The following is a 142,959-nucleotide window of genomic DNA, read 5'->3' as shown; positions in this document are numbered from 1 at the left end:
GGCAGTATTTTATTTATTGGCCAATTTATTTTCCATCTCTACCACTGGGGGAACAAAAGCTGCATAAGCATAAGGCCCACATCTGTCCTGTTCTTTGCTATATTACCAGCACCTAGCATAGTGCTGGGATTGTAGCTAGCAGCAAATCTGTACCAGCCTTGTTCAAGTATTGGAACAAAATAGACAAAAATCCCTCCCCTCAAACAGCTAACATTTTACTGATTACTTAGATAATAAACAAAGCAAATTATGTAATATATTCAAAGGTGACAAATGCTATAGAAAAATATAAAGGATAGACTAGGCAGAACCAGAAAGCTGACATTTTAATAATCTTTTTTTTTTTAATGTTATTGATTTTAGGGGGGGCGGGGGGAGGAGACTGATTTGTTGTTCCACTTATTTTATACTTATTTTATGCATTCATTTGTTGATTCTTGTACGTGCCCCAGCCAGAGAATAAACCAGCAACCTTGGTGGACAACACTCTAACCAACTGAGCTATCCAGCCAGGGTTAGAAAGTTGCCATTTTAAATACTAAGTCGGGGAGACCTCACTTGAAAAGATCTTATTTGAGCCAAGACCTTAAGGAGCTGAAGCAGAAATCATTCCAAGAAAAGAAATAGTAAGTGCTAACACTCTGAGTGTAGAGTGCCTAACATGTTTGGAGAGTAGCAAGACTGGAACAGAAAGCACAGAGGAAAAGGAATATGTGAAGTCAAAGAACTAACGGGACTAAAACAAGGCTTGATGGTCTTATTCAGTTTTACTATAAACGCAATGGGAAGCTACTGGAGCATTTGGGATAGAGAAGTAACATGAGCCAAATTATTTTTTTAAAGGGATCACTTTGGCTACTAAGTTAAGAACAGAGTATTTTGGAGGAAGCTAAGAATGGAGGGAAGGAGACCAGCTTGGAGATTATTACACTGCAATTACCCAGGTAGAGAGGATGGTGTCTTGGTGGAAACAAATAAGGCATGGTCATACTCTGTATATATATATTTTGAAGACAGAATCTATGGGATTTTCTAACAGACTAAATTTGGCATATAGGAAAAAGTAACATGTCAAGAATAATTTTATATTTTTTATTTTTACTTTTTAAAATACCTTTATTGATTTTGGAGAGGAAGGGAGTGGGAGAGGGGGGGAGAGCGAGAGAGAGATAGAGATAGAGAGAGATAGAGAGAGAGAGAGAGAGAGAGAGAGAGAGAGAGAGATCAATGGTGAGAGAGAATCATTGATCGGCTGCCTCCCGCACTGGGAATTTTGAGCCTGCAACCTAGGCATGTGCCCTTGACCACAATCAAACCTGGGAATCTTCAGTCCACAGGCTGATGCTCTATTCACTGAGCCAAACCAGCTAGGGCAAGAATAATTTTCAAAGTTCTACCTCAGCAACTAGAAGAAATCAGTTGCAAATTTACTATTAGGATAGAAAGCCTAGTGGGAGTAGTAGGTTTGACAAGTATACTAAGAGTTGACTTTAACCACGTAGACTTTGAGATATCTAGTTGACAATCAAGTGGAAATGTTGAATGTGCAGCTGAGTATAAAACATAGAGGTCTAGGTATAAGATAACATTTTTGGAGTCACTAGTGTGTCTACATATTTCTGTGTATATATTTAGTATATAGAACTGAATGAAATTGCCAGCAGATAAGTAAACAGAAAAGTTCAAGGCTTGAGCCTGTACTGTAACATTTAGAGGAAACAGGTGAGAAAGAACCAGCTAGCAAGACTAAAAGGAATGACCAGTGAGACTGTAGGTAAATCAGGAGATTGGATTCTGAAAGTAAAGTGGAGAAAGTATTTCCAGGATCAGGAATTGATCAACTCTGTCAAGTAGAATGAGGACTGAGAACTGACCACTGGACTTAATAATTTTCAACTCTACACTTTAATTACTAGAAGCCCGGTGCACGAAATTCGTGCATAGGTAGGGTCCCTAGGACTGGCTGGAGATCAGAGTCGATCTGTGGGTCAACCAGCGGGAGGATCAGGGGAGCCCCCTGGCACCTGCCTTGGCCAGCATGGCGCCGTCCGCTCACCGGCCCTGCCCCCGCCGCCACTGCCGATCGCCTCCCTCTGAGGGGTGGCCGGTGGAGTGATCAGGGGATCCCCGCTGGCACCTGCCTTGGCTAGCCTTGGGCCTGCGGGCTGGGGGAAGCTCCTGCATTGAGCATCTCCCTCTGGTGGTCAGTGCGCATCATAGCGACCGGTCATTCCACAGTTTGGTCGATTTGCATATTAGGCTTTTATTATTTAGGATTCTCTGTGGCTATAAAAACACACTTCATTAAGTCAAAATCTACTTGAAGTTATACCTCCTTTAAGGAACTTTCCTAGACTGGGCCAGCCCTAACTAATTTCCTACCTATGAAAACTCACTTAAAATCCATACTACTCAAGTGTGCATTCACTTACCTGTTTTAGCTGTTTATATTGTACTAGAGGCCTGATGCACGAAATTCGTGCAAGAGTAGGCCTTCCTTCCCCTGGCTGCTGGCACGGGCTTCCCTCCTGCCGCTGGCAGGCATCTAGGACCTGGGCTTCCTTTGCAGCCCCGGCTTCGTCCGGAAGGCTGTCTGGAAGGATGTCCAGAAGGACATCTGGTCTAATTAGCATATTATGCTTGTACTAGAGGCCTGGTGCACGAAATTCGTGCACTGGGGAGGGTGTCCCTCAGCCCTTGCACCCTCTCCAATATGGGACCCCTCGGGGAATGTCCAACTGCAGGTTTAGGTTCGATTCGGGCATAAAACTGCAGTTGGACATCCCTCTCACAATCCGGGACCACTGGCTCCTAACCACTCGCCTGCCTGCCTGATTGCCCCCTAACTGCTCCCTTGCTGGCCTGATTGACACCTAACTGCTCCTCTGCGGGCCTAATTGCCCCCAAATACCCTCCCCTGCTGGCCTGATCACCCCCAAGGCTTTTATTAGTATAGATATGACCCTGCACAGAAAATTTTACTAACCCTGCTTTACAATAAGGGCTTGACGATTGAATCATTAGGATCAGACACCAAGATTTCCTTTCTTTGAATAGTGGGGGGAAAAATTATCTTGTCTTTAAGTTGCCCAGAAATTAAATGAGATAATGACTTAGAAAAGTATAAAAGCACCATATAAAGACAACTCTTTAAAATGAAAAACACTATTTTTATTCTCCCCTTCCTTCCTTTACAGATTTTATTTAAACTTTGAAATTTATATAAATTTCACTCCAATTTTCATTTCTTTACATTCAATATTATTTTGTATTGGTTTCAGGTTTTATGTTAGTTACAGAATAGTGGTTAGACAATCATATACTTTACAAAGTGTTCCCTGATATTTCTAGTACCCACCTGGCATCATACCATCATTACAACACTATTGACTATATTCCCTATTTAAGTGACAATGGGTTTACAGGTTCCTTTCAGTCTTTCTTTTGTGTTGCTCATCCTTCCTTTTCTTTCTCAATTCTTCCCTCATTTTCTTTATATAGTATCTCAATTGGCCATCAAAGCTCAGTGAAGGCACTGGGACACGCTTCATCCATTTTACAGACCAGGAAACTGAGGCCAATTCCAGTTGGCTGTGGAACTTGACTCAGCACACAGGAAGCCCTCAGAGCCATGCTCTTTGCGCTTCCTAAGGGGCAGCCGCCCGGCAAACAGAACAAACCTTCCAGTCAGGCTTCCGAGCCTCTTTCTTGAGCACCTCTTCATTGCGGATGCTCCACATTCTTTCCTCTCCCTGTCCCCTGACCCCCATTCTTTACTGCCCCCGCTTCTCCGGAGTAGGTGGAAGGCTTCGCACTCACTGCCTAGGCATGCTCTGCCATGGGGCAGGGCACCGCGGGCTTGCTTTTGGGTCAAGTCAAGAGCAGGAGTCACTGCCTCTGAAGTGTGAAGGCCGCCTGAGCGAGGCCCATTAGCACTGGGAGCTTCTCTGAATCACATCAGTCAGTCCAGTACCCTGCAGTGCAGCACCCCTCCACTGAGGTGGCACCACCCCTCAACCCCCGCCTCAGGGGTGAGGGTCCTTGACCCTCTGCCTGGGAGTCCTCCCATGCCCCTTGTTCCCTGGCTGGGCTCTAGTACCCACCTGGCATCATACCATCATTACAACACTAATGACTATATTCACCCGTATCTTGGGGCCACTGCAGAACCTGTCTCTCTGCAGATAAGACAGATCCCCTTGGTCTCCGCGAAGCTATGAATCTGTGGACAGAGGCCAGGTCTGGGTCTCAGCAACCTCATGCCTGCAATGTTCCCAGGGATTCCCGGGAGCGGCTAGGAGGGTCCGGCCTCGCCTCCCCGGGGCGGCGATGTTCCCAAAGCCCCATGGGAGCAGCTAGGCAGGTCAGGCCTTGCCTCCACCTCCCCGGGGCGGCAATGCTCCCAGGGGTCCCCGTGAGCGGCTAAGCGGGTCCGGCCTCGCCTCCCGGGGCGGCGATGCTCCCAGGGACCGCCGGGAGCAGCGGGCGGCGATGCTCCCAGGGACCCCCGGGAGCGGCTAGGCGGTCCGGCCTCGCCTCCCCGGGGTGGCAATGCTCCCAAAGCCCCATGGGAGCGGCTAGGCGGTCCGGCCTTGCCTCCCCAGGCAACGATGCTCCCAGGGACCCTCGGGAGTGACTAGGCGGGTCCGGCCTTGCCTCCCCGGGGCGGCGATGAACCTGGACCCCTCCTGTGCCGTCTGGCGCTGCCCACCCCACCACCTCCCCGACCATGGCCTGGTACCTTGTGCGCAGTGTCTGGCGCTGCCCGCAGGGCCTCCTCTGCTCCCGATGGACCCGTACCCCCGGAAGCAGGCCATGGTGCTGCCCGCCCTGCCTTCATATGCAAATTATCTGCCATCTTTGGTGGGTTAATTTGCATACTCACTCACTCTGAATGGCTGTGGGCATAGCGAAGGTACGGCCAATTTACATATTTGTCTATTATTAGGTAAGATTATTATAGAATAGAGGCCCGGTGCATGAATGGGGGGGGTGTCCCTCAACCCGGCCTGCACACTCTCCAATCTGGGAACCCTCGGGGGATGTCCGACTGCCGGGCCTAAACCGGCAGTCAGACATCTCTCTCACAATCCAGGAATCCTGGCTCCTAACCGCTTGCCTGCCTGCCTGCCCGATTGACCCCTAACCACTTCTGCCTGCCAGCCTGATCGCCCTCTAACCACTCCCCTGCCGGCCTGATCAACACCTAACCGCTCCCCTGCTGACCTGATCGCCCACGACTGCCCTCCCCTGCCAGCCCGATTGCCCACAATTGCCCTTCCCTGCCATGACCTGCCTCCTCTGCCAGGACCCAGCTCCTCCACGCAAGGTGGCAGAGACACCAGGACTGGCCTCTTCCATGCCGCGCAGAACCACAGGACCCCCAGGCCTCACCACACGGAGCAGCCACCAGGCCCCGCCTCCACTGTGCCCAAGGCCATCTTGTGGCAGCCATCTTGTGGTGGCATCGCGCAAGGGCGTGACGCTACCTAGGCTTTTATTATATAGGATTTCACATACATTAATCTGGATACCTCAACTAAATTATAAGCACTTTGAAGATCAAGAATTTATTCCTAGATATTACTAAGCACAGCACTGATTATTCTCAGCACATGCTTGTTGATTTCTGTAACTTAAGCATACAAAAGTGTGCTGCTATATTAGAGAAAGTCCACCATCCACTCAGCCTAGTGTGTATAATCCTTGACTAACCATGCAGTTGCCCATATTTGTACATAGTAGACAATAAATGTTAGGTTGAACAAAGGAAGGACTATATGCATGCATATGTGATAAATGAATAAAGGGCATCTTTTGCAAGGTGGAGGAAAAGGGCAAATTGTAGATGGATGGATGTAAATGATTAACTTAAAGTTACAGGTCTTAAATTCATTCTGCTGCAATCCAATTAAAACTAGTTTATATACAAAATTTTGGCCCAAGGGACTGGGAAGGACACCAGAATAGCTCGCAACATTAAAAGATAAACACTGATAGCTCATAGCTATAGTCCCTAACTGAAATTAGCACTATTTTATCTATCTTCCATTTCTATATGGCTCCACTTTTTCCTACTACAAGAAGTTCTCATACATGTAGGAATGTCACTAGCACCCTCCCAAATTAACAACTTTAGAGAGAAAATAGCATCTTTCTCCTTGCATTCATATATCAATTTCAAAGGATTCTGATTTGGTCTGCATGAGTAACAGGCAATCACTGTTGCAACAGGAATGAATAGGCTTGGGTTATAAAACTTACAAGACTGGCTGATAGCCCATCAACCACTCACAATAGAAAAGGAATGGTTTCCCAAAATGATGATATACTGAGTTGACAAAACTGTAGACAGACAGACAGATCTTCTCTGACACACAACCTCTGACAACCAAACTTTAATTGGTGACGATTTTACCACATTTTGAAATTTGACTTTCAAAAGCTTTCAGCTTAGGCTATGACCATTTCTTGAAATAAGACCCAGGTAAAACCCACTTAATTTTCTTAAGCTTCAAGTCACGCACCTTCACTACAATTTTCTAACATTTGTTTCATGCAGTCATACCAATTACAATTTTAAATTTTTAGTCACACTTTGCTCCGTTTTTCAAGATGGAATAATCCAAATCATTTTGTTCAGTCATCGTATAGCAGCCTTGTTTACTTCATTATATTTGAAATTTTCTTTTTTTTTTTTCCAATGCTCACCAGAGGGATGTGTCATTGTGGGGTTTTTTTATTTAGTTTTTATTGATTTGAGAGAAAGAGGAAAGGAGAGAGAGTAACACTGATCGGTCGTGTCCTGTACACTCTCTGACTGGTGATTGATCCTGAAGCCTGGATATGTGCCCTGACCAGAATCGAACTCGCCACTCTTTGGTGCATGGGACAATGCTCCAACGAACTGAGCCACCTGGCCAGGGCTGAAGCTTTCATTCTTCATCATATTACTTTTTCTGAGTAGTTTGGAGCAAACATAGTAAAGAAAATTCTTAACACTCTGCACTTATTGTTTCTATTCCTGATTAACATAGTACCCATGTGAGTCTCATGTGGTAAGAGGTTAGACAAACATTATGGAGGAAGAAATTATGCAGGTAAATGAACATAAATGATAACCCGGTATCTCAATTCAGCTCTGTTACTCTCTACTCATGGTAGTTGTTAGAATTAGAAGTTAGTTAACTTCTAATTCTAACAACTAAAAAATTCATGCCTTTGTGGAAATGGCTCTGAAAAGAAAGACATTTATGGTAAAGTTTATGGAACTAAAGTAATAACTGAAGTTGGTATTGTCTGCTTCAGCTATTTTACTAATTACGTACATATTCTTAATCCTAAATTAGGGTTGTACTTACGTGTATACTTATTGCATTTGGTGAAGATAATTATGACACTGTGATATCACAAGAACAAACAGCAAGAGACTCATGTTTAAAGACAGTTGTATTTCAGGTTTTTGTTTTGTTGTTGTGGTTTTTTTATAAGGCTACAATATTTTCCACTGAGTTTAAAAAGCTTTCCTTAGAATACCATGGATGTGTCGGCAGATTTTACCCATTCTTTTTGTCCACACAAAGATATTCAGATGATTGTCTCCAGGAAACCAGTCATAACTCAATAGTGATTTCCAAGTCTCTTTTCTGACTTATAATGTAGATGCCATTAATCATACTAGACAATCTTTCTTCAGATGCATTACTATGCGCTAATTACAGAAACCCACAAACATTCTCCTAGCCATCTATACAGCCTCAAAACATCTTCCTAACATATTTATCATCACTTATTACTCAAAAGCTCTTAATGCCATCATTATACTTAGAAGAAGAATATAGTTAAAATCATCTTTGGATCTCTAATGAAATGTTAAATAATAAACAAAAAACTACTTTTTCTGCTTATATTAAAATGAAAAACCATGTATAATATTTAAGCCAAAAATAAAATTGTAACTTATGAAAACGCATATACATAACTTTTATTTTGTCTAAGACTAAAACACATTAACTTACTACTTAATGGATTATATAATACTTCAATCTTTACCATACCTCTTTCTTCAAGGAACAAAAGGCACACAATTTAATGCCTGGACAAAGCCATACTCAGGAACAGTGATCATAAGAGATGATATCTGGAAATAAAGATCAAGACTTTAAAACTTTGACTGCAAAAAACTATTAGTAAAATATTTTATACTGTCAATTCAGTTATGCTTCATATTCAACTTAAGTGTATAAATTTAGAAGAAAAATAAACTTCTCTGTACTTAGGCAAATAACCTATCATATCTACCCACTGACAATGTCATGAATTTACAAAAGTCAGAAAACTCAAAGCTTAAAGGGAAGCTTAGAATCAAACTAATTCAACATCCTCATTTATTATAAGATAGGGAAAATGAGTCTTGCACAAAGTCACAAAGCTAGAACTAAAATTTGGATCTAATTCCAACCCAGCTATCCTACCATAAAGCCACCTCTTAATACACACTTCTGATAATTAATATCCCATGAAAATTGCTCACTGTGTGAAGCCAATACACCATACAGAACTAATTTATTCATAGCCTACACACCTGGGGTCAGATAATTAATAAAAATTTCAACTTTATTACAAATTTCTTCTTCTGTGTATAGTGCTCTGCCAAAAAACTTTTAGTAGGGACCTGAAGGAAACTGGGCAAGACTCAAGTATTTTATCATTAAAAAACAAAAAGTTGTATTAATGGATCTAAAGTGCACAAAGCTTCCAACAACAACAGTTCCAAACAGAAAAGTAAACAATGAAAGTACATTAAAGGGCATGTGTGAAATATATTTTAAAGTCAACCTGTCTGTACATTTATACATTTAAAATACATTCTGGTATGTCTCAAAATATAAAAACTTTTGGGATCACAGTTACCAGAGAGGACAAGACAGGACAGGACAGGGTAGGGTAGGATAGGATAGGATAGGTTTTGAAGTGTAATGATAAAAACCTCAAGCATATAAAGCTCACATGTTATCAATGTGCACAGTAGGTATCCATTGTGGTTACTGCCCTTTAATTCTTCCATAAAACCAGATATAAAGTGCTCTGAATTGATATTTATACTTAGTTTGATGGCAACTATAAGGAAAAATTGGATTGTGCAAAACAGGTTGTTAGATATCTGTATTTTATCCCTTCCTCCCCTTTTGTTAATAATGTTTTAGAGTACTGGTTCATATTATTTATGAGAATTTTAACAAAAATTAACATGGTCTACTATGCTTACCCTTCATTATGAAATGTAACATCCTAAAAATGTTAACACATTGCAACGTCTTTATCAGTTTTGGAAGAATAGTTCTGCTGAAAGACAATGAATCCACTTCTATTGATTAGCAATTAAATTATGAAAAATGTTAGGGTATTTCACTGAATCAATTGTAATGGTTTCTATCTCTTCAACCCGAGGATAATAACATCAAAGTACAGTCGAATCAGATCTCTTGCTGCATAAAAACCAATTCAACAATATCAGCAAGCAGTTGCTCAAGCTCATAAAATTCATAACCTAATGGTGTCTTCATGTTTAATCCTCATACCAAGTTCAACATTCTTAAGACTTCGTAAACATTGACTTTTATTTTTCTAGGGATTTTTAAACTTTTGATACATTCCTCACAAACACTAAATGCCTCCAAATTTAAACCTAAATGAAAACTGAACCTTAACTTTTGCATGTTTAACCTCAAAGCTACCATGTCTGTTTTGTTGGTCTATTTAAGAGTTACAACATTTTACCTCATATGCACTAACCCTATATATTTTCAATTGCTACAGCCATCTAGGAAGAGACTATCTACTTGACAATGAAGACACCATGTTAAGAAGAGACTCAAAATGGACCCTACAAGTGAGAGAGCCGGTTACAAAGAAATCCATCTGCCACTGGGTGTGATTGAGGTTTGCCGGGAAGAGTGCCTTTGGCCAACTCCGAGGAAGACCGCGCTCCGGGGAAGTGAGCATATCCGCAAGAAAAGACCTCCAGAAACATAGACTGGACCCACAATGGGGACGCCGTCGAGTTGGGGTGCCGTGGGGCTGCGAACCTACAGCTCGAGAGGTGCGGTCCGAGGGGCGCCCAAGCAGTCTCCACCGGCCGCGGAACGCGCCGAGCGGGTGCTTCGAGCGCCGCGCGCCCCGCTCGGTCCCAAACACCGCGCCCGATCCGCCCCTTCCTCCGGGGTTCCGCTGCCTCTCAGGCGCGCGGAGGCACACAGTGTCGCACGCCCGCTCCAGCTCCTGGGCAGTGGGGAGTTGAAAAAGCTCGGACGGAAAACAAGCACAGGCTAAGGTTAGCTCTAGCAGGCTGCAAGAGAACCAACTGAAAGAACCAACTTCCCTAGAAAAACTTTGCAGCAAGTTAGGCGAAAGCACTGAATGGCCGGGACTATTTAACAGGCGCTCCCTATCTTGAGGCGGCTCCCGAGCCTGTTCGGGGTGCCCTGACGCCCCACAAACTCGCCTTTTGCCCCCTGACTGTCCCTTCAGAAGTCTCGGCATCCTAACAAGTCTGGGCGGCCCCGCTCACAGGGAATACCTGTCGTGGTCCCCATTGCCTGCGAGTCCCTGATGGCGGCCATTACATTTCCATCCGGGTATTGCCGAAAGCTGTTCGCCGCGCTACCAGGAGCGCCTGCTGCGGCGGAGGGATCCGCGCCGCACCTGGAACCAGCGGAAGAGGACGGAGGCCGGCAGGACCCGCGCTGTGCCTGGCGGGACTAGGCCATTGAGTTGGGCCGGCCGCTGACCTCTCAAAGGAGCGCGGTTGCCTGGCGTTCGCCGCGGTAGTGACTGACCCCCCTTTCGTTCACCAGTAGCTGGAGAGATCCAACTCCCAATGGGATGATAGACAAGCATACACCAGAAACTGTCCTACTGGCAAGCCCTTGCTGACTGGGAATGGCCTCAATCCTGAGGTTAAATCATTTCCGGCTTTGAAAATGGCGTCTCCCCGCCCCTTGTTTCTGAGAGGCAGATTTCTGCGGCCTTTGCAGCCCAAGTCAGTGAAGGAAAATGCTACAAGCAGCTGTGGAAGACATACTGAACTCCAAACATGTACATTTAATAACTGACCAGAAAACTATCGTTACAACAAGGGAGGTTCTCATCCCATCGAAAGAATCCCTCCGCATGATGACGGGGCTAGACAAAGAGGTCGACATCGTGACTGGGTTTCCCTCCCAAGGAACAGTTATGGCTCCTAGTTTCTCTTTTGGGGCATTTTTGAAACGCAACTTATTCATTCACCTCACTTTTTACACAAATTATTTTACTTTTAACAAAGATACAAAAAGAACTGACTGGGGCAGAGAAATATGCTAAAATATTGAAAGCGAAACCACAATAGAATTGTCTAATTTTCATGTCCCCCTTTTTTTCGGAAGTACACATGGAGTTTATAATTGGAAAAAAAGTTGTCTATCATAAGCATTTTTCATTGTCTCAGAGTATGCTTTGGAAAAAATGGACCTGTAGCCATACGTAAGATTTTCTCCATGCTTTACTTTTGTACACTAAAGTAACCTCATTTTGTCTTCAGGGAGCTTTTTTATCACCGTGTCTGTTAGTCTCTGGGGTTCCTCCTGGAAAAGGCAAATGAGAGGTAACTCACATTAGATGTGTTTGTATATCTTGTGCTCTTATGCCTTTACACCAGGAGGAATCTATAGTTAATACCAAAAGGAATGCCATTATGGAATGAGACACATGTAATGGATTTTATTTTGCCTTAAACATCATCCTCCAGCCCCTTGCCCCAGTCTTCATATCCCCATACAAGTCAGAGATACATCACAGAAGAAAGAGGATACGAATTTTTTTCAACAGCAAACAAAAGATATAAAGATTGTTGGGAACATGGACAGAGTTGTTCATTCTGTGTTTAGATGTGGTGTTTGTTTTACAGATGAATTGCGCCCCTCTCTGCAGTATTCGCCTTATAACTTCATTCTCACGTATACATATATAGTCACCTACAAACCTTGAAAATCTGCATATATGGAAGATTATGGAAGAATTGGAATGTTTTTTAATTAAAGTTATTTGTCCCCAACCTTATCTTCCTCCTTTTTTCTTCCATCTGCATCACATAACTGCTCTCTTTTTAGATTTTAAACATTGAGGTTAGCACAAATAAATAGAGTAAAACAGAAAGGAATGAAAGAAGAGGCTTACAAGAGAGAAAGAATACAAAAGAGAGAAAGTTAAATCAGAGCTTAAGAAAGGATCCTGGAATATTTTGTATTTGATGAGGATAGGGCATCTAAATTAATGCTTTAAATACTTGATTCCTCTGGAGAAGACCTAGATGTACTATTTCCTGGCTGAGGGCATTTAACTTCTGAGCTTCACAGAATTATACAATGCATAACTAACACAGTTGACAGACTGGAGAAGAGTAATCAACACCATTGCACCACAGTGCAAATGGTGTTAGTCAAAAACATTCCATCTTGATTACAAACCTTTATCTGCTTTTCAATATATAATTCATGGACATTGTGCCATAAAGCAGATCAAGACAGTGAAATTTTCTCCTAAAAATAATATATAGGTGGGAATTACTTTTCACTCTACAGATTCACACCTCTGAATTATAGAAAACATCATACCATAAGAGTCACAACAAACATATATGCATTTTTAAAATGTAAGCACAGTCCTAGCCGGTTTGGCTCAGTGGGTAGAGTGTCAGCCTGCGGACTGCAGGGTCTGGGGTTTGATTCCGGTCAAGGGCACATGCCCGGGTTTCGGGTTCAATCCCCAGTAGGGGTTGTGCAGGAGGCAGCTAATCAATAATTTTCTCTTATTATTGATGCTTCTATCTCTCTCTCCCTTTCCCTTCCTCTTTGAAATCAATAAAAATATATTTTTTTAAAATGTAAGCATGTTTTAGTCATAGATAGCTTAGTACCGTGGTCGGCAAACTGCGGCTCATAAGCACATGTGGCTCTTTGGCCCCTTGAGTGTGGCTCTTCCACAAAATACCATGGCCTAGGCGAGTCTATTTTGAAGAAGTGGCGTTAGAAGAAGTTTAAGTTTAAAAAATTTGGCTCTCCAAAGAAATTTCAATCGTTGTACTCTTGATATTTGGTTCTGTTGACTAATGAGTTTGCCAACCACTGGCTTAGTATATCATAAACATTATATAAATGATAACTGTTATAATCATAAAGATTTAAATGACATTAATTTTAACAGCAAGAGTCTCTTAAACATGGCTCTCTCCTTTTTGCTGATCTCTCAACTTAAGTCCAGATTCCCTACCTCCAACAATATAATCAAGTGCCAGAATGGGAAAAAGAGAGATACAAAGAGCCTGGGTGATCTAGCTTCAAGTGGTCACACTGCTTGGTCAAGAATATTATAGGTTACAATAGCTTAGATCTGGAAACAACTCAAGTGCCCATCAGTAGAAGAGTGGATAAAAAAGCTGTGGTACTTTTATACCATGGAATACTATGCATCAGTAAAAAAGAAGGTTCTCTTACCCTTTGAGACAGCAGAGAGGAACCTGGAGAGTATTACGCTTTACGCTAAGCAAAATAAGCCAGTCAGAGAAAAACAAGGATCACATGATCTCACTCAAGTGGAATCTGATGAACAAAATAGATCCAGAGACATAGAAGCATAGAACAGACTGTGGAATCTCAGAGGGAAGGGAGGGAGGATGGTGGGTAGGAAATGATCAACCAAAGAATTTGTATGCATATATGCATAATCCATGGACATAAATAATAAGGTGGTGAAGGCCTGGGGTGGGGGATAGGGGCAGGGGCAGGCTAGAAGGGGTCAATGTGGGGAAAAGGGGAGATATGTAATACTTGCAACAATAAAGATTTAATTTTTAAAAAAGAATATTATAGCCCTAGCCGGTTTGGCTCAGTGGATAGAGTTGGCCTGTGGACTGAAGGGTCCTGGGTTTGATTCTGGTCAAGGGCACATGCCTGGGTTGCAGGCTCGGTCTCAAGTGGGAAGCATTCAGGAGGCAGCTAACCAGTAATTCTCTCATCATTGATGTTTCTATCTCTTTCTCCCTCTACCTTCCTCTCTGAAACCAATAAAAAAAATATTAAACAAAAAAGAATATTATAGATTGATTCTCCAATCTGTCAGTTGAACATAAACTTCAAGTATTATCCTTCCCAATGTCGTTTGCATATTTTTAAATATGCTTTTATTGATTTTAGAGAGAGAGGGAGAGGGAGAGGTAGAAACATCAGTGCATCAACATCAATCGGCTGTCTCCTGCACACCCCCTGCTGGAGATCAAGCCTACAACCTGGGCATGATGTGCCCTGACCTGGAATCGAACCATGTGGTCAATGCTCAACCACTGAGCCACACCAGCTAGGCTGCAATGTGGTGAGTTTTTTTTTTTAATTTAATATCTATTCAGCAGACACTTTCTTGAACATCATTCTGTTCCAGAAACTGTGCCATAAAAAAAAAAGGCATGATCCCTCAAGGAGTCACCAGTTCAATGGGAGAATTTTAAACCTCTGAAAGATTTAATAATTCAACAAAGCAATTACAAAGGTGGGATTTCAGATGCTACAATAGGTGATGGGAAATATTTTTTTTAGGTAGGCATCTCTTCCAGTTTCCTTGCAGTTCATAATACTTCCTGGATGATCAAGACTCTGGATATACTGTTATTTTTGTTAAATTTGTATTAAATATAGAGTTACTCTTAGCTCTTTCAGTGGATACTATAGTCAACTGTGAAGAACATTTACACTATATAAACTATATTGGACTTAAATAATTTTGGGTACCTTTCCCTGTCCCCAATTACATTATTATTTTTTTTTTTTCTGTATTAGGTAGAGCTACTGTGTCTCCCAGCCATGGTAGAGTGGCCTAATGTACTAGGTGTTCTGTATGGTCAAGTGGGACAGCCTCCCCAATCACCCAAGCAGGGCACTTGAGGTGTACCCCTGTGTGGGCTGTATATAACCTTCCTGTTGTAGTTGAGCTTTGATTACTGTTGTCATGTCAATAGGAGGGACTTACCCCCAGGCCTATCAGTTGTAAGAACTGGCTGCAACAACTGACCACCAACCTCTGACCACTGTGGAGGATCAGTTGTGCCCAGGCCCACCCCACGCAGCAGGACTTACTTCAGCAGGGCTCTGTAATAGCTGCATCTTCCCCTTGAGTGTATCACTTGTGGACAGGGTTGGATGATGTGGTCTGAAGCTATCTATTGGGTGCACTAGTTCTGGGACCTCCTTGGAGGTACAGGCCAAGATCAGCTGCCACCTGTGTTCTGCCCAGGTTCACACAGCATGAGCTACATACAAAGCGATCTGCAGATGGCTTCTATGTGGGCTGAGCTCAGAGGTAACCAGGTGAGGCCAAGCTTCAAACCCAGGTCACCTGCTGCTAGTGCTGTGACTGGAGCCATTTAGCAAGAGATACAGGGCACGCTGAGGCCAATGCTGCTCGTTTGAGAGAATTTAGGAAAATCTGAAGCATGACCCCAGACAGGCCATTTGTGTGAAAAAGCCACTGGAACCAGCTTGGGTGGGCCTGGAAGTTGGATAGGGTGAGGCTTCAGGGAATCACCAGGTCAGAGCAATAATGTGAGCCAGATTGATGGAGTCTCAGATATGGTGTCACCCTGCCAGTTCTGTGGAGAGGGAAGGCTCATCAAAGTGCCAGCACTTCTGTCTAGAAGAAAGCTGCCCCTCAGCTTTCACCCCGATGAGGCCAAGATAACCCTGATACCAAAACCTGGCAAGGATAACACACAAAAAAGAAAACTACAGATCAATATATCTGATAAATACAGATGCAAAAATCCTAAACAAAATACTAGCAAATCAAATACAACAATACATTAAAAAAATAACATATCACCCCTGACTGGTTTGGCTCAGTGGATAGAGTGTTGGCCTGCGGACTGAGAGGTCCCAGGTTCGATTCAGGTCAAGGGCATGTACCTTAATTGCGGGCATATCCCCAGTAGGAGGTGTGCAGGAGGCAGCTGGTCGATGTTTCTCTCTCATCAATGTTTCTAACTCTCTATCCCTCTCACTTCCTCTCTGTAAAAAATCAATAAAATATATTTTTAAAAAATAAAATAATATAATATATCACGATCAGGTGGGGTTTATTCAAAGGGCACAAGGATGATTCAACATATGCAAACTGGTCAATATAAGACACCACATTAACAAAATAAAGGATAAAAATCGTATTATCATATCAATCAATGCAGAAAAAGCATTTGATAAGATACAACATCCATTTATAATTAAAATAATAGAATGGGTATAGAAGGAAAGTATCTCAACATAATAAAGAGCTATAACAAACCCTCAATTAATATCATACTCTATGGTGAAAAACTCAAAGCTTTTCCTCTAAGATCAGGAACAAGACAAGATGTCCATTCTCACCACTCTTATTCAACATAATACTGGAAGTTCTAGCCAGAGCAATCAGGCAAGAGAAAGAAAAGACATCCAAACTGAGAAAGAAAACGTAAAACTGTCACTTTTTGCAGATGACATAGTTATTTATATAGAAAACCTAAGTGCTCCCCCCCCAAAAAATAACTATTAGAAACAACAAACAAATACAGTAAAGTTGCAGAATACAAAATCAATGTACAAAAATCTACTGCATTCCTATATACTAACAATGAAATTTAGAAAAAGAAATGGAAAAAAACAATTCCTTTTGCAATTGCAACAAAAGCATAAAATACCTAGAAATAAACTTTAAAAAGGATGTGAAGGATCTATATACTGAAAATTACAACGTATTATTAAAAGAGATTGAAAAAGACACAACAAAAATAGAAGATCTTCCATTTATGTTCATGGATTAGAAGAATCAACATAGTTAAAATGTCCATATTACTCAAAGCAATATATAGATTTAATGAAAACCATTTGATCTTTTTAATAGGCTCCAAGTGTCAGCTGAAATTCTCCATATTTTCCTCCATTTTCTTCACTATATTAATTATTTTTATTTTAAATCATCTGATGTAGGGAGCGGCTATAGGGTTAAGCTTCGGACTGACCTGTGGCAGGGCCACAAACAAGTCCCAGCTTGGAAGGCAGAGCCCTCCTAGCATAATTAAGCTTGACCTTATAGTCCTCCTTAGTTCCTTCTTAGGTGGCTAATGGGCTATGGGAGGTGCAACAAGTGCTGCCAAAACAAGATGAAACTCACAAGAACATTGTAAACATGTTGACCACTTCCCTTGTTTTGCTTTGTGTGCTCTGACTATAAAATAAAACTTTGGCTTGCAGGCTGGGTCTCTCTGTGTCCTCATCGAGGCACAAGAGAGCCACCTGGCTCCAGCTGTAGTCTCTTGTCTTCTTTAATCCTTCACTACCCCTCCTCAGGCTCACGGAATCTGACCATGCTGAGTGTGGTTCAATCTGATAGCTCCAATATATGAATCACCTGTAAGAATATTTTTACCATCTCTTTTTAATCTAGTTTTTGGTTATTTGGGCATTTTTATAGCATGCCTCATAATTTTTTCCTGGGTGCCAGACAGTGTGTATTGAAATAATATAAAATTTTTAATGACCTATCTCTTTCCTGAGCCAGTTAAGTTTTCTTCTGGCAAACAGGTATGGTACAAATAGATCATCTTAATGGTAATCTAGGCTTGGTTTTAGGCTTTGTTAAAGTTGATTTATTTATTTATTTTTTGCCCTTACTTCTAAGATACGGCTTTTCTGTGCTCTCTTCTAAAAGTTGACAAATTCCCTAAGGAAAAAAGAAATCAAGAGTTTATCAAAACCGATCAGGGAAATTTACCAACTACCAGTCAGAATTTCTAGAAAATAAAAATATAGTAATTGAACACTAAAACTCAAGGATTGCATTAAACTACATATTGGAAACTTATAAAGGAGTGATAAAGTGGAAGACAGATCTGAAGATATTTACTAAATGCAGCTTTAAAAGTCAAAGAGATAAAAAACAATAAAAAAGAACTAAGATACAAGAAAGAGTGATAATTCCAGAATATCTAATCAGAGTTCCAGAAAAAAAGATAGGGAAAATACTGGAGAGTCAATACTTGAAGAAACAACCTCTTAAAAGTGGCTATAATTGGCCCTGGCAGATGTGACTCAGTTGGTTGGAGTATCATACCATACACCAAAAGTTGGCGGTTTGATTCCTGGTTGGGGTATGTGCAAGGGGCAACTAATTGATGTTTCTCTCTCTCTCTCTCTCCATCTCTCTTTCTCTGCCCCCCTCCAATCAATTTTTAAAATTGCTATAATTGAAAAAAAGAAACCAAATTTCATATTCAGAAAGTCCAGAAAATCCAAAATAAGATATAGAGAGAGAAGAAGAGGAGGAGAAGGAAGGGAAGAAAAAGGAGGGGGGTGGGGGGAAGAAATCTTCAATGCAGCAAAAAAAAAAAAAAAAAGGCATATTATATATTTTTTAAAAGCAATGATTAGATTGAGTAATGATTTTTCAAGGGCACAATAGCACATTGCTGATAAAAGACTGAAAAATATACTGATATACTGATAACCTATAGTTGTATACTAAGCAGAACTATCAACATCAAGGACAAAATAAAGACATTTTTAAGACAAAAATCTGAAAAAGTTAACAATCAATCAACTTTCATTGAAGAAACTTTAAAACATTATTTAGAAAGAAAATTATTCCAAGAATAATATATGAGAGGGGTGGAGTTAGCAAGCAAAAAAAAGAAATCGTATGATCCTATCAATGAATACAGAAAAAGCATTTGCCAAAATATAATACTCGTTCATAATAAAAACTCTCAGCAAACTAGAAATAGAGGGAAACTTCCTAAACCTGATTTTTAAAAATCTATACAATACCTGTAGTTAACATTATACCTAATGCTGATAAACTAGATGCTTTCTGCTAAGATGAGGAATAAGGCAAGGATGTCCCCTTTCACCACTTCTGGTAACAATCATTCTGAAAGTCTTAGTAAGTAAAGAAAATAAACTAAATGGATACAGATTGGGAAGGAAGTAATACAACTTTCTTTTGATTGTAAATGACATGATTGTCTGTGTAGCAAAACCAAGAGAATTAGAAACCACATCAAAAAGACTCCTAAAACTAATAAGGGATTATAGCAAGGTTTCAGGGTACCACATTAATATACAAAATTAAGTTGCTTTTCTATATTCTAGCAATGAACAATTGAAATTCTAGCAATGAACAACTGAAATTTGAATTGAAAATTGAAATTTGAAATTAATATACAAAATTAAGTTGTTTTCCTATATTCTAGCAATGAACAATTGAAATTTGAAATGAACAATGTTATTTACATTAGCACACAAAAATGAAGTACTTAGGAATAAATCTAACAAAACTGGGTTTGACAATGATTTTTAAATACAATACCAAAAGCATTATTCATGAAAGGAAAAACTGATTAAGTTATACTTCATTAAAATTTTAAAATTCTGCTCTGTGAAATGCACTACATGTGGAAAACTGCAAAATCTAATGAAAGAAACCAAAGAGGATCTAAATAAATGGAGAGATGCCCCACTTCATGGGTAAGAAGCAGCAATATTACTAAGATGTTTGGTCTTTCAAATATCTAAACATCTTAAGATTTAATAATCATTATTAAAACATTCCCAACCTGATCTATAGGCTAATACAATTCCAATAAAAATTCCAGCAAGTTATTTTGTGGATATCAACAAATTCAAGTTTACATGGAAAGTCAAAAGATCTAAAATAGTTGACAAAATACTGTAGAGAAAAATAATGTGACTATTGACACAACTTGACTTCAAGACTTACTATAAAGGCGCATACTTGAAGCAGTGTCGTACTGGTAAAAGAATAGACAAATAGGTCAATGGAACTGAATAGATAACCCCAAAATAGATACACATAGATACATGCAACTGATCGTTGCTAAAGGAGCAAAGGCACTTTAATGGAGAAAGGTTAGTCTTTTAAAAAACAGTGCTGGAACAAAAGGATATCCACATAGAAAAAAATGAATGAAAGACTGAAAAAATAATCAAGATGTAGACCTTACACCTTTCACATCAAAATGGATCATATATCTAAGTGCAAAATGCAAAACTATAAAAATTCTAGAAGATAACACAGGAGAAAATCTAGGTGACATTGTGTTTCACACTGACTTTTATATACAACACCAAAAGCATGATTCATTAAAGAAAAAACTGGTAAGGTGGACTTCATTAAAATTTAAAACTTCTGCTCTGTGAAATGCACTATTTAAAGAATGAAAAAAGAGGCCATGTTCTGGGAGAAAATATCTCAATAAAGGACTTTTATTCAAATATATAAAGAAGTCTTAAAACTCAACAGTAAGAAAACAACTTACTTAAAAAAGGGAGCTAAAAATATGAACAAATACCTCACCAGAAATGATATACAGATGGCAAATACGTATTTGAGAAGATTCTCAACATCATATGTCATTAGGGAAATGCAAATTAAAACAATGATATACCACTACATGCCTATTAGAATATCTGAAATACAAAAACCAAAGACTGAAGAAGATGTGGAGCAGCAGGAACCCTCACGTTTTGCTGGTGGGAATGAAAATGGTACAGCCCCTTTAGAAGATTGTTTTGCAGTTCTTTACAAAGCTAAACATGGTCTTACCATATGATCCAGGAGTTGCCCTCTTGTGTATTTGCCCAAATGAATTGAAAAGTTATGTCCACACAATTATTCATACATAATTGCCCAAAACTGGAAGCAACCAAGATGTCCTTCAAAGGGTGAATAAACTGATGAACAAACTGTAGTACATCCATGCAATAGAATATTATTAAGCAATAAAAAGAAAGGCACTACCAATCGAGAAAGACCTGGAACAATCTTAAATGCATGTGAAGACAATCCCAGTAGAATCTTGAGTCAGAGGCGTGATAGAAAATATTCACACTATGTCCTAACTTTGAAGAAAATGCTTCTAAATTTAGTCATTAATATATTCTTATGGGCTTTTCATTGATATCGGTTATGATACTTAAAAATTTCTTATCTTGGTTGCTAAAGGTTTATTTTTTAAATAATGAATACATTTTTAATATCATCAGTTTTGCCTCATCCATTGACCATTGAAATGGTCATACTATTAATTTGATTTGTTAATACTGTGAGTTATATTGATAAAACTTTAGTTCAACCACTGTTAAAGTTCTGATTTAAACTTGGTCGTGATACATTGTTTTAGTGCGTTGCTTGATTCAATTTATATGTGTGTGTGTGTGTGTGTGTGTGTGTATATATATATATACATATATATCCTACCTAATAAAAGAGTAATATGCAAATTGACCCTACCTTTGCTACACCCACCAGCCACACCCACCAGCCAATCAGAGCGAGTATGCAAATAAACCCAACCAAGATGGCTACAGCCACAGAGAGCAAGGTTTCCCAGGCAACAGAGGAAGCCAAGCTTTCCGCCTGCCCTTGCCGACCTAAGCCTCCACTCAAGCTACAAAGTTTCAATTATAGAAGGTAAACAAATCCAAATAGAAATGGCACCAGCCACAGAGCTGGAGAGAGCAGGCCAGGGTTGCCCCCGGGAATGGAGGAAGCCAAGCTTTCCACCTGCCCTGGCCGGCCTAGGCCTCCACTCCAGGCTACAAAGTTTCAATTATAGAAGGTGAATTAACCCCAACAGAAATGGCTGCTGGCCATGGAGCGAGCAGGAGGCTTGGCTCCACTCCAGGCTACAAAGTTTCAACTGTAGAAGGTAAATAAATTCCAGATACCAGGGCCTCCACTTGGGGCGCCAGGGGGCGTGGCCGGCCTGCAAACCACCACAGGCCCCTCGCTCAGGCTGCCTCACGCCCCAAGGGAACCCCCACCCTGATCCGGGACACCCTTCAGGGAAAACCAGCTGGCCCCCACCCCTGCACCAGGCCTCTATCCTATCTAATAAAAGAGTAATATGCAGATTGACCATCACTCCAACACACAATATGGCTGCCCCCATGTGGTCAAAGATCCTGCCCCCATGTGGACACAAGATGGCCACCACAAGATGGTCAGCAGGGGAGGGCAGTTGGGAGGCATCAGGCCTGAAAGGGAGGGCAGTTGAGAGGGACCAGGCCTGCAAGGGAGGGCAGTTGGAGGCGATCAACCCTGCAGGGGAGGGCAGTTAGGGGTGACCAGGCTGGCAGAGGAGGGAAGTTGGGGGCAAACAGGCTGGCAGGGGAGCAGTTAGGCATCAATCAGGCTGGCAGCAGAGTGGTTAGGGGGTGATAAGGCAATCAGGAAGGCAGGCGAGCAGTTGGGAGCCAGCAGTCCTAGATTGTGAGAGGGATGTCCCAGATTGGAGAGGGTGCAGGCTGGGCTGAGGAACACCCGCCCCCTCCGTGCAAGAATTTCATGCACCGGGCCTCTAGTATATATATAATTGATTTCAGAGAGGAAGGGAGAGGGAGAGAAACATCAGTGATGGGAGAGAATCATTGACTGGCTGCCTCCTGCATGCCCACCACCAAGGATAGAACCCACTACCCCGGCATGTACCCTGATCAGGAATCAAACCATGACATTCTGGTTCATAGGTTGACACTCAACAACTGAGCCACACCCGCTGGGTTGGTTCAATTTTTTGATCGTGTGTTTACACCCATGTTCAAAATAATAATATTTATTCTTTTCTTCCACATTCTCGGGGTTTACTCTGTATTAATTTTAGCTATAATTTTTTCAATGACTTTGTATGGCTTCATATGAGAGTATTGGGTCTTATTTCTTTTTTTTTTTTAAGGAACCTTTTCAACAGTTTGTATAAGATAGTAATTAGTTGTTCTTTGAAAGTTTGTTAGAACTACCTATAAACCTATCTGGGGTGGGGGAATGGGGTAGGAATTTTAATAATGATTATAATTGTTTTTTTGTTAAACCTCACCTGAGGATATTTTTCCCATTGATTTTTTAGAGAGAGTGGTAGGGAGGGAGGGAAGAGAGAGAGAGAGAGAGAGAGAGAGAGAGAGAGAGAGAGAGAAGAGAAACATCAATATGAGAGAGACACATCAATTGGTTGCCTCCTGTACTTGCCCCCACCGAGGCCAGGGATCAAACCCATGACTCTTTGGTGTGTGGGCCAAACCACTGCGCCAAACTGTCCAGGGCAATAATTATTAAAATGTTGAATGATTGTTTGCTTAATTTTCTAAATTTTTTATTTATATTTTCCTAGAAAATAATATACTTCATTAAAGTTTTACCAATTTATTGAATATATACATTCAAATTATTTTCCTATGATAATTTAGGTGTATTATAGCTATTTTTAACTCTACAATAGCCATTTTTCCCATTTTACTTTTATGTTTGCCTTCTTTCTCTATTTTTCTTTTAATAAAAACATTCTAGTGGTATTCTTTCTTTTTCTCTTGTTTTGTTTGTTAAACAATTAAATTTTACTTTCACATGTATTATTTTCTTCCACACTCTCTGGGTTTGCTCTGTATTAATTTTAGTTTTATGAATTAAATGCTTAGTTTATTTCTCTTTATTTTTCTTGTGTTCTAATGTAAAGACTATCAATTTCCCTCTTAGCCCCATTTTAACTGCATCTCTCTAATTATATATAAGTAATGATTTCATTTAAATTTTTTTCATAATTTTCATTTTGATTTCTTATTTGGACTTTCAGTTATTCAGAGGTGAAGATTTTGTTATCCAGATTAATTTTTAAACTGGCTTCTAATTTTATTTCATGTTTTTCAGAGAATTTTATTTCTATATTGCCATTTTTTAAATGTTTGTTGAAGATTCATGTTTCAATATATTTATCAATTATTGTAAATATTCTGTGCATGCTTCAAAAGAACATATTTCCTGTGTTGGATGTAAAGTATTACATATATGTATTTAAATTTACATGTAGGTTTAGATATACATTTTTATAACCTTTTTTCTGTATGAGTCATCATTTTCTGAAGGAGAGTATCTTAAATCTTCATCTGTGGCTTGAAATTGCCTATTTCTTCCCTTAATTATATCATTTTTCTGTATGCATGTTGAGTTATCAAGTTAGACAAAGCTAAGTTCATGATTTGATGATGTATTTTTACTTTTACCATTATGAAATTGTCTCGTTATTCTTAATAATTGTACTTAAACTATCTTTTGCCTGATATGTTTGCTAGACTATGTCTCCTGGTCTATTTATTTCTCTCTTTTCTTTCATTGTAGTATTATTTTCAGATGTTTCTTATAGACAAAATAAAGTTAATTTTTAAAAATTGAATCTGCATCTTTTCACTTAATAATTATTCTTAAATACACTTGCATACACTTTCTTAAATTTTCTTTTTTAATCCTCACCTGAGGATATGTTTTTACTGATTTAAGAGAGAGAGGAAGGAAGAGGGAGAGAGAAACATGGATCAGTTGCCTCCTGTATGCTCCCCGACCAGGAATCAAACACACAGCCCAGGTACGTGCCCTGGCCAGGCATCAAAACCATGACCTTCCTGTGTACAGGATGACGCTCCAACCAACCAAGTCGCACCAGCCACAGCACTTACTTCACTTTCTATAATGTCTAGAGTTAATCAATATTCATTTCATTCCCCAAACATGACAAAAACTTATCATGCTTTTACTTCCCTTCAATCTTCTGTGTATACTACTTACAATATTGATATCTGTTTCAGATTCTATGACTGGGGAGAGGGGAACCCTCAGAGCTTAATATTATAAAACAACTAATTGTTACACTTATGGATTTTGTGGGTCAGAAAATCAAACAGGACACAAAGGGGATGACTTGTCTGTTTTATAATGTTTGTCCTCTCAGCTGGAAGACTCAAAGGCTGGGTACTGAAATTATCTGATGATTCATTCACCCAGAAGTCTAGTGGTGGATGCTGGCTGGGAGGTGCACTTCCTTATCACATGGCTCTCTCTGTTTGGCCTCTCTTTGTAAACTAGTTTGGGCTTCCTCACAGCATGGTGGCTGGTTTTGCCACAGCAAACTTCCCAATAAAAGACAGTGAGGCTGACACTGTATCCTTAAAAGTCACATCGCAAGCATCACATCTGTGCATTCTATTGGTCAGAGCAGTCAAAACTCTACCTAACATCAAAGGGAAATAGATTATACCTCTTGATGGAGAGTAACAAGTTTCTGGAAAAGCATATAGGACTGAAAGTATTCCTAGGTCCGTTTTATGGAAAATACAAACTGACATCAATATCACTTAGAATATATATGCCAGACTGATATTAAGAAGCATTTTGTAAACAATATTTACTTAATAAATTTTACTAATTGCATGTCCACCTTTTTTCTTGTATTTCATTGCTTCTTTCCAGAAGTGCTCCTTTGACAACATGCTCACAGAAGATCTGTGGCTGATCAATTTTTTAGTCTTTGGGATGTCTTAAAATATTCTTTTTTTCATCATTTAATTTGAAAGGTGCTTTGGCTAGCAATTGATTACTGGGTTCAAAGTTCTTTTCTTAACATTTTGAAGATTTCTGCATTTTTTTTCTTGCATCCAATATTGCTGATGAGAATTTGACTTCAATGAGTCTCATTCCTTTTGTAGGTTATCTCCGATAACTTTTTAGATTGCCTCTTTTCTTTTTCAAGTTTTACTGAAGTATAATTGACAACTAAAAATTGTATATGTTTAAGGTGTATGACATATCTATAGATATAAAAGCCTAAGCGACCAGCCAACCGGCTGGTAGCTATGACATGCACTGACCACCAGAGGGCAGACGCTCAACACAGGAGCGGAAACCATAGGCATGGAAACATGGAACAGACTGATGAATCTCAGAAGGACCCATGGGGTCCCTCAGCCTGGCCTGCGCCCTCTTGCAATCCAGGACCTCTCAGGAGATGTCGGACTGCCGGTTTCAGCCTGATCCCCGTAGGCCAGGCCGAGGGACTTCACCGGTGCATGAATCCATGCACCAGGCCTCTAGTTTTGATATATGTATGCATTGTGAAATGTTTACCTCAATGAAACAAATTAACATATTTATCACCTCACAAAGTACTTTGGGGTGGGGTGGATACAATTAAGATCTACTTTCTTAGAATTGTCTCTTCATCCTTGTTGTTCTAAAATTTCACTACAATTTGTCCAAGCTTCACTATAATATGTTTAATATTTCTTATTTATCCTACTAGGAAGGATACTTCTAATTTAAGAATTATTATCTTCTTTAAAAAACATTTTATTGATATGAGAGATTGAGACTTATATTTATTGTTCAATTTACTTTATTTTATGCATTCATTGGTTGCTTCTTGTATGTGCCCTGACCGAAGAACAAACCAACAACCTTGGCGGATCAGAATGATACTCTAACTAGCTAAGCTACCTGGCCAGCAGGAATTCATGCCTTTCATTTGTTATTTCTTCTCCATCTCTGTATTCTCTCCTCCTGGATTGGTCCTTTACGTCTCTCAATATTTCATTTAAACATTCTATTATTCCAGTTTAGCCTTACTGTTTAAAAGATAGACTCTGGAACCAAACCCTGCATTCAAATCCTGGCTCTCCTATTACTAGATGTGTGACCTTGGGTGAGTTATTAATCCTTTCTGTGCCTTACATTTCTCATCAGTACAATATGAATAACAATAGCACATTCCTGGAAAGCTTGTTATGAGAATTATATGAGTTTTAAATCTGTAAAGAGCTTAGAACAATGCCTTGAACATAGTAAGCACTACATAAGATTAGCTATTCTTATCTTCTTATTCTCTTTCCGCTGCTCAACATACCCACTTAGTTATCAACACACCAATCTTCAGCTATGTCTACTCTGCTCTTTAGCCCATATACTGAGGTTTTAGTTTCAACAATTATATATTTCATTTCTAAAATTTTAATTATTATTGAAAAATCATTTGTTCTTGCTTTATGTATCAAATACCCTCTTATCTGAAAATATTAACTTATTCATTGTAAGTTGTTTCATTGTGTGAATTTTCCTATTTTCTTTCTTTCAGAGTTTGCAATCCTTAAATGACTAGTGATAAATGACTATGAATTCATCTTCATAGTTGTGATTTCCTGCTAGTCCTCAGTGCAGCCTTCTTGACTGGGAGATGAAAACAAGTTGCTCAGGGTTGTGATCTTTGTTATACAAAGGGCAGTAGGGCAAAGATGGGTTGCCAATCTGGGTACCTGAGTATCTTATCTTCTGGCTGCAACTCATTGTACCCAGTAACATCAGACATATTCCTCCATCTCAACATCTGGAGAGTAAACACCTGTACTTTTCACTGTGAGTATTTTATTACTATATAGCATTATATATGTTCCCCATTCTGTACCTAGGGGCAAGCACACTAGTTGGCACATAGTAGATGCTCAGTAAGTGTTTATTAGATGCACAAAGAACAGAGAAAAAGAAATTGAATTAAATTTTAAAATTTGCCATGGCTTGTTTTGAGACTTTAAGGTAAGTTACTTCAGTACACATTTATTACATCCCTCTACTAGGTACTTTAACATTATCTCATTTAATATTTACTACAATTCAATGAAGTAGGTTGTATTCATTAGGTTATAAGTTCAGCTACTGTTATAGATAGCCACAAATACAGCAGCCTATAGTTGATAGCATTTCTCTCTCATGTAACAATCTAGGTTTAAGCAATGTAGGATTTGTATGGAGACTTACAGTGTCAGGGAACCAAATTCTTTGTTTCACTGCTCGGTCATTTCTAGTTTGCTACCCTTAACTTATGGCCAAAGGTGATGCACCACTGTATCTTGATTCCAGTTAGTAAGGAAGGGAGAGGGAGAAGGAAAAGGCACAACTCTTCCTTTTAAGAGTATGACTTTAGATTTGCACACATCTCTTCTGCTCATGTCTCATTAGCTAGAACTAAGTCACATGACCTAACTGCAAAGGACTGAGTCTTATTTTTGGCAGCCCTTTACCCCACTAAATTTGAGACTTCTATTGTTACAGAAAAAGGCAAAAATGGATAGTTTCCCAGATGCCCCATCGAAATAAATTCTACACCCACACTTTTCACTCTATCAAATCTTTGTTTTGTTATCTTCACAGAACTTATCACTAGGTGAAATTACTTAGTTCACGTGTATTTATTTTTCTTGTTTATTTCTTCCCCTCCCCACAAATAAACACTTAAGAAATTACTCTGCCTAGAAAAATGCCTGGCACATAGTATGGGCATAATAATTTTTGCTGAATTAATAAATAAAAGAATTTTATCTTTGTTTTGTAATACCATGAAATTGGGAACATCCTTCAAATATCCATCAATAGGAAATTAGTTAAATTGTGCACAACCATATAATAGAATATTATGTACTACTAAAAATATGAAGTACATTTTATATGTTTTAATATAAAAAGAATTCCACAACACATTGCTTAGTAAAACAGTGAAACGTAAATGGGAGTACATTATATGGTGATATGATTTCATATGTGTAACATACCTATAAAAAATATGGGAAGATATTAAGCAAATTGTCAAGAGTAGTTAACTCAGTATAATGAGGGGAAAACCTGCTCACTTCTTGCTTAATAATTTTTTCTATATTTTTGTAACAGTCATGTATGCTTGAGTGTTTCCTTTTGTTTCAAGCAAGCAAATTAGTCTGAAAAATACTAAGATATGGCAGATTTTTAATGAAAAGGAAATGACTACTGAATGGACAGGAATGATAATGGGTCTCAGAAACCGACATATCAAAATTTTCAGATCTCCTTCCATGAGCCTTTTATCTTAGCTTCTCTTTGCATGTCAGCTTCACTCTACCTCACTGCTATGCTTCACTCTACCTCACTGCTATGTTTCTGCCTCCTTCAGCCTCATCAAAGCCTTATTAGAACCATTCAAAGAGCCATACACTTACCAATAGTTTGTCCTAAGTGAAGGAGGAAATAGTAAGGGAGATAGTTTGTAAAGAACCACGTATGTGGCAAGCTGGTATTCCAAGTTCTCTTGCCTCAACAGAATACATTTAGAATATTGTAAATGATGCGAGATTCTAGTAGCAAACATACACGGTGAAAACTTTTACACTGTCATCAGGGAAACTGACTGTGTTCTAGATCATCCATGTCTTTATGTTCACACAATCTGTAGGTAATAGATCATTTTGAGCATTGTTGAGAGGCCTTCTACAAACTTGATTTGTAACTAGTATGTATTCTGAATAAAGAATGCTGCCAATAGCTGTAGTATTATATCTTTTCTCAATAAACCTTGGTTAAATCTTTTTTTTAAGTATATATTATTTCAGAGAGGAAAGGAGAGGAAAAAAGAGATAGAAACATCAATGATGAGAGAGAATCATTGATGTTTCCTCCATGCACCACACAGGGGATCGAGCCTGCAACCCGGGCATGTGCCCTAATCAGGAATTGAACCGTGACCTCCTGGTTCATAGGTCGATGCTCAACCACTGAGCCACATTGGTTGGTCCTTGGTTAAATCTTAATCACATTTCTCTCTTTAAATGGTGGATATTTTGGCCCAAATAAGTCTCATCAAAATCCATAAGGCAATGTTTTAACACTGTTCATGTATTAATCAGAGTAGACTGCTGGCTTGTTTGCTTTATTTCAGTGTCTTAAATAAAGGATTATTGTTTTCTCATGTTCCAGTCTAATGTAGGTTAACAAATAGGGTGAGGAAGGGGTTTAGTGATCTCTCAAATGGTTAAACATAGGGTTACCATATGACCTAGCAATTTGACTCCAAGCTACATTCCCCTCCCCAAAAAATGAAAACATATATCCACACAAAAACTTGTAGGCAAATGTTTATAGAAGCATTATTCACAATAGCCAAAAGATGGAAACAACCCAAGTCTCCATCAACTGATGAAGAGACAAACAATATGCTGTATATTCTTACAACGGAATATTATTTGGCCATACCAATATATGCTACAACTAAAATGAGCCTTGAAATCATTATGCCAAGTGAAAGAAGCCACAAAAGACCACATATTGTATGATTGCATTTTATATGAAAAGTCTAAAATAGGCAAATCTATAGAGACAGAAGGTAGATTAGTGGTTGCCTAGGTCTTGGATGTGGGGGGACATGGAGAGTTCAAGGACAACAGCTAAGGAGTTTGGGGTTTCTTTTCATGGCAAGGAAAATGTTCTAAACTGATTGTGGTGCATGAGTCTTTGAATATACTAAAAGCCATTGAACTGTATGCTTTAAATGAGTGAATTATATGGCATGTGAATTATATGTCAATAAAGATGTTTTAAAGAAAACATGTAGCCATGACAATAGGTAAAGTGGGCAGGGCTGTGTTAAAAAAAACTGTTATTTTTTTAAATAGGTGGCTGGCTCATGGGCCAATTTTCTTACTTCTGTTCTAGAGTAATAAAATCTCAAATATTTTAGCTGGTTACTGGCTTACTAGAAAAAAAACAAAAAACTATCTTTCCCAACCTCTCTTGCAGAAATTTGTGTACAGCCATTGGAAATGTCCTTAAATGGAAGAGGTGTTCTATTCTTTGAATCCTTTCATCTTTCCTGTTCACTGGAATGCATAGCGCTCTTGTAACCATCCTGGACCATAAAGTGACTTTGGAAAATAGAAGCAACACATAGTGGGGCAATAAGATAGCAGAGGCCTGAGCCATACCAATCCCATACTGAATTCAGCCAGATTTCTTGAAAGAAAAAATAAATCTATCTCAGTTTAAATAACTGTTATTTTGGAGCCACTCACAGCTGAACCTCATTCCAACTACTAAAGGCCTCACAGAATTAAAAAACCAACTATGCCTTCTTGAGGGATTCGAGTAGATGTGATGGGTATCCAATTCTGTGAACATAGTCATCCAATTGTTTTATTTATTTTAATAGCATTTTATTTTTACATTTGATCTTAGCCAAAAGGCCAAGAAATAATTACACTTCACTCTTAAAGTATTAATCTAGTGTCTTACAACTAACTACTTGGGTTCCTATCTCTGTAAGAATGATGTAAGAAGATATCTTTTCTGCTTAACCAATACTTTGTAACTTTTTAAAATGTCAAAGGTCATAAATATAAGCAGCACCATATAAAATAGGGATAGAATAGAGAATGAAGATGTATTTTGAATAAAGTGCTTAAAGCTATAACCCAAAAAAGGTAAAGTAAAAATAGCTCTCTATACTTGTTCTCCTGAATTTCAAGTGCCCCAAATCCTTTCCCCCCCCTTTTTTTAGAAGAAAAACTTTTGATTGTCATATATTTGTATACAAAAGTGTATGAAAAACAGCAAGTTTTACTCATTTGCTTCATTTTTCCTAGGAGGATTGTTGACCCTAAACTGTATTTCCCAACTTCTCTTGCAGAAATTTGAAACCAACAAAAAAAAAACCAATGCATTCCAAACAGGATTCCTCTATGTAAGTTGTATCAAGGACTGCCATTTGTCAAAATGTGACTCCATGCCTTTCTCTTCACTATAATGGCAGGCAATTAAGAATGTTTTATCGTCTTTAATACTTTTCAATATTAAAAATATATTATAGCAGATATGGAAATAAAAATATTAAATGGTCCCTCTTTAAATATTATCAATGTTAATTTTGATGTATTTGTTAGTGCTTTTTTCTACGCATAATTTGTTTTTACAAAACTATGAGCTTAGCAGCTATTCCCACGTTATTTGAGGGCTGGTTAATGTAGACATAAGATTAAATGATTGGTTCTCAAGTCAGATTCTTTAGAAAAGGAAACCAGAAGAAACAACTGATTTGGTATAAAGTCCAAGATAATTGTCAGTCCTTAGTTAAGGCCAAAGTCTATCTTATGATGGTGACAGCCTCGAGTTGTCTGAAGAGTCCTGAATTTACAAGTGTCTATCTAACAGGAGTTAGAGCTCAACAGCCAGTGCCCGCCTCCTTTGCTAACCTGCGCCGCAATGAAAGAGCCCAGCATGTGCAGAGTCAAGGGCAGGAGACCAAGTGAAATTTCCGGTCAACATGCTAGGGAAAGTGACTCAGGCACAAAGTTTGGTCTTGTGTCCAACGTAAAGAGCACATTGACTGTGGCCTGGCCCCTCTTCCTGGGCAGCGGGATGCTGAGCTGAAGGTGAACAGCCCTTGCAGTAGTGGCACCAGGGGTTTGGATTTTTCCAAATGGAAGCACCACAGAGGAGGTTGAAAGCACAGGTTCTGCAGCCCGACTGACGGGGTTGGACCAGTTCCAAATATTACACACTCTTAAGACAAATCACAGGCTCTTTCTTAACCTGTTCCTCCGTTTGGAAAGTGGAAATTTCTCCTTCCTGGGACTGTTGTGAAAAAGGGACTACATGGCAATGGCAGTGCTTCTATCAAGCACAATGCCTGACATGGAAACACGTATTAAAACGAGTTGGTTGTCATCAAACCCCGACCTTCCCCAGCCACCGCCAGCGACCCTACCGGCCCTGCTTCCGGGAGCGCCTTCACTTCAGTCTCCCTCGGCCAAACTGCAGGTCCCTCCGCGCTCGCGTCACTTCCGGGAGAACCGATCGCGGCTCCTCGAATACCCGGATGCAATTATCATGGCTGCCATCAGTGGGGGGGGAAGCAACGAAGGCAGAGAGCCACGCATTGCCCGGAAAGCCCTCAGAATGTGGGGCTTCAAGAAAGCCTCTCCAAAGGACAAAAGATGAGACTGCTGGGCATCTATGTGCCCTAAATGGTTCTAGGACCGCGTCCCCTCGCTTCCTGTTAACTTGCCGCCAAGTTTTCCTCAAGCAGTGGCTCCTCTTGGCAGGGTGGGGCTCGCTTCCTACCCGGACCTTCTTGGTGCGCCAGGCTTTTGTTCCGGTCACTCCCCTCAGTCCCGGAAGTGGTCGGGCTTACCATAGCTGGCTTAGGAGGAAGGGGCGGGCAGCTCGGACCGAGAGGTGGGGCCGAGTATCCCGGGAAGGGAAGCCCCACTAAGTGCAGCTTGAGCTGCCGCGCAATGCAGCCTGGTCCCTGGTCTTTTCGCCTGAGATGCTCCTCATAGGGCCCCTCCCAGCCAACCAAACTTTACTCAACCAGTAGATTTTGATCCTGGAAAACACCTAGGATTTGTATAGTGCAGTATGTAGTTGTTGTTTTTTTAAATCCCAAAGCAAACTGATAATGTTAGTTTTAGTTTTCAGAATTAGTAGAGAAAGCTCCCATTTTGATTCATGTGGTGGGTTTTCTTTTAAGGTTTAAATTTGGATAATGGTGAGATTTTACCAAAAGCATTCTTTTTAAATTAACTGGTATGAGGAAATAGGCTAATATTTAAAATATTCAACTAGTTGTTGAGCTTAGCTACTGTACAGTCGTTATAATGAAACTTGAAGACTCCAGAATTGTACCTCATAAGGCTTTAACTGCCAGACGTGTCTGAAAATCCAGTAATTTTAGATATAGATATATTAATTTTAGTTCGTTTTCCTCACTGCAGGGTATCCTGTAAGTTTTGTCATTGGGTGAAAGGGGAAAAAAAATGTGAGTTGATGCATTAACATATCCTGGTAGTTAAAATTACTTTTTAAGTGTGACAATATGTAATACAGATTTAGAACATTACTTTTTATAGAAACAAAAATATGGGAACTAATATTTAAAGCAGGTTGACTCTACATAACATGGTGTGTTATAATTTGGAATTTTACCTAAACTCAGAATTAGAAGAGCTCACCTAGAAAGGCTAAAAAAAGAAAATAAGAAATCTAGACATTTATCCCTTCTGAGAATATTCCATTGTTTGAACAAAAAGCACCTGGGATTTGCATATACAACTACATACTATGTATAAAGCACTGAGTTGGTAATGGCTGAAGAAGTGCTTTATGATATATAAAGTAATATATCAATCACTACTCTTCTGGCCAAATCATGTCTCCCTGTGGTACATTTTAACTTCCAAAACTTGTGGTTCTTGTACTAGCATTGAGATATACCAGTTATAATAATATCTTAAAGAAAGCAAAAATAAATTACCTGTTCATATATTTTAAATCGTTTTTCTTATTGATGTGTTATTTAAGATTGTGTTTATAAATGCATTTGTACACATAAGAGTACTTAATAATTTGGTGGTCATGGATAGCCTTGATTCTTTTTGTATGTTTTCTTGCAGGTAGGTCTTGGCACAATACCATATGGACCTGGACAAAACTTGTTAAGATGGAAATTTTTATTAATTAATCAGTTCAAATATTTGACCAGTCTATTTAGTTTTCCAGTATTTTAGTCAAATAACTGGATGTGGGCTTCATATATGTGGAATAATTAATGATCACTTTAAATTATTTCCTACCAAATATAAAGTTGGATCTCAAATAGTTAATTTTTATGGAGCATTTACCATAGGCCAGTTTCTGTGTTAGTCTGATACATACATTACCTCACTTAATATTTACAGTAACATCAGTTAGGTCTATTAAACTCACTGTTTTACAGATGGAGAACTGAGTCAAAGAGGGATTAAGTTCCTTTCCCATGATCCCCAAACTAGAGCCATGTTCTAGAACCCTTCCTTTCATATAACTGAAAACTTTGGTAGAAGAAGCTTGTGATGTAAATGATTCAAGATAAAATATAAGCTTCTTGGCAGTGGAAAAGTAGGAACCATGCCTTTCTTTTTCAGCTCTGAATCCCAATACCCAGAACAATGCCTAGTATGTAGTATATGCTCAGTAAATATTTGCTGAATACATTAAATCTTCATTTCAAATGCAACATTTTTTTAAATGTGTTTTTACTTGAATTTGGCATGAAATATAATAGTATCAACAGTTCCATAATTGTTTGCTAATGTTTTTTACATTCAGAAGTGCAAGAACAGTAGTTGTTCTTTCCCAACATCTTTTCGGCTATTTTGATTATCAAGAGTGGAGTATATTTTCTTCCTTGAAGAGGTATAGTAAAAATGTGAATGCTGGCATATAAACTTAACAAGGAATTGAACTGGTTTTATTTTTTAAACTGCCCAAAGTATAGGAACACTGTTTCATATGTAGAGATTTTCATTTTAACAAAAGTTGAAAAATGTTTGATATCTTTATTCAATTGTTGAGTATTCTTAAGGTGATGAAGCATACCATCCTTCCAAATGTATAAATAGTATTAAGTGCATTTTGAGTTATGAATGATGAAAATAAGCTATAATTTAAAGATGTTTTTAAAGTGTGTGAATGGACAGAATAGTGTTCAAATTTTGGGGTGGGCAAGTATAAGATAATGTAACTAGAGAAATCTCAGTGATATTTATAGTATGTCTGATGAGGTTTGTACTTTCAGTTAGAACCAAGAGTGGGGCATAGGAGTTATTATAGAGTTTTAGACTGTTTCTGGGATAATCATGTAAGTGTTATTCTGTGGCTTGAGAAGCCAACAATGTGAGGGAATGTCAGACAACACAATGGTCTCTGCCCATTTCTAAACCAAGCACCAGAAAAGAGAATGAATTACTCTCAAGACCTCTAAGTCCCAGTTGAGGGTCAGCTTCAAATATTTGGTGAAGGCTGGGGGCACATAAGAAATCATGTTTGCGTTAGGAGGAAGGGGAAATGGATGCTAGAATAGACAAAAACAGAATCCACTACAATGCCTCTATTGTCTTCTAACAATCCTTGGATCAGAGCAGTGGACACCAAACGCAGGGGGAGATTATGGAGAAAATTATTTAAAAAATGTCCTCATGTTTTACAAATGGACCACACATTTTAAAGCGTATGATCTAATAGGTTCATTAAAAGGTCCATTTTGTCAGACAGCATTTAAACAATATTTTACTAACTTCAATTCAAACAAAGAAGATTAAAGAAACCTGGGTAAATTGGCTATTAATAGAAGAAATTTCAGCTGTTCAGAGTTGATGAAATAAGTTAATTTTCCTCTGGGTAACATAGAAAAACATGAAAAATGAGAGAGGATGGAGAGAATGAATAGTGGAGTTCCTGATAAATCAGGTGTAAAAAGAACATAGGGGAGACTATCACTGTAAATGAAATTATTGAATACCTCCAACCTCAAAAGAGATTAACACACTATTTAAAAACCAGTTATCCATGAGAAGAGATTGAGATTTCGGGGTAGTAAATAAAGTCTATTTAATCTCTATAGCAATGGTTCTCAAAATGCAGACCTTCTACAACTTGAATCAAGTGTGCAGCTTACATGCAACCAGTGGCTGACACATTGCCTGATACATAAAGGCACTAGAAAAATATTTGTTGAATGAAGTAAAATGAATGATCAAAAGACAGGTAAGTAATGAAGGCACTAATGAACCTAAATGCCATTTCTCATTAATTCCTAATATGATTTTTTTCATCATTCTCCAAGTAAATAGCATCCATGATAGCACTAATATTTCTTCATGATAGTGGTATAGTATTGCTCCCTTCCCAGCCTATAGGATGCTAGTTGTTATTAATGCTGATAGATACTATTTATTGAGCATTTAAGGTGTCAAGCACAAAGCTAAGTGCTTTTTCTGCATCAACACATTTAATCCTCGTAACAAGCTTGTATGATGGATATCATTCCCCCCTTTACAGAAAAGGAAATCAAAGCTCAAAGAGATTAAGTAATTTCCCCAAAGTTGGATAGATGATAAATAATGAAGATGGGTTAGAACCCAGTTTTGATTCACTTTGTAAATTGAAGCCTATGCTCTCAATTGGTACACTTCTTCCATAATTTTCAACATCCTGCAAATTTATTTGGCTTCTTACAAGCTTCACACTTTCTCCTTTGAAATTATCTTTGACACCACTGTTGAGGTTCCTGCTCTGGCACTGTTTCTTACGGTCAGGGGTCCTCAGAAGCCCTTCTGTTTATGAACAAATTCTTTTTCTTTTTCTTTTTTTTTGTTGTTAATCCTCAATGAGGATATATTTTCCATTGATTTTTTTAGATAGAGTGGAAGGGAGGAAAAGAGACAGAGAAACATGAATGTGAGAGAGAGACATCCATTGGTTGTCCCTCGCACGTGCCCCAACCAGGGCTAGGGATCGAGCCCGCAACTGAGGCCACGCATCCTTGACTGGAAGCAAACCTGAGACCCTTCAGTCTGTGGGCTTATGCTCTAACCACTGAGCAAACCGGCTAGGGCCAATTCTTCAATCGTTGTTGGCTTCTTTTGAAGACTGATCCTAGGACCTGAAACCCTCATTCAGTTGAATTCTAGTCTGAATACATTCAATTTATACCTGTATAGATCTCATTCTCTTCTGCAGTTGTGCGAATCTCCTGAGGGGACTTACATTAAATCCCTTTTCTCTTTCCTACAACTGGTCAGAGTCCCAGCCTTTATCCTGGAAATTCAAAGAACCCAGATCAGACATAGATTTCGCTATTGTTTCCCATTATCCCAAGTACCTTTCTTTGAAGGTGTTTTCCTACTTGTCTAATTGTCCTAGGACTAGAGTCATCATCTTCTATTGCAATTTTTCTCAGAGATTTATCTTGGATATATTTGAAACTGGTACCTTAAATTTTTTTTTTAAAATTCTAACTCAATTGAGAGGCAAAATAAAGTGGACTTTACTCTGGAAAGGGTTGCAAATAGAGATCAGTCTGTTAACCTAAATCCCTTTGGGGCTGCCTTCACAATCCCTGTCTCCAGGTGTTATTTCAGGCTTCCTGTGGGAGGAGCCTCAGAGAAGCTTTTCTGATGTGACTCAGCACTATCTGTTCCATCTGGCCATTCCCAGATAAGACCAGTCAGCCTCCATCTCTGCATACCTTCAGCAGCCAGGCACAACCTTCCCCATTGTCCAGGTTTTACCCGAAAGGGGAATCAGATGCCGATTTTATTGAATTTTGTCCCTAAGTCTCAGATTGACTGGAATGTTGCTCTTTTACTTCCAAGCATCTAGTGTTTCTGTTTGTCTGTTTTTATGAGAAAGGATGACCATTTTGATTTAGTTGAGGTTACTTAATTGCCAGCAATGACATGATTTCCAATTGATTAGATCCAGTTACCTTAGTAAATCAAGTTTTCCACAGGGACTTAAACCAACTGACTTCATTTTAGTGCTGGTAAATGTGTTACTTCTGCAGTCTCGGTCATTTTATATACAACAGAAACATTTAACGGGAATGTTAGCTAAGCTAGATGAAGACTCAAAGTGGGCAGCTTGCTGATTTGTGCCTTCAGAGTAATTAAAGAAAAGTACTTTTTGTTCAATTTAAAGAAATTCCAGAGGTCCAAGTATTAAAAGCCTCACTTATAGGAGCTTGGTAACTCTGATACAGGATAAAATTTGGGGCTTCCATGGCTCAACTAGACAGACCCCATTGCAAGGAGCCTACAAAAGGGACTTTGTCTGAGACCTCTTCCTTTTAGGCTCAGAAAAATCTGACAGCAGGCAAAGTTTTTATCCGTTTTCCTCTCCTATGGGGATTTCTTATGGCTGCATGAATTCACAACCATACTCAGCATCGTTCCTTCCCCATTATTGAGTCTTGAAGAAGTAGGTCCCTTTTTTAAAAATTCAAATTTATTGCCCAGCCAGCATGGCTCAGTGATTGAGTATTGACCTATGAACCAGGAGGTCACAGTTCCATTCCTGGTCAGGGCACATACCTAGGTTGTGGGCTCCATCCCCAGTGTGGGCATGCAGGGGGCAGCCAATCAATGATTCTCTCTCATCATTGCTGTTTTTATCGCTCTCTCCCTCTCCCTCTCCCTTCCTTTCTGAAATCAATAAAAAATATATTTTTTAAAAATTCAAATTTATTAAGTTATAATTTATATACAATAACATGTATACATTCAATAAATTTAGGCAAATATATACACACCTAGTATAACCATCATCACAGTCAAGATATAGAGCATTCCTTTTAGCCTATAAGGTTTCCTTGTGTCCCTTCCACTCAGTCCTCCCCACACTCAAGTCCCTAGCCCAAGCAACCTTTGAGAGTAACTCCCATGAGATGAGGATCTAATATCATGGAATAAACTTGTCTTTCCTAGAATTTCAAACAAAGAATTATACAGTGTGTTCTCTTTGGGGTCTGGCTTCTTTCATTCAGCATCATGTTTTTGAAATTCATCCATGTTGTTTATATATCCGTGGTTCATTTTTACTGCTTAGTACTATTCCATTTACGTATACACCATAGTTTGTTTATCCATTCACCTATGGAGGGACATTTGGGTTGTTTCCAGTTTTTTGGCTGGCCTTTGTTCGGACATATGTTTTCATTTATCTTGGGTGAATACTTAGGAGTGGAATGACTTGGGTCATATAGTAAGTGGATGCTTAACTTTATAAGAAACTGCCAAACTTTTTCCAGAGTGGTTGTACTATTTTACATTCCCACCAGCAATGTTTTAGAGTTCCTGCTGCTCCATATTCTCACCAACACTATGTAGCCATTCTAGTAGGCATGTAGTGGTATCTCATTGTGGTTTTAATTTACACTTCTTTGATGGCTACTGAGGCTGAGGATCTTTTTATGTGCTTATTGGTCCTGCTTTTGTGAAGTGAATAAATATTTGTAAGCAACTGATATTTGCTAAGCAAATATCCCCTGACCCACTTGAACTTCTAGAATGGCCACCAGAGTTACACCATCCCTACCCGGTCACATATCCTACTTGTACCGCATCCCTTCCCTTTCTCTAGGCCAGGTGTCAGTAACAGTTTAAGAGACAGATAATATTTTGTTCTTTGTAGGCCATAGAAACTTTGTCACAACTCTTCAACTCTGTCATTGTAAAAGCAGCCCTTGATACGATATAAATGCATCACTGCGGTTGTTTCAATGAAACTTTATTAATGGACTCTGAAACTGTCACAAAAATATTCTTCTTTAGATTTGTTTTCAACTATTAAAAAAGGGAAAAAGTATTCTTAGCCGCAGGTCTAAGCTTGCCAAACTGCACTCTAGATGTTCACAAGATTTCACCAAGCCCTTAGGGACAGTGGAATCACACAGTTATGAGTGTAAATCTCAGCTCCACTATTTGCCAGGTTGTATGCCTTGGGCATATTTCTCTCCCTCCCTTTTAAAGGAGACTTTCCGGAAGTCTCAAACAATGCTTCCACTTATATTTTATTGGCTGAAACTTAGTCACATGACTATACTTAATTGAAAGGGAGGCTGAGAAAGTCATTTATATGTGTGACCATGCGCCCAGTTGAAAACTTAGGCTCTGTTACTGAGACAAAGTGAAAGCAAGAGTGTTAGGGTAGTTAACGCAGTCTGGGCCATACACTTCTTATCCACCACTCTATCCATATTCTCTGAGCTCTAGAATAGGCTCTGGAATTCAACTAGATACTAAGCTCAGTCACATCTGCCTGCTTGAGATGGGAGAATTCATCATTTGCTATTTTTGGATTAGATTAGATTACTTTTAATGTTTCAACATTAAGATTCTACAACTGGGAAGACCTTTGGTCTCTGAGCAATGTTGTTAGGCCTTATATCCAAATCCCCTTATGTAGGGAGCGGCTATAGGGTTAAGCCTCAGACTGACCTCTTGGCCAAGCCACAAACAAGTCCCAGCTTAGAGGACACAGCCCTCTTAGCATAATTAAGCTTGACCTTATGATACTCCCTAGATCCTTCCTAGGTAGCTAATGGGGTGTGGGAGGTGCAGCAAGTGCTGCCAAAGCAAGTGAAACTCACAAGAACATTGTAACTATGTTGACCACTTCCTTGTTTACCTCTGACTATAAAATAAAGCATCAGCTTGCCTTCTGGATCTTTCCTCTGTGGTCTTAGCCAGACACAGGAGATCCACCTAGACCCAGCTTATTTTCTATGTCTGTCTTTTCTACATCCTTCGCCACTTCCCCCCCCCCCCAGCCCCCGCAGGCTCACCGAACCCTTGGCTGTGCTGGCACGGCACACCCTTGCTCTGATAAAGAAATGCATAGGCACTCCAGATAGGAGCAAGTCTTCTAATACTCGGCCCAAATACAGTACAGTCATCGTAGGCACCTACCAGATGCTAGGGGGTGGAGCGCTTTTTGGGTCCCAAAAAGCAGCACCTCTTGCCAAGCCTCACCCTTGAAAATTCCTACCACAATTCACAAAGATATCCACCCCCCTCCACTGCTCCTCAGGTGATGACCAACCACTTAATGTTCTCTGAAGAGACTCAGGTCATCAATAAGAGAAAGGCTGGATGGTGTCCAGTCCTACAGGCTTCATCAGGATTATCTCTAGTCTTTCTTTTGTTTTCATATTCCATGAGCACATCTGTAATCCCCATTAGGATTTCATCCCCACATAGTCTGCAAACAGAAAATTCCCAAATTACTAAATATCCCTCCTGATACTAATTAGATTCATCTTCATAAAATGTGTCATCAACTTATCTTTTCTCAGTCTCCAATAAAAAACTATTCAACATTGTTTGCCTACAAAATAAATCTGAAGTTAAGCATTAAGGGCGTATATATGCATGCATGTACATATATTCAATATATTATTTTTATAAGTTTTAGTATGCCTTATATGTCATAACATATATTTTAAATATCTTCTGCACCATTACTGCTATTCCTGCACAAGATTAATATGTCAACCAGCACACCATTATGTTACTTAATTTTGGATGACGTAGCCAATAAAATGAAATAAGAACTATATATTTTGGAAATGAGGCAAAATTATCATTTTGCTATTAATATGATTGTGTAAATGAAAGCCCAAAGAAATCAACTGAATTTTATTAAAAGTAAAAAATTAAATAAATACTGGATGGTTGTAAAGCTAAACATTTTAAATGATTAGCTTTTTTTTTTATTCTAAGTAATTTTAATTCATCTAAACTTTTACAAATGCAAACATGCATTCATGTATTCTTACTGTAATTAAAAACATCTTGAAAACGTATTGTAAATATAAATCATTCAAACAATAACTAGATAAAAAATTGGTGGAAAAAGAAATTTCATTCACAATTGTGATAATTTTTTTAAAAGGTAAGATTCACATTAGTAAACATAAGAAATGTGTAGGATCTACATGAATAAAACTTTAATATTGTACTAAGGATCATCACAGATTTCAGTGAATGGAAAGGTATACCTTATTCTTGGATAGGAAGATGCACCCCCAATTCTATGAGCAAAGTTAAAAGAAAAATTTAAGTGGTAAAATATTTGCAACACGTAAAATAGGTTAATTCTTAATTACATTGAATGCTTTTTAAAACAGAACAACCCAGAAATTGGCAAAGGACTCAACAGGAATTTCATAGAAGAACTAGAGGCCTGGTGCACAGAATGGGGGGAGGTTTCTAAGCCTGGCTGGTGCCCTCTCGCAGTCTGAGACCCCTTGAGGGATGTCCGCCTGCTGACTTAGGCCCACTCCCCACAGGGAACAGGCCTAAGCCAGCAGCTGGACATCCTTCTCGCAGTCCAGGACTCCTCGCTGCTTACTGCCTGCCTGCTCTCTGCTCCTTACCGCTCAGCTCGCTACTCCTTGGTGCTGCTGCAGAGGCGGGAGAGGCTCCTGCCACAGCCACTGCGCTCGCCAGCCAAGAGCCCAGCTTCTGGCTGAGCAGCATTCCCCCTGTGGGAGGGCACTGACCACCAGGGAGCAGCTCCTGTGTTGAGCGTCTGCCCCCTGGTGGTCAGTGAGCATCATAGCAGCCAGTCATTCTGGTTGTTCCGCTGTAAGGGTCACTTAGGCTTTTATTATATAGACTAGAGGCACGGTGCACAAGATTTGTGCACTGGGTGGGGGGATGTTCCTCAGCCCGGCCTGTGCCCTCTCGCAGTCCAGGACCCCTCAGGAGATGTCTCCCTGCTGGCTTAGGCCTGATCCTGGGGATCGGGCCTAAGCCGGCAGACAGACATCCCTCTCGCAGTCCAGGGCTCTCTTAGTCTGGGATCCCTCGCTCCTTACCACCTGCCTGCAGCAGAAGCAAGAGAGGATCCAGTCACCGCTGTGCTCGCCACCCATGAGCCTGGCTTCTGGCTGAGCGACTCTCCCCCTGTGGTGATAATTAAATTATTGAGCATCTCCCCCCTGGTGGTCAGTGAATGTCATAGTGACCAGTCGTTCTGCCCTTTGGTTGATTTTCATATTAGCCTTTTATAATTTAGGATTATTATAAGTGACCAATAAACTTATCCAAAGATGCTCAACTGCATTCAGAATTTAAGAAAAGGCTAATAAACACAAAAATGTTATATTTACAGAGATAAAAATAGTTTAGTAATAATACCCATTGTTGGGAAAGTGGTAAAATACATGTTTGTTAGAGTATTTTTAAATAATTTCAAAACACTGAAAAATGATTAACTTGTATTTATATAATTTAATACAAACAACTCATCTAAGATATACTTTAATTTGGATATATTTAAATTTCATGTAAAAAGTTACTGATGCATTGTGACATACTAAAAGTAGAATATAAAAATATATTCAGTATTCATATATGTATATACAGAAAAGATACCAGAAGAAAAGTATAAATTGTGCCATTTTGTTTTAAATGTTGACCAACCAGAAAAAAAAAAAACAGTGAACATTAAATCAAAAAGATAATTCATGTGATCCTGTAAGCATTGGTGTAATAGCAGCATACTCTATACTCTTTGATATATCTTGAAGATGGTCCATACTCATTTGTATGAAAAAATACATCATTCTTTTAAATGTCATTGTAATAATAAAATGAGGTCATCTATTGACGAATATGTAAGTTTTTTATAATATTTTGCTCTTATCAACAATGTGAAATAATTTATGCCTACCTCATTTTATATGTATATAACTCTACCTGTAGGATACATTCCCAGAAGTGGAATTTCTGGGTCAAAATATTTTTGCACTTGTAATTTTGATACGTGTTACCAAATTGCCCTTCGTAGGATATGATTAATCCAAAATGCCCATAAGTAATGTAGGATGAAGCCTCCCCACCACAACACTTTTTTTTTTTTTTTGAGATGGAGTTACATTTATTACTCGAGGATCCAGAGGAAAAGCAACACTCTTATCACACTTAAAAATGAGATTAAACATTTTGTTTTCCAAGACATTTATTTGTTTGTTTGTTTCTGGGAACTGCCCATTTATATTATTCCCTCTTTATATGTTAGGAAAATTAGCCCTTGCCTGGAGATTAGTTGCGACTACTTTATCCATGTTGTTAATTATCTTTTAACTTTGGTTATGGTGATTTTTTCCATACAAGAAAATAATTTTACATAAATGTTATCGCTTCTAGATTTCTTATACATACTTAGAAAACTTATTCCCTTTTCTAAGTTATGAATAATTATTATGAAATAATTCTTCCATGAGTTCTCTTTCAAAATCAAAATTTTTAAGATGGGGAGCAATTTTATTTTTCCAGGTGGCTTCGAAACTTGATTTATTGGACAATGCGTATTTTTCTCCACTGATTTGAGATACCATAATTATTACATATTAAATTCCACATGTTTAAGTTTATTTTTTGAATCTATTCTGTTTTACTGAATTATCTGTCAACTTATATGCCAGTAGCATAGTGTTTTATTTATTGCAGGTTTATAATATTTTTAAGATATCAGAAGTCAGTATTTCCTGATCATTCTTACTCATTTTTTTATTTTTTGCTCATTTATTATTATTTTTTAAATATTTTTATTGATTTCAGAAAGGAAAGGAGAGGGAGAGAGAGATAGAAACATCAATGATGAAAGAGAATCATTGATTGGCTGCCTCCTGCACGTCCCCCCACTGGGTATCAAGCCCGCAACCCAGGCATGTGCCCTTGACCAGAATCGAACCTGGGACCCTCCAGTCCACAGGTGGACACTCTATCCACTGAGCCAAACCAGCTAGGGCTTTTGCTCATTTATTTTTAAAAATTAGCTTGATTGTAAATTTATAAATTAATTTAATTTAAGGAGAATCAATATATTTATGATGTTGATACTTCCTATCCAAGAACATGGTACGCCTTGCTCAAGTACTTTTTTGTGTAACTGACAAGTATTTTAAAGTTTTATTCATATTGATCTTGCACATTTCTTATATTTATTGCTAGGCATTTTATCATCTTTTGCTGGCCATTATAATTGAGTATGTCTTTTATTAAATCTGATAGTTGTGTGTATATATAAAAGCTATTTTAATTATGTACCCAGCCACTTTACTGAATTCACTTATTGTCTGTAATAGTTTTTCAGTTGATTATCTTGGAGTTTCCAGGTTTACAATTACATCTGCAAATAGTGGTAATTTTACCTCTTCCTTTGCAACTTTTAAACTCTATTTTCTTTTGTCTAGCTGCATTGCATACATGTACTTTTTATCTTTTATTTTATTAATGTCTGCTTTTATCTTACTTTTTCCTTCTGTTTTTGTTTGGTTTACTTGTTCATTCTTAGACTTTTTCAGTGCATATTAATTTTCTTTTGAGCATTATTTTAGTTTTATCCCTGAGTTCCTGCTGTGTTGAATTTTCATTATAGTGATTCTTTAGATATTCTGAAATTTTGGTTTGGATTTCTTATTTGATTGAAAGATTGTCTGGGATTTTTTGAGTCCTATTCTATATATTTTATTAATTGCATTTTCATGAGAATATGTTTTCTACAGTAATTCTAGTTTGGGGGACTGATTGCAGTTTTCTTAATGCAGAGTCAAGTTATGTGCAAGTTTACACTGGAGTTTAATATTATCAAGGAAAACTTAGGTACAGTTAATTATTAGTACACTACTTACTTGTGCATAAGGAAAACCGGTAATGGATTACATTCATCTAATGAAGGCAAAAATGGGAATACTTCTGCAGATTGGCAACAGATTCTATTTCCTTTGGGTGAGCTGCAGGATTAGCTGGCAGCTATCAGTGTGTTCTGATCTTATGCACTTACTAGAGGCCTGGTGCATGAAAATTCATGCACTGGAGGTTGAGTCCCTCAGCCCAGCCTGCCCCCTCACAGTCCGGGAGCCCTAAGGGGCCAGAGGCGACCCGGCGATCAGGGGAAGGTGATGCCCCATCATACCTCTGCTGCTGCCACTGCCGACAGCGCAAGCCTCGGCTGGTCCTGGTTACCTGAGCCCCAGGCGGCCCTGGGCAGCTGGGCAGTCGCCATCTGAGGCTTGCCTGTGCCTCAGGCCAGCCCTGGGCTGCTGGGGGGCAGAGGGGACTGGGGGACTCCAGAGGCAGGCACGTGGAGCGGCCGAGTGCCTGCTGCCCCTGTTGGGCTGAGGGGACTGGGCACTGCCATCTTTGAGGGTGTGGCAATCAATTAGCATATTCCCTCCTTATTGGCTGTGGGTGCCACCATTTTTGCAATGGTGTGAGGGTCAATTAGCATATTCCTTCTTTATTAAATAGGACTAGTTGATGGGTAAACAATGAAAGCAATTCCAGTTGTCTGAGGACTTTCAGAAGACTGTGACAGTGTTGCTATTGACATGGGTGACAGGTTCTGTGTGTCATGTCCTTTGTTATCTTGTCCATTTTAGTTATGCCAGATCTGTACCATTTCCCTTCTAAGAATTTCTCAATATATGTCAATCAGATCTCCATAATGTTGATTTTCTATATCTTTACTTAATTTTTAAATTTTTGATCATCATGGACTGAGATGAACTAGTTTCTTACTACCCATGTTTTTTTCCTTATATCCTCTACAGTTTTTACTTAATATTGTGGCAGGGTTACTTAATCCACAGATATTCATAACTGTTTATCTTTATCATAAACTAGAGGCCCAGTGCATGAATTTGTGAATGGGTGGGGTCTGGCCAGCCAGGCCCCAATTGGGGTGGATCAGGACCGGGCCTGTTGGGAGGAGGAGATGGTGGGAGGTTGGCCGGCTGGCCCGCCCCAATTGAAGCCTGATCAGGGCTGGGCAGGCTGGGGGGAGGGGCTAAGGGCGATTGGCTGGTGGGCCCTGCCCCCAATTGGGGTGAGGAAGCCGATCTGGGGCCAGCAGCCTGGGCGAGGGGCCATGGTTGGTTGGCCGGCCAGCCCTGCCCCTGATCAGAGTTGGGGGAGCCGATCAGGAGCGGAGTTGACTAGGGGGAGGGGCCATGGGCTGATTGGGGTGGAGGGGCCAATCTGGGGTGGGGCCGGGTGGGGGGAGAGGCTGCAGGAGGTTGGCCGGTCGGCCCTGCCCCCTATTGGGGTAGGGAGAGGCAATCAGGATTGGGGCCTGCTGGGGGGAAAGGCCATGGGGTGGGGGTTAGCCAGCCCCCCACCCTCGAGCGGGGTAGGAGAGGCCGATGAGGGGCAGGGCCAGCTAGGGGGAGGGGCCGAGGGAGGTTGGCCAGCCAGCCCCATGCCACAATTGGGTGATTTGCTGGCCGCAGTGGGCATCATAGCAGCTGGTCGTTCCAGTTGTTACAGCATTCTGGTCACTGGCTTTTTATATATATAGATTGTAAGCTTTAACATTATAGTGTGCCCCCCCCACTCCATTTTTCTGGTCTAGTTTAATACATTTGGGCCTGCATTCAGCCTCATCTGTTATTAAGATGTTGCTTTTTGTTTGTTTGAGTAGTATCTCTTTACTCATCCTTGTACCTTCAACTCATGTGCATCATTTTATTTTTGTTGGTCTTTTATATAGCACAGAATTGAGTTTTGCTTTGTGATTTAGTCTAAAATTCTTTTTCTCTTAATAGCTTGAGTTTAGCCCATTTACATTTTTCAATTTAATGTTTGGTCTTAGTTCTGTCACATTATTTTGCTACACTTTCTGTATTTATACCTTTTAAAAATATTTTACTACTACATAGACTGCTTGCTTTGTTTGCTGTATTTCTTTTAATAATTAGAAAAGTTTAACTTTTATTCCAATAGTTACCTTGGTAATGCCCTGATTGTGTAATACCCTCAATTCTCTATTTAGCCAGACTTTTAGTATCTGTAATTCCCTTCTATAAGTAATGATTGATAAGCTGGACTTCATGAAAATCAGAAACTTTGTTCTGCAAAAGACAATGTCAAGAGAATAAGACAAGCCAAAAACTGGGAGAAAATATTTGCAAAAGACGCATTTAATGAAGGGTTGCTGTCCAAAATATACAAAGAACTCTTAAAAGTCAATAAGAAAACAAACAATCTGATTTTTAAAATGAGCTAAAGACCTTAACACACAACCCACCAAAGATATACAGACAGAAAATAAGCATATGAAAAGTTGCTCCACATCAACTGTCATTTTGGAAATGCAAATTAAAATGAGATACCACTACACATCTATTTGGCCAAAATCTGGAACACTGACAACACAAAAGGCTGGTGAGGATGTAGAGCAACAGGAACTCTCAATGTTTGTGGGAAGGCAAAATGATACTACCACTTTGTAAGATAGTTTGGCAGATTTTATAAAACTAAACATACTCGAGTCCTGTAATTCTTGGCATTTCCCCAAAGGAGTTAAAACTTGTGTCCACAGTAAAACCTGCACACAGGTGTTTACAGCAGCTTTACTCACAATCACTGAAACTTGGAGGCAACCAAGATGGCCTTCAGTAGGTGACTGGATAAATAAACTGTGATCCATCCAGACAATGAAAAGGGCTATCAAACCATGAAAAGACATGAAGGAACCTTAAATGCACATTACTAAGTGGGGAAAAAAATCTGGAAAGCCTATATACTATATGATCCCAACTGTATGACATTCTAGAAAAGGCAAAATCATGGGGACTAAAAGATCAGTGTTTTGCCAAGGGTTAGGGGACAGCATGGGGAGGGATGAATTGGTAGGGTATAGAGGGTTCTTAGCAGTTAAAATACTTGTATGTATCCATGGTGAATACCCAAAGAATGTATACCACCAAGACTGAACCATAATGTAAACTATGGGCTTCCGGTGATAATGATGAGTGAATGTAGCTGCATCAATTGTAACAAATGTACCACCCTGTTGGGGGATGCTGAAAATGGAGGCGGCTGTGCATGTGTTGGGGCAGGAGGTACCTGAGAAATCTCTGCCTTCCTCTCAATTTTGCTGTGAACCTAAAACTGCTCTAAACAAAGTCTTAAAAATACACACAACAGTGACAGTGGGGTAGGGTAGCAGCAAGTATCTTTCCCATAGGAAGGCAGAGTCTGGTCTTGATGCTTTCTTTCATATAACTGTACTTGTCACATGTTTTTTTTTAAGTATATTTTTATTGCTTTCAGATAAGAGAGAGACAAAAACATCAATGATGAGAATCATTGACTGGCTGCCTCATGCATGACCCCCATTAGGGGTTGAGCCCACAACCCAGGCATGTGCCCTGACCCTCCTGGTTCATAGGTCGATGCTCAAACAATGAGCCACGCCAGCGTGGCCACTTTTTTTGTTTTTTAATATAATGAATTTTAAAATGGATACTGAATGATCCCGAAATCAAGATATTAAACTGAGTTCTAGTCTATACCATTACAGTTGTTTCAAGTGTGCATATCAAGCTAAATATAAGCTGCTTATGGCTAGGGAGGTAACTCTTTTATCATGTAACTTGAGAAGGACAGTTTTTGATGATTAAAAACATGTCACATGGGATTCAGAATCACCTCAAAGTGAAGCTACCTATCCTGATGTGGAATGCTTACTGCTCTGTTTCTTAAATTCAGCCTCAAAGATCATTGTATACTAACTGATTCTCTTAAGGGATGTGGCTAAACCCTGCCACTATGCCAGAGCAACTGAGAATACACAAGACTAATTTTAAAAAATGCTTTCTAGGAGTGTGAATTCCTAACCCACACACATAAACCTGTTAAAAATTTTACTCTTCAGAACAAATTATATCTAAGTTTTGAGTTTAATTAGTAGCAAATAATACTTATACCTAGGTGAACAGACCATTATTACTCACTGTTGACCGTTTCCTCTCACACTCTTGACTATTTTCTTTGAATTCTATTTCAATTTTCTGAAGCTTGCATTGTTTAATTAGACACTGCTAACATACAAACAACTAATTTGAAGCTCAAAAGGCCCAAAGCTGCGTTCAATATACTTTTGTGAGCTTTGGTGCTCAGGTGGAATCCATAATGAATGGACACCACTACAGTTATATTCTACATCCTGATGCCTCTTAGCAAGTATAATCAAGTCTGACTTATATGATGACATGATTCAATGAAGATGCAAGTATACATTAAATTTACACTTAAAAAACAAAACACCAAAACCATTTTATTGAAAACTAGTTTTATTTTAAAATTAAGTGCATAGCACTCATCTAACTCCATTGGTGTAGACTTTAGCACCATACTCGCATTTGCATTTAATGTTATAACAGATACATTTTGGTTTTCAGTCTGTATTTGAATAGTGTTTATTTAGTGGACTTTGGTAAAGCCCCTTATACACATCATTAATCTCTTCACAGTACACACTTAATGATGGTCCAGTAATCTCAAAAAAAAAAAAGACCTAAAGACTGACTAATCAATAAGTTAAACAAAACGAAACCCACATAACTCCCCCCACCCACATCTCCCAAAGCTAGCAGTTGTGACTTGAATTCATACTGAAATCTAATGTTTTAAAAATAGTTCTGGTTCTCCAACAACCCCATCCCATCCCACCCTGGGTATGCAGCAATAATATCCAATTATTTTATTCTACCCACCCACCCCCCTCAAAGTAATCCAGTGTTCTTTAGCTTCTTTAAATATAAACTGGGAAAGTGTTATTATAAGCTTTTTAAAAAGGCATAGTCTATAACAAGAATGACATTTAAACCAATCAATAAAAGCATTTGACAATACATTAAATTACCATAGGCACCAGTTGTTGTTTCAAGTTGGGATCTCTATCCCAGTATCTTACATTCATAGTATTACTGAGGTAGTTAAAACACTGAAAATTGGACTCCATGTTGCTGGGTTCTGAATGTGAATATGAAAGATATATTCTGATGAACCCACTTTCCCCCAAATAATTCAAGTTCTCTTGAGGTAAGAACTACCAAAATCCAATTAGCAGCCTTCTATAAAGAGGAAAAATGATGATACTTTCAGAAAACAATTTTCATGCTTGAAAACTGCCATGTAAGTGTTCTTACCTGAGTGGTTTTTAATTTTTTATTTTTATCTACCAGACTAATAAATCCACATCATGCCCTATGTACTCTATTTATAAAAGTTACCTCTGTTTAAGGAAAGGACATTCTCTAAGAATTCACACTGGCAGAAGCCACCCACCCACACTTATCCACTGGAGCCATCTGGATCAGTTTTTGAGTCCCTTCCCTTCCTAACAGAAGCCGTTTGGCTTGTTTACTGAGACTCCTGCTGCATACCCACATCTTTATAAGTTTGTCCTCAATGCATATTGTGGCAGTCGCCTACCTGCCATGCAGTTTCCCTTCTATTCAAGTGCTATCTTTAAAAAAAAGAACAACAACAACAAAAAAACACCACAAACAAAGACACACCTTACTCATTTTTAAATCAGAAAGCTTCCCTCCACCAAACCTCTCTTCTCCCACAGATAAGGGCACAATGTATATGGTTTCAGTTATTACAATGATTTTTTTTTCTTTTTATGTTTACTCCCTCCAGTCTCTTTACCCTCAAATTGCCCTTGCTGTAATGACTTATTATTGCTGTTTTCATTCATTACCAGTATAGTGAAATGTCCCAGGGCAGTTTCTGGGGCCAATCTATTGAAAATGGCTACTGAAGTTTAGTAATCAACACCTTTGCCTGCTTATACTGACTAACTGGACACAAAGGTTGCTTATAAAACCTGTCTTCCATGTAACAAAGTGCTGCTCTAGCACAACCTGAGAACTACCCTGGCCACATTCACTTAAAAAGAAACCTACAGAACTTTATTCTAGTACTGACATTTTACAGTTATGCCTTCCCTTGAAAAAACTTTTTTAGAGTAAAATCAAATCTGAGTATAAATCATTGATTGCACTGAGAAATGCACAATCTATATACGTATTATGAATGATAGAAACCACCATTTCATTCATTCTAAGCTACAATTATGTTCTCATTTGAAAATACATCCTAGCAGGAGTACTTTAACCTATGTTATAAAGGTAGCTCATATTATAACATTCCCAAAACATGTTGCATTACAGTTAAGTGTTTCCAAGTAGTACAAATTCCCTGAGATAAATGTGTTTTAATTCTAAAGATTTGAGGTTGGTCACTTAGGGAAAAAAACAACAATTTATGGCCATGATTTTAAGAGATCTACTTCATCCTTAATTTTAGTACATAAATCCAGGTACCTATACTACCTTGTGATATGAAGTTATATAGAATCATCTAAAAAATTTATTTTTACTGTACAGATCGGTATAGCAATTCATGAGTTTAAACTTAAGTCAAAAAATCACTTGTAGATCAAGAATATAACTCAAAACTGCAGAATAAAAAAAAAAGGACCTCTTCAAAAATTAATACTGTAACTTTCCTTCATAAAAAGACTGTTTGGCAAGAACACAGACATCCATTAATCTCTGACAATATAAGCCAACATTAGGCACAGAGCCCACCACAGGTCAACTCTCAAAACAGCGAAATAGATAGAATCTGTCCAAATTTCTGTTGTATTGAATATTTCTGAAATACTTGGACCATCAGCAGGGGCTTAAAATTTTTGTCATGTAGCTATTTAACAGAATTTGACATACATTCTGTTAAAGTGTCTGCAGTGTTTGCTTAGTCCTCCCAGGTCTTCATGGTGCATTCAAAGGGATATTCAGTCTTCTTGGTGCTGCTATTTGAAGAGTTCTAATGCAATTTGAATCCCTTTAGAGAAGTTTATAAAAAGCTGGCCCACAGCTTCAAGTCACAAACAGTCTGGAGCAGGTGTTACCGTTACCACCACACAAAATCACCTTTCAAAACATGGAGTAATGCAAGGGAAATGTTCATTTAGCTGATAACTCCGGTTATAAGAAACATTTAGACAGGGCTTAACTTCCACTGGTATTGCCAGTGACATCCCAACACCAGTCTGCACATGCCCAAGGCCCTGAACACTAGTCTGGAAGCCAGCAGGACATGTCTGTAGTGTGTAAGATGAGGTGTGTGTGGTAGATACAATCTGCTGACAGCTTGGTTGCTCTGATACAGGATGGCGATACTGCAGTGAGGTCTGATGCGTCTGATGGAGATACTGAGGTTGCTGAAAGTGAACTGGCCGCGAGGGCTGGGAGGTTGTCTGGAACACACTTAGTTGTGCTGGCTGAGGTACTGCTTGTCCTCTTTGTTTGTTTGCTTCTTTCACATCATTATCATGAGCACTACAACATGGATTGAAAGGAAACTGCTAATGTTATTTGAGAAGAATTTGTAGAAAGTCATGCACCACCCCCCACTCCTCCACAGCTGACTCCACAGACAGCACCACTATACCTAGAAAGCTGTCACTATAACCATAATTTCAATAACCTGAGATCTTATTTATCCTTCTAGGAGCTCCTTCCCTTGGTAGAAACCCAGGGAACCAGCTGCTGGTAGCTTTAAAGGTTATGTCCAGCTTGGGAGATATATCTACAATAAGCACTTAACTGTAACTCCTACTTTGGTGACATCCTGGGGCCCAATGATTCAAAGATGTGGTAACGAAGAGCAAGGCAAGATTTGCCTGGACTGATCTCATAATCATGGGCTTGCATCAGAGCAGCTTCTTTCCTTATCATGTACTCAGAATCGTACTAGCAATGGCCTCTTCCTGGATAACAGCCAAAAGGGGCTCCCCTTCCACCAAGTATCACTCTTACAACAGCTTGTTCATGGCAGCAAAAGCAATCAGAGCAAATACCCTAAAACCTCTGTGCGTTTGAAAAGTTGCTTTTAAGGCCCCTTATACATGAAGAAAAATATTTATGAGACATTGCAAACACAAGAACAAAGAGGCTTACATCAGTAGCCGTTCAATGCACTGCACTAAGAAATCCCAGGAGTAAGCAGTAAGACGATGAAGTCTTGTAGGCCACGTTGGAGAAAGACGAAGTATAATCCTTGAAGAAGCCACACATGCAGCAGCTACTAAAGAAGGTGCATAATTTAGAAAGGCATAATCTGTGGAGACATCAAAAATGAACTTAAGCAACAGAATACACAAGTCACAAGCTCACAAGTCACTTACTGGCATCCACAATCACTCACCTTGCAAAGACACTTCTAGGAAGTAATCTGCATACTTGGCCATGTAGAGTTTAGTTTTTTCCAAGCAAATCATTGGCCAGCCATCATGAAGATCTGTTTCGTGTACTGCTTCAGAGAGATAATACTCGATGAAATGGGCAGCTGTTGGAAGGCAGAGGTTCCACTGAAAAGTTTCTAATAATAATAGTTCCATATGTAGCAAATTTTGTTTTGTCAATACTAGATTCATATTAGTCATACAACCCAGGCTGTTGAGCTGCTCTAGCTTAGGCACACTATCTTCTTTTTCTTCAAATTTACCTTATAAGAAAAAGGGGGAAAATAGAGAAAATAATTGGCAAATGGTCATATAGGTCTAGTCAAGTAAATGGAATTTGCTGCCTTTTATTGCAAAGATTTAGATCCAAAGACATTCTTTCCCCTACCTTGTGCCAGAACTCTGTGGTTGTTACATTTGCATGTTTTCTCTCCCAGTGCCTCTGTCCCCCTCCCTTCACTCTCCACTAAAAAACTTGAACATGTAAACATTTTGATCTAAGTCCTATTGTGTAACGAAAAAAAGTCACATGAATGCCAATGAAAAAAATAACTCTCTCAAATCTCACCAGCTGAATCTTTTCAGGCAATTTCTTTGGGTAGTTGATGGAAGAGAATTCTTTTATTTGAACAGAAGAAAGTTTAAAGGACTTAATGTCATAGAGTTATCTGAAATACCTGAAATCAAAAGTAGCTAAGTTTCAAGTATTGTTATCTCAGCATATTTTCAGTACAATCTCAATACCAGAGATAAACAGAAGGGGTGGGAGAGGAACTGGATGAATACATAACACAAGCATTCTCAGTCCACAACACACACACACACACACACACACACACACACACACACACACAAAAAAAAAAAAACAAAAAAAAAACCTATTCCTCTTTTTCTGAATTCAAAACAAAAACCTAGCTAAGTCTTTTGCCAAAAAGAAGGGGATGGGGGACACTTTATATGCACTTCTTTATCCCCTTACTCAAAGCAGAATAGGAGTAAAAACGATCTGATGACAAAACTTCATTATTTAAAGGCATTCACTTTTTTTTCAGGATATACTCACCCTTATGTACAAGGTAAGGAATATAATTCCCTCTCCAGCCCCAGAATAATTTTTTTATAGAATACATACCATCTTACACTATAATTTCCAAGCAATTGTTTTAATATATCTCATTCATTTTAGGCATTTCTAGAGGCCATGGCTGGAAAGAATTCAAACTATCAAGTACTATTAGATTTTCCAGATGCACCAATAGATTAAAAGAGTTGTCTTTAAGTCTCTTTGTTCCATGGTGGTCCATAGAAGAAGGGAAATTATAACTAAAGCCTTCTACAACTAGTATTATGTTCTATTTTCCGATAATGTTTAAAACAGTCATATTATATTACAACTAGAGGCTCAGTGCACGAATTGGTGCATGGGTGGGGTCCCTCGGCCTGGCCAGTGATCAGGGACGATCAGGGCCAGTTGTGGGGGAGGGACTGTGGGAGTTTGGCTGGCCACAAGAAGTTGGCTGTGGGAGCACACTGACCACCAGGGGCAGCTCCTGCGTTGGGCGTCTGCCCCGTGATGGTCAGTGCGCATCATAGCAATCTGTTGACTGGTCATTTAGTCAACTGATCATAATGGTCACTTAGGCTTTTATTATATATATATGTATATATATATTTTTTTTTTTTTCACAATAGCTTTACACTTGTTCAAAATGATAGCTATTAGAATGTTACATATTACATAAAATTTTTGTTCTACCATTATAACTTTTCCAATATAGTTAGTTGCCTAGGAAATATTACAATTTTATTTTATCCATTTAAAAACATGTTTTTAAGAGCCAGAATGACTGCCAAAGCAGTAGAAACTAGATGAGTTTCCCTGTGAAGTTTCTCTTCCAGAAGAGATGGGTTTATACCACACATTGAAGTTGTTACAACAAATGGTAGTTGCCAGGGTCACTCAGTCCAGATGCTTAGTGTACTAGAGCCAGAGGGGTTTGTTCAAGTCAGCCTGCCTTAGGGCTAGGGAGGAAGTACTGCTGACTACCTGGCTCTTTGCTTAGGGAGGGGGAACTAGGGTAGAAGCTTTTGTCTCCTATGGCACGAGATTGTATGATAACTTAAAGAAGAAAGCCTAAAGAACTATTTAATTCCTCTTCTGCTCCAGAAAATTTGAACTTTAGATCTAAATTACTCAACTAAATATTGTTGCAGATAGAAGTTAATAAAAAAATATTTTTACATAATTCAGACTTTTCATAAATTTAGATACTCCTTCATAATTCAAATCACACAGAAGTGAATCTCACAAGTTTTCCCAATAGCATATACTGAGTACACCTCAAAGCACTAAAAATGGTCTTTATGACATAGTCATCTAGCATCATCACTGCATAGAGATACAGGAGAGGAACCCACTGTTCTCAGAATAACAGAGTGGAATTCTTCAGAGTAGAATGACCTATGAACTTAGTTCAATCCCTCTGGATGAATCACTAAGGCTTTCAAAGTGCCCTGCCATTTGTGCAGCAACAACAACATTGGCAATATACCTCAAAGGAATATTGTAAAAATTAATGAGTTTACTTATATCATGCTTGAAGTTCCTTTGAAGAAATTAATATACCATAATTCACTGTTTAATTCAAATATCAAAAATGGTTCATATTATCTACTTGAAACTTTCAACATTGAAAACATTGTGTATGACCAAATTCAAGAAACCAAGATAGTGAGGTTGGCCAATTCATTTAAGTAAATTGAGCCAAAATGAAAATGGAAGCCGAAAGATATACGTTTAAATTCCCAAATCTGTACTGCTAGACCAAAGTATTGCACTGGGTTATATGGGGACAACAACTACCAGAATAGACAGACTTCTATATTATTAAACATCTATGGGCTTTCTATATTTATAAAGTACTTGGCTATTACAAGTGTGAAAGCCTTTGTATCTTGATTCACAATGTTAAAAATAAACTGCATATGCATAAATAACCATACTTTGGATTTTAATTCAGGTTTAAGTGTTTTTTTTTTAACTTTTTAATTACATATAGGGATATAAATACTTAGGTACATGGGTATTAAAGGATTTCAAAGTGTGTGACAGCAACAATGAGTACCTGCATTCATAGCCATAGCTTTTGTTGTGTTGAATGTTATGTGCTTGAATATTTTAAATCTACTTATCCACAAAGCCCACAAAGCTCAGTTTCTTCAATGGAAAGGAAATACCAGAAGCCATGTGATTATATTGATAAAGGCCCCAAACAGGAAATGAGGGCACAGGAAATTCATGTCTGCTTCCCAGAAAATAAAGAATTAATAGACACAGAAACAAACTATCAGGTTGTCTTTCCTTTATAGGAATTGTTCAAATCAGCCCTGGATACGAGCATATTTTCAAAGCCAACAGTGAATGGCAAGTATGTGGTAGTAGGGCAAGGATCTGATGTCACTGTGAGCTCTTCCAACCTATATTGTGTTCTTTTATTATGAAGTAGGGGGAAAAGTTACCCATAATATATACTAAGAGTTTTCACAAATTTGTAAGACTATAGAACAATGAATAAATAACAGGAAGAGATAATTCCTGGGGAAAAAAGAGGTTCTATTCTCATTAAAAATTAAGATGTAAATCAAATAAACTGTGAGATACAATTTTTCACCTATCAGATAGTAAAGTAAAAAGCTCTGTCAACCCAGTATTGATGAGCAAGGAGAAGCAAGCACTTGTCTCAAATTTTTACTACTAAAAGCCTATACTCTCACTTTTGGCTTCATCTCAACTCCAAGATCACTTCTTAGTTACCCAAGATCTTGAGCAAATTATCAAAAGCCTCATGGCTGAGTCAATGCTCATCACAGAAGTCAAGCAAAGCCAGGATATACATGTCAAAGAGTTAAAATTTGAGAATTTCTCAGGATAAATCAGTCTTTACTGGAATGAGCCAGAACCATAGGGATTATAAAAGTTTATGGCAGAGTAATCAATGAGATACTAACGTTTTTGGTTTTTTAGTTCTCACCAGGATATGCTTTTATTGCTTTTTAGAGAGAGGAAGTGAGAGAGAAACATCAATGTGAGAGAGAAACATCGATTGGACACCTCCTGTACAGACCCCGACCAAGGAATGAACCTGCAACCTAGGTATGTGCCCCAAATGGGAATCGAACCAGCAACCCTTTGGTGTACGGGACAATGCTTCAACCAACTGAACCATCTGGCCAGGGCTGTGATGCTAACTTTTATGTTTCAATTTCCTACCTACTTAAAAAAAATTTCCTACCTGTTTTTAAACATATTACCCGACTTGATTGTCAAGGCAACTTTATAAGTAACTATTTTCCTTTTACAGAGAGATAATCTGAGACTCAAGGGTTGCTGAAATCATGTTGATCAGTAAACCAGGAGGTTGCAATTTGATTCCAGGTCAGGGTACATGCCCGGGTTGTGGGCTCAATCTCCAGTGAGGGGCATGTGGAAGGCAGCTGATTGATGATTCTCTTTCATCATTGATGTTTCTCTCTCTCTCTCTCCCCCTCTTCCTTCCTCTTTGAAATCAATAAAAAAATATATATATTTTTAAAAGATTCCTGAAATTAATACTGCTGACAAGAGATTAAAACGTAGGCAATCCATCACTATAATCCTTGGTCTACAACACTACACACCACACTCCAAACAGATAATCTGTAGGACCTTTTTTCCTACCTCTAATAGTACAAACACTCAGGTACCTAGATATGCATTAGTACCTAGGACTTATAAGCTGTGCTGCATCTTTGACCAACCTATTTGAATACTTGAATCGAACTGTCATCTGTAAACTGTTCTAAACTTTTATACAGCAGGTTGCCCATCCCAAAGCAGGGGAAGGGTGACATACAGAATTCAATCATCTATCCTACCTAATAATAGACAAATATGCAAATTGACCGTACCTTCGCTATGCCCACGATTGGCCAGGAGGCGCGGGGGGGGGGGGGGCAGGACTCGGGGTGGCCGGGGTGGCCCATTGGGCCGGCAGGAGGCTGAGCTCGTGTCGCCAGCGGCAGCGCGAGCTCAGCATCTGCACCATGGCTGTGCTGCGGCACAGAAGGGGCCTCTGGGGCAGCGAGCTCACGTCCACTGCAGACCATCAAAAGTGGGGGAGCTGGGTGCCTGTCCGCTCAGGCACCAGGCGCTGCGGAGGCTTCTGAAAGGCCTGGTGCCTGAGCGGACAGGCACCCAGCTCCCCCGCGATCGAAAGCAAAAGCGTGTAGGGGACCCTACACGTGCATGATTTAATCATGTACTGGGCCTCTAGTATATATATAAAACCCTAATATGCAAATAGACCAAATGGCGGAAGAACCGAACAACTGGTTGCTATGATGTGCGCTGACCACCAGGGGGTGCATTTGGAATATGGCGGGCGTCGGCAGCAGGCAGCAGAGCGCGGAACAGTGGGGTGCCAGACCAAGGCGGGGTGCCAGTCACTGTCATCAGGGCGAGCCTCTGGTGGTTACTGAAAATTCTTTGCTCCCGTGCGCTGCAGTCCCACCTGGTGCTTGCACCTGCTGCGGGCGCCAGCCTGGTTCGCACCTGCTGCCAGCGCCGGCTGCTGCTCACACCCACTGCCCGTGCCCGGCTGCCAGCCCCAATTGCCCCTTGGGGCTTCTCCACCTCCCCCTGCTCCTGAGAGGTGATTGGGGCCGGCAGCTGCCTCTCGCACCCACTGCCGGTGACGACCCCGCTCACACCCATTGCTGGTGCCGGCCCCACTTGCACCTGCAGCTGGCGCCATCAACGGGTGCAAGCAGAGGCTGCCAGCCCCAATCGCCCCTGAGGGCTTCTCCACCTCCCCCTGCTCCTGAGGGGTGATCGGGGCAGCAGCTGCCGCTCACACCTGCTGATAGTGCTGGCCCCGCTTGCACCTGCTGCTGGCACCGGCCCCAATCACTCCACACGGTCAGCAGATGCGAGAGGGGCCAGCGCCGTCAGCGCATGGGAGTAGTGGCAGCGGGAGCAAGGCTGCCGGCAGACAGGGGACTGGGGCTGTGGCAGGAGGGGCTCGGCAGAGTACAGAGGATGGGCTGAGACCCGCCCCTGTGCCTACTGTAGCCTCATAGCCCACAGTTCCTTTCAAGGTGCACGAATTCATGCACTGGGCCCCTAGTTATTTGAATAAATTTTGTGATAATTAACTGGAAAGCTGCAATTAGTATCCAAATGTAAGCAGATAGAGTGTAAGAATGTAAGAAACACTAGAATGAACTCCACAAATATAAAGCAGATCAGGTACTGAAAATAGGCTACTAGTTTATAAGCATCCTAAGCATTTCTGCTGTAGTAAAGTTACAGACTGGAGTAGGGAGAGATTGCAGGTAGCTTCTAAGAGCCAGCTTCTTTGATTCCTTGTATAGAACTGATAGCTTGAACTCTTTTGAGCACTGCCTAGATGGGAGAGGATGAGACTCTGGGGGATACCTATTTCACTCTCCAGTGGAGAATAATAATATAAAATCAATTTTTCTCTCTCAGGGAAAGAGGGGTTATGAGGTATTAATAGAATAAAGGAATGAGGTAACCAACTCTTTCAGTAATAGGTGATAAACAATTCATATTTGAACCACAGCAAATATAAATCCTAAAGCCTAGCTCCTCGAAAATAAGCAAAAGGCAACTACATATTACCATGTAAATCAATCTTCAATAAAATAAATTGATCATAATACTTTAAACTAACAGTAATAGACAATTTAAAAACAGGAATAATTTGAAAACTCCATTCCAACTGACCTAAAGGATACAAATAAAGTATCCTTTCCCCAAATTGTGAAAATTGCAGGAACTTGGAACCAATCCCAAGCATTGCATGGTGGCCAGAATTCTTACTAGATTATTCAACTAGTATACTCAATAAACTTTGGTACTAACATGTTGTTTATGAATATCAACTTTCATAATCCCTAATTCATCCAGTAAGTTACCAGTAAGTAAAGTTTAGTCACAAATATAAGTTGGTCTATAAACTGACTAAGCATCACACATAATTTCACAGTCCACCAAGAGGAGTCTCCCACTTGGCCCACACCACACTTAAAGAACTGGAGGCACAGAGAAGGCGGGGCTTGATAGTGTTAAAGGATAGCAGGCAAAAATTTATTTTTCATTAATGATCCCAAATTTTAAAAACAACCTAACTTGCATATGTGATTTCCAGTGTGTCTCTACTATAAACTGAGCCCCTAATAATTATTAACATTAGTAGCATAACAAGAAACCATTCCATTTGTGGACTCTAACATATCTGATATGCCAAGTATGAGTTTTTTCAATTCTATGCAAACTATTAAACCACAAAAGGCTTCACAGCCAGTGATGAAACACATAAAAATTGTATACATGATTGCTTATGAAACCTTAATTAAAGGTTAAATTAAAGGTTAATTATAAATATACAAGCATTACTTCGCTGGCTTTCTGGGTGAGGAGTAGCAGGTCAATAGATTAAAGGATAAATGTACATTTTTCAGGAAGTAGATAGTATTCTGGTAGAATTTGGCTCAAAGTAATTGGGAATAGGGTTGGAAGATGGGACTTGAAAGGTGGCTGGGTCCAGATGAAATGTTCAAAATATTACATTAAGGAGTTTCTTCCTTAATCAACAGGCAGTGGGAAGTCTTCACTAGGGCTGTGTTTATTTACATTCAGCTTGGTCCACAAAGGATTTGAAATAACTTATAAAAAGACCTTCAAGGAGACTAAGTAAGTAGTTGAGGTCATTAGCTCAAAGGAAGAATTAGGGTAGGAAAAGAAAGCATGAGAAAAAATTAATACCAGAAATAATACCACAGAGTCCTGCATTTGCTTTTAAGTTTATTTGCAGTAAAAGCACCAAGATGTTTTAGAAATAATGCAGTATGGGGAATGCTCTTTAGAGAGCAGCCACAATAGATCCCAAACCCTGAAGTGGGGGTTAAAGATGAAGGCAGCAGATATTTCTAAATACTATTTTGAAGTGGGGCTTAGATTTCTAGTATAATTACTTAAATAACATATAAACTACATAATGGATTCAACTCCAATATCTAGTACAATCTTCTCACATTATTAAAAGAAGAAAAACTCCATTTCAATTTCTTTACTCACCCCCTTTCTCTTCAGTTGGGGTACCAACAAACAATGAAATGAGTTACAGGAAGATGTTAAGAGAAAGAGGTACCAAAAAGCCCAATTAGCACATTTTGCATTGGGTAACAAGCATGGCTGTATCAGATTCCACCTTGCCGCCTAGCTACTACATAGTTGTGCCTATGGCATAAGCAAAGGTGTCCACATGTGTAGCAGCTGCATGTGAACCTTCAGTTCTTTAAGCTACTCATTATACAATCAGAAGGTATTCTAACAATAGAAGAGGATGGTACCTTTTAGACAGAGTTTCTCAATCTCAGCTCCATTGACATTTTGGGCCAGATGATTCTTTGTTTTGGGGTACTGCTCCACCTCTACCCACTGGATGTTAATAGCATCCTTTCAGGTTGTGACAACCAAAACTATTTCCACACGTTGCAAAGAATCCCTGTGGGGCACAATTACTCCTGTATGAAAACTACTGCTTTAAGACAATGGTTCTCAAGTGGAAAGGTACATCAGAATCATCTTTGGAACTTTTCAAAAAGTTAAAAAATACCTAGGCCTCATGATGTTGATTCTGGAGTGGCCTAGACATTTATTTCAGAATCTGCAGGATGTATGGCTTAGGCACACATGTTTTTAAAAAACTCCAGAGCCACATTTTAATGTCTAAGAATCATTGTCGCAAGGAGAACTTTCAACACCAAACTTTCTGATAGTCATAAACTGGAATAAATGGAATGTGGTGATATTTTACTGAGTCCTACGTAAATTTATTTCATTTTTATAAACAATATAAATTTCCAATCATGTAGATCAGATTCATACTTACTTGCCAGAAGCAGACAGGAAAGTGCAACTAAATGAAGCTGCTGGATAGAGATGTCATATCGATCCATAAATAGGTCCAGCAAATAGACAGCAAGATGTCGGGCAGAAGGGCAGAGTGTGAAGCGATTGCTCACAATGGCAATCAAGTCAGCAAAATACCTTCTGAGACTTAGTTGTGGGGACTGGCCTTTGTAGGAGGGTAACTTCAGCTCCTAAATCAAGAGGAATAATATTTAGTTAAAACAGCCAGTAGCAGAAATGCAAAGATGACTTTCTCACAATGCAAAGATGACTTTCCCAATATATTAGTGTTACAAGTCCTAAAGCACACTTTTGTTGAATGAAACACAAAAATGAAAAAGTTGAGTGGAAGAATAATGAATGGCATTTAAAATTTAAACCAAACTTTTTTCCTTATCCTTAATCACCCCTGACATGACCAATTATAGGTGTTTCTTGGATTACGAAATAGATGTATTTAAGCAAAATTTTTAATAAGGGAATCCTATTTTCCCTACCAGCTGTTTTCAGAAAAATATCCTTAGCCAAAACCCAACGATACCACACACACACATTCCCTCCAAGCTCAAAGCTTTTTGTTAGAAGGTAACAGATAAGTGGACATAATCCTAGTATGTCACATACTATATTATACTTGCAGGGATGTGGAAGGTAGAGACTAGTATTCATCCACTAGTCTCTTCTAATTATGTTTCCCTTTCAGCAGTTTTATGATCTCTCCTTTGCTATCATCCTCTCATACATCTAAAATTTTCCCCATTATCACTGTTCAATCTCAGAATTAAATGAACTTGTTTTTTAAAAATTAGAAAAATTCTATTCTATTAAAGTATTTCTAGAACACAGAGAAAAATGTCAAGGTTCTAAGTTTATTTTATGAGGTGAGCACAATACCAATACTAAACCTAATAGGTATCATTATAGAAATAACATGGGTATGATCCTGAAAGCACAGGAAAAAAAAATATAAATTACACTTCGTCAAAATTAAAAACTTTTGTGCATTAAAGGACACTATTAACAAAGTGAAAAGGCAACCCACAGAATGGGAGAAAATATTTGCAAATCGTATATCTGATAAGGGGTTAATATCCAGATTATATAAATAACTCTTTTTATATATACAACTCAATTCAACAACAAAAAACAAACAACTCAATTAAAAAGTGGGCAAAGGACCTAAATAAACATTTCTCCAAAGATGATGTACAAATGGCCAATAGGCACATATAAAGATACTCAACATGTGTCTCTCTCACATCAATGTTTCTGTTTCCCCCTTTCCCTTCCACTCTCTAAAAATCAATGGGGTCGGGGGAGGGGGGACGACACTTTTTCCCCCTCCCCAAGTGCGAGTCTGTGCTGTGAGATTCTTTCCCCTTTCCCACGTGGGAGTCTGTACTTGTTCTTCAATAAATTTCCAGAGGGCAGGGCAGGGCAGGGCAGGGAAATATCCTCCAGTGATATTTTTAAATAATAATAAATTAAGATGCTCAATGTCACAAATACTTAGGAAAATGCATATAAAAACCATTATGAGATACCACTCACACCCATTAGAATTGCTACTGTAATAAAAAAAAAAACAGAAACAAAATACCCACAAAAACCAGAAAATAAATGCTGGCAAGAATGTGAAGAAATTAGAACCCTGGAGTATAGTGGGAATCAAAACTGTGCAGCCACTGTAAATAATAGTATTACAATTCCCCCCAAAATTTAATGTAGAATTACCATATGATCCAGCAATTCCACTTTTAGGTATATACCAAAAAATTTTAAAGAAGGGACTCAGATAGTTGTACATCCATGCTCACAACCTTATTCACAACAGCCAAAAGGTGGAAACAAACAACCCAAGTGTCCAACAACTAATGAATGAATAAACAAAATATGGGCCCTGGCTGGGTAGCTCAGAGTGTCATCCCAATACACGAAGGTTGTGGTTTTGATCCCTGGTCAGGGCACATATAAGAATCAAACAATGAATGCATAAATAAGTGGAACAACAAATCGATGTTTTCTCTCTCTCCCTTCATCTCTCTCTCTTAAAACAGAATAAACAAAATAAAAACAACAAAAATGAAGTATATACATACAATGGATTAATTCAGCCTTAAAAAGAAATAAAATTCTGATATATGGTACAGTACAGATGAATCTTAATCCTTTGCACTCGCTTGCTTTTTTCTCGATTCCTTTATTCTAATGCTAACCATGTCAAGTCACACTCGACATCCGAGTGCAAAAGGTTAAAGACAGCATACTAAGTGAAATAAGCCAGACAAAAAAGGACAAAGATTGTATAATTCCACTTGTATGCGGTACCTAGAATGTTCAAGGTCATACAGGCAGAAGGTAGAATTGTGGTTACTAGGCACTGGAGGACAGGGAAAATGGGGAATTATTGTTTAATGGGTATTTCAGTTTGGGAAGATGAAAAAGTTCTGAAGATGGATGTTGGTTATGATAGCCATATGTATCTAATGTCACTAAACTGTTCACATAAAAATGGTTTATATGGAAAATTTTGTTATACACATTTCACAACAATAAGCAAACACCCTAGCTGGATTTGAGCGTCATCTCAATGCACCAAGTTTGTAGGTTCAATCTCAGGTCAGGGCACATACAGGAAGCAACCAATAATGCATAAAAAGGTGGAATAGCACAATGAGTGCATAAAAAGGTGAAATACCAAGTTCATATTTCTTTTTCTCTCTTTCCCTTCCTCTTTCTAATATCAATAAAAACACACACACACACACACAAAAATGGAAAAAAATAAAATAAATTAAAGGGGAAAACCCCCACAAAAATGGAAGTTACATATCAATCTAACTTACTAAGATAAAAATTTAGATAAAATATTATTCAATGTGTGCTTGCTTCAGCAGTACCTATACTAAAATTGGAATGATATAGAAAAAATTAGCATGGAGTGATACAGAGATTAGAAAGGATGACATGCAAATACATGAAGCATCTCATATTTTTGTGTAGTATATGGTGACAAAAGATTTGACTTTGGGTGGTGAGCACACAATGCAATATACAGATAATGTGTCAAAGAACTGCACACTTGAAACATATATAATCTTACTTAAAAATGTCACCCCAATAAATTTAATTAAAAATAAAAAATAGTCCTGACCGGTTTGGCTCAGTGGATAAAGCGTTGGCCTGCAGACTGAAGGGTCCTGGGTTTGATTCCAGTCAAGGGCATGTACCTTGGTTGCGGGCACATCTCCAGTAGGGGGTGTGCAGGAGGCAGCTGATTGATGTTTCTCTCTCATCAATGTTTCTCTCTATCCCTCTCCCTTCCTCTATGTAAAAAATCAATAAAATATATATTTTTTAAAAGAAAATAAAACAATTATCAAAGGTAATTTAGTAGTGTACGCAAAGAATGTATCATTAATTGTAGTACATCCCAGGAATGCAAGGTTGGTTTGATATTAGAAAATATCTATATGTATAAAAGGCTAATATGCTAAGTGTCCCTCCGCTCATCTGACCAGTGACTTGGCAGCAGCAGTTCTCAGGTGACGCACCCTGAAACCAGAGAGGAGGGAGCCCGATTCTTTGCGGTGCTGTGCGATTCCATCTTCGGCCATGGGTTATGTTGTTGCTGGGGCACTGTCGGCCCCAAATCTGGTTTATTGCACACTTGCATTTGCATTCCACACCCTGTATGACAGCAACTTTGCAGAGTGCCCTCTCGCACTCCGGGACCCCTTGAGCCCGGTTTCGGCCCGATCCCCGCAGGCCAGGCTGAGGGATCCACCTGCCGGAGGGACCCTGCTCACTCCGCAGACACCCCCAAGCCACGGCGCCACCCCAGGTGCGGCCGGCCGGGCAGGGACCACAGAAGGTTGGCTCCAGGGCGTGTCTGGCCTATCTCACCCAGTCCCGCCCCACCGGCAACCTTCTAATTAATTTCCTTTCAATGTGCACAAATTCATGCACCAGGTCACTAGTATTAATATAAAAGGATTAGCATTCTAGTGCCAACTACTGCTACATTATTAAACAGTAGAGGCCCGGTGCACAGATTTATGCACCGGTGGGGTCCCTTGCACCAGTGCACAATCAGGGCCAGGGAGGGACTGTGGGAGGGCTCCAGGGTGTGTCCGGCCCATCTTGCCCAGTCCCAATAGGTCAGACCCCAGCAGCAAGCTAACCTACCAGTTGGAGCATCTGCCCCCTGGTGGTCAGTGCACTTCATAGCTACCGTCGAACGGTCGCTTAGGCTTTTATATATATAGATTATTTTGTGAATACTAACCAATCCAAACAGAAAGAGGAAAGAAAAGATTTAATTATTGGAAAGGAAGAATCAAAGTTACTCTTAGAAACAATGTTGTTATTGCTTTAGATGATAGAATTTATATCCAGAAAGAAACAAGAAAAATCAACAGGAAAAATAAGGAGAAACAGTAAGAATTCAGTACAATGGCTATTTATAAAATTAATATAAAACAACCAATAGCTTTCTGTATGCTAAGAGCTGTTTAAAAAATAGAAGGTGCCACATACAGTAACTATAAAAATTAAAACACCTATAAATAAATCTACATATGCCAGTACTATATGAGTATAACATTAAAATTCTGAAGGAGTATGGAACACTTGCATACACAGAAAGACATTCCTTTTTCTTGGATAGAAGAACCTATTTTATCACAATGGCATTACAAATCAGGGAAGAATAGATTAATTTAATAAATATTTCTGATAGTATAAAGAGCTAATTTCTTTATTTAGAGAACTCATAAATGAGTAAGAAAAGGCAACAAATAGGAATAGAGAGTTCATAGAAAAAACAAAATAGGGTCAAAACATAAAAAAATGCCTCATTTCATTCAAAATTTAAAAATTGTAGTTTTTCACTTGCCACATTACATTTTATTAATTTTTGCTTATGATATCAAAAGTGAAAATTGGAACTCCCAGATATTGGTCAGGTTGAAAATATAACATTTTGGGGGATAAGTAGAAAATATAAACTTTTTAAAATGCAGATTGCAGATACTTAGCAACACTAGGCTTAGGAATTTACCCTATATAAGGCAGTCCTTTGTAGCACCATTTTTAATAGCAAGATAGTGGAATAAAAAGCTTCATGTCCAACAACCTGGATGGATCTCCAGAGAATTATGCTGAGTGAATAGAGCCCATTTCAAAAGGTCACATATTGTATAATTCCATTTATATAACTAATATTCCTGACATGATAAAACTATAGAAATGAAGAAGAGATTAGTGGTTGCCAGGGGTTAAGGGGAGGGGGAAATGTGGGTGGCAGGGAAAATGGCATGGCTATAAAAGGGTAACACAAGAGAACACTGTGGTGATAGAAAATATTCTGTACCTTGACTACATCAACGTCAATATCCTGGCTGTGATAACTGTACTATAGTTTTACAAGATGTTACCACTGGAGGAACTAGGTAAAGGATATAGGGGATCTCCCTGTACTATTTCTTACAACTGTATGTGAACCTACAATTATCTCAAAATAAAAGTTTAATTAGAAAAAAGCTTGCCGTCCATCAACAGGAAACTGGTTATATAAACTATGGGACATCGATTCAATATGCAGACATTAAACCAAAGGGCAATAGACCTGTATGTGTTGATATGGAAAATTTATTTTTATTGATTTCAGAAAGGAGGGGAGAGGGACAGAGAGATAGAAACATCAATGATGACAGAGAATCATTGATTGGCTGCCTCCTACACGCCCCCTAATGGGGGTTGAGCCAGCAACCCAGGCATGTGCCCTTAAAAGAAATTGAACTCAGGATTCTTCAATCCGCAGGCCGACGTTCTATCCACTGAGCCAAACTGGCTAGGGCAAATATAGAAAAATTTGATACATTGAGTGAGGTTAGGTGGCAAGAAGGTACAGAACAGTGATTATATATTTGATCTGTTCTATCAACAACAAAAATAATTTCTTTGCAAATATACTAATTTATTGGGTATCTTTTCAAGAAAAAACAAAACACGTTAAGGTTGGTAACCTTAGATCAGGAAATAGTGAGGATTGGGGTACACTCATTTTATTCCTTATACTATCCAAAATATTTTGTAACCATATGCATATATTATATAAATTTTTTATACATTTAGTAGTAGTTACCTGGGACACAGGCTAATAGGCCATTTTATTTTATTACCATAGAACTGTATACCTGGAACCCACAGAACTCCATCAACCAATGTCTTCCCAATAAATTCAACAAAAATTAAATTTAAAAAAATGAATGAAATAGGAGATATTACTACATATTTTGAAGACATAAAGAAAAATAAAAGAATACTACAAGGAACTCTATACTAATAAATTCAACAACTTTGATGAAACAAACCAATGGGCCATTTTATGTTTTTAATTTTTATGTAAGTGATAAAAAGCACAAATGCTACAGGAGAAAGAAAAAAGACTGGCTTAGGCTGGCTTGGCTCTTTGAAGATAAAAATAAAAAATTAAATTTTTCCAAATCAAGGGATTTCTTATGTAGCCCTTTGGGTTTTTCTTTTCTCCTTTACCATTTCTGTAGATCTTTACAATGGTGTAAATGAGTTAGTTTCAAACTTCGCCTGTCTTTGCTGTCATCACATGACACTTACTGAGCATTATCCATGTAACAGACACTGTGCTAAAACCCCATGGATACAAGCTGGAAAATGGTCTCAAGCCTCTCTCTAGTAGGTGAACCAAAATACAGAGATTAGAATATGATATATAATCACAGGGTATTAAAGGAACACTGAGAGATCTAACCCCGCTCACAGGGTGGGTTGTTGGGGAAAAAACAAAGCCAGAATAGTTTTTCTGCAAAAGAGGCCTGAACAAGGTCTTAAAGACTCACTGGGAAACAGCTGGAAAACACTGGTGGACTTTATCTTTAACTATGTTAAAACAAAGACAAAACAAAGGCAAACAAAGGGTCATTAATTGGAAATTTTAAACGTGTCCAATATATTCTCTTTTTATGATTTTAAATGGTAAAGTATAAGTGCTTACCAGATAGCTGTCAGATTTAATTATCTTTTTCCAAGTATTGCAGTTGTACAAGCATGAGAAAATAACCTATGCTTCTCTCAGCTTACAAGTTTTTTCTGTGTATTCCTGATTCCCTAGAATTGAACACTCTTGTTTCCATCGGCTTCTCAGGATCCCATGGGTCCATCTGTCATCTCCATCTCCAGTCCTCATCAGCTCACCATCCCAAGTACCACCCCCTTCCAAGAATGGGTTAACTGTCCAGCCAGGATGGAAATAAAGGCATAGAAGAAATACTCACAAGTGGAAGTATAAGTCTGGGGATGGTTTCTTACAAAACTAGCATTGCTTCTATCTGCCATAAAGGATCCTAAAAATTCTCCCCGAAGCATCCTAAGACACTAGTATGCATAGCAAAACAATGAGAAGAAAAAGAAAATGACACAGGGTATAAGAGGACAGCTACTTTGTAGGGGGCAGGGGTAATTACATGGAGGAAGATAATTATATTTTACAAAAACAGTTTGGTTGGCATTTTTATTCCTTCTTACTAGGTTTAATGCTAGTCACATCAATTATTCCTTCACAAACCTTGCGTGTAAACATCGTTCATAGTGTCCAAATGGCAACTGCCCAAAGGAAGACCTAAATTCTGACACTTTGAATTATATGAGAATCCATAAAGGCAGGAATCATTTCTGCTTCATTCACTGTTACCACTCTAACACCTGGCATAGCACCTTGAACATTGTAGGCTCTCGAATATTGTAAATAAATAAGCATATGATTATCCAACTAAATCTTTAATGAACAGCCTGGAATTAACATGTATTTGTTCAATAAGAAAAGTTCATTTTAACTTTTCTTGACTTTAGTGTATTACAAACAGCGGTCTCTCCAGTTCCTCATGTTCAAGTTTTACTGATAAGTTCTTTATAAAGTGTAGCCGCTGTGTGAAATCACAACATGTGGCTTAAAAAATGCTTCAAGATAAAAATAAAGCTAATCCAGGGCAGCATGACACAAGTGGCTCAAGATAACTTGCAATGGCATTCCTGCACTATCTTGTCCTTTGATAGTTCATAAGCAACTTTAGTACAGTTATGTCTTATTCCTTAGATCCTCGCCAGAGCCTAATACACAAGAGCATTCAACAAATTTACTGGGGGGAGTGTGTGAGTGGGCGGGGGGGGCGGGAATCCACTTTCAATCTCAAACTGATAAAATTAATGCAGGAAATCACTCAGAATTAAAATTACACATAAAATACAAGAATAAAAAACTATGTGGGGAAAAATGGAAATAACCAAGAAAAATATTTTAAGTTTCATGTGATTAAAAAAATATGTAATTAATGTCACCATATACCAGAGTGATAAAGAGCTAACACTTAGAAAAGAAAAACATTTAAAACTGAAAGACAACATCTACAAAAAAAAAAAAAAAACAAGTATCAGGACAATTTTCAAAGTGGGAAACCTGCAATTCTCTTAACATTCCAGAGAACTGTTCCCATGGTTGAGACTTTTCTGTGGTACGACCACTTACAGGACTGGGGTGTATATAGTGTCTGAATTAATTAGTAGTATTTAGAAACCTCAGTAATTAAAAAGGGTACAATTGTAACAATTTAAGTCAAAATTAGGTTTTCTAATTCTACTTAATCTGATTTAAATAATCAAGCTATAAATTATCATTTCTGGATCTCACAATCCAACAGTCAACATCCTTTTTATTAGAGTCAGCTGTTTTGCTTCTTTCTAATTTTCTATACCGCATGAATGGCTACTCTATTCATGATGAAACTGATGCAAATTAGAGATAATTTTGGATCTGGTCTCTCTTCTGGTTATCAAAGAGGCAAAGCTGACCCATTAAACTGAGATGTGCCACAAAAAGTAAAATTTTTGCTTCAGAATAACAAAACACTGCATTGTGCCAGAAACGTGTCTCCTTTCCCACCCATATCTATTAAGCATACTAGGTCTACTTTTCTGCCCTTGATATTTGCTGGAAACGGTAGCTAACTTCTTCTCCCTTAAGGCTTTTTGTACAGCCCCAAATCTTGGGGTGGGAGGGTAGGGTAGAGAATAACAACAGTTATCACTTTCTTAGTGCTCACTATAGTATGCCCATCACTGTTCCAATACACGTACAGTATCAACTCATTTAATCTTCACAGTCATCCCAGAAGACACATCCTATTATTATTCATTTTACAGATGGGAAAAATTGGGAAACAGAAAATTAAGTAACTTGTCCAAAGTCTCACAGCAAGCTAGTGGAAAGGCTGGGGAATTATTTATGTACAAATGTGACATTACACACAGCTGCATACAACAGCAACTATAGGACAAGGAAGACTGCTCTGCCCCATAAAATGATGTCTGCTGGCTTTTAAAGTATAATATGAAATCCCTGTTCCATCTGGAAACATCAGAATGTCTCTTCACACCTTCTCTCCCCCAACCTTACACACACACACACACACACACACACACACACACACACTCCACCCCACACCCCTCATTCAAGTTGCAGGTTCTTCTGACATCCAGGGAAGCCAAGAAGTTAATTAACCTTGAGCAAATAAGCAAAACTCGCCTCTTCTGCTCTGGAAGCTAGTGGTTAAAAGAACCTGACTTTCCAGGGAGCCGAGGTTCGTACTAACTGGCAGAAGACACCAAGTACCCAAGTGGAAAGGTCTGGGCATCAAGGTTACCTTGTACCGAAGGGCTTGGTGAATATCAGCAGCCAGCTGTCCCCGCCACCACTGCCCCTCCAGCTCCATGGGCCCGGGCGGCGCGCCTGGCCAGACGAGGCAACTTCAGTCTGCAAGACAGACCCCAGACGCGGTCACGGCCAGCTCCCTCCAGACGACCCCGCGGCCCCTCCCGGGGGGGGGGGGGTGACCTCAGGCCACCCTGAGTGACTGTCCCCCTCCACCTGCCTCATCCTAAAGCCAGCAGGTTCAAACCAACTCCCTGCCGCCGCACGGAGGGCCGAGCTCCCTAGTCAGGAGGCACTGGCTTCTTCTGAAAACCGCCGGGCTGGGTGCCGGGAAAATGGGACTAACTGGGGCCCGAGTTCCCACCGCGGAGACCCGGGTGCACGCTGGAGAAGGACCGGCTTCGGGCTCCCCGTGTGCGGGGTTCGAGTCCTCCCTGAGGAGCGGAGAGACTTGACACCCGTCACAGCCCAACTGAAGGCGAAAACCTCCCGCGGAGAAACCCGGAGACGAAGGCCCGCCCAGCGCCGAGTCCCCGCTGCGGGCTGTCGGGCGCTCGCTCCTCCCCGGAGCCTCCCCGCGGCCCGGCCCGCACCAGGCCGCCTCCTCCCCGTCCTGAGGGGCGCACGGTGTCGCGAGGCCCCCGAAAGGCGAACAAAAGGCCGGGCCGGGCGGGTCCGGTGTCCGGCGCCCAGCCCAGGCCCGCCGGTCCCGCGGCGGCCTCCCTTACCCGGAACCGAGGCCCTCACAGCCCCAGCCCCGCCGGCATGCGGGGGACGCCGGCCCCGCTCATGCTGCAGACAGTCGGCCGCGAAGCGCCGGCCTCAACTCGGACCCAGCGCCCGGGCGCTCGCACCGCCCATTGTTAAAGGACCGGCAGGCGGCTCCGCGTACAAAGCCAGCGCGGGGGCACATGCGGCCCGCCGCTGCCAATCTCGTCTCGCGATACAGCGGGGTCACCCCGAGCCGTCCAATCGGCGGCCGGCCGGGCCCAGGTGCAGCGCCGGGTGGGCGAGGGCTCGGCTGCCGGTGTCGCGCCTCGCAGCATCCCTCGCTAGCCCGGCACGACCCCGCGCTTCGCGTGGTCCGAGTCCCAGCACCACCCGCTCGGAAGCCTGCCTGAGGAGTGGGCAGAGGTCGGAAGGGAGCACCGGGAAAAGTATAACGTTGGCCATCGTTCCGGTGGCCAGTCCGGTCATGCCACTCACCTGCAGAGAACCTTCGATGGCTCCTCATTCTGGCAGAGTTATGGCCAAGCCTCAGCTTGGCGTGTAAAACCTCTCACAGGCCCCCTGGTCGGTGTGGCTCCGTGGTTAGAGCCTGGACCCGAGCACCGGAAGGGTCTCGGGTTGGTGTTTCTGGTCAAGGGCATGTATCTGGGTTCCAAGTTCAACCCCCCAGCCCCCCACCCTGGTCAGGGCGCCTGCGGTAGGCAACCAATGGATGTGTCTCTCTCAGATGTTACTCTCTGTCTCTCATCTCTCCCCCCACCTCCTCCCCCGCCCTTTCCACTGTCTCCAAAATCAATAGAGAAAATATCCTCGGATGAGGATGAACCAAAAAACCAACAACAACAAACCCTTACAGCATGGATTCAGAATGCCTCAACTCACAACAGCCCCTTACATCCTATGGGCTGCTTAGTGGAATTATCCGTTCCTCCATGTGCTTTGGTCATTTCGAAGGTCCCTAAAGCGTTTTCTCTTGTCAAACTCTGCTGTCTTTTAAATTCCATCTGAAAACCTACTCCTTCTTCTAGAAACCTAAATAATCTCTTCCCCTTCCTTATTTCCTTTGCTTTAGAGATTCCTAAAAGCTTTGAAAGAAGATTACCTTTAGTAACCTAGTTTGTCAATTCCATAGTGGATGTCATTAACCACCTGTGTTCCCAAATCAGGAAACTACGAAAGTGTGGAAACACTCCAACATCAATTAAGGTAATGTGGCCCGGCCGGCATGGCTTAGTGGCTGAGCGTGGAGTTATGAACCAAGAAGTCACGGTTAGATTCCCCATCAGGGCACATGCCCAGGTTGCGGGCTTGGTCCCCTGTGTGGGGCATGCCGAAGGCAGCGGATCAATGATTCTCTCTCATAGTTGATGTTTCTATCTCTCTCTCCCTCTCTCTTCCTCTCTGAAATCAATAAAAATATATTTTTTTTAAAAAATAAGGCAACGTGGAACCTAAAATGTGATGAGCAGACATCTAATCAACTGGATTTTAACCTGCTTGATGAAATATCACAACAGAAGTGGATAGTCAACCCAGGACAGTGATTCTCGTCTTTCTGAAAATGTAATCAATCTCTTTTAATATTAAAAAAAATAAACCATAGAACCCTACCCCTTTAGAATCTTTTGTTCCAAAAGTCACACGATAAACAACTACCGTAAACTGATGAATGTATGTTACATGAACTTGACAATGACATCATACACTTGAAGGACAGCAGCAGATACTAGTATGTAAGATAATGCTTGCATGCAGAAGAGCAGGGCTGCAGGAACCAATGGCAAGACAAGGGAAACTCAGAAGCAGAAGTTGGCAGAGCCAAGCCTAGCCCAACATTGTCTAGACCAGTGGTCGGCAAACTCATTAGTCAACAGAGCCAAATCTCAACAGTACACGATTGAAATTTCTTTGGAGAGCTTAATTTTTTAAACTTAAACTTCTTCTAACGCCACTTCTTCAAAATAGACTCGCCCAGGCCGTGGTATTTTGTGGAAGAGCCACACTCAAGGGGCCAAAGAGCCGCCTGTGGCTCGAGAGCCGCGGTTTGCCGACCACTGGTCTAGGGAAAGGCTGCCCTGGCTTATCTCAGTTGCAGGATTTCCCTAGAGAGGAGATGGACACGGCTGAAAGCTTCATGCTATTTGTAATGGCATTTAAATAGTACCTACCTCCTCAGGTTTCAATTCATGTGCACTATGCAACTTTATAACAATAATTTGGCTTCCCAATAACTTAAGTGTCCAGGGCTTAAGAACCCTTTCTGGAAAATGGGTCATGGACTGTAATCATCATGTAATAAATAGGTTGTTTTTCATGGTTTCTACTTTGAAGATGTTATTCACTGGGAGATATTTGTTCAGAGATTTTTCTGTTTCTAGGATTTGCTTCAGATATTGTTCTGATCCTTATTTGTTTTAATATATTTTTATTGATTTCAGAGAGGAAGGGAGAGGGAGAGAGAGATAGAAACATCTATGATGGAGAGAGACTAATGGATGAGCTGGCTCCTGCACGACCGGGGATTGAGCCCAAAACTTGGGCATATGCCCTGATCAGGAATCAAACCATGACTCCCTGTTTCATAGGTCGATGCTCAACTGCAGCTGAGCTGATTCTTATTTTATAAGAAACCTGAAACCTATTCTGTCTGGATTCCTCTATGTTTTTGGTGATCTGGTTTTACAATGATGTATTTTCGTGTGGGTCATTTTTCATTCATAATTCTAGGTACTCAGGGGGACTTTTTATTCTGAGATTACATACTCTGTTCTGGAGATTATCTGAAATTTCTTTCATAATTTTCTCTCTTCCATTTTCTCATTTCACACTATCTGGAACTCATATGAGTCATATCTTTGATGTCCTAAGCTGATCTAAATTTCTTCTTTTTGTTTGCCTATTATTCCTTTCTTTGTCCTTTTGTTCTCTTTTGGGGGAGATTTCCACAACTTTCAATACAAACACTTCTTCTGGATTTTTTAAAATTGGATTTAAAGTTTCTACTATTTTCCAACAGTTCTTTTATGGTCTCAGAATTTTTTATATATAGCATTCTGTTCTTGTGTTACAGATATAATATTTCTGTTACTACTGTAAGGATATTAAAGTTTTAAGTCAATTTTTCTTCTCTCTGCATTCATTGTCTATTTCATCATGGTTTCTTTTGTTATAATCTTTGATTCACATATTAGAGGATTTCCTCAGATATGTGGTGATCCTTGGCTGACAGTTCAAATTTACAAGTGAGGCATTAAAAAGATTATTATAATCTCTGAGTACATGAATAGGGCTTATTGAATGACAGGAATCACAGTAAGAATCAAGGGATTCTCAGGAATCCCTAGGTTGGGAGGCCCCCACCCCAAATCTTTTCTCCTTGTTAGGTCATTTCCTCCAAGCAGAACCCTCTAATTTTCTGCCAAGGGAATAGAGAAGTGGTATAAGATAATGTCCAGAGTCTACATGGAGAAGACCCCATCCTGAAGCTATCTAGGGGTCCACCAAGAGTCACCTTATTAACATAAACTCAGGTGTGCTTGAAGGGACGTATTATGAATATCAGTAGATAACACCTCTCACACCTATCACTCGGAACATTCCAAGAGTTTTAGAACCCAGTTTCAGGAAGTGGGGACAATGCTCATGTCAGGAACTGAGGGCAAAGATCAAATATATATTTACTAGAGGCCCGGTGCACGAAATGCATGCACAGGGTGGAGGGGGTCCCCTTAGCCCAGCCTGCACCCTCTCCAATCTGGGACCCCTCAGGGGATTAGGCCTAAATCAGCAGTCGGACATCCCTCTCACAATCCTGGACTGCTGGCTCTTAATTGCTAACCTGCCTGCCTGGTCACCCTTAACTGCCCCCCCCCCTGCCAACCTGGTCGCTCCTAACTGCCCCTTACTGCCCCCCCTGACAGCCTAATTGCCCCCAACTGCCCCTCTGCCAGCCTGGTCACCCCCAACTGCACCCCCCTGCCAGCCTGGTTGCCCCTAATTGTCCCCCCGCTGGCCTGGTCACCTCTTACTGCCCCCCTCTGCCAACCTGATTGCCCCTAACTGCAACCCCTGCCAGCCTGGTCACCCCCAACTGCCCCACCTGCTGGCCTGGTTGCCCCATGCAGTCTGCTTGTTCAGTCATTTGGTCGTCCCTCACTAACCCCCCTGCTGGCCTGGTCGTAGGCAGCCATCTTGTGAGGGAGTGAGGGTTAATTTGCATATTACCTCTTTATTATATAGGATTATATCACAATATCACACCTCTCTAATGTGAGTGGCCATCATTCAATAAGTTGAAAGCCTGAATGCAACAAAAAGTCTTATCCTTCTGTGAGTGAGAGGGAACTCCTCCTGCCTGATTGCTTTGAGATGGAACATAGGTCTTTTTGGATCTTCAGACTCAAACTGATATAATAGCACTTCATGAATTTTAAGACTGCCAGCTTTCAGACTGGAAATTATACCATTGGCTCTCATGAGTCTCCAGGTTGTCAACTGGAGATCTTGGGACTTCTTAGCTTCCATAATCTTGTAGCCAGTTCTTTATAATAAAAATCTCTTTATACAAATACAGTCACATGCTGCATAATGGCATTTCAGTCAATGATGGACCACATATATGACAGTGGTCCCACCCTATATAATAAAGAGCTAATATGCAAATGGTCATCACACCCTCATGCTGTCATGCTGTAACAGCTCAGACACTCAACACTGGGGAGAGAGGAAAGGGGACCAGCCAGGCACAAATGAGCTCACTAAAGAAGAATGGGGACCAGCCAGGCTGTAGCCTGGGAGAGGGACAAGCCGCCTACCCTGTGGTCCCAGGTGCCAGTGGCTGTGCCTGCACCTGTGGCCTGGGAGAGGAACAAGCCGCATGCCCCGTGGTCCTGGGCGCCTGCGACTGTGGTCTGGGCGAAGCTGTCTGCCCATGGTCCCTGTGGCTGCGGCCAGCCCGGGCAAAGCTGGTCTGGGTCCTGGGTGCCTGCTGCTGACCAGAGGGAGGGAAGCCCGGGTCCCGGGTGCCTATGACCGGCTAGAGGAGGGATTCCTGGGTCCTGGGTGCAGGGTGAGGCAGAGGCCATTAGGGGTGATCAGGTCAGCAGGGGAGCAGTTAGGGGTGATCAGGCTGTAGGGGAGCAGTTAGGGGCGATAAGGCAGGCAGAGGTGGTTAGGGGCAATCAGGCAGGCAGGGGAGCAGTTAGGAGCCAGCAGTCCTGGATTGCAAGAGGCAGTCGGACATCCCCCGAGGGGTCCCGGATTGGAGAGGGTGCAGGCTGGGCTGAGGGAACCCCCCCACACACCATACACGAATTTCGTGCACCAGGCCTCTTGTAAGATTATAATGGAGCTGAAAAATTCTTATCGTCTAGTGATGTCATAGCTGTCATAACTTTCTAGAGAAACTCATTACTCATATGTTTGAGTAAACAAACCTACTGCACTGTCAGTTGTATAAAAGTATAGCATACACCAGTGGTCGGCAAACTGCGGCTCTGTTGACTAATGAGTTTGCTGACGACTGGGATAGGGGCTTAATCACAAGGAACAACAACAGCCTGTAATTATTGGAATCGGGAGTCTAGGCCAGTGGTCGGCAAACTCATTAGTCAACAGAGTGGCAAACTGCGGCTCGTGAGCCGCAGTTTGCCGACCACTGGCATAGACCATTATATACAGTACATAATACATGACATGACAATACACAACTACATTCTGAAGTGTCTGATACATAAAGAATGCACTACAATTATTTGTGGAATGATTTAAAGAATTTTAAAATTATATGTTACATTTAAAATTTACTTTTTAAACAAATGAAAAACGGTTCATTGTAATTACACAATTTTCAGGGAAAAATTTAGTTAAGAAACATGTACAGTATACAGGTTTAAAAAATGCATATAACACAGAAAAAGGCCTCTATGCTTGTCTATGAACACTTTCTGCCTTACTCTTAAGTGGCCTATCAATTCTGAAACCATAAATAACTAACAAAATAGCTATATAAACATTCTAAGTGCCACAGAAATGAACTGCATGAATTTAGCATTTCTTTGACAACCTTGTCTTTCCATAGATATCATCTTGTGCTACCCACAAGTGAGAGACCTGTTAATAACAAAATTTCATATATAATTTAAACACAACTGTTCAAATGAAAACAAAAACTTTGATCAGTTTTCTTATGCATAGTTAGGTTTTAACATTGGAGAATAAAACATTCTTTCACCCATACACCTACATTTTTTTTATCCATCTCAAGTTTGGTCTAAGACTAACATCTCTGCAAATAAACAAGGTCTTTTCTAGCACCAGCCTATGCAGGTGTATTATAAAGAGGATATAGATTGAAGGGTCCCTGAGGATGAATTTGGGGGTCCCTGCTCTCTGCTTGTGGGGGTGTCCCAAGAAGCTCCAGTGCTCCTGCAATGCAAGAGGTGAATTTTCTTTCTCTTACCCTAACCTCACGTAAAACTACTCTCCTCAAACTTTGAAAATCTGTATCCTTTGATATTTTTAAACAAATAAGTTGTTATAGAACATTTAAGTAATCTGTATAAATACTCTTTCTCAATGAAGCACAGAACAATAATAATAATAAAAAAACTACAAGAAAGTACAGTGCTTCCTACTTAGATCCCTGACCACTCTTTCTTGAGGGGCTCCTAGGATCTCGATGGGCTCCGTGGGGCCACCATTGGGAAAAGAAAGCAGCAGGAAAGTGCCAGATGCATAACGGGGAGCTGTTCACTAAGCAAAAAGGAGCCCTGACAACCACTTTCTCCCTTTTTCACAGAATCAGGAAAGCACATTAGTTTCCTGGGAATCCCTTACACATAGATGGAGCTGAAAGGACTTCACATCAGTAGCATCCCAAGTTGAGAAGCCCCCAGAAGCTGACCTCAGCCCTCAACCCAACATAGCAGGTTTTCCCATTTTTCTTCACCAGTGAAATCATTCTTTATCTTATCAGAGGCAATGACCTTAGGGTTTCTATTTGAATAACTTCTACTTGGAATTGCATCAGAACCAGCATCAAACACACCAGCCTCACTTTCGTTATTATAACATTCTATAAGGCAGACCACCCTTAACAGGCCATCCGAATTACCTGGGGAGGTTGTTTAAAATACTGTAGATTCTAGAGCTCCACTCCCAGAAGTTCTGACTAAGTAGGCCTTGAGTTGGGTATGAGAATTGCATTTTCAACAGGGCTCTCCAGGTGATTTTGATGGAGGTAATATGAGGCCCACAATTTGAGTAACACTGACTTTACAGAAAGAGGCCAGAATTGCTTCTTTCCCAGAATAAAATCCAAGGCCACCAGACTTCCTAAAGGGTCTTCCTTGAAGAGGGGTTTGGTGAAGAGGTCATATAGACTCATCCTCAAGGACTCAGGGAGTGAGTTTCCATGGTGCCCAACTCTTTAAGTGAACCAAAAAGTGGGTTCACACTTGGCTGGACTGGAGGAGAGGTAGCAAAATCCCAAAGTACCAGAAAAGTTCTGGTTGCTTCTGGTCTGAGAGCCCACGGTACAACTTTTCCTTTTCCCTTCTTCCTTTTCACTGTTGCCGAGTTAAAGAAGCCAAATAGACCCACACAGATAATATATTGTTTGGGTATGGGTGAATGTATACAGCGAGAGCAAATTCTGTCTGGGGAAATTCCGAGGAGTGGATTCCAGTTTGATACATGGCATCAATCACTGACTGTACATTAGTGTATGGCATCTGGATAGGAAATCCTTCAATCTGGACCAAAAGACAATAACATGTAAACCCATATTACAATCATGTAAGTCATTATATGCAAAAAGATTACAGAAGCCTCAAAGAAACTGGAGTCATAAAATAATAATAGTAATTTTGTGGTTGCTTACTAATTTCCAGGTACAGTGCTAAATGCTTCATATACATATTTAATCCTCAAATAACCCTATATGATAGGTTCTATTATAATCCCTACTTTACAGAGAGGACCAAAGCCAAGTTGTCTGAGGCCAGAGCCTGCACACTTAGCATTCCACATACTTGCCCCCTTTCTAGAATAGCAAACAGACTTGGTCTTACAAATGAGGGATTTAAGTGAGCATTTTGGAAGAATTTATTTAAAATTGATTCCATTTATATTTACTAACTGATAAGTGTGAGACAGCATTAAAGGGTAATGGAACACAGACCTATGTAAAATTATCTAAGACAAATAATAAACCTTCTTCAGGCCTCAGAGATTGTTTACTTCAGGAGGCTTTCCCTGATCCTTAAATCTGTTCACATGCTCTTTCCATATGGTTGCACAGTACACTGTCCTTCCTTAGCTTACATAATAAAATATGTTTCAATTACATACATGTTTTCTAGTCAGTCTAGCCCATAGTCTCTGTGAATGCACAACCCCTAACACAATGCCTGGCACATAGAATACAAATAATGGTTAGCATATACAAACATTTGCAGGATGCTAGGGTAAATATTACCTCACTTTATCCTCACCATTGCAACCACAAAACAGATAATTATTTTTATCCCTGATTATCTTGCCCAATGGGGTAGAAAATGTAGAGAAGTTAGATAACTTGGTCAAAGCTAGCGAGTGGTTGAGACAGGATTTGAACCCTAGCTACAGGACTTAGTGCAGGTTTATGATTGTGTGCTATTAAGTAGTCAGATTATTTTACAAAGGAACTCCAGGTTTTAAACCCTGCCATATATTTAACTATGTTTTGCTTATCAGTTTACTCCCTATCCTTTTTTTGTAAAGCAAAACAAAACAACTTCTTCCCTCTTCTTGAATAGTGACTGCAGATCCCTTCCTGGCAACCTAAATACTCAAATCCCAATGGATTCCTTCCTTTCTTCTCTCAGAGGAGCCATATTCTACGAGATGGTACGGGATAGAAATCTCCCTCTTGGGAGGCTGGGCATTTTGAAAACCCACTGAACCAGTTCATAGGGAGAACTAGGGGTAGGGTAGGGGAAGAAAAGGGAGGATTCTAATAATATATCAAATGCCCACCATGCTTGGTTATGGACTTGATGAGTTTGAGATGCCTTTTTATCATCTAGGATGATGTCAAATGTGCTGGCGAATATATAAGAGAAGTCAAGAGAGTAGCTGAGGATGTATGTATAAATTTGAGAGTAATTTGAATATAGAGGATATTAAAGCTTGCCTGGAGTCCTCTTGCCCACAACCAAGGACAGGAAATCCGTTCTATTATTACCATCTAGAGACCATTTTTTAGTTTCTCGTTGCAGGTGGTTTTCTTTTGGGCATCTCTTTCCAAAGTTTGTGGTTTACATATCATACAACATAAGACTGATTCAAGGAAATGTCATGTACTGTGGCCATAGTAAGAGCTGTCTACTATATTTTAAATTTCTTGGTCTATAAATAAATGCATTTCAATGACATAGCATCTATTATCTAGGATCAAGATAGGTATTTCAGAGATATTTAAGATTACTATTACCTGGCAATTAACAACACAGATAAAACAAATGACATTAGTGCATTAAATTATATGCAAACCCAATAAAATTGTAGTAGTCTTTCAAATTCACTCTCTTCTTCAGAGGAAACAAAGCTTTCAGTGCCAACTTCTAGCTTAGGAAGAATGTGTCGCAAAATAGAAGTACATTGTCGATTCCAACGTGTTGGCTGCTTAGGTCGCCATTCCATAATTTTACATTTTAGAGTCCTTTCAATCCTACAATGATTATATTTATGACAACGTGAGAAGAGTTTTGTCACTTTTAGCTTTTACTCAAGCATGAGAATGATACATTTTTTTTTTATTTAGGAGGAAACCAGACCTCTATGACTAGGAATATCTGCCATCATTCACATTAATCAAGTCTGGAAGAAGCAGGCTTTTGCTTGGCTTGGGAAAGCAAGAAGCTTCTGGGGGTATCCAGCAATAAGACGTCAAAGGCACATCTCTTTTCCAGTTACCTATGTGTAGGCTGCTACCTACCAGGTATGATTTGACATCTACTGTCTGATTACTGGATTGGCATTCCTATTCTCCAAGACCCTCCTTTGACATAAGACATTGGGTTTCCAAGAGACTGCCTTTACAAAAGTTCAGATATCTGGTCTGGGATAATGTTAGCAGGGATATGTTATTTACATCAGTTAATTGAGTAAGAAGAGTTGGGAGGAAATGAGGCACTGGATTGGTAAGTATGATGATCAGTTTCCCCAAAATAATGTACACTCCATAAGGGTGGGGATTTTTGCCTGTATACCCTGACCCCAAAACAATGCCTGGTGATGAACTATTCCAGGAAGGGAGAGAGGTGGGGCACAGTGTGGGCTGGTTGATGGGGCCCTCCTGGGAAGCCTGTCCTCTGTGTAGAATCAGGGTGTGCTACAGAAGAAGCTGCTGTGAGTCCCCCTTGGCTGAGTCTATAGTGTAACTAAGTAGTTTGGAGTTTACAGTCTCATTAGTGGCTAGACATCAGAATCACCGAAGACCTTTATCAAAATGTTTCACCTCCAGATATGGATTCAATAGGTCTGGTCTGGGGCCCTGAAACCTATATATTTAAATAGCTCAGGAAGCAATTCTGATTAAAACTAGAAGTTGGAAAACATTTCCCAATTGCATTTCTTCCTTTTTTGTTAAGAACTGGAAAAGAAGAGGGTGGGAGGAAGAATAAGAGGTAGGCTTTGTGTGGTAGAAAAGAAGAGAGTGTCAAAATGGTTTGTGTCATGTTCTGTTTTGATTAGTTGGCAGTGGCTTACATGCCAGCCTGCTATGTCAGCATGAGTCACTGGAGGCAGTCAGATCTAGAAGCTTCTGACACATCTGGAGTCGGAAAGGCCTGCTGCAAAGATTGTGGGCTTGACTGAACAACTCCTTAGGGTGTGTGTGTGTGTGTGTGTGTGTGTGTGTGTGTCTGGGGAAAGGCGAGAGCCTAGGAGAGACAATATTGATGTTTCTACCACCCACCTTGGATGTTTTTACCAAGTTGTGGGCCATGTACCGTCATGTCCTTTCAAGAAGTATTAGTTGTGGCATTATTACTATAGGCTCAACAGGTGCCTGTGTTGAGAACTTCCCAACAGTAGCCTACAATGTTTATCAGAGGCAACCATTTTTAACTTTGCCTGTCATGTCAAGGAGCATCCTGGATGGCAGAGGAGTTGCTTTTCAATGAATGTATCAAGAGACAGAGAACTCAATGGAAATAACTATTACAGTCTCCACTTCATGCTTCTGTGGCTGAATCTAATAGGTATTTTGAGAGACTGGTTTAGAGTGTAATAGAGTGAAATGCTCAACCTCTCTGACTTCATCTTGTTCAAGCCTGCTGTGTTCTTGCATATAGACATGCTAATCATTAGAGGAATTCTGCTTGCAGCTTGAGTATTAAAAAAAAAAAAAAAAACAGTCCCTTGCCGGAGGTGCCTCTCCAGAAGAGATAGGGGAAATGTGTACAAAAATAATGATTGTTTATTAAACATTTGCAGGAGCCTCAAGACTGGATTCATCAGCTGGGGTCAATAGTCTGGGAACAAAGAGATTTAGACATGTTTTAGTCTTCCTCAGATTCCTGCTGGTACCCAGATGTCTGCAGTTGGTTGTTAACCACTTCTTGCCCCTCCCATTTCCCCTTCCCTTGACATAAAAGAAGCCTGAACTCTGTACTTGCTTAAAATGGATTTGAGAAACTACTAGGGTTCCCATCTTCTCGGTTGGCAGCTTCTCTCTCAATCAATAAACCTTTCTTTACTCCAAACTCTGACAATTTGCGTTTTGGATTTTTGAAGTGTCCAACATTTGATCTATGGACCAGTAACAAGAAGACTATCAGGTGGCTGAATGAACCCAGACAGTGTGTTGAGCACCACAGGTTGAGCACCAATCTATGAAACAGGAAGTCACAGTTCGATTCCTGATCAGGGCACATGCTGGGTTGCAGGCTTGGTCCCCAGTAGGAGCCATGCAGGAGGCAGCCAAACATCTCATCATTAGTGTTTCTATCACTCTCTCCCTCTCCCTCTCCCTTCCTCTCTGAAATCAATAAAAAAAATATATATATTTTTAAAAAGGGGCTGAGGGAGTATTTAAGGTCTTACTATTCAACATATGTTGTTAGTTTGGCTCAAATAAACTCTTACAAAAAAATTTTTTAAAAGGTGGATGAATGAGAGATTAGGGAGAAAACCTGGTAATCCTAATGTAATTTTACAGATCATACCTGTTCTTTAGATCATCTACCATGCTTTTATTAGTATCAGAATAAATGATTTCTTCAGGCTGAAATAAAGACAACTGAAAGTTAGAGAAGATTCTAGAAAGACCACTTTTCCATCACAGTCACCTCTGGAGTGCTAACTATAATGAGGGGGAACCCAAACCTCTCTCATGTGGTGAAAACACTGAGTCACAGAGGCACAAAGGTAACAGAGATCACAGTGTTTTCTTCGATTTTATAGCCACTTCACCAGAGCATAGGAGGGGAGATGGATTCACAAAACAGATTTTTCATGGGTAAGACCAATCTGCGGCCCCCAATTTATTTATTCCAACAAGCATTTGGCATGATTATTACCAGATAATCTTTGGCAGCTGCACAGGTATCTTCCAATTATTAACTGTGACCTTGGTGAAGTTACTTAAGCTGTCGGGGTTTCAGTCACCATGTCTTTTTTAAATTTTTTTTAAAATCACTTTAAAATTTATTTATTTACTTACTAAATTGATTGGGGTGATACTGATCAATATGAACATATAGGTTTCATGTGTGGATTTATATGTTACAAAATCTGTATATTGTACTGTGTGCCCACCACCCAGTCAAATTTTCTATCACCTCATATTAGGACCCCCTTCTTTAAAAGAGGGACAATAATAGTACCTACTTCTCTGGGGGTTTGTGACAATTTTAAAATAAAGTAATACATGTAAAACCTGGCACATATTGCCCAATAAACATCAGATATTGTTATCTTTATTCTTTGTGTGTTTGCTTCTTTCACCTGACAAGAGCCAGGTTTCTGCGCGCGCGCACATACACACACACACACACACACACACACACGCATACACACACACACACACACAGAGTCCATTTCAATCTCCCCTGTCCCCAAGCCTTTCCTTGGGCACCCCACCTATAGCAGAGAGCGATGCTCTACCATGTTTCCCCCTCCAGTAGGATTTGCTGGGAGGAGGACAGGGTTTCTCAAGTGTACCCCACCCCCACCCTAAACCCAGCCCTCCCCTCCCTGCAGGGCTCACACGGATTAGAGGGAAGTGCTGAACTCACAGTTTTTACTCTGGGTATTTCTGAGCTGAGACATGGAGGCAGATGGAGAGACAGGAACAGATGTTTCTCTCTCATGAGTGGAATGAAGGTTGTGATTTAAAAAGGGGGCAACACTTGTTAGACCTCCAGGTCTCAGAAAATTTCAGGAGTGATTTGAGAAGGCTCAGTCTGTCAGGTGATGATCTGAATTAGAGATTCAGATTCTCTGCCCCCACCTCAGACCCACTGAATCTGAGACTCTGAGGATAAGGCCCAGGAATTTGTGTTTCAACAAGCCCTCCAGGTGGTTCTGATGCCTGCCATGGTTGGAGAACCACTAGATGAGGAAATAGGGTCAGGACTGGGAGTTTCCTACAATAGAACATGGCAGGAGATGGGAGATACTGGAGAAAGGAAGTATGAAATCCAGCATCATCTTGCAGGGGCCACCAACTATTCCAGACAGGACAGGGAACTGAATTCCCTGATTGCTGTCACCAACCACTGTCTGCCCCTCCAACCCATGGCCCTCTCCCCAACCCCCTCCTCCCTCTTTCCCAACCCCCAATCCAGGCAATTTATGGATTAGTTAGGTCCCCCTCAGGCCTGAGAAAGAGGCCTGGGCTACATTGACTTGACAGATTTATGGGTGTTAATCCACTTTCCTTTTCTGGCTTAGACCCCTTTCTTTCAGGGAATTCATATCCTTTAAAACTTCAAGAGGACTTTCTTGTTAACTCATCTCTTAACCCCCACATTCTCATTACTAGTATGCACACTCAAATTTGTGTTCTCAATTGTGATAACAAACACAGTGTTCACTACAGATAGGAGTATTGTGATCTGTGTGTGGTAAGGCAGAAGATCAAGGGCCATTACTTACAGGGAAAGAAATCAGTAGAGATTTAGGCAACTATGAGTTTTACATTTATCGATTCAACTTGGCAAAAGGTTTAGATTCCTCCCTGAGGCATTTAACTGGCTTTTAAAAACACAACTTTGATTATGGCAGCCCTTGCCTTGGTAATGTTAGTTTCTGATTGCCTTGAGGATAAAGGCCCAAATCCCTACCAGGACTCCGCTCACCCCTGAGCTCATCTCTGCTCGCTCCCTGGCAGCAGCCAAGCTGGCCTTTCTGCTCCTTGACAGACAGCTCCTAGCTACTGCACATCTTTATGCCTGCTGTTCCTGCTCTCTGCTGGGACCATTCTCTTTCCTGATGATTCTAGGCCAGCTCCTGCTCCCCCTTCCTCACTGTGCTGATCATCACTTTTCTCCCCCAGAAGCCCCTGCACCTCTCCTTCCCATTAGGTCCCCGGCTGTGTGCCTTCCAATGCACATTCATTTCTGTGATAGCACTTATCACTCTGCACCGAAAGTGCTCATTTCCTGCTGTTTCTTTCTCTAGAACACAAGTCCCAAGAATACTGAGACATTTCTCCCTGTGGTAGCCATACCTAACGTAGCGCTGGTTCATAGCAGGCACTCAATAGATATTACCTGAATGGATAATGGAATGATTAATAGTAAACAAAAAACCTCATCTCTAAATATATCATTCTCTCCCTAGAAGACAATAATGTCTCACTCATGGCATTGGGATGGGAAAAGCAAGATACGGCCTGTGGATGCTATAAATGTGGTTTGCTCAAGAGAGAGATAAGCACATTTCCCCTCTTTAAAATAACTGTACAAACAGGAAATATATAAATATATGTATACTTATACATATATGCATATATAAAGCATATAAGTATATGCTTGTAGCTGCATGGAAAATGTTTATAAGGATGCACAGTGGGAAAAAGATGTGGAAGAGGAGAGAAACTTGTCACTTTTTTTTTGTTTGTTTTTTAATCCTCATTAGAGGATATTCTCCCATTGATTTTTAGAGATAGGGAAAGACAGAGAGAAATATTGATATGAGAGAAACACATCGATAGATTGCCTCCGGCATGCACCCCAACCAGGGCTTAAGGCCTAGGACAGGGAGGAGCCTGCAACCAAGGTACATGCCCTGACTGGAATCGAACCCGGGACCCTTTGGACTGAGTTTTATCCACTGAGCCAAACCAGCTCAGGCAAAACTCATCACTTTATATGCTTTGGTACTATTTGATCTTTTCCCCCAAACCACCATGCATTCTTTCTGATATTGTAAAGTGTCTCAAATACGGTATACAGACAAGAACAGAGACTAAGGTAATCTACATCCACACAACATACCTACAACCTAGTTTTATATAATCTTTTGCATTCCTTCACGTTTCATTTAGATTTTTTATTTTATTTTATTTTTTTAAAATATTTTATTGATTTTTTACAGAGAGGAAGAGAGAGGGATAGAAAGTTAGAAACATCGATGAGAGAGAAACATCGATCAGCTGCCTCCTGCACAACCCCTACTGGGGATGTGCCCGAAACCAAGGTACATGCCCTTGACCGGAATCGAACCCGGGACCCTTGAGTCCGCAGGCCGACGCTCTATCCACTGAGCCAAACCGGTTTCGGCACATTTAGATTTTTTAAAAAGTAAAACAGTACAGAAAAACTTGAAGTACTCTGTGTACCTCTCTCTGATTTCATTCCTTTTTTATTTCCCCAAAAGTAACCTTTAACTTAAATTTGGTATTTGTCTTTCCTATAAATGCTTTTATACTATCACTACATATATATATATATATATATATATATATATATGTATATATATATATATATATATGTATATATATATATATATATATATGTAAATAACAAACAATTTTCAAACTTTATGTAAATGGTTTTGTATTGTATGTGTCCTTTGACATCTCCTATATTTTGCTTAACATTACATTTTTTTTTTTAGTATCTATAATGGCACTTTATTTCTGTTTTTTATCAAGTGGCCCTGCATTTTTATTTTGCAATGGACCTTGCAATTTATGTAGCCCACCCTGCAATAAATATTTCACTCAGGCATTAAAATATATATATATATATATATATATATATATATATATATATGTATTATCTGACCAGATCAGCTAAGATAGAGTTCTTCAACAAGTGCAGAAAAATAGAAGCAATAACATTACATTTTTAATATTCATTCATGATGTACATGGCTCTGAGTCAGTGGTTCTGGTTGCACATTAGAATCACCTGGAAGCTTTATATAATACTGATGTGTGGGTTCTACATTCCCTCAGAGATCCTGATGTAATGAATGTACAGTCAAGTTGGGAACTATTGTAAATTGGTTCATACATTCTTTTCCTGCTGTATAGGAGTTTTCATAGTATGAATACTTCACAACTCATATATCGATTTTCTAGTTGATGAATTGTTTCCATTCTTTTTTCTATTTTAAGCAATTCTGTAATGAATACTGTTGTGCTTGTCTCCCTGATAAGTTCCTATAGGGTATGTACTTAGAAGTTGAATTGGAGCAATCAAGGGTTGAGCATCTTCAACTTTACAGATATCATATTGCTTTCCAAACTGTTTATAGTAATGTATGCTCGCACCACTTCTCTGCCTCTTTGCCAGCACTTGTTATGGTCACACTTAAAAATATTTTTGTCAAACTTATGCATGTTTTAAATTGTATTTCCCTGGTTATGGGCGAGATTGAGCATTCAAGTTTCTGCTTCTATAAAATATCTCCTGCCTATTTTTCTCTTGCTCTTTTCCCTTTATCTCATCTCCCTCTCTCCCCCTGGGCTCATAACTCCCAGTTTTTGGATTTTGCACTTGCCTGCAGCCTGCCATACCATGACCCTCAACCTAGAAACAGCTGTAGAAATGGACTTTGGGATACTGAGTACAAAAAGATACTGGGTATGTCACAGGTGTACTGGCTGACCCATCTGGTGACTGAGATAGTTCCTGAACTTAGGTCTGTGCTTTGGTCTGCCTCCAAGACTCAGACAGTGAGTCTGCCGCTTTCCTTCCCCATTTTCTCAAGACTAGTCCATACTCGGGCTGGATGGCAGGGAAAACTAGATTTTATTAATATTGCCAAATACGTCAATAAACAGTCAGCTATATAAACATAACAAGAGCTGTCACAACTAGTAAAGATTAGAACCAAGGGTAACTTTGATACTGACACACCTGGAAAAATATGTTTACCTGTATGCTTTGTGCTTGTGTCCCTTGAAAATTTTTTGGAAGCAGCTGTTTCCAGAAACTTTCCTTTGAATAGTCAAAATATACAGCCATTGGTGTACTATTTTGTTGAATATTAAACCAGACCTATTAAAACATTAACATAAAATCAGCACAGACCCCTGGGAGCCCAAAGCCCATAGCTGGTTAGATGAAGCAAAATTTTACAGTCCTGCTACCCAATGAAGTGGCAGAAGCCAAAGGAGGTTCTGAGGTAGAAGTTAAAGACATGCTAGGCTTACATGAGCATTAGACTGCTCACTAGTCCTCAACAGTGGAGGCACTACAGAATCATGGGGTGGGGGCTTTAAGGATAAAATATTTTCTTGGCCCCACAATCCAGGGATTCTAATTAAACTTTTATATATTTCCCAAGTTCTTCACATGATTCCAATGGATAGCCAGGGTGGAGGATCACTGATTTGACTCAAGGAGATAGCTCAAAGTAAGATTTCCCCCCATTACTTACATTTCCATCATCAAACAAACAGTCTACACTTTGTAAAGGACAAAATGGGTCAATTTGCTTATGACATTGACCAGTTAATGGATTCCAAAGCAAATATTCATCAGTTTCATGAGTTAATACATAAGCTACGCGCCCCTGTATGAGGAAAAGAAGGTAAAGTCATTTGGTTGAGTAATTAACATACTTTTTAATGTGAAATTTACTAAGCATGTGACCTCGTTGATTTCTGAAAGCCTCTTCCAGGGCCTTTACAATTTTTTGGAAAGGAAAAAAGCCAGAGCTCCAAAAATCCTTAGGCCCAGGCTGGCATGAGGATGCAAATGCCAGGACTCCTGAGCCAGTGCTGCCCTGTATGGTCCTGCAGGAGTTCCCTCCCCGGGATTTCCCAACAGCTGGTCAGAAAGTGTATGGGGGTTGGGGCGCTGTTGTCTAATTCACACGATGGTGCTATATGAACTAGCCCTCCTCCCCCCCCCCCGCCCCCCCCCCCCCCCTACTTTGAGTAGAATATACTTAGGAGTGAGCACCAAGCAGAGTTAGGGAATAGAAACTGGCCTAAGGCTCTGAAAAAGCCAAGTGAAATAAAAAAAAGCCATTAAATTAATTTTGAGAACAAGATCAGGAAACCATTTGAGGAATAAATGTCATTATGTTATCATATTTCTCTGCACATGCCTTTTGAAGTGCAAATCTTTCTTAGCAAAGAATAAAAATTTCAGGTAATAATAATGGCTATTTCCCATTTATTGAGTATTTGTGTGCATCAAATAATCTCTCAGCATTAACACTAATTTTCTTGCTTTGATTCACTCCAAATTCTGTGAGGTAGGGATGATTATTATACTAATTTTTCAGATAAAAAAATCAGAGGTTAAGGAGCTTTTCTAGTGGAACAGTAAGTGGTATTATTCCTGTTTGGGGAAGAGGTAACTGAAACTCAGAGAAGTAGCAAAGAATGAGATCACACAGTAAATGGCATTACTGGGTTTTAAAACCCTCTCTGACCGGCCCCCCAAACCCATACTCTTAACACTGCACTGTATAGCCTTGTTTCCCTGACTTCAAAGCTCTTGTTCTTTATGATTGTGTGCGTCTCCTTTACAGTGAAGAGGAGGCTTCACCGCAACCACAGAGCTGAGGGGTGCCACCCATGATACTGACTCACAGATCTAAAAGCAACTGTTCGTTGAAATATTGTTGATTGTCTGTTGCCATCTAGTGGCACTTAGAGCAACAACAGGAACATATGGGGAAATTAACCATAGGCTTTTAGCTAACACAATAGTGACACAGAAATAAGCTGTTAGGGGAATATAGAGAAATATGTGATCGTGAAAAAAAAACCCACCATAAAACAAGACTGGAAATTTTGTCACTGATGAATATAGTCATCTTGAAGTAGAAACAGAATGAAGACAGCTTTCTGGAGGTATGACTACAGCATATAATTAAGTTGTAAAAATTTCAGATATGGAAACATGAATTTCTGGCCCATTCGTACAAGTAAAAACTGAGCAATGGAGAACAGGAAGATGTATTTCTTAAGGATCTTAAAATATGATATTTGAAACATCTGAAGATAATGGTGGTGATAGTGGTTAACAACTACTACAACTACTACTGTAACTATTGCTACATCACCACCACCACCGCTACTGAGCCTTCACCATGAGTAAGCGCTCTCCCAGTGCTATATATTTACTATGTGATTTAATATTTCTAGTAACCCCATGAAGTAGTACTATTATTAGAGAAGAAAAACAAAAGGAAGTCATCATTCACACTGTAGAACTTTTGATGAACCAACATTATCCTCTTAACTAAATAATCGTTTGCCCACAAAATTCATTAATTAGCTTGTGAAAGGATGGAAACCTGGGGCGGCAGTCGTTTAAACTTGCAACTAATAGCTGATTCTTTTTATTTACACTATTTAAATATTAACTCCAGCACTTACTTCTAAGATTGAGGTTCCCAGGAGGACCAAAGCTTTCTTTCCGAAATACAAAAAGAAATTACAGAGAAGTATGGCATGCTCCTCCCTATTCCCAATAGCCAAACTGATGCAGCGCTAAGGCAAAACAAAAGTAACAGAACAACAACAAAAAGGTGAGGGAGAGAAAATTGAGTAATGCAATTAATACTAGGACAACTGCAGAGCTTGAATTCCGGCACCATTTGACTGACAAAACACTAGGGCATTAGGAGAGAACATTAACTTGGAACATAGCGGCGAGTATTTGCTTGAATAGTTATTTTTAGTTATGTTAGAGGCTCTCTTTCAATGTTCTTCAGGACCATAATATTCCTGAACACATTCTGATTAGTTCAAAGAGTCTAGAGTTAATGACACCTCTTTGAGTTCTACCAGGTTCGAATCACTGAATCACTAGACCACATGCTTGTGTCTCCTTGGTTCTCACTAAGCAGAAGACAGAGTAACCTACCTATGAAGTTAACCTTGTGCCCCTAAATCAAATTCAGCTCAAATCTAGCCCCTAAAACATTCTAGATAAGTTCCAGAACTATCAGTTCCAGATGGAAAGTGCCTCTCTCTTAGGCTCCCCTTGTACTAATATTTTCCACTTAAAATATTTATGGAATGCTTGCGAAATTTAAAGCAGTGTATAAATTATAAATATAAAAATAAATAAGAATAAAGTCTTCTTGTTAATTCAAGGAGATTAACTTGGGATGTATATGTACAGAGTATGGGTGTTAGGTCAATCTAAAAGCAACTAAATATTATGTAAGATGGAATAGAAGAAGTGCTCTAATTAGGGTTGCCAGATTTTGAGGGGAAAATAGAAAGACCAACTAAATTTGAATTTCAGATAAACAAGTATTTTAGTATAAATATGCCCCCAAAATTGCATGGTGCCTGTATTTTAGTTGGCGAGCAATCTAAAGAGAACTTTAATCCAGGTGCTAAGAAAGAGCATTGCTGTACAAGCTCTTCATTCAGATGTGGGGAGACTGGGAAACCTGGGAAGTAGTGGCATTTGCCCTAGACATCAGAATCCATAGTGACAAGCCATATTTATCTCTGGAGACTGTCATAATATTGTACTCCAGAAATTTTGATTTTATTAAAAATAAAAATATTCATGAGTTACCACTTGTAGCATTGAGTAAGATTTTGGGTCTTTCAGAATTATTTCTATAAGTTGTTATTAGAACTGAAAATTATTTATTAAACTATCAAATGATTTCAAATTTCATAAGGTAAAATACTACATTATAATAAACAGGTTTCTTTAAAAGAAAAGCAAATAAGGAATACTTAAATTTTAATTATAAAATGTAATTTGTTACCTCTGATGTCATCCATATATCAAAACCATCATTTTCATCCAGTTCAGGCATAAGAGGAATCAAAGATACAAAATGAGCAATGAGGTCCTAGAATAATATTAAGTAACATTTACAGAGTGCATACTATATGCCCATCACAATGCTTTCTGTGCATTATCATTACATTTGGTGTATCTTATGAAATAAAAACTATTATTATTATTGTTTTACAGAAGAGGCAACAAGCTTAGAGTGCTAGGATAACTTGCTCAGAGTCACACAGCTAACATAATATATGGGGTCTCTAGGAATAAGCCCAAGTTGGCCTGACTCCGGAGTATGCCTGTTAACCATTGCATTTCACTGTAATAAATTCTTACAATTTTAAATATGATACATTACATATATACTTTAGAATATAACTGTTAAAAATGAAAAAAATATGTTGAAGAATAGCATAAGTTTGATTTGCTTTCAGGTTCAAAATCAGAATTATTTTAATTAATATAATCTGTTATGAGCTGCTGTAGCAGGAAGATATTGGTATAGTCTGCTTTCTCAAACAACAGAAATTATACTGTTAATTGCTTTCCCCCCAGGACTAGAGAGACAAGGATTCAGGCTTTTAAAGTCAGAAAGGAGAAAAAGATACAAATAAATAATGAGTTAATAAAAAAATTCACTAACATTTTCATTAATTTACAATAGCCACCATTTATTATCTATTATCACCTCCTATACCCTAATGGTTCATAGTCCGTGATAAGCAAAGAAGCTAGGATTTACATATTTTTAAAAATACACACAAATGCCCTAACAGTGCTCTTTCTTTGGATAGAGCGTTGGCCCCAAGGACTGAAGGGTTCCGGTTTGATTCCAGTCAAGTGCACATACCTTGGTTGCAGGCTCCATTCCAGGCCCTGGTAGGGGCACGTGCAGGAGAGGCAACCAATCAAAGTGTCTCTCTCACATCGATGTTTCTCTCTGTCTCTACCCCTCCCATCCTCTCTCTCTAAAAATCCATGGGAAAAAAAATATCCTTGAGTAAGGATTAACAAAAATAAATAAATAAAAGCACACACAAATATTGTCTTTGAAGTAAATCTAAGAGCACTCCTTGGATTTTGGGTGTCAGGAAACATAGGCAGGAAGAAACTCAGGATGGAAAAGCAGAGTGTAATAAAAGGCAACCTAAATTAGGAATTTTTACTTTAGCTTAAAGAGTCCAGCTAAGGGAGTTTTATACTGATCAAATAAATATTCTGAGGAGAGCCAACTGACTCAATCCAACCAGAATAAACAAAAGGTATAAGTGATTTTTCATAAATGCCTTTTAATCAAAGCTTACTTTTTTCTTAAAGGGGAGGCTTATACTTCTGATTTCCTATTTTCCTTTCTCAAAGTGGAAGAAGCTATATCCTCTTTCGCATCTATAATGAATAAATCTTCATTTTATATGAAATTAAATTTTGAATATATTTCTCTTTTGTCAGCTGGTAAATAGATGGGCATAATTCACAAAGGGGTGGGGTGGAAAGTGTGATGTTGGCAGTTTATATAGAATAATATAACATAGTTTCCTTCATTCCCACAAACAATGAGAAGCAATCCTTAGAAGAACATGACCCCTTTCAGTATATAACTTTTTATTTTGCCTCAAAGTCAAAGAAATTATTGTGTCATTTTTCCAAGTTTGATAGGAAAGTTGTGAAGCCAGTATGGTCACGTGAAGTGGTGTAGCAACAGTGCCCCTCTAGTCCAAGTGGGCAGAAATAAAGGGGGGCAGAGAGGTCTTCCCTCTGGGGCTCAGGAGGACACATTGCAACATAGGTGATTTTTCTTTCATGAACTATCTTTGGCTTTTTTTGTGTTGTTGTTTTTTTTACATATATTTTTATTGATTTCAGAAAGAAAGGGAGAGGGAGAAAGAGAAACATCAATGATGAGAGAGAATCATTGATTGGCTGCTTCCTGCACACTGCATATTGGGGATCAAGCCCGCAACCCGGGCATGTTCCCTGACCAGGAATCGACTCCAGGTTCATAGGTCGATGCTCAACCACTGACCCATACCGGCTGGGCTGAAACTATCTTTGAAGGCAAAACAATTTTAGTAATAAACTTATACTCAAAATTAATATTAAAAAATAAACAAGTTTTAAAAATATAAGGAATTCTTACCATTTGCAACAGCATGGATGGAACTAGAGAGCATTATGCTAAGTGAAATAAGCCAGTCAGTGAAAGAAAAATATCACATGATCTCACTCGTTTATGGATAATAAAGAACATTATAAACTGATGAACAAAAATAGATACAGAGGTAGAGAAGCATCGAACAGACTGTCAAACGACAGCAGGAAGGCTGGGGAGGGTTGAATGGCGGGGGAGGTAAAAGATCAACCGAAGGACTTGTATGCATGCATATAAGCATAACCAGTAGACGCAAGACACTGGAAGGGGGGTGAGGGCATGTGCCGGGGGGTAGGAGAGCCTGGGGGAAGGTCAATTGAGGAAAAAAAGGAAACATATGTACTACTATTTATAATACTTTAAACAATAAAAAACAAATACACACACACACACACACACATATTGTTTTGTATATATATAAATTTGGAGTAATATTCTTTGAAGATACTAAAAATATCACAATTCTGTGAAGATACTAAAAATCATTGAATTGAACACTTTAGATGGGTTAATTACATGGTACATGATTTATATCTTAATAAAATGACTAAAATAAATATAACTTACAAGTGTTGCATTGGAATCACGAAGAAATATATCCAGGAGTTGTTGAGGTGGATTTAATGCCTTGATATATCTTGTTACTAAGATTTGTATCCCATCATGATTAAAAACAGTTGTTGTTATTCTTCGGTTGGGAAATACTGCCTTACAATTTTTTGCAAAAATGTGTGCTCTCTCCAAAACATCTACTTGATCTGAAAACTAAAATCAAGTTTAAAATATTTCAATATTGTACCATACGTATTGTTCCCACAAGGAAATATCAAGAACCAATCAATATTTGTCTGTTTTTTGCTAGCTTTGAAATTATTGTTATTGGTTTTTAAAATACTTTACACTTCTTTGATAGTATATATAAAAATAATTCAAAGTAAAACATACCTTGTCTAGTTCTGGATTACAGGTGACATATGATATTTGAGGTTCAATGGTAGCAAAAATATTTAAAAAGGTACATTCTTTTAAATTCTGCCCATTATGATCTTCTTTAGGAGATGTACAAGTCTTACTCCAAGTATACCCAAGCAAAACTGGTGGAATGTTTACTTGGAATGTTCCATTAATCTGAAATTATATATCAATATAACAGATTCTGCACAATGAAAATAAACACCAGTCAAATATAGTATAGCCTAGCTCAGTCTTCTCCACAGGAGGAAATAGCCTTGCATGGGTATATGCTGGTTCTACTAATGTGTACTTGTACGTGTACAAGGATGATCAGGTTCTCCATGGTGATCTGTTCACGGGCACCCGTGACACTCCCAGTCTAGTATGTATTATGCAAAGAGGGTAGGAGTAAGAAAGGGATGAAATGAGGAAATTACTGTATCAGAGTGTTAAAAACTAAAAAATATTTAATTCAGGCTCAGAGAAAATGCTAAAAGACAATGTTACATTTCTCATTGGGTCTAGAAAGAGAAAAAACCTATTGGTTCACAGGAGAAGGGAGTGTGTGTGTGTGTGTGTGTGTGTGTGTGTGTGTGTGTGTATTGAGAGAGGAGCTAATTTACAATCATAATAACTAATAATCATGGTTAATAGTTATTGAGCACTTACTACTGTATGTGCAAGGCACTGTGCCAAGTGTTTGATATAGATGACATCATTCAATGAGATAAATACAGCTCTTCTCTCTATTTTGTAGATAAGGAAACTGAGGCTCAAAGAATTTAAGTCGCTTATGTAAGATCACAACACAACTGATGAGTAATGGAGCCAAGATTACAACTCAGGTTTGTCCACCTTTGAAGCTCACATTCTGAACCACCTCTCTATCCTGGTGTCTGGCCTGAAACTGAGAAACATCTGCAGGGATTTACGAGTGTAGGAAACCATGTTCCTTCCAATAACTTAAATCTCTATTGCTCTTTATCTGCAGCATATATTTGCAGCATGCTCCCTCATGACATCCTGTGATTGCATATTATGCAGACATTTCTACTCTCCTCCCTAACATCCATTCTCTTCTCTTTTCTTACCAATAGTTCTGGGTGGCAACATGACAAGTGGTCAAGTCACACCAACAAAATAAAGAAGTCTGCCAGGGTTTTACTAATATGGGCACTGTCACTTTGTGCTTCACCCTGACTCCTGTCTGCAACATGAATATGAGGCTGGAGGTGCAGTGAACGATTTGCAGTTATAAGGATGCAAGCCACATGATAAGGTCAGTGGAACAGAAACACAAAAGCAGCTTGGATTCTTGAGCTACTGCTCTGACATCTAGACTTCTTTTTGGGCGAAATAAATAGATCCGTTACATCAGCCACTGTAAGGTTTTCTGTGGCCTAGGGTCACACATAATTAATACACATGTAAGTCCTTGAGTCAAATGCCCTTGTTTGCTTGACAAACTCATTTTTAGGACTCGCTTCAAAAGTTATCTCCTCTGTAAATACTTCCCTGATCTTTCATTCTCCTCCTCATTCCCCTCTTACCCACCCCAACCCCTCTGAACAACCCCTTTCTTCCCCCTCCAAACCAGAAAGAGTAAGGTACTCCCTAAGGTAGTATTGTATCTATATCATGCCCCTACCGAAGCACTATAGCATTATCAGGTTGTACTGAAATGTGCGTTTTCTTCTATAGACAGTGAACTCCACTAAGATAGAGAAATCATTTCTGAATCTTCTATATCTGGCATAGCTCTGTAAGTAAGTAAAGTGCCCCAAAGAGAGTCTAGGCTGGAGTTTTTATATTTTGCTGGTCATGTAGGCATATTCTTGCTACATAACCCAACAGCAGGGCCCTTTGGGAATATAACAGAGACACCTACCAATCATCAGTCTCACCATTAATGATAAACAATGCTGAGGAGCTGAAGCTCCTGGAACCCATGCTTACAAAGCAGCAGCACTGATCAGAACATTTGTGAATCTAGTCCTATAAAACTGTTATATGCAAATATAAATGTTGCTTTAAGACATAAGGCTAGCTGTCCCAGTCTTTATCAATATGCACTTTAAAGTTTTAAGAAATAAATTTGTGGGTGTCTTCTGTTCTAGAGACAGTTAAAACTTTCGCACACTCCAATGGCTCTCAAATACAAGATCACTTTAACTGACCGAACAACCTGCCAATCACAGAATCTCATTCCCACTCCCCACCCCCCATCAGTAAATGTTTCTATTGGCGAAAGGTAAAAACTTAGAAAATCAGCAAACAATCATTTGCTATTACCTCAGATTGTTGCAGAAGAGCAGAGAAAGGGAAGACAATGGATCCAAGCCAATTCTTTCTTACATATGAATGACCACTGCAGCTCCTGAAACAGTGATCCTGTTAAAATAAATAACCACTTATTTTATAGCATGTGATGAATAATTCACAAACTTGTAGGTAAGTATAAAAATCATTCTCTTTCTTTTAAAAATAAAACAAAGGGTAAATAGAAAAGATATTTTTCTCACTTTTTTATTTCTTTAAAAATTAAAGCAAAATAATGACCTATTGTGAAGTTTTTGACATATGTATGGCTATTTACATTTTTAATGTAATATTCTTATTATAGTAGATATGCTCAGGGCAGCAAACTTGAAAAAAAATTCACTAAAGAATATAAGAAAATTGAGGGTGGTGACCTGCAGGAGGCAGCAATCCTGGTTGGCATTGTTGTGTACATCTTCATACTGAATGGGAGACTGCAACTCTCTCATGCACTTGCTCTTTAATCTAGGGGACTGTTTTTGAACTTGAAGTTGAATTCAGAGAGGAAGAGAGAGGGAGAGAGAGATAGAAACATCAATGGTGAGAGAGAATTATTGATTGGCTGCCTCCTGCACGTCCCCTACTGGAGATTGAGCCTGAAACCCAGCAATAAGCCCTGACCGGGAATCAAACCATCACCTCCTGGTTCATAGGTCAATTTTCAACCAATGAGCCACACTGGCCGGGCTGTCATATATTAACTGATCAAAAAGACATGAATTTATTTCTGGGCTCTCTATTCTGTTCCATTGATCTATACTATATATCTGTTCTTGTGCCAGTACCATGCTGTTTTGATTACTATGGCCTTGTAGTGTAATTTGATATCAGGTAGCATGATTCCTCCAACTTTGTTCTTCTTTCTCAAGATTGCTGTGGCTATTCTGGGTCTTTTGTGGTTCCATATAAATTTTTGGACTATTAATTCTAGTTTTGTGAAATACGCCATTGGCACCTTGATAGGAATTGCATCAAGATCTGCTTCAACTTCTCTGAGCCTGATCCCCAATCCCTACATGTAGAATTAACTGCTCCTCCAATAGTGTTGCCACATAATTTGATAGACATTTATAGTAAAGCATTTAATCAGAGCCCCAAGAGAGAAGGTATAATGGATATGCATCTTTATACTTTTAGTGTCAACTTCAGTAGGAAGGAAATTAACATTTATTTTAGAGCTTGCTATGGCACTAGGCACAGTGTTAGGAACTTCCTTATATGTATGAGGAAGACATTCATAACTTTTAACATTAGATTGAACAGAACTGGGTTTTAGGAATCATTTGCTATTTTTTATAGAAGGGGTATATTTTCTTTGATCAGACGGTGGAAAATATATAACCCATTTTTGCTTATCTTTCTATCTTGGCAACCAGGAAGCTCACATTTTAATGTAATGTTCAATTGCAGAAATCTACTTCTCCCAAATTCTTGTTATATTTATCCTTTTTCCTTCTCTATATGGTTTGTGATCTGTTGTTTTTGAACTGACTTGTCCTATGTCTGATTTTATTCCAAGCTGCTCCAAATGTTTTTTAGAAAATGTTAGAAATAAATATTGCATCTAAAAGCAAATTTACAAATATGTTACTAGACTTCATTCAGTCAGAACTTAGAATTATTTCAGCATAATTATAATTGTTGTACTTTACCTCATGTTTTTCAAAAATCATTTCATCAAAAATGTTGATATATATATTATCCTTTATTTTAGATAAACTTGAGAAGCTATAATCATGTCCTGGTGAGCTATAAATAAGAAAAACTTATTTAGATGCTTAATTTATTTTGTAAGAGCATTATTCATAAAGGACTATAAAATCACCTGTGTTCTTTTCTGTTATAACATAAAAACTATGTGCTTTTAAGACATCTGCTATCTTCCATTAAAGCTAGTACATGCTTTGTTATTTATCTTTTTTATCTCTTAAGGTAACTGAGTGAAGAATAAAAATGTTGAAATGTCAAGCAGAAAGACTTTCTAGTAAAGGCATCCATTGCAAACAAATTATCTGAAGTATGGTGCATTAGGATTTTCCAACTAGCCCTGGTGGGGTGGCTCAGTTGGAACATTGTCCCATACACCAAAAAGTTTGCAGGTTTGATCCCTAATTGGGGTATGTACAGGAGACAACTGATCTCTCTCTCTCTCTCTCTCTCTCTCTCTCTCTCTCTCTCTCTCTCTCTCTCTCTTTCTCTCTCTCGCCACCCCCCCAATAAAAATATATCTTCGGGTAAGGTTTTTAAAAAAAGATTTTCCAACTATCTTATATTCTGCCAGTTTCTGCTACTTCTCACACAGAGAGTTTAACTGCACTTTTGCTCTCAGCTAAGAGCTTATTCTCTTTCCCACATTTATTTTCTCCAACCAGAAACTGGGATAGTGGGGTGCATTTAATTTTGCAAACTGTCTGTGGATGGCTTACTTGATTGGAGAAATTTTTGGAGGTAGCTGAAAGAATAATGTACTATATCACAAGCAATGAACTTTCACTATCAGCTCCAGCCTGTACATCAAATCTCAATCAAACTTCTAACAGCTCAGAGAAGGTTAATAACTTGCTCAAGCTAATGTCATCAGCAAGTGACAGAGCCTTCATCTGAACCCAATTTTAACTGCCTCAAAGGCCAGGATCTTTTCACTATACCAACTGCCACTGACATTGTTTGTTGAAGCTTGTTGCTTAATAAAGCAGCTATTATTTCAAGGGATCTCCAATAGTTTGTATAACTTTCTGAGATCTACAGATACATTGACAACTGAAAAATGTTCACTGAGTTTAGAGAATAATTTTAAGGTTGAATGTTTTTTATAATTCTAAGTGATAAGCTGACTTCCTTACCCTACTCCTTCAAGAGTTTCCTTTCATGTTGCAATGTCTAAGACAAGGTAGGGAAGGCAATGAATATCTATTATACTACTAGAGACCCAGTGCACGAAATTTGTGCATGGGTAGGGTCCCTAGGCATGGCCAGCAATCAGGGCTGATCGGGGCCTGCCTTCATTCCGCACCACCACTGGTGGTCAGCGCATGTCATAGTGAGCAGTCGAACTCCCAGTTGGTCAAACTCCCGAGGGGAAAATTTGCGTATTAGCCTTTTACTATATAGGATGTTAGCAGAAGAGATGATAACTGTCATCCTCAAGACATTTTGGAGTGTGTCAAGTTAGTATGTCCTTTAAATCACTCAAGTCCTACACTATCTTGCATTTTGTATTCTATTCAAACTTTCCTCAAATTTCACAATTTCTCCTCCAAAGTAGAGCTCACAAGGCTAATTACTATTTATTTATTATTACTATCTACCCCATTTGTACATGACTCTTATTCATTAAAATGTCATGTGGAGAAGAGAATGGAGTTCCTGTATCTGAGGCAACGAAAAATGGTAGTTGAATGGCTTTAGCTTAGCTGAACCCTCTGATCTACCTTGTTGTGCTCTAAATGTGTTCTTGGTTTATTTCACTGCTATAATTTCAAGAATGCAACTACTCTACAGCATTCACTTGTAAGTTTATCTTATTGACTATTTCATGTTATCCTAAATCTATTTATTTAATACAGTATATTTCTTCTAATTCTTATGTCTAATGCACAAATATTTCTACACATACAACCAAATTTTATACCTTTACAAACTTCTAAACCAAAATATACTTCTATATACTAATTACTTAATTTAATATTATACAATATAATGTATTTATTTCCCTTTCAATTAATACTCCCTTTCACATACAAAGAGTAAGAAAGGTCAGGTAAGCAGATATCAGAGACAAGGCATACATAGCTAATTCATAGTTTTTACCTCTGGTGGGAGAGAAGGAAGTTATAATTAGTAACTGCCATAGAGAAGCCTTCAAAGATATTGGTAATATCTACTTTTTAAGATGGAAGGTAGATATACAGGTGTTCATTTTATCATTTTTCCTCAGAACTTATATTTATATATATATATATATTAATATCTATGTAAGAAATATTTCATTATTTAAAAGCTTAAAAAGCAAAGCCTATCTCAACCATTATTTTTAATAAATGGCTCAAAAATAATTTTTTATTGTTCTTTTTCTTTTTTTAGGAGCTAAAGAAAAATGGACTCCAACTCACACAAAATCTACTTTAATTTCCTCATTCCAGCATGGATGAGATCCACTTGCAGTACTGGTTTGGTATACAGTGTGTTGAAAGGAAACTTCCACAAAAGGGTGTACAGTATCCTGAAACACATAATAAACACTGACTAGATTTTTGTAATATTTTATATAGTTGATAAAAGATAGAAAGCTAAGAAATCACTTGGTTGCTGGTTGAAAACTGGATGGCTTACTTATTCTAGTGTTTCAGACAACCATTATTCACTTACTAATCATTTATTGGTCCTATTTAATATAGGTACTTTTCCAAGATAAATAGCCAGCATGGCTCAGTGGTTAGAGTGTCAGCCCACAATGGAGGGTCTCAGGTTCCATTCCCAGTCAAGGACACATGCCTGGGTTGCAGGTTCAATCCCCATCCCTGGTCAGAGTGCGTGTGGAAGGAAACCAATCAATGTCTCTCTCCCACAATGGTCTCTCTCTCTCCCTCCCTCCATCCCTCCTTCCCTTTCTTCCACTCTCTTTAAAAAAAAAAATCAATGAAAAAAAATTCCTCAGGTGAGAATTAACAAAAAAAGATAAATGGAACTTTGCTTTATAGATTTTATAGCTTACTAGAGGCCTGGTGCATGAAATTCGTGCACTTGGGGGGTTGGGGAGAGTCCCTCAGCCTGGCCTGTGCCCTCTCGCAGTCCAGGAGCCCTCGGGGGATGTCCAACTGACAGCTTAGGCCTGCTTAGGGAGCGGGCCTAAGCCATCAGTCGGACATCCTTAGTGCTGCCATGGAAGTGGGAGAGGCTCCTGCCACCACTGCTGCACTCGCCAGCCATGAGCCCAGCTTCTGGCTGAGTGTTGCGCCCCCTGTGGGAGGGCACTGACCACCAGGGGGCAGCTCCTGCATTGAGCGTCTGCCCTCTGGTAGTCAGTGTGTGTCATAGCGACCAGTCGTTCTGCTATCAAGCCAAAACCGGCTCTCTGACATCCCCCAAGGGTCCCAGATTGTGAGAGGGTGCAGGCCAGGCCGAGGGACCCCACCAGTGCACAATTGGGGCAAGGGAGATGTGGAAGGTTGGCCAGCCAGGGAGGGACCGCAGGAGGGCTCCAGGGCCAGTCCAGCCTGTCTTGCCCAGTCCCGATCAGCCAAACCCCAGCAGCAAGTTAACCTACTGGTCAGAGCATTTGCCCCATTATGGCCAGTGCATGTCATAGCGACTGGTCAACCAGTCGACTGTCTGCCCCCTGATGGTCAGTGCATGTCATAGCGAGCAGTTGAGCGGCCTTAGCATATCATTAGCATATTATGCTTTGATTGGTTGAACAGCCAACTGGATAACTGGACACTTAGCATATTAGGCTTTTATTATATAAGATTGGGGAAAAATAAACAGGTAAATAAATAATTGCAATGAAATGTGAGAAATAAAAAAATATATATTCCAGGTATAATAGTTACTCAGAAGAGGGAATGATTAATTTTCTGGGGGTGAGGACAGGAGCTTCACAGAGAAAACATGGCTTGAGCTTGAGCTTAGAAACAGTAAGCAGTAATGTGGCCAATAATACTGAGATGGGTGGAGGCCACTGCAGACTAAGGAAAGGGCATGTACATAGGCTTTCTAGAACAGGTAGTAGTCTGATACTGCTGTTGGGTGGAAAGAGATGGGATGTGGCTGACTTGTAGGAAAGGGCCACATCATTATAGATTTTTGTAGGCATTCTAAGAAGCCTGTACTATATTCTATAGACCCTGAGAGCAGCGGGAAAAGGAATGAAAGGCTAAGAATTACATTTTATAAATAGCACCTTCACTGTGTTATGGAAAGTAAACTGGAATCCCAACAGATTAGAGATAGAGAAACCAGTAGCAATTCAGGGCAAACCATTGGAACTGCACTTTATAAAAGTACTAAATACTTAACTCATATAATATCTCTTCTGAGGCCACTGATTTGATTGTTTCTTTATGTCTGAAGCAAGATATGGATGATATCAGAGAAGTAGATATATCCAAGGGTCTTCTAGAAAAACAATAGAGAGATATTAGTTAAGTTTTAATATTAGTTTTGGTGGGAGTAGCAGATTTTTGCCTATGCTTATGGACATATGTAATCCAGTTACCCTGGATTTGACAGTTAGCTTTGATATTCAGATCACAGGTGGTTAGAGCTAAACATCTGATGACTGCTCTAAAAGAGCGGCTCCTAAATGCTGAAATATGGATTGGATCCAGTCTATGATAAAGTTTTCCTTAGCAAAAGGAGAAAAATAAGGTAAATGATACATTGAGATGATATCCTTCCTATTTTTGGTGTTGCAACATTCTTTCTTTTACGAATTGATGATTATTGAAAATGGTGAGGATATTATGATGTGTTTTTATAAGCAGCCTTTGAAATGTGCATTTGTTTTGAGAATATCAATTCTATTAAATAAATAAGGTTGAATATAAAAATAGGCAAAACATTAAAAGTTTTTAACTGTAGATTAGTAGCTAGTAAGCAAAATACTTGTTGCTCATATGCAAAATTCATAGGATGGGGTAAACATGAGATAAGCAGTAGAGTGTAGAGCAAGCATGTCAAACTCAGGGCTAACATGGGCCAAATAAACAAGGTTTAAGGTTATATGCACTGCAAAAAAACAAAAGCTTCAATTTTCATAGAAACATTGGTTTATTTCGATAGAGACATGCTGAATACAAAGGGCTGAAATAAATGAGTAATCATTAACATAAAATAATAGAACATTTTAATAAAAATTAATATTTTTTCTTGAACATTAACTTACCAGACACTGAATAACTGCACAAATTAATAAGTGTAACGCAAATAAACCTATTTTTCTTGTTCTCCGAAAGCAAAATATTTCCTGTTGCGCACACCAAACAAGTCAGTTCAAGACTAATGACGTGGCAATCGGCTGCTAAAATATTCGCTGCTAGTATTAGTGGAGAGAAATGATGTGCCTGCGCATAAGGCGCATAAGGGAAATGAATGCAAAACTATTATAGTAATCAGTCATTAGTGAACATTGTAGTTCATTATTAATAATTATGTGTAACAGAATATTGTAAAAATTAAGTTATGAAATTTTTATTAAAACGTTTCTTACATACCGTTATATTGGCTGGGCCACAAAAATATTCGTTGTGAGCTGCATACGGCCCGTGGGTCGCGAGTTTGACATGCTTGGTATAGAGCATACGTGTGTGAAATATTGATAGAGCGGTATAATTAATATTCCTAAGGTACCTGGGTACTAAATAGCCACATATGAACCACACACCAGATTAAATAGATAAGAGACACTAGATATTCAGGATACACTAAATATACATGAGTAATCAATATTCATGATGCCTTACTTTGGTATCGCTCAATTGTAATACCCATTCTGGCCCCACATATCCTCCGCACCAGAAACACAAATAAAACCCGAGTGCCTGCAGAAAAGATGGGTAAGACCTGATTTTTGCAGAAGTCATCTAATATGACAAGTCTAAAACAGAGTCTACACTCTCCAGTGTTTTAATTCCACTATTGAGAGGGGCCAGTGGCAGAGAATAGTGCAGTTGGCAACCAGTGGCTTCACAACTCTTCACAACAGGGAATAGAGATAAAAGGCAAGATATACTTTGGTCATCTCAAACTTCTAAAAACTCTTAATACATGGCAATGACAGTAAGCTTGCCTATCCAAATGAAGACTTAAACTTTCACTCAGTTTCTGTATATGGAGCATTAATAAAGTGCAAAGATATATTAATTGGACAGTGTGGAAATTTACATTTAATACAGATCTTTTGTAACCTTAAAAATTGGTGCATATGGCCTTACCTGTGAACTGTTGTTTTCCTGCTGGGAATATTATAAGCCCTCAGAATTCTGACAAGAATCTTAATATCTCCATCACAGATAGTCTGTGCTGCCACTTTTTTCCTTTCTTTCCTCTGAGGCTTTAACTTCCTTTGTCGTTCAACAAGCTTACAAACTGCGTATGTCAACTGGCTAAAGAATAAAAGTGATCAGCCACATATATACAAGATAACTTAGTTTTAAAAGATATCAATTTTTAAAATTAATTATTGTAAATAAGACCATTATTTTAAGCCATATTTTCTCCACTGTGGAGAGGAGACAGTTGTTTTCGCCCAAGGAAGAAATCATTTTCTGAGCATAGAGGAGATGCTATGTTCACTCTTATGTGAAGAGGGAATATGATTGCTCCATGCCCTTTGGGTATATGGCCCAACAAGAGATAAGGGCAGGATAGGTGATTCCATGAAACATGATATTCTTTCAGAATTTATTATATATTTTTTTAGAATCATTCTCTTAAAAGTGGTTAGAAACTCAACTTTTCTACATGAATCTGAAATAGTAGTAATATATGCTGTCAACCCTGGTAACAAATCCATGAAATTATAGCTCTATGGTCCCACCCATGTCCCCCAAAGACTGAAAATAAAACACAATAGATTTCAGCATCCTAAACCAATTAACCCCTTATTGGTAATACCATGAACCTGCAAGTGGCCCCAGTGTGGTTTCCCAGAAGCATCCCTACTCCTGTTGCTGCCCCTAAGTTTCACAGATGGGACAGAATGAGAATTGAATTGCTCCAGCCAAAGACCCCCCCTGTGGATCACAGTGCCCTGTAGGCTGAGGACTCACAGTTTTGAAAGGGATAGGTTATTGCTTAGTGTGTGGTGCCACCAGCAATGACTTTTCCCTAGCAGTCTCAGGACAGGAAAATCTTAGGGCAAAACCAGTTTGAAACATAAGTATTTCTTTTCTTTCTTGAGCTAAAAACCATCAATAAGGAGAACATTAAAAACTAAAATACTATACAATTGAAAATACATATTATATTGTTATATCAAGAATGCCATATTAAAATGACCAAATATATTTTAAGTCACCATATTTCAGTTCATGTTTTATAACTGCATCTTTTGACATGTAACTTATTAGTATAAATGTAGAGATCTTATTAGAGGATTTTGAAGGTATTAACTTAAAGCTTTATATTTCTTACTTAATAATAATTTTATATGTACCTTGCAGATACAATTTCTTCATAATCAGCTACAATATCTGATAAGTTAAATTTGCTAACTTTGACAATTCTTTTCATTACCATCTTTCTCATCTACAAAAAAAAATTTAGAATTTAAGAAATGCATCGTTTATAATTTAAGATAAATTATTTACAATGCTACTGGTGCCACTATTTTTCACCCCCTAATTTGTGCAAGCAATGAATGGGAAGGAGGATTAGATAAGTGAAAATATGGTTCTGTTTGCTTCCATTATTAAAATCATTCCTAACTCTCACATTCATGTCACACCAAAGCAAGTGTGTGTGTTTTTCTACTTTTTTGTCCTTCCATAACACTTTCATGTCATCTTAAACTCTGTTCTTATCTCTTTTTACACCTATCCTAGCCCAACTTTAAGGTCCTTCATCCCTTTGTCCCCTGAACTGCTGTGGTCCTACCACATTACTAGTAAAATTAAGGATTCTGGCAAAATGAACTTTTAGGGTCAAAAATAGTGCAAAGTTGTTAATGTTCATGTTTAAGCAGAAAAAGTTCGGATGTGCCCTAATGAGTTTGCTGTCCATTGAAGTAACCTTTGCAGCAACAATGTAAATCAACAGTGTACATTTACACATGGTAAGTAGCTAACTCTGAAAAGGAAGTGAACAGAACAGAAAACCTATCACTGATCACAAAGAGGTGATGAGTAAGTAGATTTGTCTGTCTGACTTAGTAGCATAGCATCCAGCAGACGAGTTTTCACAAGAGTAAATGCAAACACGTTGCTAATATTATTTTGCAGTTGTTACCTTTTTCAGAAAATTGACAGAACTAATCCTTTGTGCGGTAATAGAATTCACATCTGAAAAGGACATATCCTTCTCTATCTGACTTTCATATTCCTAAACAGAGAATTAAGTTAGTTTCACTTCTTGAATGTCATAGTTCAGATATGACATGCTGCAATAAAATGTTAACTATTTATTTCAGTTCATGTGTAGGAGACATTGGCAACATTCTGGCATTAACAGAGGAAAACATTTCTTTCAGATTCTCCCCTTGAGAATTAGCTAAAAAGTTTATATTTTGTTGGCTTCTAGGATATGGTCCTTCATCGTTTAAAAAAGAGTAATGATTGAGAAAAATTTGCTATTATGAAAATGGGAAGATGATTAATAAATATTCCATAAATATGCTATGGTTATTACAATTGGTTATTTCTTCAGGAATTAGCACTTACAATCTGCTATCTTAAGACTAGTGATGTACCAGTAAGTGTTTAACAACCAGTTATCTGGAAGTGGGGTGGGGGGGGGGCCCAGTTTGTAGCATGTGCTGATTTATGGTGTAAATATTTCCCCAGCAACCAAGTTAAACAAATTTAAAGAAACCAACATGAAGTCATTGAAGGTGGAGTTGGAAAAAGAGGTGCACATTAGGCTCTGACGGCTGGTGATGGCCGGCTCCTGCACACCACCCCCACATAGCATAAGACTAATTCCCACACCCCCATTTTAAAGTTCCTGAAATTGAGGTGTGCTTTATAATCAATGTATACATTTAATGTGGTAGTGTTTCTTTCCCTTATATCCAAAAGTTTCTTTTAAATATGTGATACATTTTATGATAGCAAAAATACAGTATTTAGAATACACCTACTAGTAAAGGATTTCGGCTTTGAAATAGGTTGTTTGAACAACTAAGTTGCAAAGTCAAGTTAAGGACTTTCTGGAATTAGGAGATCTGTACATTTTTAATGTTTAAAGAAAGGGGGGAGGTCTGTCTACTGATTATCAGTTAAAAAAATTAAGACAGATTTAAAGCAGCAAAACATTAACTTACAAGTCATACTCAGGTAGAAACCACATACCTGGAAGACTGAATCTGGAATCTCTCTATCATAAAGGGGTATTTGCTGCAGAGGGAAAATACCTAATTGTCCTGCATATCTAAGTTGCAATAGCCGGAAACGTTTACTCTTTTTCATTTCCTCTTCGGAAACAAAATTTAATTCTTCTTGCAACTGTTCAAGACGAAAATACTTTGGAATATCCTTCCCTTTATGTTTCATGTACTGTAAAACATAAATAATGAAAGTCTTGACTTAATATATATTAATTTTAATTAAAAATATTTCAAAACACACTTTAATGTATAAAAATGTCAAATCACTATATTGTAAACTGAAACTAATATAATATTGTATACCAACTACATTTAAATTTTAAAAGTTAAACAATGGAGAAAGGAAAGCCTCTTCAATAAATTTTGTTGGAATAATTGTAAAGCCACATGCAAAAGAATGAAACTAGACTTCTTTCTGACGCCATACACAAAAATTAACTCAAATGGATTAAAAACTTGAATATAGGATCTGTGCTGAGTAAAATAAGTCAGAGAAAGACAAATGCCAGATGATTTCACTTTTATGTGGAATCTGAGAGAAAATCAATATTTCTGTATGCCTGTGATCAATTCAGCACATCAGTTGAGAGGCTCTGATCTAAGGAAACTTAATTGCAATAGTTTATTTAAGCATTGCTTTATTCAATAAATGCAAATGGGAGTACAGGGTACATACAAGGAAGAGTGTTAGTTGCCTTAAGAGAGATAAATATTTATTTGCTTCAGTTCCACAAGGAAGGATAAAACACAGTAATGAATAACTACAGCATAAGGCAGAATGAAATTAGAACCATAACAGTTCATAAAAAGAAAAACAAAGTTAACAAGAGGGCAAGGAAAGAAGAGCACATATTTAACTGAGGTTACCAAAGAAATGTTTATCAGATTTGCAGGAAGGATAAGACAGCCTCTATGGGTGGCTTTCTAGGCAGAGGGAATAAAGGTGAGAAGAAAGCATTTTTGGGGCACATCTATTCATATTTCTATGAACAATTCAGTTGGCTATACGGAAGAGTAGGGGAAGTGAATATATAATGGTGTATTTGAGGGAAGGAATGTGTCTATAAGTCGTCTTTCTATACCTAGCATCTAATAATACAGCTGGCACTCCAGTAGACATGTAATAGATGCTAGTCTGAAGGTCAGCCTGTCGGATGTGCTGTGGGCTGCTTAGTGGCAGAGTACCAACCACTGGGCCTCAAGTAGTAAGTATTTCAGTGGCTGAATTTCTTATTGCCTTTATAATACTGTAAACTGGTTGTAAACTGTGCCTGTGTCTGTCCTGAGATTTACATTTACATGCCTCCTAATACCTAGAAAAAATGTGCAGTGAGCTATTTTAAAAATATATTTGTATTGGTTTCAGAGAGGAAGGGAGAGGGAGAGATAGAAACATCAATGATGAGAATCATTGATTAGCTGCCTCCTGCCGGCCTCACACTGGGGATCAAGCCCACAACCCAGGCATGTGCCCTGACTGGGAATTGAACCGTGACCTCCTGGTTCATAGGTGGACTCTAAACCACTGAACCATGCTGGCTGGGCACAAACTATTTTTAAATAGTTTAAAAGTAAAGGATCCAGAGCTTAGAAAATAGAATATATTTCCAGAATTTATATTTGCTATAACTTACCATAATAAATTCCATTAAATCAGAATATTCTGGATTATTTGGGTCAATTCTGACTTCATTTGCCCATTCAAAAAGCTTCTGTGTATTAATGAGCCATGGAATTCCAGGATCACCTCTTGCATCTACATTTCTTAACACACTAACATAGAGAAAAATATTTGTGAATGTGCGTACAATATGCAGGTTATGTATTTGTTAGTATTTCCCTAGCACAGGGAACATTGTTATAAATACCCATTTCAGGTATTTAAACATAATGCCTATCCATCCCCTACATTTAAGGATAAAATAGAAGGTTTACACGTGATATCTCTTCTGGGTCTTCTGAGAACATTCTAATTTGTGTCATAGAGTTTTGATAAGTGTCCACCCCCTCTCCCTTCTGCTGCCAGCCTGTTTGCCCCCAACTTCCCTCCTTTGCTGGCCTGGTCACCCCTAACTGCCCTCTCCTGCAGAGTTGATCACCTCCAACTGCCCTCCCTTGCAGGCCTGGTCCTTCTCAACTGCCCTCCCTTGCAGGCCAGGTGCCTCCCAACTACCCTCTCCTGCTGGCCATCTTGTGGTGGCCATCCTGTGTCCACATGGGGGCAGGATCTTTGACCACATGGGGGCAGCTATATTGTGTGTTGCAGTGATGATCAATCTGCATATTACTCTTTTATTAGATAGGATAGAGGCCTGGTGCACAGGTGGGGGCCAGCTGGTTTGCCCTGAAGGGTATCCCTGATCAGGGTGGGGTTCCCTTGGGGTGTGGGGCGGCCTGAGCGAGGGGCCTGTGGTAGTTTGCAGGCCGGCCACGCCCCCTGGCAACCCAAGCGGAGGCCCTGGTATCTGGAATTTATTATCCTTCTACAATTGAAACTTTGTAGCCTGAAGCAGAGCCAAGCCTGGGGCTCCCTCTGCGGCCGGCAGCCATTTCTGTTGGGGTTATAATTGAAACTTTGTTGCCTTAAGCGGGTGTTCCCAGCCAGGGTGTTCGAAAAGCTTTGCTTCCCCTGTTGCCGGCGGCAACCCTGGCCTGCTCTCTCAAGCTCCATTCTGCCACCATTTCTGTTTGAATTTGTTTACCTTCTATAATTGAAACTTTGTAGCTTGAGTGGAGGCTTAGGCCTGGAAAGGGCAGGCAGAAAGCTTGGCTTCCTCTGTTACCTAGGAAACCTTGCTCTCTGTGGCTGTAGCCATCTTGATTTAGGTTAATTTGCATGCTCGCTCTGATTGGATGGTGGGCGTGGCTTGTGGGTGTGCCGGAGGTATGGTCAATTTGCATACTTGTCTATTATTAGGTAGGATATGTACCCATAATTATAGTATCATACAGAGTAGTTTCAGTGCCCTAAAAATCCTGTGTGCTCTACCTATTCATCACTCTCTCTTCATAACCCCTGGCAACTCCCAACATTTTTACTGTCTCCATAGTTCTGCCTTTTCCATAACGTCTTTAGCTAAGGTCTTTTAAAATATGAGTTTAGATGGAGAGGGGAAAGGCCATTGTTCTGGTATCATCACTCATTAATTTTTAAGTGATGGAATCTATGTGGCCCTTTATATTTACCATTTTACTCAAACACAGCGTAATATAAAAGGCAGCATTATCATCATTTTTATAAAGTTTTACTGTACTTATTTCTAGTAATCCTATTTGTGAATATGACCTATAAATTAATTCCAATTCTTCTAGAAAGTCCTGGGTCTAGCATAAAATTTTTAGGATTTTTTTTCTAGCAAGTTGATAATGCATAAATTATTATTTTATAATCCAGAATGACTGGGAAATATAAAGGCCTCAGAAATAAAATACTTGGGAGTCTTGGCCTTTCTATTCCTCCATGTGACTATAATCCTAAGCAAAAAAGAGATACAGACTGTTACATATAAAGACACTTATTATCACCCTGGCCAGTTTGGCTCAGTGGATAGAGCATCGGCCTGCAGACTCAAGGGTCCTGGGTTTGATTCTAGTCAAGGGCATGTCCCTTGGTTGTGGGCACATACCCAGGGGGGAGTGTGCAGGAGGCAGCTGATCAATGTTTCTCTCTCATCGATGTTTCTGGCTCTCTATCCCTCTTCCTTCCTCTCTCTAATAAAAAAAAAAAATCAATAAAATATATTTTTAAAAAGACACTTATTATCTTATAGGATAATTATCAATAAAATGTATAAATGTTTTATATGTTTATAAGTATACTAACAGTTTATATACTTATAAATATATGAAAAAATAAATAGCCATCTAAATAAACTCAATCCCTATTGCTGCTAATTTTTTCCTTTTATAGACACAGGTTTTGTGTAATGCTTTGCTGAGGAGTGGAATTATTTTTCAAGCATAAAGGTTTACTACCTGCAGTAAGCAGATCTTGATGACTGTGACATAGGTGTCAGAGGAATACCATTTTCATCTAAGGCCCATGATAGGGAATAGCTTAGTTTTCCTGATGTGAAAAGACAAAGTTCTTCCGTTTCATTTCCCTCAAGAAGAAAAGGCACATCTGTTTATAAAGGGCATTAAAAACAAGTAAATTTTTAAAAAAGTGTGCAATTTGAACACATTGTAGATCCGTCCTCCCAACCCCCTTTCCCCCCTCTTTTACTTGTGGAAACCCAGAAATACATAGGAAACTCTGTGCTGACCCCAGGCTCTAATCTAAGACCTCCCCCTCATCACCTATCTAAGATACCTCAAGGCCGATTGCTTCAAGCAGACTACAAAGAAAAGAAAATATTGATCTGGTTACATAGAGACGGACAGCTCTATTTTCCTCTTCTTGTGGCTAGAAGCTTTTTAACCCTTCTTTCTAGGAGTGGCTTCCAACAAGAAAGGCCACTGGCAGCAGAAATAGAGGCAGGCAAGGTACTCTTTGTCCCCTTTCCTACATTCCTGAGTGTCCTCCTTCCCCCATTTTTTCTCTCAATTTCCAGAGAGCTTAGCAATTCTCCTTGAAACTTTTACCAAGTTCTTAGTGCTCCCTAAATTTTTCACCTTGAGTCTTTTCTCCTGGGTCTCCACAACCCTATTTTTCTGCTTCATCTGGATTCTAAGCAGACTACACCTTCCCTCATTCTCTACCTTATTTTCTTCTCTGTTACATATAAAGACAATTATTGTCTTAGTAATTATAAATTAAATGTTATAAATATTTCAGATATTTAATAAACATAAATTAAAAACAATAAATCAGTTTGAACCACACCAACGATGATTTCGTTTGTAATACTTGACACTTATTTTTTACTAGAGGCCCGGCGCACAAAATTCATGCACAGGTTCGGTCCCTAGGCCTGGCCTGCAATCAGGGCCATCTTTCCCAGCTGCCCGCAGCCAGCCCCACTCCCCACCACCACTCACCCCCTGTTCCCTGTTCGCCATCTGGTGATGGGTGCCTGACAGCCAGGGGAAGGGACTGAGAGGTCTGCTGTTCTCGCCCATTCGCCAGCCCCGCCCCCACCACAGGTGGCCATCAGGAGATAGGAGCTTGTGGGCCAGGGAAAAAGAACCAAGAGGTGGTCAGTGTGCCTTATAGTGACTGGTCCAGCGGTCGTTCTGGTCATTCTGCCATTAGGGTCAATTTGTATATTACCCTTTTATTATGTAGGATTATTTTGATAGCAAATGTGCTATTTATTTATTTAATGTGTATAAGGGAGCTTGAAAATAGAAAACTTCTTACATTGGGTTTATTGTTTGTTGGTTGGTTTGGGGCCTTTTACATGCGATTTAAGACTTCTCTGCATTCTGTATATTTGTCTGAATTAATTACCTGGGATGAAGCTGTGCCAGCTTTCACACAGGGGATGCCTTTCAGAAATTTGTATAACTTGCAGTTGCCAGAACAATAAAATACCCAGTTGAAATTTAAAAAAAAAATCAACATCCAAATAAACTAAACTGCTCCTACTGCGGCTGGAGTTTTCCCTTTTATAGGTACAAGTTCATACTTCCTCCCTTTTCACTGTCTGGACACAAGCAGGTGCAAAACTCCTAGGAAGGTGAAAGAAGAATTCTGGGGGAGAACAGGGATGTCATTGTTCTCACAGACATGGTAACAACTTTAATTGCAGGAGGAGTAAAATCAATTGACGTGTGAACAGAAACAACCTTTCTTTCCTCTCTCCTTTTCTCTCTTCCTTTTCTTCCTCACTTCCCTATTCAGTTAAAAGATGGACCAGCACATCCTGGGGCACCTTTAGGTTTCACTAAAGGAGAGGCAGAGTGAGAGCCGTCTATCCACTCAGGAGTGGAGCTCTTATCTCAGGTGAACTAGGAAAAGCCCAGGTGCTCATTCCAAATGTTACTTTTCCCAAAGATCTCATTCAAGACAAAGTTCTTAACATTTTAGTTTAACATCTGAAAGAAGAACTTAATACACTTTAAACCTAATAGTGTAGGTATAGAATTCTTTACTCACATAAATGACCCAGAGCCACTTAGGATATAGAATTCATGAAGAAAATAGGGGGAGGAAGCCTTTTTAATAAACTTACTGCTTCCTACTTCTCCATACTCAGGCATGACCAGCTCATCAGAGCTAAACTCTACATATTCCAAAGCAGTTTTGCTTTTCAGCTCTGTGTTGTTAGGCAAAGGTATATATAGTTTTGCCAGCAAGTTTGTCCTTTTGTTTATTTCATAAACCTAAATAGAAAAGAAATGATTGATAGCTCATTGAAAGTACAAAAATTTTTAAACTAAACTAAGGACCCTTACGAACACACATTTGTATTCTTTTTTAAAATGCCAGAATATAAAATAAGTATCGTTCTATAGCATTTCATCTACATGATTGTGAGAAAAGTAGATAATTGTACATCCCTAAAAGTAGAATGCCTTTCACTAGTTTCAAAGAAAATATAGTAAAAAGATTATATACAGTTCTGAGAATATAGGTATTTATAACACAATACCCGAATAACTTACTTTTGTGTAGCACTTTTAAAGTTCCTTATCTCATTTAAACCTCATGAAAATTATAGGAAACTGGTATTATTCTTCCCATTTTATGAGGGAATGGAGTCTCTATATAAAACTATATTTGTTTTTATTACAAGTGATGGAAACTCAGGTTGAATTGCTTAGAAAAAGGGAAGTTCATTAACTCATGGAATCCAAGGGCAGGTTAAACAAGCTGTAGGGATAGGGGAGGGCAAAAAAGTCCCAGTAGCTAGTTTCACAGATGTCCACTGGGTACTAAACCCAGGTCTTTTGATTCTGTATGCTGTGCTTTTACTACAATTCCATCACTGCCATAATTACAAACCCAAAGTTTTTTTCAATAGCAAAATCTTCATTTACCTGTACTTTGTTGTCTGTGTTTGGCAAACAGTGATATGTACTCTAAGAAGAAGGAAATGGGGGTGGGGTGGGGTGGGGTGGAATGCTCCTTGAAAGTTAAGAGAAAAAAAAAAGTGTCAATTAAAAGGTAGTTGGTTAATCAAGAAAGCAGAGAAAAAGCAAAGTTCGAGGCAAATATTTTTTCTTGTCATCTAAAAACTGTCCCTTATAAAAGTTAACTTAAGCCAACACACTAGTCTCTTTGACAAAAGTGTCCCAAACGCTGAAAGGTTTGTAGGAGTTATTGCAAATGGACTTAAAGTATTCAGGTCCATGAAAGAAATTTCTTATTGTAAATCATTTTATTAGCCAACTAAAGAAAGACAGTGAACTGATAAATATATTCAAATTATGAATTGGCACTCTGATTTGACAAATAAGCCTTGTAAATTTGTTTAGGGGACTGTATTTTCAGGGACTGTCAAATCCAGTTTCTGATACTGCAAGGCTGGAGGTCAGATCCTGGATAGAAGTAAATGTAAAGGTAGAGAATTCCACCTGGTGAAGTCTCCAGGAGACAGCCTGTCCCCTGATAGCAGCTATTAGCACCACTGAATGGCAGAGATGAAGTACCAAGAATGGGCATTGTAATGGAGGAACTGGAATGGTCAATCGTTCTGAAGTAGGAGATGGCAAGGATGCATGTTAAAAACACAAGTAATTCAGTTTGGATGAATGAAGAATCAGTAAAGAGGAATGATAAGAAGTAAATCAGAAATGTAAGTTAGAATCCCTTAGGCTAGGGCATAAAAATTTATATTTCTATTTCTGCAGCTGCTAATGATGTAATTTACCTCTAGCTAGATTAGTTTCTTTCCCTGCCTCTTAGTTTGTTAGGGTTAAGTGCTAAGTAATGGAAGATTCAAAAGTGCATTTATCTATATTGGGGGCATTTACCTATATTTGAAACCTCAAGTGGTTGGATTACTATTTTTAAGATGACAGGCTCTTGATAGTACAGATGAACAAAATGAATACAACCTCTGGTCAGGAATAGCACAAAATGATTTAGGCATTGTAAAAATGATGGATTTAGATTTGTAATTATAATCCTCTCTCCACTCCTCAAACTGCATCCCAACCTCACATACACAAATCTTTATTGCCTCAAAACCTTTACTTGGGGTCTAAATGCAAGTTTAACCCCTATATTGGCCATCAAAATTTCTTGTCTAGATTCTTTTATAGTCTCTAATTTTTCTCTGTTGTCCTATTTTCTTCTTCTTTTAATAGCGCAGGTGTCTTTGGACAAAGATCAGGGGTCTATTGTGTGTATGATCTTTCATCAGATTCTTAAAATATCCCAAATCCTAAAATAGGTGAAGAACAAATACAGCAAGAGACTGAAATCAAGTCAGGGCTGGAGCAATCAGGAGACATCCTTCACTACTACTGTAATAGCTTTACCTCTCATTATAGCTTACACAACCCTCTTCCACCTCACTAGCAAATGAATAGTAATACCGCACATCAAGGGTTGGTAGGAATTTTAGCAGGAAAGAAGAGAAATATTTAGAATCAATCAAATAATTTTGTAGTTATAATATAAAAAACGAAAGATAAACTACAAATATATTATGTATAAATATCTTGTTTAGCCATATAGATCAGTTATCTATTAATATAAAAGAAATAACTTATCACATATAACAACAGCTAACAAGAAATTTAAAATTATGTATAGGTGAAATAAGGTACAAAAGTAAATAACAATGACATACCTCCAAGCAAATTGTTTCAGGCCAATATATTAACTGGATATTGAAAATCTTCTGAAACATGACTTTAAAATCAAACTGCAGAGGAGATATTGAAGTGCAAGAAACCTGTTTATCATTGTATAATATTTTAATAAAATATTTAAGCTTCTGAATTTTGGCTCTCCTCTTTTGTTCATGCCTGAAAATTAAATAAACCTTTAAAAGACACTTGAAAAGAAAAATGGATATAAAATATTCATTTCAAAATGTACCTTAGCTTAGTATGTTAAAATATAATTATTTTAGAGGGCAAATGATATCTTTAAGCCCTAAAATGCTTGCCAATATGTGGATAAAAGCCTCTGCTACACAGTAAAATGTTTTTTCAAGAAAAATATTTACTAAAAAATAGAAAAAGAACTAAAATCAGGGTTCTGTAAATCATTCCATTTATAACTTAAAGATATTATAGCAGTTACCTATCATAAGATGATTTATAAGAAGAGGAAACTGAGGGACTTAGTAATGGGGTTGGGAAGCTTAAATCAAGAACTCAAAAATATTGTCTAACTCTTAAAAGAGGCACACACACACACACACACACACACACACACCATGCTTTCAATAACCTCAAAGAGGCAGCTCTAAGTCATGAGGCTTGCTGTGTTCTAGTAAAGGCTTTGAAAATCCCTTTAGGCTTTAGGTTGTACACCCTTTTTCTCCAGGAAATTTTTTCTCTGAACCCAAAGATTTGAGATGGAAGCCAGAGAGGTTAGTTCTATACTCTGGCGCTTATATGAATACACTTGTTAGGGAATAAATTGATCCCTGAGTGATATGAAAGTCCTAAAAAGAGTCTTCCATCCATTCATTTATTCGTTCACTCAACTAACATTTACTGAAAACCGTTTTAGCTGCCACGGGAACTGACCTAATGATGTTTAAGACTTGAGCCACTTTTTCAGAAAGGAGAAGACTGGTTGGAAGATAAGCCTTAGTTGAAATATAAAAATCCCCTCTGTTCTCCACCCTAATCATCCTCTGAGCCCAGGGTCTCCCTGCCCTCATATAAGCCCATCTTCTTCGTAACCTTCTCAGAGGGTTCAGAGACAAAAGATTGCTTGTTCTCCGTTAGCCTCTTCTAACCATCTTCCCAATTACCCTTAGAGAAATATCTTAGTAAAATTTGCCCTTCATGTTGCCCTTTGAATGTAATTTTAATAATGAGCTCATGAACTGATGATGAAATTCATTAAGTCAGGATATTTATCTTGAGGTAATCTTGTTTTTTCTTCACCTGTAAACTCTTTAATTGTTCTTTAATCCCTGTACTCCTTTCATCTCTATCCTTGACATCAGTACATTATTCTTTTCTAGAGAGTCAATTCTTATTCAGCTGGATATTCTAAATGGATAATGAAAGCAATGCCACACTATAGCAATTGCTTCGAAAAGACAGAAAGCACCATATTGTATTTCCTTTTGCCTTGACTTCCACTAAGTTTTAGCGTAGGCTTTCCAGCACAAATACCTTCCTCCGCTTTCTCCTCTTGATTTCCATCTTCCATTTTATGGATCCTGTTCTCTTGTCTTCATTTAGATGGTCCTTTTGTATGTGTGTCTTACATAGTAAATTACCTCAGACCACTTTGAGAAGTAGGTATAGAACAAATAAAGCAATACTTCACCACTGTACTTTTCTGGTCAGAAAGACAGTAGTGATTATGTCTTTGTGTCTGCTACTTTTTATGTTCATTTTAAAATGCAATCATCCATCCATTCAGTTAATGTACATGAATATTTATTGTGTATCCACTGTCTTACAACACTGTGCTAAATTAAGCACATTCCCAATACTCGAAGACGAATTGGTCCAAAGTGTCCCATGAGACAGAAATATTGAAAAGTTGGACCTAGTTCAGTGCTCTAATTTGACTTATCCTCTTTAAGGGAGATGAGAGCCACAGGCCTACAGAGGGAGAAATGACAATCTGTGTGATACCTGTTTTTGCATGAAATGTCCCAGGAGTAGGCGGAAACATTATAGCTCAAGGAAGAAGTCACAAGTGGGAAGGAAAGAAGTTTATGTCAAAGTATAAGATTGCCCAGAGGGGCTTCCTGATATAGAATACATTTTATGAAAGCAAAGGGTCCCTTAACAAGCTAGGGCTAGTATATAATCTTATTTTACAGTGGCTTTATATCCTACCTATCTATATATGAACAAAAATTACTACCATAGCAAAAACAAAAAACAATCATCAAACCAAACTGTTTTATGTACTACCTCACTGATGAATTAGATATATGACCCTGGGCTACTTAACCTTTTATAAGCGTAAATTCCCCCATCTTTAAGATGAGGATAACACCATAGTACTATAGTAGCAATTAAATGTCCAAATGTATAAGATAAAGAAGCAAAGTGCCCAGCATATGGTACTCACTCAAGAAATCTAACATTATTATTAAAAATTAAATAATTAATAGATAACATATAAGAAAAAATAATCCTGTAAAATTGCTTACAGAGAACATTTGGATAAGTTTGTTAATTCTTCAGCAAAAGAAAGTTGTGGCATCAAAGTAATTGGCTTTATTCCTTCAATATCTGTTTCTTCAAGTTCTGAAGCTAAATATAAGAGGCTCTAGAAACCAAAAAAAAACCCAAATGTATAATTTACAATGTAAGTTCATTGCTTAGGACAATTATTCTTAATATTAAACTTAAATCTCCTATATTTGTAATTTTGTTGGGTAACTGTTACAAATACAATGATATCCTATTTTATCTATTAAATACTATAACTAGTTGAGTTAAATATAATTTTTCAATATAAATACCTCCTCATTTCCCCCAATGTTATATGCTTTTCCTTCTGTTTTCTTCTCAGTCTCAGACATTTCTGACATTTCTCCTTGATTTTGTTCATCAAATTTATTTTTTATCCTAGTTAATAATGAATAGAATTATTTAAAGCAAATATAATGAAAGTATTGGAGAGTTATAATTGTGCTTGCACAGCTCTATGAATATACTAAAAACCATTTAACTGGACACCTTAATAAAATACTTTAAATGGGTGAAATGTATATGTGAACTATATCTCATTAAAACTGGTTGTTGTTTTTTATTTAAATTCGTAAAACTGTTTTTAGAATATATGCTTTTGCCTTCTGAAGTATAGTATAGTGAATTCAGTGTGGATATTACCTGTATGGACTGAGACCAGACTACCTGTGTTGACTGGCACTATGGAATTTAGGCAAGTTCCTAAAGTATTCTATGCCTTACTTTTCTCATTTGAAAATTGTGTTGTTATAAGGATTATATGAACTAATTCATGTGAAGTGCTGTTTGGTGCTTGAAGCATAACAAACAATAAATATTATTATTTTCCTCTGATTTGGGGTAATCAATATGAACTTATTGTTCATAATTAACTTATTGTTCTTTAATATAATGGCTGTCAAACTTTGTCACATTAAAATTACTGGGGAGCTTTTTTAAAGCTCTTTTTTTTTTTTTTTAGATAAACTGTTGAAAATGTTAGGAATTATAATAAAGGTGATCATGAAACACTTTCATTAAAAACCACTGGAGTAGGGGGGAAAAATCAACAAAGTAAACACCACTTTTATTGCCTGAAATTATACTAATCTTTTACAGTTTTGGGGGAAAAAAAGACCCAGGTACAATGGGTTAGGAAGGAAACCAGTTATTTAACTGTGAGTTCACATTTTCAGTGAATAACAAGTATAGTTTTTAATTATAACTAGCTCCTCCAATCGACATGTTTTTATAATTTACTAGTACATGTTTTACTTAGGAGTGTGATTGTTGAATGTATGTTTAACTTCCTAATTAAGTGCCAAATTGTTTTCAAAGTCACTGTACAATTTTGCATTCCGACCAGCAATCAATGAGAGTTGCTATTACTCAGCATCTTTGGAAGCATGTGTTATTGTCTTTTTCTTTTCTTTTCTTTTTGTTCTGATTTTTAGCCATTCTAATAGGTGTGTAGTATGTTCCATTGTTGTTTCAAATCACATTACTCTATTGACATGAAGTGATGTTGAGCATCTTCTCATGTGTTCATTTGCTATCCATATACCTTTAGTGAAGTGTCTATTCGAATCTTTTGCCCCTTTTAATTAAATTGTAAGAGTTGTTTATATATTCAAGATACAAGTCCTTTATTGGCTACATCAAATAGTTATCTAGCTTCTTTTCTCCCAATTACTATGAATTACCAGTTATTCATGTGCAGTTCCTCAGAAATGTTATAAGAACAAATAGAACCACCACTCACCGCTGAAACTGTAACTTTATCGGGGTGCTTATAAATCCTTGCTTTTGTCGAAGAGATTTTATCTGTTTCCAAGTACGTAACATACTGTGTAGTAGGGAGAAGTCCTTTTCCCTTTCTAAGTCATAGAGCTGTTTTGTATTACTACAACAATAATGGTAGATTAAAAAAATTAGCAGATTAGAACTATTTAAGTCATTAAGATGGCCTGGAAGAATGTATTACACTAATTCTTCTAGACTCCCCTTGGCCACCTCATGTTTGTTTTTTTGTTGTTTTTCATTTTATCCCTATTTGATATAGAAACTGAAATTCCATTTAGTGACTCATTCCTTTATGATTTAAAGTTTTTCACTATTTTCTTTGTCATCCCCTTTACATTCTCCCTTTTATGAAGTTTAACACCTGTTTCTACAGGATCTCCTATTAGACTTTCTAATTAAGATGAGCTTGGCTTTATCTTCTGCCTTTGGCACTCCATGAAGCCATTTGATTGCCAGTCAAAATTACTAGTGTTTAACAAATACACTCCATGTAAAAGCTGGCTTTACCCCTAATTTTTAGGATTTTTCCTTTTACCTAGTTTTTGGCTTTTGTAGATTCCTTACCTTTTTGCCATTTCAGCAATAAAGATAGTATTATCAGACATTTTTACTTCTTTTCATTAGAAGGGACATTCAGGGAATCTAGTCCACCATATTGATATAAAGAGAAGCCTATTGCCATTCATTAATTCATCCACTAAATATTTATTGAGTGCCTACTGCATGCCAGGTACTGTGCCGGTTAAGGGGTGATACAAAGATAAAAAGAAATGTTCCCTGGGTCAGAAAAGCTTATATACATACAAATAAATCAATGCAATAAAACGTTATAGGTGTTACGATAGAAGTTCACATATGCTATAGTGTGGGCATACATAAGAGAAAGACAGGCAACAGCAGGGGAAGACTTCATAGAGTGTGTGACATTCAATTCAAATCAATAAACTCATAATAGGTAAGTATTATGTATCAGGAAATATTTAAGGTGTTGGTAACTAATATCCCAGAAGGGAAAAAGACAAAGCAAATTACAAATGTGATGAGTATCATGAAAGGGGAAATACGTAAGTGCTATGTGAGCATAAAAAGAAAGAGAATTAATCTAATCTAATGGGCAAAGTAAGAGTCTCCCAGAGAAAATAATGTGACATTGAATAAAATGTGTATGTTGACTAGGTGTTAGGCAGAAAATGATGAAAGAACCTTCTAGAAACTAGAGGCATTAAAACAAAGTTATGTAGACATTAGAGAGCATAGTCCATTTGGGGCACTGGATTATAAAGTTCCGAGATCAGAACCCTTAAAATGAGGCTGGAGAAGTCAGCAGGAGGCAGATTATTCAGGGCCTTACAAATCATGCTAAAACCATTAAATTTTATCTTAAAGGTAACAGAAAGCCACCCACGTGGTCTTATGTATTTAGAAAAATCACTCTGATTTCAATATGCAGCATGGTTTCAAGAGAGGTATTTTAGGAGACTATTTGAGTAGTCAGGCTATGAAATACGCACCTGAAGTAAAGCAGAATCAGTGGGAATGGTTACTGGCTGGGTGTGAGGGATGAGAGGAGAGGCAAGGAGACAGGTCACAAATGACTTTCAGATGTCTTTCTTGGGTACCAGGTGATTGTGAGTACTAGCCATCTAGTATATGTATAGTCATTAAAGGCTGAATTCATATGTGCCATTCTTATTTAACTAGTAGCCATGTGCATGAATCCGTGCACCAATAGCTCGTTGCCGCCCTCCAGTAGCTCTCCGCCCACTGCCCTGCCCTCCTGTATCTCCCCCTGGCACCCCTCCCTCCCTCATAGCTTGCTGCCCTGATCCCTCCTGTAGCTCTTTGCTGCCTGCTTGTAGCCAATAGCTCGCTGCTGTCCTCCTGTAGCTCTCCACCTGCTGCCCCACCCTCCTGTAGTTCCCTCAGCCATCCCCTCTCCCCCCCTCCCCCCCGCATAGCTTGCTGCCCTGCCCCTCCTGTAGCTCTCTGCTGCCCGCTTGTAGCTTGCTGCCCCACCCTCCTGCTGATCCATGATCTGGTCGTTACTCGGTGGGTCATTATGCTTCACGGCGTAACGACCATTTGCATATTACATCTTTATTATATAGGATTGTATTTCATGCCCACAGTTTTTCCAACAGAAACATTGTTTTTCAAATGACAACAAACTCCCCTTTGAAGCATTTCAACGCCACTCTGAAAATTTTTCTGAATGTAAATCTATTACACTGCTTTTTTTTTTTTTTTGCTTTAATAAAAGCAACAATCACACACACACAATTAGAGTTTTGACTACCCATCACCATTGGATCCCATCTAAAGCATACTTTTCTTTTTTATATATTGCAGTTTCCTTGTGTTCATTATGCCAATGTTTGTTCTTTGCTTCCAGTTTTAGCTTATAAATAACACTAGTTTATTGTTTTGTAAATACTGATGTCTTCTATTCATTTTCATTCATTCATTCATTCAACTAATATTTATTGAACACTCACTATATGCCAGGTGCTGTGCATGGTATATGTCAACCTTCTCAAGTAATATTGTTTGTATTTAACTAGGTTATTCTAGGAAAACAATTATTTAAAATCAACTCTTGCCTGACATAACAGTTGTCTATATACGAGAGGGATTTGATAGTTAAAGAATTTCCTTGACTTCCTGCCCATTGATCTGGCACAGTTCTAAGAGCTTGTAGAACTGTGCCACATCAATGGGCAGGAAGTCAAGGAAATTCTTTAACTATCAAATCCCTCTCGTATATAGACAACTGTTATGTCTTTATGCATAATGAAACTTCCTGTTCAATAAGCACCTCCCAGGAAGCTTTCCTGCTATTGGAGATTCCTTGACACATGATTATGTTTTCTCTTGAAATCATTTTCCCAATTATTTCATACTTTCCTAACTTCTCTTTCAACTTGTAGACCATATTTTTTACAGGGATCCTTTCATCTATAACCTTTTTTGAGTATTGCCTTTAGACTGAATTAATAATATATCTTGCACATATGTATATTTAGAGTAATTCTCAAATATATACAAACACTTGAGATTAATATAATCCAAGTACAAAGAAAAGTATTAGTAAACATAGTTTTAATTGACATGTTTTTTTTAGAATCAATGGATATTAAAACTACAACTACTTTCATGTGACACGTCTGTGATATATTTTTACACACAAAAAAAATGGGTCTTAAGGAAAGGTTGGAACCCTTTCTGTAAATGCCTAAAGAGTAGAGAATCTTTTCGCTTTCTTGTTTTAAATTTTCCATTGCAAGTAAAGTACTCTGTCAAAAAAAAGTTACTTAATAAATGCTTGATGAATACATTAAAGGCCCAAAACCTACCTTATCTGCCAATAATAATCTTGTAAAGATTTTCCAGTCAGCTGGCTCACTTCCAAATCATCATTTGATAATTTGGTAGCATGTGTCAGTGCTTTAAGCTACAACAAAGAAAAGACATTTTTTGGGGTACAGTTCATTCATCTGTTACCATTATCCCAATTCACCTGTAGATCTAGGTTTGTGCAATAGAAGCACAAATATATAAGTTTGGTGTATTACTGCCTTGTCTTCCAAAATATCCTATATAATAAAAGGCTTATATGCAAACTGTCCCCTTGGGAGTTCAACCGACCAAGAGTTCGACCGCTCACTGTGACATGCACTGACCAGCAGGGGGCAGTGCAGAATGAAGGAAGGCCAGGGCTGGCAGCTGGCGGCCAGCAGCTGGGGGAAGGAAGGCCCTGATGGGCCCTGATCACCAGCCAGGGCTACGGACCCTACCCGAAATTCGTGCACAGGTCTCTAGTATTTCATATAAGCACCTTGGGGCAAAACTAAGAAGAACCTCAATATCTGTCTCAGATACAAACATTATACCTTAAACATTCTACATAATCAGCTCATCGATTAATATAGAGAAATACCAATCAATCAAGATGGCAGAATGTGCACAGGAATCTACCTTCTTCCACTTAAAATCCCATGGTTTCACAGAAGATACGTGTTTAACTGTCTTTATCCATTTTCATTCCCATACCTATCCTATATAATAATAAAAGGCTAATAGGCAAATTGTCCCCTCAGGAGTTTGACTGGGATACCAGGAGTTTGATCACTTGCTATGATGTGCACTGACCACCGGGGGGCGGTGCAGAACATGGCGGGGCCCTTAGGGAGGAGGAGGCGAGGAGGCAAGGAGGCAGGGAACCTGATCAGCCCTGATTGCCAGCCAGGCCTAGGGACCCTACCTGTGCATGAATTTTGTGCACCGGGCCTCTAGTATAAGTATATTTGTAATTACTTCTATAACTCTCAATAAAAAAAAAAAAGCATAACATAGGAAAATAAGGAAAAATAAAATCAATAGAACAAAATATACTGAAGGAAGTATAAAACAGAATTATCCACAGAAAATATCTTCTATAGAGAAATAAAACTGAAGGAAACTATACCTAAGACATGTGCAGGAGAAATCTGTTACAGTTAGAGACAGTTTATAAAAATTCCAAGATGAGAATCAATTGATATAAACGTTTTTCTTTTTTTTTTAAATATATTTTATTGATTTTTTACAGAGAGGAAGGGAGAGGAATAGAGAGTTAGAAACATCCATGAGAGAGAAACATCCATCAGCTGCCTCTTGCACACCCCTACTGGGGATGTGCCCGCAACCAAGGTACATGCCCTTGACCGGAATTGAACCTGGGACCCTTGAGTCCGCAGGCCGACGCTCTATCCACTGAGCCAAACCGGTTTCGGCTGATATAAACTTTTACTGGAAGACAAAAGAGAAGATCTCAACAATTGTGAAGATATATTATATTCCTAGATATGGAAACGGAATTTTTATAAAGATAGAATTTCTTTCTAAATTAATATAATGCAATCACAATAAAAATGGTAATGATTTTGAAAACAGAAGTTGACAAGCTGATTAATGAAGTTAAAAAGCAAACCTAGCTGGTTTGGCTCAGTGGATAGAGCGTTGACCTGCGGACTGAAGGGTCCCAGGTTTGATTCTGGCCAAGGGCACATGCCTGCATTGCAGACTCAATCCCCAGTAGGGGACGTGCTGGAGGCAGCCGATCAATGATTCTCATCATTGATGTTCTCTCTCTCTCTCCCTCTCCCTGTCTCTCTGAAATTAATAAAGAAATATTTTTTTTTAAAGCAAGTAACAGAATGGGACAAAAATATATAAAACATATTCAAAAGGCAGACATCTTTTATGGATATATGTTAAAACTTATTATAGTATGATTAGTTAAAAATAAAGCAAAACAACTGAAAAATGTGAAAATAATATCAACTCTTGTTAAAAACTAAACTGTGGGAAATGGGCTCTGTCCCGTACTGCCAGTGGAAATTCAAATTGGAAAAAATTTTTGGAAAGGCAATTCATCACTCTCTAATAAAATTTAAACTTCATGCACCCTTACTTTGACCAAGCAATCTGACTTCCAGGAATCTAGCCTACAAAAGTCTTCACATGTATATTCAAATATATAGGTACAAGGATGTTCATTGCTTCAATATAAATGAGGAAAGGACCACCTGGCTGGTGTGGTTCAGTGGTGGAGCACTGACCCATGAACAAAAAGGTAATTGGTTTGATTCCAATCAGGGCACATGCCCAGGTTGCAGGCTCGATCCCCAGTAGGGGTGAGCAGGAGGGCAGCCGATCGATGTTTCCCTCTCATAGATGCTTCTATCTCTCTATCCCTCTCGCCCTTCTTCTCTCTCAAAAGTCAATAAAATCATACATTTTTTAAACAAGGAAATGACCTAAGTATAATAAATGGGGAGTGATTAAACATATTAAAATACAGCTATATTACGGGTCTATATATAGCGATATGGAAAAAATACAAAATTAATTTTTAAAAACCAAGTTGCCAAATTATACATATGGGAAGATCCAATTTATGTTAAAAACTGTTATGGCATATGTATATACAGAGATTCATGGAAAAGAGAACTTAAAAGTTATACTGCAAACCATGAGGTGAAGAAAGTGAGGCTTTGAAACATCTATACCAAATCTTTTCCACTGAGAATATATTCCTGTATTACTTCTGCAATTTCAAAAAAGCTAGAAGGGAAAAGAGCAGATGACTGCATAGCTGAATATCCTTTCTACTCTCTCATATTGTCTGCAACATTTCTCCTCGTTCTTTAAGTGAGGTTCAAACTCATATAAATGGACATATTCCAGTTTAAGAATTCCTTGAATGACAGCCAGTCTTCCGCTATTCTGAACTTGGTTCCTCCATTCAAAAAAACAATGGCCATATTATACTTAAAATTAGAATATTCAAATTTAAGAAATATTCTGACATTATTAATGCACAGTCTTCAACTATTAAGTGCTCCTACACAATTGCTACATAAAATTCCATCGAGGATATTCAGTTCTATGATTTTTGCATTTGTATTTTACAGAGCAGATATACTAAAGTACGGTTCATTTACAACTTCTTGTAATGTCTTGGTGACTCCATCAGGCTTGAATGTTTAATTAAGTACCTTACTAAGTATTTTCCAAATGTATTCATTAGCTAAATGAGACCTATCAAAACATCTTTTCAGAGAAAACACTAGTTAACAAAACACTTATGTATCAGAAACTCAGCAGAGTTTAAATGAGAGGCACAAATTCAAAAAATAATCAGTGGATATTCCCTTGATTTATCTTCAAACTTTATGGGCCCTTTATGATGTCATTAGATATTTGGATTGATCATTCTTTTTTTTAAATATATTTTATTGATTTTTTACAGAGAGGAAGGGAGAGGGAAAGAGAGTCAGAAATATCGATGAGAGAGAAACATCGATCAGCTGCCTCCTGCACACCTCCTATTGGGGATGTACCACAACCAAGGCATATGCCCTTGACCGGAATCGAACCTGGGACCTTTCAGTCTGCAGACCGACACTATCCACTGAGCCAAACTGGTCAGGGCTGAATTGATCATTCTTAAACTAAGACTCCTCACATTGGATATGAGATATAAGATCGCTGATATTTTTATAAAAAATATTCTATAACAAGACTTAAAACAGCCATATGACTCTTTTAAATCATATTCATTTCAAATACTCTTCTTAAGTCATAGGATCAAGAATACCAGTGATCAGTAAACCATTTATAAGTGCTACATATCCTGCAACTCCTACAGTTTCTTTTTAGAAAAACTGAAATCAACCATTGTTCTTATTGGTTAAATAATTAAAGTGCTAAGGGAAAATGTCCTATGATAACTTGCTCTGTACTAAGAGGTTTGTTTACTCTTTCAATATTAAATGTTCAGCCCAGTAATATAATAAAAACCATTCTCACCTTCTCTAAAAGGAGCTGAGATAAATTCTGTTGCTGCCTGTCCTGAAAACACTCATAAAGTTGGAGCAGCCTAGCACATAATACTTGTTCTTGATTGAAGACAGGATGATGGCTAAACTGCAAACCCACAATGTTGAGATCTAATTGGTACATTTTCCCTTGACCTTCCATTTTGGTCCTAATAGAGCTTTCTAGATCAGATTTCACTGCCTTTAAAGAAAAATGTGTACACAAAGTTAATTTGGTTCTCTTTCTTTTTAAATTACCTTTTATAAAAGTAACATATTGTAAGAAAATTAAAAGACACAGAAAATAAAAAACCAATAATTTGATCCTTTTTTCTTGAAGTTGATTATGGCCCTTGATTTCATACAGAGTGTCCCAAAAATATGTATATACACTTTGAATAATTATTAATTCCAATGGGTTAAAATAAGAAAAGAAACATCAATTGGGCTATCAGCTGTCAAGTGTGTATACATTTTGGGGGACACCCTATATATTTATAGTACAGCATTTTAATAATCTTGCTATCAGTTATCTTATATAATAAAGAACTAAAATGCTAATTAGACTGGACAGCGAAATGACCTTCCAGAATGACCTGCTGGAATGACCAGTGAGGGGGGGGGGCCAGTGAGCCTGCGCCACCAGGTCAGCCATGGCGGTCCTAGCACCCCCCCCCCCTCCACAGAGGTGGCAGGAGAGGTGGTGGCGTGGGCCTGTCCGGTCCTGGTGCTGCGCCTTCCACAGAGGTGGCCACAGGGGAGCGGGCTTAAGCCACAACTGGACATTCCCCAAGGGCTCCCAGGCTGCCAGAGGAATGTCTGACTGCCAGCTTAGGCCCCATTCCCCAGGGAGTGGGCCTAAGCTGGCAGGTGGACATTCCCCCCGAGGGGTCCCAGACTGGGATAGGGCGCAGGCCAGGCTGAGGGACCACCTTAGTGCACGAACGTTCGTGCACCAGGCCTCTAGTTGTTTATAATACTGTTATGTGTTGATAGAGGTTGAACTTTCAAGTTGGAAGCTCCCAAAAAATTTCCTATAGGAACACTATGACAAATTTCCTATAGGAACTGCTGAGTCAATAGTTTGACTATGTGATGATATACTAGTCATCTGTGGATCAGAGTTAAATGGTAAACCCTTATTAAAACACTGTTCCACCCTGGACAGTTTGGCTCAGTAGACAGAGCACCGACCCACAGACTGAAGGGTCCTGGGTTTGATTCCAGTAAAGAGCATGTACCTCCATTGCAGGCTCAATCCCTGACCCTGGTTGGGACACGTGAGTGAGGCAATCAATCGATGTGTCTCTCTCAAATCAATTCTTCTCTGTCTCTCCCTGCCTCCCTTTTACTCTCTCTAAAAATCAATGGAAAAATATCCTCAAGTGAAGATTAACAAAAAAACATTGTTGTCTGACACAACTTTCAGCACATTGCCTGTTAAGGATACTATAGAATGAATTTTAATACTCAGTTTAGATGCTTGGTGAAGTGACATATACATTTACTCCCAACTCTAAGGTTCCATTGAATACTGAAATTGTGCTTGGATGATGCATTGGACAAAAAAGTTACTTGTTCAGCCCAGTGGTTTCCAACATCAGAATCTGGATGTTTACAAAAGTTAATCTGAATGGTGGTTAATATTTCTCCAAAAGTTATATGTTTTGCATTTACCTACCATCCTTTTGTTCATTCATTCATTCATGTACTCACTCATTCAACAAGCTTCCACTGTTTCAAGGACCTCTCTCTCCAACAGCAATGGTCTCTGATAATTATGTTAAAATATCTGTGCTATATCTTGAGCAAAATAAGAATAATCCTATCCTGCTATCTAGAGATAATTATTTACTCTGATATACTTTTCAGTCTTTTAATCTATGTACACATATATGGACTTGTCCATTCATTGATAAATTCATTCATTATCTATTTTTATAAAATTAGGATCAGATTTAATTTTTCATTCTGCTTTTTTCACTTTATATTTTATTTTGAGCATTTACCCATATCATTAAATATTCCTCAAAAACATAATTTTAATGAATATTTGACATTTCATCATAGTTTTGCCATTAGTAGTATATTAATAGACATTAATATATTCAAAGGGTGAGTTAACACCACAAAAATGTAAGTTATAATCAATATTACAAGAATTCTAACCATAATTACAAGTAAATTGTTATTGGTTACCTTCCTGTATATGGTCTTCAGCGCCGGATTTAAAGATTCCTTGCTTATGTTTAGTCTGAATTTCCATGACTGGCTAATAGGTGAAGGTAATGACATTATTTCAGCACTTTCTTCAAACCAATACATTCCCTATCAAAAATATTTAAGAAACATGGTAATTAAATATTTCATCAAAAATAAATATCACATATTATCAGTGAGTGATTTAACTTGTTAGCTGGTGCACTTGCCTCTTCTAGTTGAAGCAGGCGATTTTCCATTTTGTTGCAGGTCTTTTTATATATTTTTGGCTTTCTCTGCATATAGAATCCTTCGTCTTCTAAAATGCGTGGCATCATATCTTTCGGCAGTTTACGTTGGTTGACCACTTAATAACAAAACCTATATATTACTTTAAAAGTCCAACATGTTAAACTGGTATTGACCAAACAAGAAGCAAAGGGGAACTAAAGTCTAGCAGCAAGCTTAAATACACACACACACACACACACACACACACACACACGCACACACACACACACACAAAATGAGTTCTTTTAATCAATCCTCTTAAACTCAGAGAAGGCATGAAGAACAAATATAGAAAATATTCTATAATTTAAGAACAGTCCTCCTGAGGATATGCTTTTTGATTTTAGGGAGAAGAAGAGAGAGGAGGGGGAGAGAGGGAGAGGGGAGGAAAACAGAAACATCAATATGAAACAGAACATCCATCTGTCGCCTTCCGGATCAAACCCACAACCTACATATGTGCCCTGACTGGAATCAAACCCATAACCTTTTGGTATATGGGAAGATGCTCCAACCAAATGCGCTACACCAACCGGGGCTAGATCGGTACATTTTATTTATCCAGCATACAAAAAAGCTATTATCCTTTAATATAATTCATTAATGACTTAAATATTTTATTGTAAAAGAACTTTACCTGAGGAACTACTTGGCACAAAAATATTTGCCTGTTGTCTCTTGATTTGTTCTTGATCATCTTCATATTCAGCAGCTTTGACTTCAAGTAAATCTGGAAAAATTACTTCTTCCATATAATCTTTATCATGGCTTTCAGCAAAATCTTGTAAATTATCACCAAGTGACAAATATTTAGGGTAACTATCATTTACTAATCTCTGTTGAATACCAAAAATAAAAATAAGTATACATTATTATCCTTCTGATCCATGCCACCCAGTTCAAGGTCAAGCTGAAACTGTTATAATGAAATTTCACTGAACATAGAGGAACTCATTGAAGGCTTAATCTTTTACAATATGATTTTTCTATAGCACTTCCTTGCAATTCTCAATGAAAAATTAATGAAATAGAATTATAATTCAAGCACCTACTCTCCTTTGGAAAATAGCCTGAGATATTGGACTATGACACATCAATGAGAATTCATAGTGCAGGGCAAGTCCAAATACAGCAGGCCATGTGGTCCTAAACCCCATTTTTTTCACTTTTCAGAAAGCAGTAGTACCTAAAGTGATTGTGGAGCATCCCTGATGTTTTCTGGATGGCATTCAAGAAAAATAAAGAAGAAAAGTAAAGATTCAACATTGAAGTCTAAGGCAGAGTGATTATAGTGAAATTCGAAAACATGCTATGTATAAAAGTTATAATCTGAACATAGGTATTGGAAAATATATTACTAAATATAAAAATGCATACTTGTATATCATGATCATGAATTGTGAGTCTCTTCTCACACAAAAATCAATTCATTTTGAATGACTTCATTGTCTAATTTGATATCGACACATATTGAAAAAGAGGAGACAGAGAGTATATGAGTCATGCAAATAAAAACCCCTCAATTAAAAAATATATTTAGGGGTAAATAATTAAATAAAAAGAATTAATCACACAGTGTCTTTGAATAGAGGACCTTACATGCCTTGATCAGGTCTGACAAAATTAAGTAACATAGTTAAGCATCACCTAGGTTCATATGGAGTAAAAACCCATCATACCCTGTCTCCTACCCCTGTCATGAAATCAAGAAAATATTTTATTGCTCAATGGTAGAGCATAGGCCCACAGACCGAAGAGTCTCGGGTTTGATTCCCAGTCAAAGGCACATACCTTGGTTGCTAGTTTGCTCCCCATCTGGGGTCGGGGCTCATGCGGGAAGCAACCAGTCGGTGTGTCTCTCTCACATCAATGTCTCTGTCTCTCTCTTTCTGTTTCCCTCCTTCCCTCCTTCCCTCCTTTCTGCTCTCTCTGAAAAGCAATGGAAAAAATATTCTCAAATGAGGATTTTAAAAAATGAAAGTATTTTATATCTAGAAATCTTTATGGTATCTTTTTCAGAATTCAAACAAAGTATGGCACTGATATCTAGAAGCAAGATTTGGGAGATCCTCACATAGGGGATCTTTTTGAAGATTCCAATAATAAGACAAAAAGAACTCTCTTTGTTCCAGCTGCAGCCCCCATTATCAATCTTCCTTTATAGCATCCCTGATGTGGGCCAGGGCTTTCAATTTGCCTTTGGAGGTAAGGCCCACATCAGGGATACTGTAAAGGAAGACTGAATGGTGTACAGTAGAAAGGCAAATGGGGGTTCAAGAGGGACCCCAAAGGAGGGCCTGAGGGACTTGGGAATGACTAAGAGGTGTTAGTAGATAGAAAGAATTCTGAGAAATAAGAGGTACTGGGGGAGGGGACTCAAGGAAACTGTGGAGAGACTTGAAGGTAGAGAGGAATTAGAGAAAAATACAGAGGAACATGAGTAGATAGGATGATCAATAAAAGTGACTGACAAATGAGGAGGCAATGGGGAAAGACTAGTGAGACTGGAGGAAAAGACAACCAGGGAATAATAGGAGGGGCTGAGGAGTTTGAAGGGAAGTGGGAAGAAGTGACAGAAATTGGAAGACTCTAGGATTGGACTAGGAAGGATGGACATAGGGACTCTATGGAGAGTAATAGAGATTATTGAGAACAACGTGGGGCACTTGGAGAGAAGGACAGGAACAACAGAAGAAAGAGAAAACACGGGCTTTGCAGCTGACAGCCTATATTTCCCAACTCTATCAATGCTTAACCCCACATTGGTTTCCTCACCTATAAAACAGAGCCAATAACAGTGCCTGCCTTACAGGTTTCTATGAGGAATGAATGATACAATCCACATGAAAAATTTAGTGTGTCATTGGGCATCCAGTAAGCACTCAATAAATTTTAGGAATTATTATGAACAGCTCAATTCAGAGAGAACAAGGTCGCTCAATAATAAAAATTTCATCTCCCATCCAAGTATTTCATTCTTTGCCCTTAACAAGAGTTATTTTTCCTGAGAATGAGGGTGATGGAGGAAGGGGAACAAATCCACCTGCTCTGAAGCCTGGCCCAAAGCTGAGCCTTCTTCACCGCTCAGAGTGAAAAACGAAAGGCCTGCCTCCAATGAGACTTCTGTCTGTGGGTTAAACAATGGAAAAGCAGTACTCAGTGGTGAAATGAATACTTTTTCTGCTTATACATGAAAGATAGGTAATAAGGTAAGTAGTAATAAGTGGTAATATTATCTTATTCATGAGCAAGGAGCAAAAGGAGAGACAATATCAAGATATATTTAACTTAAGTCTGACTTAGGAATTTTTGTTTTAAGGTTCTGGCAACTGCAATAAAAAACAGAATAGAGTCTAAATCTTCTCCATCTTCCCTATCTCTTCACTCTAGTCAGAATATTAAGAGCATCACCTTACATTTCTATCAAAATGTGGGCTCAGGGAAAATGGTTTTTTTCTCTCCTCATTTTAAGGTGCTTTCACAAATATGTGTGGTCACACACAAGTACCACTCCCCCCATCTACAATGTTTTGTAGAGTGAGAGGGAGTTAAGAGTATTTAAAGTGACATACTCATAGTTATAAACTTGCTGGTAAAATAAACTCTCCTTTTTCAATACTGTAAGTGTAAAGCCCTTACCACTTTCTTCTCACACACATATTAAAATGAACTGTTTTTAGGGAGGTTTGAGAGAGAAATTAATTCTGTAATAAGTAAAACTCAGTCATTATGAGTAAAATAATTTTAAAATACATAAAATACAAAAGCTTATTTTATATTCTATTTGTATCTAGCTGCCTAAAATTGGATTACAGTATTGACTTAATATGTCTAAATTTACTAAGAATCATTGAACAATATACTTAAAATGGGTGAATTTTTGCTATATAAAGTGTATTTCAATAAAGCTGTCTTTTAGGGTTAAAAAAAAGTTATTCACCTTAGACCACTGATTTATCTTATTATCAATGAGCAGATGAGTTGAAGATTTTTCACTTTGATTAATCTGAAACAACATAAATGATATAGAAAACTTAATCTTCACAGATAAACGTAAATATTTTGTTCAAAATGGATAAAAACCACGACTTCTCAATGTTTTCCTTTTCAAAAGTATGTACACGTTTCCCTCTGAGATGTCATATATAGTTTCCATGACCAAATCACTTAACTTTTCTTGGATTTAGGTTTGATAAAAAAAAAAAAAAAAAACATGGAAAAGAAGAAGTATTTGGATTTAAGGAGCTATATTTAAGACTGAAATTTGGCTCTTTTTTAAAGAAGAAAAGTTAATTTGATACATGTTGCATTTAAACATTAAATTTAAAACCAGGAAAGAAAAAAAAAAAGCATTACCTTAGCATTTTTTAGCTTTTCTCTTACTTTGCTTCTCAACATTTCTATTATGTTTTTATTTTCTTCTTCTGCATCTAAACCTATCAAGAAGCCAACATAATATAGAGCTCATGACACTTTTGAAAATAACTAAACAACAATCGCAGTAAAAGTGCTTATTAAATAGCTAAATTGCATGCATTTTTAAGGATCATGATAATTATGAAGACTGGGACATTGCTCCATGAGGGCTTAGAACCTCAAATAGATGTCCCTTTCCCCTTTTCCATCTGGATTAAGTACTTTTATTATACATGCTCAGGACTAGATTTTGTTTCCCCTACCCTGTGTGTTCTCAGCTATTGGCTATAGTCCTTCTTTGTAGTCCGATGGGGGTGCGGGGGGTTACTCAGAAAAGCAAACCTTTATCTTTTTCCTTTTGGGAAAAAATCTGTAAGAACTGTTATATTCTATATAGAATATACAAATATAATGTATAATCTCTACAGAATATACAAATATCAATGATAGGTTACTTCAACTTGATGAAACTGGAGAGGAAGGAATCTAAAAGGAAGAGATATGTTTCTAGGCACCATTTAGTCAGTTTTGTAAAATCTGAGGAGCCCTACTTCTGCTAGCTTTTAGAATGAAACAGTCTTGCAGGGTATAAAGAGAACTCCAGCTGCTGTATGCACCCCAAACTATGTGTTATTTTCTACTCATCCACTAGATGATCCACCAGATGAACTGAGAAAGACAGGAGTTGAGCAGTCCTAGCAAGTGGAGGACCTTTTGGTCATTTTGCCTTGCATTTTTCTTTTTCTTCTCCCTGCTTCTGACTACTTAAAGGCTGCATAGAGGATGGTGGAAATAAAGGGTAAGAAAAAGCTAAACCACTATAGGTCATAAGAATCTTCATTCTTAACTGCAGTATTTCCTGGTATAATTTAAAAATGACTAGTTGGTTTGTTTATACTCTATTCCTAGAACTTAGAATGGCAGGGGGCATATAATATGTGCTCAATAATAGTGAATGAACTAGGGTTCAACCATTATTTATGTATTTTTCTCAAGATCTAGAACTTCCTGAAGCGAGTTCTACATCTATATATCTTCATGGTGTAACACAGTCTCCAACACTCATAGATTCTCCATGTTTGCAGAGAGAGAGAAAATAAAATCTTAATAAAAAATTTCATCACATATATAGATTTTATTAATTATTTCCTTATTCTCATCTTGTATTATCTAGGAAGCTTAGTTTCTATTTGAATTTATCTCTTAATAAACTTGTGTTCCCAGCTGAAACCCTATGATAGCATTAGTCATTTACATCTTTTAAAAATAAAAACCAACAGCATCAGAATTATGGTATACTTATTGAGGACCTTTTTGAAGATGCTTGTCTACATTTTCTTCTACTGCAATATTATCTGTCTCTTCAGACATCTGCAAAAAAAAGGGGGGGGGTGAAAGTTACCTTGCATCTTTTTGTTTTGGCATTGAACATCTTTTCAAATGTTCATCACCCCTTTGAAAGTCATCTCCTTTAAAATGCCAATTCATAGCCTTTGCCTGTTTTCTTAAATTTCATCTTTTTATCAGTTGGTATGAGCTCTTTATATATGGTGGGCTATTAATTAAGAAGTTGCTCTCTGTAACATCAAAAAGGACCTTTTAAAAAAATTTTTTTATCCTCACCTGAGGATATGTATATTGATTTGAGAGAGAGAGAAACATCTATGTGAGAGAGAAACACCTATGTGAGAAACATCTATTGGAATCGAACCCGAAACTCTTTGCTGTATGGGATGATGCTCCAATCAACTGAGCCATCCGGCCAGGGCTCAAAAAGGACCTTTTAATAATAAAATCCAATGGTTAGTTCTTAGTAATCATATATTGCCTACTTCATATACCTTTTAGGAAGTTCAAATGAGGTCAGACATATGAAAATACTTTGAAACTCAATACTGTATTAGTGTTAGCTTTTATCTGATTCATTGCAGCATCTGATGTTGGGCATCTTTATTATCTGAGAAAATTTTATAGCCTTGACTTCTACCCACTTACTCCCTGTATCTTCAAAGGTCACACTTCCCCTCACAGCTTAAATGTGGGCTCATTCCAAGGCTTTAGGGAGTGCATGTATTCCCATGGCTTCCTAAATCTGTCTCCAACCTTGACTGTTTTGTGAATACCATATTTCTAGCTGCCTACTAGTGTTTGTAATTGAACGTCCTATCATTATCAATATGCTAAAATGAGAATTTATTGCCTTTACCATTTGTTAAACCTCAGTATTCTGAAAATTAAACCATACTAGCAATGTTAAATCCTTATTTAGAATGGTATAGATAAGTTTGTTTTTCATGTTAAGTTTAAGAAATAGAACAGTAAAAGACTCCTTAAATAACAACTGTACATGCTAACCAAACTAATGTGTAGTTGGAGTGGAAAGAGCAAGCAGACACACATCAGCTTTCCCATCACAGTAAAGATATGGATTCGTGTCAAAGGCCAAAGCAGAGCATTGAGACGATCCTAGTAAAGACATTACTATCACAATAAGAGCTCTGTCTACATACTTTCTGAAAGAACTTCAAAATCCACCAGTAGCTCCTGTACCATCCTTAAGAACTAATGAGTAAGGTCAACATGAACTAAGATGTTCTGTTCTTATTAAACCTTCAGTGTCTTCTTTCAGATAATTAAAAATACCTAATTCTATTCTTGCCCAAGGGACAATAACTCTTGAAAGTATGATGAGATATCAATCTTGGCAAGTGATTGATAAAGGTCTCCCTTTAATTCACAATAATCTTGTCTAGCATTCCCAGGATTTATAACTTTCCCTCCCCATCTAGAAGTAGGGATAAATGTGCAACTTCATATACATGAACAACAATTTGGTGATTGCAGTGGGGGAGATGGGTGGAAGTGGAAGAGGGCATAGAGGGGATAAATGGTTATGGAAAAATAAAATAAAATGAATTTTAATTGGATTAAAAGACATGTAGATCTCAGTCCTATATATGTTTCACTCACTGATTAAAAAAAGAAAAACATTTTAGTTTTAGCAAAGCAGAAATGGATTGCTGACTGGCTGAGAAAAGATAAAGTTAATATTTAAGTAAGGGAATAAATAAGTAAATATATAAATAACTCACTTCTAATGTTCTTTATTACATAACTGACAGATCAAATAATTCATCCCTAATACCTCTTATTATTTATTTTTTAACATTTGTACATGTGATTTATGTATAGAACCAAATATATCACATTTTTAGGATATAATGCATTGATAATTGGGTATTTAGTGTCATCAAAATCCTTATAAGCTCCATTAATACCTTACCTTTTTAATATCTTGTTTTCGCTTTGAGATCTTTTTCATGATGATGGTTCTTTCATTTCTAAATAAATAAGAAATAGTCTTAAGAATGATAGAGTATATTACTGAAAGAAAACAACTATTACAATAATGTTATTTAAAATTTTAATTTAGAGATAATAATGTTATTTAAAATTTTAATTTAACTGAAAATTAAATAAAGAAATATACTCTCACCTTTAGTAAACAGTAGTTGATCACCTTTAGTATTTAATAGAAATTCTGGTTAATGCAATAAGACATGGAAAGGAGAGGTTTAACTATTGGAAAGGAGAAGACAAGATTATCCTTGTCTGTAGAAATAGGTTTTTTCACATAGAAAACCCAAGACACTCAATGAAAAAAGCTTAGACATAATTAGAAAGTTGTTAAATAGCAGAATAAAAGAACATAGGCCAAAGTTAATAGCTTCCCTATATGCTAACAGAAAAAGGTCACTTCATAATAGTAATATAAAACTTTTGCAAATACCGAGGAGTAACTTTAATTAAAATATGTGGGAGCCTATTTGCTGGGAGTGTATTTTATTACTGCTTCAATTTCATCAGTAGTTATCAGCCTATTTAGGTTTTCTGATTCTTTGATTGAGTTTTAGAAGGTTGTGTTTTTCTAGGAATATGCCCATTTTGTCCAGATTGTTTCGTTTGTTGGACTAAAGTCATTCATAGTATTTGGTTATGTCCTTTATATTTCTGTGAGGTCAGTTGTTACTTCTCTTCTTTTGTTTCTGATTTTGTCTGGTTTATCTCTGTTTGTTTCCTGGTTTGTTCATCAATTTTGTTTATCCTTTCAAAGAACCAGCTCTTGGTTTTATTGATCTTTTGTATTTTTTTTTTCGTGGTGTCATTTATTTCCACTCTGATCTTTATTATTTCATTCCTTCTACTTATTCTGGGCTTTTCTTGTTGTTCACTTTAAGTTGTAGTGCTAGATAACTTATTACCAGTTTTTCTTGTTTTTTGAGGTAGGCCTGTAGTGCTACGAACTTCCCTGTCAGGACTGCTTTCACTGTGTCCCATAGATTTTGGATTGTTGTGTTTTCATTGTCATTTATTTCCAGGATGTTTTTTATTTCTTCTTTGTCCTCTTTGGTAACCC

The 142,959-nt window shown here is 38.6% G+C and overlaps 2 protein-coding genes and 1 pseudogene across 2 annotated transcripts; 1 reads left to right on the top strand and 2 right to left on the bottom strand.

The window, feature by feature from the left end:
- Positions 1 to 52,347: 52,347 nt before the first annotated feature.
- On the bottom strand, positions 52,348 to 73,638 carry CCNJ (cyclin J). Its single transcript, XM_054728917.1, has 7 exons — positions 73,571 to 73,638; positions 72,835 to 72,944; positions 63,078 to 63,288; positions 54,327 to 54,383; positions 54,084 to 54,224; positions 53,837 to 53,996; positions 52,348 to 53,215 (listed from the first exon to the last, which is right to left on the bottom strand). The coding sequence occupies exons 2-7, from the start codon at positions 72,901 to 72,903 to the stop codon at positions 52,804 to 52,806; spliced, it is 1,050 nt and encodes a 349-aa protein (XP_054584892.1). The 5' UTR covers positions 72,904 to 72,944; positions 73,571 to 73,638; the 3' UTR covers positions 52,348 to 52,803.
- Positions 65,979 to 66,094, top strand: LOC114232563 (U6 spliceosomal RNA; annotated as a pseudogene).
- A 7,498-nt stretch (positions 73,639 to 81,136) lies between the features above and the next one.
- On the bottom strand, positions 81,137 to 141,864 carry CC2D2B (coiled-coil and C2 domain containing 2B). The gene is made up of 35 exons (XM_054728970.1): positions 141,826 to 141,864; positions 139,853 to 139,913; positions 138,483 to 138,562; positions 138,066 to 138,132; positions 137,170 to 137,264; positions 134,764 to 134,962; positions 134,066 to 134,202; positions 133,836 to 133,964; positions 131,629 to 131,838; positions 127,629 to 127,726; positions 124,235 to 124,375; positions 122,766 to 122,871; positions 122,451 to 122,569; positions 119,943 to 120,120; positions 117,375 to 117,525; positions 115,234 to 115,381; positions 112,893 to 113,031; positions 111,224 to 111,427; positions 110,163 to 110,255; positions 109,372 to 109,463; positions 108,149 to 108,319; positions 106,233 to 106,328; position 106,060; positions 104,327 to 104,436; positions 101,867 to 101,963; positions 100,188 to 100,286; positions 97,887 to 98,069; positions 97,509 to 97,706; positions 94,770 to 94,856; positions 93,412 to 93,525; positions 91,455 to 91,589; positions 90,950 to 91,072; positions 85,784 to 85,842; positions 83,106 to 83,283; positions 81,137 to 81,325 (listed from the first exon to the last, which is right to left on the bottom strand). Exons 1-35 carry the CDS (start codon positions 141,862 to 141,864, stop codon positions 81,137 to 81,139), a joined length of 4,326 nt encoding a protein of 1,441 aa, XP_054584945.1.
- Between the last annotated feature and the right edge of the window lie 1,095 nt (positions 141,865 to 142,959).

This window comes from Eptesicus fuscus, chromosome 17 (genome assembly GCF_027574615.1).
Source record: "Eptesicus fuscus isolate TK198812 chromosome 17, DD_ASM_mEF_20220401, whole genome shotgun sequence".
Classification (NCBI taxonomy): domain Eukaryota; kingdom Metazoa; phylum Chordata; class Mammalia; order Chiroptera; family Vespertilionidae; genus Eptesicus; species Eptesicus fuscus.
Note: the sequence above shows the minus strand (reverse complement) of the source record. Positions and strands in the feature narration are given on the sequence as shown.

Coding starts and splice junctions, on each gene's coding strand:
- CCNJ (XM_054728917.1), bottom strand. CDS start 72,903: ATGGAGCTGGAGGGGCAGTGGTGGCGGGGACAGCTGGCTGCTGATATT. Junction 63,289..72,834: donor ACCAAGCCCTTCGGTACAAG/GTAACCTTGATG, acceptor CTCTTGATTTAG/GAGCTGAAGTTACCCTCCTA. Junction 53,216..53,836: donor TGCATTGAACGGCTACTGAT/GTAAGCCTCTTT, acceptor TCCATGTTGTAG/TGCTCATGATAATGATGTGA.
- CC2D2B (XM_054728970.1), bottom strand. CDS start 141,864: ATGAAAAAGATCTCAAAGCGAAAACAAGATATTAAAAAG. Junction 131,839..133,835: donor TGAAGACCATATACAGGAAG/GTAACCAATAAC, acceptor TTTTCTTTAAAG/GCAGTGAAATCTGATCTAGA. Junction 93,526..94,769: donor ATATATGGATGACATCAGAG/GTAACAAATTAC, acceptor GTTTTGCCTTAG/CGCTGCATCAGTTTGGCTAT.